At 41.5% G+C, this 144,179-nt stretch overlaps 4 protein-coding genes across 14 annotated transcripts in view; all 4 read right to left on the minus strand.

Moving 5' to 3' along the window:
* Window positions 1-5,934: 5,934 nt before the first annotated feature.
* On the minus strand, window positions 5,935-73,474 carry TAFA4 (TAFA chemokine like family member 4). 6 transcript variants are annotated; one of them, XM_069028227.1, is made up of 6 exons: window positions 73,383-73,474; window positions 50,787-50,922; window positions 47,658-47,773; window positions 13,867-14,022; window positions 10,683-10,766; window positions 5,935-7,751 (listed from the first exon to the last, which is right to left on the minus strand). In XM_069028227.1, the coding sequence occupies exons 2-6, from the start codon at window positions 50,864-50,866 to the stop codon at window positions 7,639-7,641; spliced, it is 549 nt and encodes a 182-aa protein (XP_068884328.1). In that variant the 5' UTR covers window positions 50,867-50,922; window positions 73,383-73,474; the 3' UTR covers window positions 5,935-7,638. The 6 variants fall into 6 exon arrangements, with proteins under 6 accessions (XP_068884328.1, XP_068884333.1, XP_068884332.1 ...); XM_069028229.1 differs by having other exon boundaries at window positions 7,653-7,751; window positions 10,642-10,766; window positions 73,383-73,471; XM_069028232.1 differs by lacking the exons at window positions 50,787-50,922; window positions 73,383-73,474 and adding an exon at window positions 49,577-49,663.
* A 22,484-nt stretch (window positions 73,475-95,958) lies between these two features.
* Window positions 95,959-114,357, minus strand: EOGT (EGF domain specific O-linked N-acetylglucosamine transferase). Of its 2 annotated transcripts, none has more exons than XM_069027781.1 (17): window positions 114,134-114,357; window positions 113,631-113,677; window positions 112,561-112,794; window positions 112,098-112,198; window positions 111,432-111,540; window positions 111,251-111,345; window positions 110,050-110,154; window positions 108,867-108,973; window positions 107,503-107,606; window positions 104,908-105,000; window positions 104,123-104,194; window positions 103,536-103,622; window positions 102,382-102,450; window positions 101,518-101,579; window positions 100,367-100,486; window positions 99,330-99,432; window positions 95,959-98,957 (listed from the first exon to the last, which is right to left on the minus strand). In XM_069027781.1, exons 3-17 carry the CDS (start codon window positions 112,768-112,770, stop codon window positions 98,811-98,813), a joined length of 1,584 nt encoding a protein of 527 aa, XP_068883882.1. In that variant the 5' UTR covers window positions 112,771-112,794; window positions 113,631-113,677; window positions 114,134-114,357; the 3' UTR covers window positions 95,959-98,810. The 2 variants fall into 2 exon arrangements, with proteins under 2 accessions (XP_068883882.1, XP_068883883.1); XM_069027782.1 differs by lacking the exon at window positions 114,134-114,357 and adding an exon at window positions 113,924-113,942.
* A 2,364-nt stretch (window positions 114,358-116,721) lies between these two features.
* On the minus strand, window positions 116,722-132,438 carry TMF1 (TATA element modulatory factor 1). Its single transcript, XM_069027677.1, has 17 exons — window positions 132,180-132,438; window positions 128,968-130,208; window positions 128,001-128,104; window positions 127,063-127,189; window positions 126,041-126,146; window positions 125,279-125,421; window positions 124,419-124,585; window positions 124,112-124,268; window positions 123,560-123,652; window positions 122,792-122,948; window positions 121,905-122,097; window positions 121,577-121,646; window positions 121,401-121,493; window positions 120,304-120,414; window positions 119,663-119,809; window positions 119,224-119,349; window positions 116,722-118,401 (listed from the first exon to the last, which is right to left on the minus strand). Exons 1-17 carry the CDS (start codon window positions 132,319-132,321, stop codon window positions 118,258-118,260), a joined length of 3,321 nt encoding a protein of 1,106 aa, XP_068883778.1. The 5' UTR covers window positions 132,322-132,438; the 3' UTR covers window positions 116,722-118,257.
* A 603-nt stretch (window positions 132,439-133,041) lies between these two features.
* UBA3 (ubiquitin like modifier activating enzyme 3) overlaps window positions 133,042-144,179 on the minus strand; it is a 12,845-nt gene continuing 1,707 nt past the window's right edge. For all 5 annotated transcript variants that reach the window (XM_069027988.1, XM_069027992.1, XM_069027990.1 and 2 more), the window contains 16 exons: window positions 142,781-142,901; window positions 141,760-141,840; window positions 140,122-140,204; window positions 139,482-139,562; window positions 138,859-138,902; window positions 138,498-138,562; window positions 137,529-137,684; window positions 137,308-137,410; window positions 136,728-136,841; window positions 135,863-135,916; window positions 135,390-135,426; window positions 135,229-135,310; window positions 134,630-134,730; window positions 134,436-134,499; window positions 134,272-134,326; window positions 133,042-133,818 (listed from right to left, as the gene is read on the minus strand). In XM_069027988.1, the coding sequence (XP_068884089.1) occupies window positions 133,730-133,818; window positions 134,272-134,326; window positions 134,436-134,499; window positions 134,630-134,730; window positions 135,229-135,310; window positions 135,390-135,426; window positions 135,863-135,916; window positions 136,728-136,841; window positions 137,308-137,410; window positions 137,529-137,684; window positions 138,498-138,562; window positions 138,859-138,902; window positions 139,482-139,562; window positions 140,122-140,204; window positions 141,760-141,840; window positions 142,781-142,901 (1,330 nt within the window). In that variant the 3' untranslated portion in view covers window positions 133,042-133,729. The remainder of the gene's footprint in view (window positions 133,819-134,271; window positions 134,327-134,435; window positions 134,500-134,629; window positions 134,731-135,228; window positions 135,311-135,389; window positions 135,427-135,862; window positions 135,917-136,727; window positions 136,842-137,307; window positions 137,411-137,528; window positions 137,685-138,497; window positions 138,563-138,858; window positions 138,903-139,481; window positions 139,563-140,121; window positions 140,205-141,759; window positions 141,841-142,780; window positions 142,902-144,179) is intronic.

Consider the following 144,179-nt stretch of genomic DNA (forward strand, 5'->3'; position numbering starts at 1 on the left):
AGATATTTGCATAAAGCCTCTCTAAAATAGAAACTAAAATATTGATACATTAATCATAAATAAACATGTACCACAAATGCAGCTCTGTAGGAAGAGTCCTGAAAGGTGTTATAAAAAGCTCAAAAAGTTTCTTCTTGCCTGAACTCCAATACTCCAAATCTGTTCGTTGTTAGGCCTAATTTTCAATCATGTGAAAAAAAAAAGCTTTTACTAAAAGAATGCAAATATCCCTGTGTTCCATAAAGGAAAGTTCCTTTTTCGACATGATTACCCTAATCTAATTAAAACCTGTGTTTGTCACATCTTGGAAAATTAACTGTCTTCACACAGGGCAAATGCTATCATTTCAAGAGGTCACAGTAAATTACTTATAAACAAGAAAACAAAATTAATTCCTGATCTAAGCACCAAATTCTTTACAGACCTAATTAAAGAGCAAAAATCAGTATCCTGAAGTGACTCTGAGATGCCTCCCCACCTGCAGAATAGAAATCTATGTGTTTAAGGGAACAACTCAACACATTAGGGAAAGAGATGGAAAGCACCAAATGAATAATATAAAAGATGAGAGACAGGACTTTATGCAAATGCATCATGAATATCAATGCACCCCAACACTAGAACAGTGAGTGCATCATTATTGTGGAAACTGGGGGATTGGCTTTGTTGTCATTCAACGCCAAAAATCAATGCTCAGTATCCTTCTCTCATGACAGTGTTACAATTCATACATTATTAACTGGAGTCTTTTGTAAAAAGTTCCTGTTTACAAGGTTACTCTGTAAGTTAAAATGTTTGTTTGCCCTCAGATCTCTACTGTAAAGCATCTGTGGGTAGATTTACATGATGAAGTTGATAGATTTGTATTTTGACAGTACATCTGTCATCCTCGCTTCATGTGTCAAGAGGTCAGGTGTGCACTTGGTGTTATCAGGTGGCTCATTAATGTCCTGTGGGATGTGCTACCCTGTCTGCTTTGCTTTAAGTGACAAAAAATGTTCTTTCTAGCCCTTGCTGCAGGAATTCACATCCTCTCTGCAATTGTTTGCGTTTTCCTACTGTCAGAAGATTGGGAAGGATTCTTAGCACATGAATAGAGAGAATGCCTCTGGACACAGCACCATGTGGGGGGAAAGCTCAGTCCTTTCCCACACACCCTGATCCATCTGAGGGTGCAGAGTGCCCCTATGGTCTCTTCTTTACAAGACCTGGAATACATATTTAGACACTCAGCACAGCCACATTAAAACTTGCAGCATCCCTGTGTAAAAAATGCACATTAGCCAGAGCCAACAAGCCCTGGGCTCACTGCTAACCACAGACAGGCACTTGTGCTCTCTGTAGGGGTAGGGCCTAAGCCTCAGGCTGTGAAAGCCATGGGCTACTGTAGAATGAAGTAGTTTTCCCATTACTTTCCAAAGGCCCTGTAAAAGTTGTTGAAAGCAGCACTACACTCCTCTACTCTTCCTGCAATATTCCTCACGGATTTTCTAATGCCTCCTGCTGACTGCAGGCACATCTTCAAAAGGCAGATAGAGAACATCATTGTGCATTCATCTGGACCCGTGTGAACTCATCAGCTCCAGGAGTTCCACAGGAATCCGAGTGACAGCAGAGTTTAGTCCTGTGAATACCAGGGCTGTTTTACAAAGCACCAATTTTATTTTGTTGGGAGTTAAGAGTAATGCATTTTACATTGATTTTACCACTGTAGTAGATTACTTCGTGAGCTACTTAATTCAAAGGGTAAGCAAACAGCTGACAATTTTGCTTGCAAATCACTTGTTCTAGTGAATTTTAAGCAATGGGCACATTTGCGGAAACATGGTAAAGAAAAAAATTACTGAGATTCTGTAAACTGGAAAATCACCCAGTACACGAGCTTGGGTGGATCTGCACAGTACTGTACAGCAGACAAACATATTCTGTACCTAATCTTGGGTTGTCTTTTAGGCTATTTTTCCACTGCTGTAGTGTTAATCTCTTTCTCATGGTGGCTCATGGGTGGCAGCGTAGATGTTCCTTTAAGGTGCTTGAAAATTATTTTACAATTTATTGTGGCTCTCCAAGATCTCAGCCATATGAAGGCCACAGGTTAACAGTCCTTGAAAAGTCTTGAATAATGCTTTTTACCAATAACAGGATGTATCTTGACTTATCTTACCCATGTGACATTGTCACTCTTCTGGGTCACTGCAGAGAGCATCTGTGGGGTTGGATGAACTTTGTCCCTCATAAATTCCTTGTAATGTCTGAGCCAACCATTCCCTCTACTCAGAACACCCAGCAGAAGTTTCCTGACTGGAAGCCATTTCTGTGAAAAACCTCTCTGATTATTCAAATTTAAAAAAGAAAAAAAAAAGGAAAAAAAAAAAGTACATCCACCCACAACTTTGAATTGCAAAGAACAAAAATAAGGATTCTATAGCCAAGAGCCATGAATGGGACCCCCAAACCTTCACCTGGTGAGAACACTAAAGAGCAGAAGGGATGCTGAATTACTACAATTTATACAGATTTTGTGTAAATTCCTGTACCAACCTTCATGGCTGTATGGATTGTCATTAAGTGACACAACTCCAATGAGCAAACAAAACATTTGTGTTCCTATTTCTCTGCTGGAGGACTTCAATGCCTAAATACCAAGTATGTAAGTGGGGTCAGTTCTGCAAAATTTCACTTACAGAGATAAAAACTTTTTATATCCCAAAATGAAGAAGTCTCTGCTAGTGCTGGACTATCCAGAGTCCCTAAGTAAGCCCTAAATGGCAGATACAATGCAGGTTATGGCTGAGACAGACAACTGACAGAGCTAAGAGAGCTTTAAAAGCTGCAACCTTCACAGCAGTCTGAGGTACCTCACTTTATATCCACAAGGAAAGATGGTACCTGCATTTCAGCTGGGGCCCAGTGTCACTGCTTAACCACTCGTGATCTGACCATGCTCTGAGAGACCTTCCAAAATGGAAAACTCACATTGGCTACAAGAGATTTATGAATCTCTGAACTTCAGTCCTAGAAAAGTGTACAAAGAGCAAAGGTACAATCGTTTTCTTCTCTGAAAGGAATGGGACAGAAGAGTGAAAACAGAGCTGATTTTCCACTAAGTCTCCCTCATGTCTGCACCTTTTACAAGTCATTACATCTCAAAGGACCAGGAATAGATCTTCATCTCCAGGACCCACCTTGGGCTGGTAAAATGCAACAGTGGCTTTTCACAGGCTTTAGCCACCACACTCAGTGCAGCCTGTAGTGATTTTTCTGGCAACATTTCACTGACTATCATTTTGCAAAATGATTGTAATAACACTATGCTACCAATAAAACATGCTACCAAAACTGCTCTTCTTTTGAGTGTGTGTAATTTCTGTGTATTAATGGGAATGTCACACTCACACACAGAGCGGGGCAGAATGGCCCCTGAAGTGTTCTTACCCGATATTAATTTCTCCTGGTGGGTGACTTTGTCCTCATAGCAATAATAAAGCTGTGATACTTTATAAAATGCAAAAGGTCTCTTGAAGGTTGGTATGGGTTGTTATTCTAACCCACTGCATCTGCGAAATTTCATCCAAATTAGAAAAATCCAGCAACTGAGACATATTCATACAATATATACATATATATGTCTATAATATGTAGCTTGTACTCTAAAATACAAGCTGTTAACTCTGCCCAGGCACTTTTTAGTTCATTTGTCTTTTAAAATAACTTTAACAGCAAAAGACATAAAGGAAATTATTTGGAGTTCTGCTGCTTATTCATAAGGCAAAGTCATCATTTGAAAAAAAAGCTCCAAGTTTTATCATTGTTTAGTTAATCCTTCTCTTGCAAATAGGATTCTGATTTCTCAGCTAAGCACTAAGGTAACTGAAGTGAAAAATAGTACATACTTCATATTTTCAGGTTTAGGATTCTCATTTCCAGGCAGTGAGAATCCCTGTAGCCTTAAGCATCAAAAAACCACCTTCCTGAACATAACCAATATATTCCAAATTCCAAGGTGAGAAGATCCATTCTGAGTTTGTCCAGAATTATTACCCCAATGCATTGCTGAGAGACACTGTGCTGCAGAAAGCAGTCCTTTAAATGACATTACTACAATGTCATGAGGTACTAATTTATCCCAAATGTTCATTACAGGATCATCTCTATCTCAATAGATATAGAAGCATCTATTGTTATGACAGAAGTCTTAACTGCTCTCTTACCTCAGGGTCTTTTCAGTCTGTAAGCAAATTGTGAGTCTTCAAAGCCATTTTCTGTCATTGTAGGTTTGTTATAAACTAACCCTTGAGAAAATTTACAGCAAGTGTAAAAAATTTATCCACTCTCTTTAGATCCAGATTTGAACAAAAATCCTTGAAGATAACAGAGGTAAATTGAAAATGGAAAAAATCTATCATGAATTTAACTGAGTTGTAGGATGCAAGGGAAACCTTGCAGGGAGTTATATTATGAAAATTTAATTTCTAGATAAATAAAATGCCATATATCTAGTTTAATCTATATATCCAAGTATTTATTTTGATATCACAGATATTTCCTTATCTAATTGCAGAAGATAAGGATGATGGTAAGGAAATGGCTGAGGAGTGAAGAGTGGCACTTCCTGCTCAAAGTGAGACAGGATGCAGCTCCTCAGCAGTCAGTCCTGGCAGTGTTCAACACTCCAGAAAACAAGAGTGGCAGATGTCAAACAAAGCCCATAATTCTGGCAATATGTGTTCAAAAATATTCACCAAAACTGCAAGGGATGCAAAGGGGGCTATAAAGACAGGTAAAGGGGAGAAAAAAAGGACATGAAGAAGCCACAGTTATTTTATGCCTACTGAAACGTCACCTGGATGAAAAGGAAAGGCATCAGGGTCATCCTGATGAGGGACAAAAAGAACACAGTTAAGAAATAAGGTATAGGTATAATCAGGATATGAATCAGTTCAGCTTGGACATTAATATATCATCAGGGAAGTGAGCATCTGCAATAATCTTTGTTTGAAATTGCATGGAAAGACATTGCCTCTTTTAGAGCAAGAGGATTATTCTCTGAACCAGGATAGGACAGTGTCTGTCCAAACAAAACCCTGGGCATGACGACCCACAGGATTTAGCCCCACAGAATCCTAACCGTGGGATGCAAACTGGGGTTGCTAAGAGATGGTAAGGAGTGCTGCTTACAAAAACTGCTCTTCTAGAACCAGTAGTTAAACATAAACCATTTCCAGAGAGAGCACACCAAGGATCTGAGGCACTGATCTCTTCCACTAACAGAGCTGCTGGCAAAGACTTTAATTCTGCTATCTCTCAGCAGAAGGGCAGTGCTGGTGTCAGATGCCAGACAACAGCATTGGAAGCAGCAGCAATCCTCCAAAAAAAGAGAGAAGCACACATCACACAGCATTTGTGCAATGAGTCAGAAAATGCTGTAAAGTGACCCAAGATCCTCTGGAACAAAGTTTCTTTAGGAATATAAAATCTCTGTCACGGGCTGGGCTTCCAGGAAGGCAAGTCATTCTTTGGGGCCGTATTTCATAATCCCATGCTACCAAATTTCCCTTGTAGTTTCCCCCCTTCCTCAGTGACAGCCAAAGCACCTTCCAGGTACCTATTTCAGGGCGTGTGACATATTGTACCCCTTTGGAGTAGGACTGAATTAGACACAAGTTTTGGTTTTGTTCTCAATTCCACCACAAATCCAGTGTACGATCACTGGAAAGTAACTTGCTTTCTTTGTAATTAGGTTCAAGAAAAGACAATTATTCTCTCAACCTTTTTTTTACCCACCTAGAACTTCTCAGCTAAGCCTCACCGAAGAGCACTTACCAAAATAAATAAATAAATTCTAGTTATGGGTCAACACTGTACAAATAGCAAATGAAAATGATCTTCCCTGATGACGCCATGAATGTATATGCAGAGAAACAATAGAAATAGTAAAGGTAACTTTAAAATTTAATCAGAAAATCAAAACAATGGAAAAATATTGGGAATGTAGAGCTCATTAGGGCAAGCAGAGTCTATTAACTGTCCAGCTGTCCAAGCACAGAGCAGAAAATCTTGTTTGCTTATCACTGAGTACAATGACCACTATGATCCCAGCTGTAATCAAATACATAATTAAAAGTGACCTAAACCAAGGAAATCAAAACCAAAAAACACAGGGCCAAATCTTTCCACCTGGCTGAATGCTCCCACTCACTCCAGCAAATCAGAAATTAATAATTATGACCCTGAACAGCTTCCCACCATTGATGGGATCTTTCCCATACACTAGAAAGCTTATGCACAACGACCTACATTAGTACTAGACACTTTTTTTTTCACTTCTCTGTCTATAAAAAAATTGGATGTGCATTGTTACCCTAATATTTACATAAAGCATAAAAATAAAAATGACTTCAGTCTCTGGGTCACCAGCAGTTCATCTGCACCACTGCACTTCAGTCTGCTGCAATGTCAGGGGGAACAGACCAGCTACAGCTTCACCTCTACCCACTATTCTATTTGTGAAGACTGATGACAAAAAACTCTAACAGGCAAATAAGAAAAACAGCATGAAATGCATCTACAATAATAGGGAACAATTATGTGTCTCAAAATGAAACCACTTGGAAATTCAGTCTGTCAAGGAACTGGACATTTAATTATTATAATCATTCTAAACAAGAACTAATTCAAACTGAAGATTCACTTTTATCTAGAATTTTGCTTAGGAATTTTAAGTATGTTACCTATTAGTATATAACCAAAGCTATGAAAATCCAAACAAATTACTCCCCTTCCAGTAAGCCTTCCTTATGCAGTACAAGCCTGCTCTCCTTTTTTTGAGGCATCTCCATGAATATTTCTAGCTAATGGCTAAATTCTTTTCCATATCTAGATTCAAAGAGGCAAGGAATATGTATACTTTGCTATTCCCCTAGAGAATGGATTTATTTTAGGACAAGAAAAACTATGCCTGCTTTCAAATTTTATCTCTTCCTCATGCTTTCCTGCCATCACTTATGAATGTAAAAGTTAAACTACCTAGAACTATCTAAGGAAATAAATCTAATTGCACAGCTATAACCAAAGTATGCCCTACAATAATTGCTACTGATTCTATAAGTTCCATCTTTTCGCCTTCATACCAGTTTGATAGGTACTAAATCACAGTTGAAAATACACTAAGACATAATTTACTAACACGGTACCGTCAATTCACTGGGATCAGCTTTGTAATTTTATGCTGTACTGTATGCAAGAAACACCTCAGACAAATCCATAGAATCATATAGGTTGAAAAGACCTTTGAGATCATCTGTACCAGTTCTAACACCAGCATTTTCTTTCTATGATCCCCTAAGTTACATTCATGACCTAAACTCATTTAAAACAATTTACATATCTTTGTGTCATTAAGAAAGTCTTATCCTTGGTGCACCACAAGAAGCTCAGGTGCATGCTTCCACAGATTTCAGCCAGGTCTGACATCCTTGGGAATCCAAGGTGCATTTCAGGTAGAACCAAAGCTCCTCGTTTTTCCTTGTGAAATTATAATGTACCACTGAATAGCAAAATCCAGGTTCAGGAACAGCAGCCACAGTTGAAAGGAGAAGTGTTGTTCTTTTTCCCAACTCATTTTGCAAGTTCAAAGGATTAAGTCAATAACATTGTGACAAAAAAGTGTCTCTGTGTGACAGCCAAGGAACAGTTCCACACGCCATGGCTCTGGGAGTGACCCACAGCTTTAGCCTTTGCTACCGTGTTACCTGTAAGAGAAGAGGAAAGAATTACCTACACAGAACTGACCAAAAAAAGGATGATATCAGATGCATTGCTACTGCAAAGGAACTGTGCACACGAATAGACAGTGAATGAACTTGCCCCAGCCACACCTTTATACCACACAGAGAAGCAGAATCTCTATATAAATGCTAATTACACTGTTGTTTGATAGCATAGGGGGGCATTTGCTGATAAAGAAATGGCAGCGCACCATTAAATTTGCCACCATCATCTCCTGGAAATCTCCTATTTTATTTTGTTTCATGTCATTTCCACCACCAGTGCCTCCAGCACAAGTGTAGGAATTACATCCCAAAGGACCATTCACAAAAACTGCTGCCCATTCCCAGTGGTCCATCTTATGGGAGAGAATCAGGGACCAGACAGCACATGGGGGAATAAATTGTTCTTGCAGCAGAAATCTCCCCCAGACAGCACAACTCCCACAGGACCCTGGAGGGGCTGCAGGGATGTGTTCATGCCTTAATGCACACACCATGGCACAAACCCAGCAGCTTTGGCTGCACAGTGAGGAGGGTCCTGTTGGATTTCCTGTCCTGCAAATGGATGAGAACAGGCAGCCTGTGAGGAGGAAAGCTTTGTCAGCTCTGCTGTGCAGTGTCTAGATGTGTCACAAAACTAAACAGACACTCAGCATAGAGAAGTTTTTATTTCTTTCCCTGAGGGAACTGATGGAAGATGCAAACTCCTCAGCTTTGCACATTTTAACAGTCCCACTCAGCCACTAACTATTCATCTAAATACTGAGTAGCGTCAGCAGTCTCCTGTGCTTCAGATATTTTAGCTACACTATTTTTACATATTTTCATGGAGTGAAAAGATAGAGGACTTAAAGTTGATTAAATGGCATTTCCTCTTTCAGTGTATAATTAACCTGTGGAAGCTGCTGTCCCACGTAGCACTGATCCCAGGGTCTTAAAAAGCTTTAAAAATTGATTAGAAATTAAAATGGCAATAAGATCATCTCTGGTGCATAACACAGAAAAAAACTGGTATGGAATGGATCTCAACTTATCATGTTTTAGACATAAGGCAACTATTAAATTGGAAAAAATTCATGGATGTGTACACTTTCTGTAATAGTCCCAAAGGGTTTTGCTGTGCCTGATTTGAGCATCCCAGTGCTGAGACTCACAGGTGGCTGAACAGTTTGGGCTACTGGTCTGACAGTTCAAATAGTCCTCTTTGTGTAAGATTTTAATAACACACAAGAAATATTTTGTTTATTGATCTGAGAAAAATCTTTGGCTCACTCGCAAAAAAAAATATAAGTTACATCGTACTTATGATAAATACATCACCTTTTCTCTGTGACAAAGGAAATTGTCTTTCCATTCTATTTTCCTTACAACTGTTCATAGGAAGGAAGAGGCAGCTGCACGAATGAGGACTCGACACCTCCAGCCTTCAGTCGTCAGTGCCAACATAAAAGTCTTTGTTCTGCCCCCCATCCTTAAAGTATCTGTTGAAAGCATCGAGGATAATTAACCCTCACTCAAGGATAATTAACCCGACTCACTCTTCTCCAATAAGGTCCTTTTGGTATAAGTTGCCAGCTCTCTCCTGGTATGTCCAGAGATGAAGCTATCTCTGCTTCAATATCTAGAACTCCTAATTCATCAGTCTCACCCTTCAGTGTGATGCTACAATGCTACTCCTTATCCACAAATGAGTAGTTAAAAGTCAACGCTGGGAAAAAACTGAAAGGCTGAGGGTAATCTTTATCTTGCAATAACTGAGTCCCAGTTATCCACATTGATTCCAGAGTTTGCAGGCCAAATTCCAGGTGTAGTGTCCACTACAGGAGAGCAGCAGGACCCAAGCATGCTACAGACTGCATCTTTGGCACTTAAATAACACTGGCCATAGAATCATAGAAAGGTTTGGGCTGAAAATGTTCTTAAAGGTCTTCTACTTCCAACCCCTCTGCCATTTCCTCTGTGCCACTATGCAATGTCTACAGACCACCAGTATCACACCACAGCTTCCCAAAACATCCAGTTTCCTCTCATCCATCCAGAAGTTAGTGCAGTTTTCACTCCTCAGAACAGCCATTACTAAACAACATTTGGTGACAGTATTGCTTATTAACTTAGACTGTAACCTAATGAACAACATTCTTTCCCAGCTAGAAGAGGCTGTAAAGGGAAAAGCTGAGCATATGTCTCTCCTTGCTATTGCCTGCTAAAGACTCCTGGTTTATGATGTATTTAGACATGCAGTTTGCTGTGACTTGTTGAACTTCAATGCACTGAACTCATTTTAAATTTCCAAGCAGACAGAGGACATGATATTTTCTCTCCATTAATTAAGAAATTGAATGTAATAGCAAAGGTTTGGTTTAAAAAAAATCAGGCCAGCTACAGAGTGGTCTGTAATTAGAAATATTCTGAACCAACCTGATTTCCAGTGATGTTCAGTGTGGCACAGTGGCATCAGTGCAGGTTCCCAACAACTCCCAAGCCAGGCTGGTACTTTCAAAAGTTAAAAGGGCTTTCTAGCATAGGAATATAACTTTATGTGACACTGGTAAAGATCTTGGATCCCTGAACTCACTCTGCAAATTGAAGAATTGGTCCTGGAACATGATTATCCCTCTAGTACTGAGCACAAGGATAGTTTCTTTGGGTCACTGAGGACTGAATCAGGACCATTTTCAGTTTGACTGAAGTCAAACTGAAGGAGTGAAGGGGCAGTTCTGACCCAATATTTTCCCCTCTGAGAACAACTACATTAATCACAGCTTTCCTAGACATTGAGAAGGCCAGGACTGGTGCTCACACCCACAGACACAATGCAGTAAGAACAATCAGCAGACTGGCACCATTAAATATAGGTAATCTCTGTACTTGCCTTTGTGGTTTTGACTTTATTTCCACTGCTGCAAGACCAACCTGAATAGTCTGGTAGTACTTTACAGTCCTCTCCATCCAAACAGGGGTTCATATGACACCACCACTTCTGCAGGACAATGGAAGCTAGAGAAAGGAAATGGGAAAGATAAGCCATAAAATACCTTTTTTATGACTGTTGGTTTTTTGCAGGGAAGTTGTCTGCGCCATGTTCGATTGGCTGATTTCAAAAACATAAAACCAGCAATTGCTGGTTTAATAGTGAATTACATGGAGTGTGTTTGAGGTAAAACGTGGCTAAACACTTCACCAGCCCTCAGAAGGATAAATGCCATATGCAAAAAAAGTGAAGACAGGCAGGCACCACCAGAGACTGACTCCAACACCTCAACTGACCTCTGGAAGGGCCTTTCCATCTCCACTGACTACAAAAATGACTTTCCTACTTCATTTGCATGCTTCAGTCAAGTACCTGCTGTAAGGTGGAATGAAGCTGAGGCTTCTTGTTTAGCCCAGATATGCATATGGGAGACTGGACAGAGAAATGCCAGTTCCTTCCTTCACTGGGTGAGAAAATAGAATTGCACAGAGATGTAAACCCTTGAGGCCTGTCAGCAAATACTGCAGGTAAGAGTGGGGAGACCTCTGGCAAGCATTAGAATATCAACTAAAAATCTCCTTGCAGTTACACTGCCACTTTTGCAATATGTTTTGGAGAACCACAGTTGTACACCTTAACTGGGCAAATTTATTAATTTTCTACCCTTAAGCCAATTTCTATTAAGACCATGCCTATTATTTTTAGAAATGTAGTCATGGCTTTATAAACCTGCTGTTAATAACAGCACAAACATCTGCATGCATTTCTCAGTTTTACATTGTTCATGGCACTCATCAAATCCCAGAATGATTATGAAATATATCAGTACACAATCCTACATAATCTATATTGGATTTCAAAAAAAAATATGGCTTAAAATGTCGATTCAGCTAGTCTGCATTATGCACAAACTATTGAATTGCATGCTTTAAAAGATAACACATTCAGAAGAGATGAACAAAAATAATGGAGTCTACTTCTTGCAAAACACTTTTTTCCTTTTAATTTCAAGATATATTTGTTCTTCTGCAACCTTTAAATTAGGGTGTCAAGCAGGCAAGCTGACATCAGGATATTGCTGAAATGTTCATTCAATTGCTTTTGTACTTTTAGTGAAAAACATTGTGAAAAAATACACTTCTGGAACATCAGTTTGGCTTTTATAATCTAATCTTTCAGTCTTATAACATTGCAAAATAAATGTATGAATTTTCACCAGCCATATGGGTCTCAGATCATTTGCATTGGTACTGACTGATTGTGGACATCAGTGTGGACAAAAAATGGATGAAACCTGACGGTGCTTTCTGGAAGGTGAGAGATCATTTCTGATGAGATCGCTAAGGATGGAGTGAAAAACACGCAGAGGAGATGACAGCACCCAACAGGGGTCCTGGCACAGAGGAAAACAGGCAAAATAAGGGAGTATGGGATGAAAGGAGGCACCATGACCCTTCCTAGAGGAGTGGGAATGAACAATGGCAAGCTACAGGTCTGCTGGGCCAAGTAGGGCTGGGTGATTCAAGAAAAAACACCAGGTACCACCCACAGCAGTGATCAACAGCAGAGAGAATTGCTGCCCTGATGCAAATGATCACCACTACTGGACAAGGTCTGAAGTTCAATGACCATAAAAACCAGCTACAAGCCAATTGCTTTATAAAATCTTTTTTTATTTTATTTGGAGAAGTAACTCTATGCTTTGGGTGTATCCTTCCCTTTAGAATCAGAACAAATTACAGGCAAATTAAACAAACCTGCATTCAGGACAAAGGTGCTGGAAAAAGACCCTAAATGTCTGTATCAGTCTGAACATGCAAATTCAAAACTCAAACTGTTTCTTGCTTTCACAGTGTAGGAATCTACTGAAGGGTGTGTATAGAGTAGGAGAAAACACATCTAATCCTGAGGCTAAGGAAAGAGAGTTACAGTTTCTGTGCTATAGCAACTCACTGTAGTCCCAAATGCTTGCAAAAATAAGCAAAGTCTGCTAAAGCATTACCCTAAGGAGTGAGGGGGAATCAAAGGCTTCCACTTTAAAAGTCAAAATCTTACATTCATAATATTTTGTTGCACTTAATTGCAACTATACTTGAAGAAAAAGCAGCTATTAAATTCCTTCAGCAACTATTGACTGAATCAGCTTCTACAGTATTTATATATTTCTGCCATGGAATGACAGTGTCACCTTTGCAGTCTCTAAGTGAGTTTAAAATACTGCCTGACTTCTATTATCCACTATATGTAAAAGTACTTCTGCTGTTTGATGTGTCACCTAAAAATACAGAAGATACTTCTGATGTAACAAAACTCCCTAAGAAATTGCACAGTTAAATTTGACTGTATTGCTGAATTACAAAGCATAAAAACACTAGGCATCTAAAAAATTAAAAATAAAAATCTACTTTCTTAAATATCTGTTTTAACAGCTTCATAATAGGTAAAATAACCTCAAAAAACAGATTCACATGCATTTAGATTTATGTCTGACACTAAATATTTTTGAATATTAGATTAGAATTGGACTTTGAAGTTTTTGTTTTATATTTGAGTGAACCTGTTGCAATTTTACATGCAAAACAATGAAAACAGAATCTTGCTTATGAATTAATGAAATGAGGGATTTTTGGTAACTTTAAGATTTAAAAAAAAGTCTGTCTTGGAGTAGATTTACTAATTTAACAAGAGCAGCAACCTCTACAAGAAATAGGCACATTAAATGGCGAAACTTTGATCTAGAGAGCAGGTCTCCACTCTTAAGGGTGCATTTATTATCCAGTGAATTTTTAGCCAAGCTACTAAGTCTTAAGACATCTGGAAGAGTTAATATCATAAGCCTGAATCTCTTGGCTTACACTGTTTTCAAACTAGTTTTAGAGGAGAATTCTTGCGTGAAAAAAATTAAGAAGTTTTATTGGCACAGACATGAAATGGACGAGTACATATATTAAGAGGATTAATTACACCAAGATTTATGCACAGAATCATTATCATCAATGCACAGAGATGTTTCCAAAATTAACAAAAAGAAGGATTACGCTTTTGAGGCAGTGGGAAGTCAAACATCAAGGAGACTAAACTTTGAGAAGTTATCTTAATGAGCCACGAGCGAGCAGAGCCTCTCACCTTCCACGCACGAGGGCTGAGCCCGCGTGGTGCCGGCCACCTGCCCCGGGAAGCAGGAGCACTTCACTGTCTGGGAGCGCTCCTCAATCCGGTTCTTGTTGCAGCACCGGTGCACAGCCACGACTTCACACGTCCCTTGCTTCACTTGGTGCTGGCCTAATAATTCCAGAGGTAAGGGGTGGAGAGAAAAACACATCAGAAAGCGTTTCTTTAAGAAAAACATTCTTAAGAAAGAGCCGGTTTGTGCAGTCCTACTACAAGATACTGAATCGCCCCAAGCCAGCTTAAATCCCAGGAATGCAAAGAAGCAAAGCATCTTGTAGGATCTGGCTCATTCCCTAAGTTTATATACTATTCTTACTAATAAAATTAGTTATCATAAGTAAATTTTTCAACCTATCTTCCCTCACCCTTACAAAGGCATAGGGAGAAGAGCAGGTTGGAGTATTCACTTAGATGATGAGGGCAAAAAGGCAGACAGAGCACACCCCCCTTCCTTTGCCTTCCTGTCTTCCATTAGGTTTTATTTGATTCTTTCCCTTCATAAATGGACACAACGGACAGGATAATATTTAATACAAGAGAAACATCTTAAACAGTAGGGAAACTTTTTAACACAACACCGTGTAAGCACTGCTTGCTGTCTGTCATTGCAGGCAGGCTGAGAACAAGGTGGGCTGAGAAGCTGTCATGGACAGTCAAGTTTTGTCCAAAAGAAAAAACCCACACCCAAACTGTACGGATTTCTTTAGTTCCCTCCCAGACCATGCTGAACAAAGCTCTGGTAAATACTCTGTCCTCTTGCTTTCCTCAAAGTTCACTCTCCCTTATTTCTCCAAGTTTATTTTCCCCTCCCTTTCCCTTCTTCCCTCTTCACATTTTACCTCTCTGCTCCTTGCAGCTGACCATTTTCCTCTGCTGCCAAACTTCCTCTCCATCCTACCTAAACCTTTTCTCAGAAACTCCATTTCACAAGCCCCTCACCTCTTTGCATAAGTCATTTCCATGTCCTCACTTTCCTGAACAGCCTTCAAGTGCTTCATCGTGCATTTTTCTTGTCTTATTTAGAGTAGAGCCTTGGATAGCTCTTATCTGTGTCTGTAAAGCACCTTGTAAATTAACAGCACTACAGAGCAGGGTGAGTTATTTCATAAGTGAGCAAGACAGAGAGACAACACTGAGAGTAATAAAAATAGTCACCATCAAAGCAGCACAGGCTCCTGGTACGAGAAGAGAGACAGAACAGATATTGGTCCAGGTGTGGCTGATATCAAAGGCACAGAGAATAAAGAAATGTAGGGGAGGGGTGAGAACGCTCCACAAGCAGACAATCCTCCAAGTGGCAAACCTGAGAATTATCCTGCTTCTTCCTTACTCCATGTTTGCCCTGTTTGGGGGGTTTTGTTTGGATATTTTGGGCTGGTTTGGGGTTTTTTTTTTGTTTTTTACAGTATCTGCTGCTAACTAACATCGGGCACATCTTTACAAATGAAATCTTATTGAGGGATTAACATCACTGTATTTTTGTGTGGAAAATGTTATGACTGGATTAGATGTGAAATCTTAGACTTCAAAAAGAGTTAGCAATGCAATTTAAGCTTTTGTGGGGGGACCTAAAAAAAAAAGTATTAAATACATACATAAAACTTTTTTAAAAAGTTGGCTTGGCAGTGTTCCTTGCTCTGTGTGTTTTGGTTTCACAAGTATTTCAAGCACAGCTGAAATACTTGTGAAAACACTTGGCTGCCTCAGTTTTGTTGGCAAATTTGTATTCCTAACAACCTCAATGGACAAGAAACTATGCATATTCAATCTTGGAGTGGAAATGTAGTGTTCTACTTGAGCACTCAACTTTTTATAAAATTATATATACAGGCTTTTTTTGATTTTTTTTTCTTTTTTTCCCTGAAGACAAAGCTACACTACTTTTAAGCAAAATGTGCTACAGCAGAAAAATGTATAAGGTATTTTACAAGTTGGCAAAATGCTGAAGATAACATAAAAGTACCTTACAGAGCCACTGTAATAAGTTTATTGGCAGACTGTGACTTTTCATGAAGTACCTAATACCCATATAGTAATAAACATGGAAAAAAATGAAAACAGCTACTAGTCAGGAGGACTGCAGCTTCTCTGTAAGTCAATATGGAAAACAAACACACAAAAGAGAAAGTAAATTTGCCACTTCATCCCAAAGTATTGTTCCTGAAAATGCTTGGAGATAGTAAGATGGCACAAGTTCTGACAGAAAAGATTTTGTAAAATGAGATTGTTAATTTAAGAGAGGCTGTTAATTTAATGAGGTTGCTAATTTTATTTATTAAATAAATTCAATATTTATTTAATTATCTGTTTATTAGTACTACAGCCTGAATCAAAACTCTTTGGGATAAACAGGAGAAAATTTCCATTGATTTTCTACAGTGTCCACTGTGGTGGTCCTGCATTCACTGCAATCAACAGCAAAGTTTCTATTCACTTCAAGAGAGCAAGGTCAGAGTCTGGTTTGTCTCTTGAGAATGAGGTTTTATAAGGGAAGCAATAAAAAGCAAAAATGTTGAACTGCTCAGGCCACATATTTGTGTTTGCCATGTATCTCATCTGAAAGACCAAGTGGCCAGGTCTTGTCGTTAGTTAAAGTCACTATTCACCAGACATCAGATGCTGAGATAAGAGAACCTTTTTTCCAGAAGGTACATCATAAGGATCCAGCTCCAATTATCAATATGTAGCTGCAGGGATGTCTATTTTCCAGTTCAAATCCTAATTCCTTTACGTGAACAGTCCTGTTAAGCCAATACCAAAGGAAATCAAACACGCTGGCCCTGAGCATACAGCCCCAAAAACCTTGGGGACTCTTTCAGTTATCTTGTTTGACTTTTAAAGCAGTGACAATGCTTCTCTGAAGTGCCAGGAGTCAACAGACACACTGCTGTTTGCAGAAGGCAAGATTAAGTTACCTCATGAAAGCAGCCCTTGGTTTAGGAGCTGTTTTACTGTCACATTCCTGGTTTTCCTCCACAAGCAGGTAAGGGATGGTGTCCCTTCTTCATCTCCTGGGAGGAGTGGGATGCCCAGGTTTGAAAGCACCACTGGCACACAAGGAAAGGCAGCACTCGCCTCCCTTGTCCCTAATGCATGTACTCCCTCATGGAGTACAACAGTGGAGGCACTAAAAAGCCACAGACACCTGCATGCATCATTTGTATTAATTGGATTGCCCTAGTAATAGTCTTTCCCCTCCTACACGTTCACATCCATATTTCCTCCTGCTTGTTCACACACATCCTGCCACTTTTTATGCTGTTGAACACCGTATGAATTTCTCCTTAATATTCAGACACATCTGTGAGCAGGTGCTGAACAAATGCTGAGGGCTAACATGGTGCCTTTTGGTCCTGTTTTTGCCAGTGTTCAGCAATCTAGAGGATAAACACTCATTTGCAGAGCAGCTTTCAGATTTAAGAAAACTCACAGAAAATCTTAATCAACCCTAACTCAGTCTATTCCTCCCTAGATCTACTGAAACCTGTTGTATCTGCATTCAGGTGCCCAATAGCAGCAAAAAGAAAGAATATAAGAATTCTCTCCTTCATGTTTTAACATTCATCTTGCACTAAATAAACCTTCATCTCAGGTTTAAAGTACACTTAACGTGCAGCTGAGATTATACTGACAGAATCACTCAAGAAACACCTTAAAATATTTTATAATCGATGGATTCTCTGGAAGCCAAATCATTAGAGGAGCAGGGACTGAAATGTTTTTAAAATGTGAAGACCACAGTAAGTGAATTCTATGCTGGACACATCAGGAAAACCATTTCAGGGAGAAATGCAGTGAGAGAGAAGGAGAAAGGCTGTGAAGAGCAAAGCCCATAAATTCATAGCTCATCACCTGTAAACCTATTCAGATCTACAGCTTAAGGGCTGCCAGTATTTGCAGTTGAAATTCAGTTACATCGTCACTTTTAAATAAGAAAACTCTCCAAAGGAAGAAACATTTTATCAGCAACACCACCACAGAAAGGTCCTGTCACAGAAGTCCTTCTGCATATTGAAGGGAGAGCATGGGTCAGCCAGGGACAGTGGAGGACAGGGGATGACTGTTGAAAACCTTGTGGCTCTGTGTTTCCTCTGGTCAGGAGTTCGGCACATGTGTTGTTTTCCATGTCCTAATTTCCTTAGAGCTCTGCTTCCCTGGAAGCACCAGTGCTGTTCTAGCTCACTAAGGACTCTGTCTCTCAGTACAGGGCACACACGCAATGGAACAGGGCTCCCTAATGGAAGTAACCCCCAGGATAGTCCCTGCTATGAATTTTGCTGCCTTCCAAAATGAGACACCTACAGATAACAACAGCCCTCAGGTGCCCAAGCCCAGAATGCTTCTTAAAGACCTCAAGAAATGGCCACATGGAGATTCTGTGACCACTTATTTGTTATCTGTAGGATTTTCATCCCAGAAAAAGGTGCTGTGCAGAGCTGCAAGACAGCCCCCAGGGATTTCAGAGAACACAGACATCATCTCTGAAGAACAAGAAAGTACTAACCAGGAAGTTATTAGGCTTGGACATTACAAGCCAGCACAAGTGTTGTAAATGGAATTGACTCAATAATCACCATTGAACTGTTTATTCTCAGTAGTATTCTTAATATTCTCAGTATTATTCTTAATACCTTTTTTCAACAAAAATATTTGACTAGACCTTATTTTCACATTCTTAATAGGAGTCAGAGGGCAGATACTCAATTAATACTTCTAAAACTCTTTGAAATGCTCAAAAGAGAAGAGGGAAATATAATTATTGTTAATAAAATATCAAACATCATAGGGATGCACTTCAAAACCACAAGGAACATATCAAAGAAAGAAGGAGGCTTTCAGAAGGTTGCTAACCAATTTTGTCCACATCCATTTCATCTCTGTGACTAATTCTGATCACTCCCAGGGAGTGCTGTCACAATGCAATATACATGCAGGCAGCATGCCTCTATCAGAAATCCTGAACAACCTCCTCTTTTTTCCAATTTCTTAGTTAAGAAACATAAGGAAAAGACAAATGTGAAGAGAGTTTTTATCTGTTTCATAAGCTACCACCTCTGATGAAGAGAGCTACTATGCTGTGGAGAGCAGCAAATCTGGAGTAGGATGAGTCCAGCTCAGCACATTCCTCAGAAAGCCTCAAAACCAGCAAGCTTGGTCTGCACAAAATCAACTGCATCATTTATTTAAAGGGTGAGAGAATGGATGTCAATAGGAGGATGAACAGCTATGGAACTAAATATTACAGACAACATTAAGAGAAACAAATGAGTTTAGAAGTCAGCACTGATGCTATTTGGAAGAGGAAAGCACTTTAAGAAGCTTGGTGCCAGTCCATCATCTGCCTTCATGTCATGCTGACTTTTGCTTACAAATACATGAGCATAGGAAGCACACACCAAAAGGCAAATATTGTTAGAAAAACACAAATATTAGAGGAAACAACGCTTGCTATTTTCCATATTCTTTTCCATACATATTTACGAGAACCAATCCAGCTCACAGGGCAGGAGTTTTGAGGAGTAAAAGTGGAAAAGGGGTATTTCTAAAGATGGGAATTCTTCTCAAGAAAAGAAGATAAAAGTCACTTGGAAAGTAAAATGTACACACCATGTTAGAGGCTGAGAATAACAGCAGAGCTTTTTCTCTACTACCATTCCATCTGGGTCAGATTTTTTTCATAATTTCACATTCATGTCACAAGGTTCTGTCCTAGATGCTCTCCTCCTTCAAGGATATACAGTATATATTTTTTTATATATACACATACATATCTATATATACATCCCCACTTTCTCAGAAATTGTCTCTGAATATACAAATCAGTCCAGTTCCACTTTTAAGTTCAATCTTTTCACTTATGGGCAGTAAGGGAGCGTTCAGAGAGAGTCCAGAACTGCCACAAAAGCCCAGTTCAGCTGTTCTAGGAATAAACAGACAAGAAGTATCTTCCCAGAATCACCTGCCCATGATAGTAGGCAAAGTAAGATGTAACACACACAAAAAAACCAAACATAAAGGGAAAAAGGAACTCTTTTTTGCTAGCCATTACTCTTACAATCCTCAAACACATGGCAGGATTGTGATTCCTAGTGCTAATATCTCTAAGAAAAAAAGGAAGTAAAGATACAACCATCTTCCAGGTGTAGGAATAGAGGTTGGAGTTTCCACAACATGTAGGCTTCAAACCACAAAGATTTTCTCACAGCCCATAAAGTTACAGACTTTGTTCCAATCAAGACATTTATGCTTTTCTCCTTGTGGAAACCAGAAGTGTGCTATGTGCAAAATCACGATTTTATCTGGGGAACCAATCCTGAACCACTTTAACTCATTTCAGGTGAGACATGACACCTGGGGTAAAAAAAACAGCTCTCAAAACAAGCAACTGAGTAGGGAGGAACACCAGGGTGCAGTAGGTGTAGCTGTATATTTGAGAATAGGTGAGTGACCTCAAACCCTGATAATGAGACCCAAAGAGTTAATGAAATCAAAAGCATAACCCTTCAGAGCAGGTGGAGGAATCTGCTGACACAGCTGGAGAGAATCATGTAAGAGAGTGAATTCTGGGGTGATTGTCAGAGGTCACATCCATATGGAGATTAAAGTCCTCTGGAATAAGTAGCACAGGTGACATTAGATCAGACACAAGCACAGAGACTTCTCCAAGGAACAAAGCATTAAATCTGAGTTGTCGATAAATCAAAACAACTGAGAAGGTGCTGTAAATGTGGGGGGAGGAGGGAAAAGCTGCTGCAAATGGAAAGGTGGATGAAGGGTGACCTGGAAGCAAAAACAAATTAGAACATGAGTGTCTCTGTCTGCCAGGGTGCTCGCTGGAGTCAATCAATAAGGACTGCTGCCTTTCAGCTGGGCACCAATATTCATCCTTGTTCAAGCACACACATCACTTGTACAGACGAAATCCAGGAACGTAAAACCTCATAAGGCACCTCAGAGTAAAGCAGGGCTAATCATCTCCTGCAGGGAGCTTCCTGCTGTGGGGCTATTTTAGGTGACACAGAGGAGAAAATGCAAAGGAAAGATTTGGTTTTCAATCATAACTTGTAGCAAATGAGCAACATTGTGCTCTGTAATACAGAAGTATTTCCCATGTGTCCCATTAACATTCACTCTCGCTATTACATGCAGACCACTATTTTTCTGTCATTTGTTCCTTCCTTCACAAATTTATTATGAGAGAAAGGGAAAGAGAATGAAACCAGTTCCCTAGAGAGATTTCTGTTTGCCTGAAGAAAGCAGGTACACACATCCATACAGGGCAGGCTTATGGTTACTCACCACTTTGTAAGCAAAAATTAAATTTTCTGCCTCAATTGTGAGACCTGATTTCCTCTCAAAACAGGGTTGTTCTTGCCATAGGAAAGCAAAAATAGCATATTTGGGACCACAAACCAGGAAAGGCTGTCCCATCCACATCAATGATGAAGCCATCCTGATCAAGGTGTCACTAACACAGCCCTTGTAGGCACCAGGAGCTCACTGCCATCTGCAGCTGCTCTCCACACCCAGTCTCAGGGCTGTGCTTGTACAGCTTATTACTGCTCATTTATGGCATGACAAAAGTTCATTTAATAGTATCATAATCTTTAAGAAATTAAAAAAAAAATCCCCAACAAAACCCTTTTAAGTCTGTCTCATGCATGCAACAAAATATATTTTGAGGATTAAGTCTTGTGCCTTTCTGAGCATTCCTCCATCACCTCAAATATCTAATGATCATTTTGGGCTTACTTGTGTAAAACAAACATTTGTAATCTACTGAATACCAGAGGTATTTTTAACCCAGTTCAAGGTCATTCATCAGACAAGAATGATATTTGTTTAGAGAATATGAAACACTAATTGTCATCTAAGTCATTAAGCTCTGCAGACTAAGTAAATGGAAGCTGCCAGAAAACAAAGTAGATGTTTGGGAAAGAAGCATTCTCTTCATTTCAAGTGAAAATTGAATCTTTAGTCTCATGTCCAAGTAGAATCAGTAAAACTGGGGAGATCAACCAAGGAAACATGTGCTGTACTCCATTTCAGGGCTCAAAACAGCTCGCACAAGGCATAAAGAACTGCTTTCTGGGGTTTATTTTTATAATGCAAAGGTGTATTTCCCTCCTTGAATTACTTTAATGGGACTATAGAATTGTAAGAATGTGCCTAAATTTGACAGTTAGAGGTAGGCAAATAAATAATTATTCATTCTTTAACCCTCATTTGAGGATCTGCTCCAGAAAGATCCACGCATAACTGCTATCATTGAACGGTGTGGTTTATGAAAGCTCTTCTGGTCATCCTGTTTGATGTTCTTAACTTAAAGGATGGCAGTGAATCCCACTTTCTACTAATTGCTCTGTGTTTATTAAACTCATACAGGAGCATTTGTTGCCACTGGAAGAACTGTCTTTTGCAAAAACCAGAACCAGCAGATAAGACTGAATTTGAATGATAGATTTCACTGCTGAAGTGGGATGAAGTTTTCATGTGATAGGCAAATCAGGCAAATGGAATTCTGAGGAACATTAAGAGCAATCAGATCAGTCAAGGCACTGGGCACCAGGCCATCAGCTCCTCAGCTGGTCTTTAATCCCTGGGAAAAGCCCTATGTCTTGATCAATTATTTTCAAAGTTTGTCTCATTTTATATCAGGTTTTATACAGCTGTAATGATTACCTTGGGTTTATCCAATGGAATAGGCAAGGAAAGCATCACAGCAATCCAAGTATAAGATCCAGCTGCCAGTTAAGCAATAACAGGTCATAAAACTAAATTGAAAAAATGCATTTGTAACTCTGAGTGGCATGAGGACTTTTAAGTGGTTTCAGCATGGGCAGAATTTATCCAACCTGGCTGAACAGCTAATTGAACTTAAGTTATTTTAACTGCTATAACCATAAGTGCAAAGCATAAGTGAGGTTTTCAGAATGTCAACAGACTTTTTTTTAGTCAGTGTTGTTAAAATAGGGAGGCTTTTCTTTTATGGAAAAAAAATGAAACTGCAGACTGCCCACCACTTCATGCTGCACTGCAACAGACACACAATAAAATACAGTCACAATGAAATAAAGTGAGAATACCTGGTAACTGTTTCCCATAGGCCCACATTTAAACTGCTGACCCCGACCTACACTGCTAATGACAGAATAATAATTTAAAAGGTCAGAATTCAGAAGCTGTGGGGGTCTGTACATTTCCTATTTCATACAGATGACTCTCAGTCAAAGCATCACCATTAATATTCCTTTTTCTTTTCAAGCTTCTGCAGACCTCTCGAGCCTCTCAACTTTCACTTTTTAATCTTCTTTATCTAAGAATAAAGGTGGAAGACTAAAATTTTAACATTCCAGTCACAGGCTGTAACCCAAGAAAATCCCAGAAAGGTGCAGTTCAAAGAGCCAAATGTGGAGATTTCTGCTCAGTAACTGGGTGTGCACAAGTGGGTGCTGCCACAACACACAAACTGTGCTGATCTCCCACCTTATTTCTTCCATGCCATTTATATAATTAAGCCTATTCTTTTATGCAGAAGGTGTTTTTGAAGTCAGTATACAGCTTGTTCTACACAAATTTAGCTTTTTTTCATTTGGCAACTAACATCAATAAAGATATTTCGCTCAGGCTTAAAATGTGAATTGCTACAAAAAAGCTGTTTGAATCAGTAAAAACAGTGTTAACAGACCCTTCTCGGAAATGGAAGAACTATAGGTTAAAACATTATTTTCTTGTTCCACACATGCCCTTCCAAGCACCCAAGAATCCAACTCTTCTTCCATTCTTATTAAAATTGACAGTCCTTGACAATGATTAGGTAGATTTTCCATTTTAATTAAGCCATTCAGCTTGAAGTAAAAAGTTAAAATGTAACTTTAAAATGGCACGGAAGCCACTGTATCCCATAATATGTACAACAGGAACAAAATGAAGACTAGCATCCAAAGTCTCCCTCCACACCATGTCATATGTTTGACAGAAAGAGACCACAACTCTGGGAGAAAGTCCGAGAGTTTGATCCTTGAATCAAATTCAATCCTCACTGTCATCACTCAAAGGACTAAGAGAGCCCTTGACTCTTGGAGATTGTTGTATTTGGAAGGGGGTTTTAGACCATGAGATGGAAATTTCTCCCCAATAACTGAGCACTTCTATTTTGTGATGCAGCAGATGCAATGATAGCATTTCCCTGCGCCTGTAGGAAACCAGACAGACACTGGCTTTGCTCCAGGACACTTGACAAAGCATATTTGGATTGGAAGCTCAAAGGAGTTAGAATTGAAGGGGAAGTCTCAAATTCCCAAGGGCTTTTAAATGTCCCATTCTTATGTTGGCCATGAAATCTATTTGAAATCAACGGAAATTAGATGTTTAAATAGCAGGAAGACAATTGGATATTTTTCTAGATGTTGGCCAGAAAAAAATAAATCATCCATGTCAGTCAGAAAAGGAGACTTACTTCATTCACCACAGAAGAGATGGATTGCTCTTTTTAGCAGGAACACTAGTCCCCAACTGGGCAAGTTGCAGAAACTGTAGTGAAATTGTCCCTCAAAAGTATCCCAGCCAACTTGTCAGATTTGACAAAGTTTCATTCTTACCAGGAAACAACAGGCTTCCTCACCTGGTGAATTTTCCCTTGGCCCTAATAAGACTATCAGCAAATGCAGAGATGAATTAGAATAGTCATTAAGGAGACAGAGCATAAAAAATGAGCCACGGGAAAGGTCAGAGCAACGAGGGTGAATGAAGAAGAGCGTGTGCCCTGTCACCAGCGCTGCAGATGTGAGGGAAACAACCAAGGGAGAGAAGCAGATGTTCCCGTTAAAGCTGTGCAAATTTCATGGCTGCTTTCAAGGATAATGGAGCAGCCATAGGTGGCAGGAGAGGACATGTCATTACCTTCTACAGTGCTGGTTAGGTTCCCCCAAGAGCCATTGACTTTAACAGCAATGCTCCACCATCTCCCATCTGAGAAAGTTAAAGGTGACCTGGTACAGTTGTCATTAGTTCCACTCTTTCCACAAGGATGGTACTCTAAATAAAGCAGTTGGGTTTTCCTCTTGAAGTCAGCACATTACAAAAGGAAACTATTAACAGGTTTCTCCTGATTGTATTCTCGAAAAAAAAATTTCAACCCACAGTCTATATAGAGGTTTTTAACCCTTAAAAATTGTGTTGACTTTTACTCACTAGAAAACAGTTTCTAGTGTGGTTGGCTTTTCTTGATCTCAAAACACACATTGCCTTGCAATATAAATTGTCAGAATAGTAGATAGCTTTGAAAATCCATGCACATTGTGAGATTATATACAGTGTCCATTTGATACTTCCTTCAACTCAATGTCTCAGCAGGGACAGGGTGGGAAGGAGCTATTGTTTGCAATAGCTGTTCCTAAAGAGCAGCAGCAGTTCCATAAAGGCACATTGCTCTGCAAGATCCCTTGCTTGAAGGTCCTTAGAACCCAAGAAAAGGTCAGTTCCATCCGTAGTGAACCTCAGTAGCAGGAGACAGTGACAGCTGCATTAGTGCCACTGTCTATAATGAGCTGCCAGGTCCTCCACAGCCCTGTACAACACTTGCAGGATAGCCCATTGAAAAAGACTTCCCTTCCATTCACACTTGCTCAACTCCTGTTATTTTCAAAGCTTCTAAGGACACTGTATGGGGTTGGACTGCCTCACACTGTTCTTTGAGCCTTTAAACGTGAACTTCTAGCAGTCTCTCCTTTAAACACAAACTCCTGTCCTGCCTCCTGCTGCTGAGTTCCTTCCACTGCCCATGCCAGAGCACTCATGTCCGGCAGCATCATCACTGCCCAGCAGGCAGCTCCCAGCAGCAGGAACCTGGGCAGAATCACATTAATCTCCCTCAGTCAGCACAATCCAAGAAAACAGCAGAAATTCTGTCTCTATATAAGAGGGAAGGAGACAGCCAGAGAGAAAACCACCACCACGGCAATTTTTCTTCAGTGAATTTGTACTTATCAACAACCCTGAAAACTCCAGCTCACCGCAAACAAAGAACCTGCCTGAGGTCACTTCCCAACACCACAGGCAGATCTGGATTAGGAACATCGACCTTGAGCTAAAAGGCTCTGTGTCTCATTACTGATCCATCGAGGCTTCCTGATCTTATGTGATCACATCTCGTAATGATTTGCAAGTGCCTCTTTTGAGCACAAGAAATTATAAGACTTTCTTTATAGTGACTATCCACCTTCAGAGCATGCAATCCTGACCAGCTGAGATTAAACAATATAATTAACCAATTGGTTTCTGCACTGCCACTTCCCCAAAGAGAACTCAATTTTCAGCACACTGACAGTCCTGGCTAGTCCAATTTAATTCTACCTTGACAAACAGAACTTTCAAGGAAAATAACTCACCCACTTGAACTGCCATGACTTTTCTTTAATGAAATAGTCTGAGTCCTGGAATGTAAAAATACCTACATTGCTGTATTAAGAAAAATATGGGGTTTGCTCAACAAATATTGTAAAATTTTATTGTTAGGGAACAGGCATGGTGGTATTCAATACAACAATGCAGAAATATAAATGGCTTTTCAAAAGCCTTTTGTTATTTCATATGTGATTGAGTGACCAAAAGCTTTCTGTTTAAATACTTCTAACAACATCATTTACTTTTTCTTCTTGAATTATGGGTAAAATATGTAATAATTTTAATTGCAGTCTCCAACAAGCTGCTTCTCAGACTGCAAAAATGGCAGTACAGAATCTAAGGTAAAATTTCCCCTTTATTTTTGGGCAAAGATTAAGGGAGAGACAAAATGTGGAAGACTTAAAAGATTCTGAATTGTGTACAAAAAAACTTACTGGGTTTAAGACAAGAAAATATGGCAAAAGATACATTCCACTGTGAATCACTGGCTGTGATAAAGCAGGATACATCCAGAATGAATATTTTACTTCATTCTGAAATCAGTGGCAGATGGCCTGAGGTTATCATAAATATGTACACTTTGGAAGTAGCCTTAGCTGAGAAGGGATCCGGCTTCAGCAACATAGCCCCAGAAGAGTTCACTTACATACAAGAAAATAAGTTTCTCACTATCCTATTCCAAGCACTCTCTGTTCTGTGAGCCTGCAAAATAATGCTCTCCATTTAATCACAGCTCAAAACTACACAGCAAACCCAACCCATGAGCTGACAGTAAACATGCTCGTGATTTGACCTGGCCATGTACAGAGTGTTCCTAAATCCAACAAAGCACTGGTTTACAAGGCTCAGCACCAGACAGAATTAGACCTTCAGGTATTAAAAACATCTGACACTTCACTTAAGAGTACCCAACTTTTACCTGAAGGAAATTTGCCATGCAAGTTTCCTAAAAAAAGCAGAGAAGCAGCAGCAGGACACACATCCATTGCCAGCACCTACAGTTCCCCATGGGGTGAGTAAAAGGTACATTTCAGCATCACCTTTTCCTCAGGGACTATTTTAACTCTAACATATCCTAGAGACAAGAGCTGGACAACTAAACCATCACAAAGATATGAATCCCCCATGTACCCTGACAACTCCAAGGAAGGGAACATCCACATGAGTCCCTGAGCCACACATTCTGCACTGGTGGTGAATGGGACAGCTGAAGAAAAGTGTGATAATCATAAAATCATTGAATCATAGATAGGTTTGGATTAGAAGGGGCCTGAAAAACCACCTAGTTCCAACCTGCCTGCCATAGGCAGGGACTCCTTTCTCTATCCCAGGTTGCTCCAAGTCCAATCCAACCTGTCCTTGAACACTTCCAGGGATGCGGCAGCCACAGCTTCTCTGGGCAACCACCCCCACAGTCAAGAATTTCTTCCCAATATCCCATCTAAACCTGCTCTATTTCAGTGTGAAGCCATTCCCCCTTGTCCTGTCACTACAAGCCCTTGTAAACAGTCTCTCTCCATCTTTCTCATAGGCTCCCTTCAGTCCTCACTGGGATTTCTCTGCTGTCTCTCCACAGAGCCCATTTAGGCCACAGCACACTGTGTTCTGATGGACCCAGCTGGCAAATGATTCCCAGAAAAAAACGTGGAGGAGGTGTTAAGTATGTCTTCCAAACTAACTGCAGCAGTGGGCCACCTGAAGGCCTGAACCACTGAATTTAGGATAAATTTCACTCCCTACATAAGTCTTAGGTGTAATTACCTTAAATATCAAGTACCTTAGATATCAATAGCAAAATCTCAGACCACCAACACCCTCCTTTAGCTACAAAGGCTGCCCTTTTTCACTCCTTTTGAAAGTTCCTACTGAGCCTGTGAGCCAGGGTGGATTTGTTCCCAGTGTGCCCAGGCTTCACATTTATTCTTTCACACAGGCAAGGCACTGAAAGCACTGAATTGCCACCTGTGGGTATCTTTTACAATCGAATGAACAGCAGGGTGTGTCAAAAGAACTCAGCTCCCTTCCTACTGAGAACTATTCCATTTTTCAGTTTGTACTCATTAAATTCCACTAGCTATTAGACATGAAATCAGACATGTTATTTGGCAACAAACCTGACATCTATTTGCAATGGTCTAGAAAAAAAAAACAGCATTATTTCTCCTTCAGGAATGCATTTTGCACTCTAAGATTAAAAGATGCCATCTTTTGAAAATCATAAGTCATTTCTCCTTTTATTTATTTAAAATCATTGACATTTTATCAGGAACTTCAGTAATATATTATTATTCAAAAAACACTGAAGTTGGGTAAGAGAGAATTGATTTCTGTTTCTTCTAACATTCCTGTCAGTTCAAAGCAGAGATACTTTTTTAAGTTAACTTTTTACATATCCATCAAATTTCAGAAAAAAATCCAGTAGAGAAGAAAAACCTGTTAATCTAGACCCCATAAAACCTGAAAATATTGCAAGTGAAGAAACAGACATGTTTGTGCATGAAACACCTTGTCAAAATTGGGACTACCCTCTTTAAAAGAGTTTCTCACCTTGTATTTCTCCTTCCTAGCATTATGAGAACAGAGCTATGACTGATCATGATTCAATGCTTAAAGCACAGGTGAGTTTCAGATGAGAGGTGGATGGCAATTACCAGGATGAATAGAGTCTGTATCAGAGATCCAACATGCTGCCAGTCCAACACATTATCCTTTGTCAGCTTCTGAGTAATTTTAAGCATCGGTATAGAGGTGGATTATTAGGTAGTTTTATGTTTTATGGCACACAGACCGTTTGTGGGCAGTCTCTGTTAGAAATGGAAAACAGTTTTCTTTGCAGGATACCTTCATACTAAAAGGTGCTGCTGTCATGGGGGCTGAGGAGGGACCCTTTTCTCTCAGCTGACATCTCAGATCACACAACAACACGGAAAGTGATGAATTAAAATACTAAAAGACAATCCTGGAGCAGGGAGTGACCAGTTTCTGGCTACAGGCAGAGAGAAAACAAAGGACCTGTGTTGCTTTCAGTAAGCAATCAGTCCCTGGGTGTAAAGGTAAGTGCAACGTGGTTTGTGTCTTGTCTGCAGAAGTACTGGACCAAGACAGGCAATTAGGCAAAATGAGAATGAATTCAGTGAAACAATTTGTTATTTGTTTATTATTCACTAACATCAGATAGAGACTCCACAGAAACAAAATCCCTTCCTGGAGGTCTTTGCCTTGCTTAGAACTCATTACCCCAGAGACTGGAGATATCACTGATGCTATTTTAATCCACTAAGCTGCTGTTGCTTAGCTATGTAGCAAGTCTTATAAAACTCTGCTCTGCAGAAAGAAAAATCTTCTCTCTCCTGGCAAGAAGTCCTTGAACTTGAAGGTTTGAATCTCTAGTAAGTGAGAGTGTGGCAAAAAGACTAGTCTTAATAGCGGTGCAAGATAATGCCTTGTATTTTCAAATTTTAGGTTTTGCTGTACTGTATTAGTGCACATCCAGCAGCTCTTGTCACCAATAATTACTATCCCACAGCAACTACACTAAAGTACCCACCAATTAACTAATTTCATTTTGACAGTTTTAGAAGCAGAAGAGGAGAAATATTGATGTCTCTGAAGCACAGTCAGCAGCTGACACACATCTTCTTTCTATCCAAAGGAGCTGCTGTCAAATGAACTGCTTAAAAAGGTATTTGAGGTGGTTCTATAAAATGCAGCAAGGATGCACTGCAGAGCCTTCTGCAAGTATTAATTCTTGGGGCACTATTAAGATTGGTACAAATGAAAAATACTCCTTGGTAGCAAGAAATGACAGCTTGAGAAAAATAGTATTTATAGATGGCCAGTATTTTAAAGGCTGAGTGAGTTTTGAGAATAGACATTTCCTCTAAAAAATAAAGTAAATCTTGACTTTTTCAGCAATATGCACTAAATATTTAATAAGGGATCCTGGAGCTCAGGAAGGTTTAAGACACTGTGTTAGAATATTGAACTAATAAGCTCCTCCAGTAAGCCTCTAAATACGTATAGTTAAACATTACCTAGTTTATTTTAATTATTTAACACAGAGACTGAAGGAGGTTAATGTGACCCAGTGGACTTGTTTATGTTGAAAACTATTGCCTCTCCTTACTCAAAAATCTGCATGCTGAGCTGCATCAGAGCACAGAGCTACAAGGGAGCCATAAGGAATAGAGGTTTACAGCTGCCTGCTAACACCAGGATGAGAGTGTTTGCACCAGGGCCGTGACTGTGTGGAGGCACAGCCCATAAACAAAGTCAGGCCCATTAATTTTATTTACATCACTTGGAAAACTAATATACTTAAGTCAGAGGTATTAGCTGAGAATGCCCTTGATGATGAGGGATATTTTCCTTTCCAAAATTAAGTTTTAGAAATACAAAAATCCCCATCATTTACTCTTCAGTTCACAAATCCTAATTGCTAGTGGTCCTTCTCTTTCCTCAGACTATGGATGATACTTCACTTGGATCTTCAGCCTGGTCCTCCAGCTAAGACAGGAGAGAAAGCTGCCTTCACTAAGCCACTGAAAACAAAGAAATAACTCAAGCCATCCCAAAAAATTCAAGGGATAGAGGATAGTTACTAAATAATGGGGAGAGGAAGCCAGCTTTGCAGTCTTCCACATCCATTCAAAAAGGAGATGAGGCAAAGGCAACCATTCATGGCCCCCACCAGGGAAGGGGGGGAATAATCCGGTTTCAAGCAATGCCAGCTAAGACCCACTGTATTCACCTGGACATCTCTTCTTTAGAAAGAACAAAAGCTAGTCTTGAGCTTCATTTTAACTGGGTATAGTGTTTATCAAAAGAAATCTTGTTTGACATTTGTTTTCATTTGTCCTTGGGAATGCCAGCACAAGCTGAGGCTTATGTTCCTTCTTGCACATGGAATGCAAAATCATCCATCTCATGCACAGCACAATGTGCCAGTGAACAACATGGTTTAGCTCTGCAACATCTCTGTTTCAGAGCCATCATTTTAATTCTATAAACTGGTATTTATAAAATAAAGCTTGTTACACACTAAGGAGAAAAGCCACTGAGAGCAGAAGTCAGGGGACCCTTAGAGGATCAGCTAGCAGAAGGAAGGCATGGGAGTTCACTGTGCTAATGGAGTCATATGCATTCAGAAGGCAACATGTAATGAAAATTTTGCATATGTGTTTCCTAGAAACAAAGAATCCTCTGTGCTAGAACAATCCTATCAGCAGATCCATGCACAAAGCTCTGTGCCGCTCTACCACTGGAGATCTACTGGCTTAAAACTGCAGAATCCTGCCCAAAAGGACAATAAACATCTATTTCAGCTTCTCAACTCAGCACTGGCACTTCAACCCTTTCTCATCACCATCATCTTCTTCGAGGTTATAAACATGGGTGACCATGACTGAGCTTTGTTTCTAACTCATTGCTCTGCTTGAGTGAAAGGTGTGGTATTTTTAAACCTTCACGAGATCCAGGTGCCTAAATTCCACAGCTATTCAATTTCCAGGATTTAAATAAGATGGGGTTTGTGCTTTGGAGCTTTGCTCTCTAGAAAAACAAAACTTCATGAAAATTACTGATCTCAGAGTAAAAACAACCTGATTTTCTAACAGAGCTGAGGTAAAATGATTGCAAAACCTCCAAGTAACACCAACATCATCTTCAATCACCTAAAAATCTCAGTACTGGGGAAATCAGTGGGGCAGAAACTCATCTACACAAAAAGAACATAATAATTAGTGATTCAAATGTTTTATCTGAGAATGAACCCAGAGGGTACCAGAGTCTTTTTTAACCCCAGTGCTGAATAAAAATAGCATGCTTAAGTCTTAATTTTGTTGGCTTATTTTTCCTTTTCTGCAGGAATTTCATTAGTGCTTTCCTTTAAAGCTCTCCCAGGACTCAGTTATGTGCCCGGAGAGCTTTTAAAGGAAAAGCATTTACTTGCTTGGCATCCCCTTCCAGCCCCTCCTAGCTCTAATTACAAGGTACAGATTAAAAATACAAATTAGTTTTATCATTGCATCCTTGGCCTCTTGGGGGGAAAAAAAAAAACCACACACACAACAAAAAACATAAAACCCAAAAGAAAAAAAATCAGTGGAGCTTCCAGTCTAAGGTAAAATGTTGAAGTCAGCAGCTTGTACTGGGAGAGGGGGGAAGAAAAGATTAAGTCCAATTCAAAAAAAAAATTCCAGCACAAAGCTCACATGCCCGTGGCAGTCTTGCTTGAGTACAAAGTTGTGCAGCATGCAGGTGACATAATTAGGTCATTGGGGGCAAGGCTTCTTCGAACTATTATATAAAGAAATCCATAAAAGTTCTCAAATCACAAACCTTCCAGGATTCAAGAAGGTTCAAAACAGCAACTCTGCAAGCAACCTGGCATAAGTCCTTCCTGGCAACACAAAGCATTGCAGTTACATGATCTGGCTAACTAGTTGCTTTCCATCATTATTCTGTTCTCAGCTTGCAATTATTTATGAGATCCTGCTAAATGTATCTTACAGCTTTGTCACTGAGCACAAAACTAAACTTTAAAATGATTAAAGGTGAACTATTATTGGTGTTTCCCTGTCATTTGAGGATGAGGAATGACACTGCTCATATAACAAAAGTGGCTAATAAGAGACTTTCCAGGTGGGATTTTCAGAAGTGTCTAAAGGGAGCACTGAAAACAATGACCTTCCCTGTTCAGCACTTGCTGATGATATCTAATGGATGATATTTAACTCAATGGATGATATCTAATACATGATATCTCAAAGGGATGATATCTAATAATCAAAATCTAATGGAATTGAAACCAAGTGCGAGTTGGATACGCACATGAGAACAGCACAGATTGTTCTGGGAGGGAGGGACCCCAGCATTGGGATCACAGTCTGCACTGACAACAGCCTCTGCTGGCCCAGCACTCTCAAAAATTATTGGGGAGTCAGTGACAGGTGGAGGAACTGTGAAATAACATCTGTCCTCCTCCTTTAGAACTTTCAGTCCTTCAGGATTAAGAGGTGTGTGAAACTCAAGGTGCACCCACGGTTCCCCTTTAGGAAAGCACTGTGAAATAAGAGTCCCTAAACTCAGCAAATCACAGCAATCTCCTGTTCTCTGCAGCAGTCCCAGTTCCATTTACTCTGAAGCATTTAATAATTAATTCAGAACATGCTGGACTACCAGATTGACATCATAATAAAAAAGAGCAAACTAAAAAGGAACCAACTAAAGAAATAACTTACTCAGGACAGAAAACAAAGTATTGTTCTTATCACCTGTAGCTAATCCCAACACTTGGAACAAGACACCTGATGCTGGTGTTATACTTAACAGCAGCCTGTCTACACCACTGTTACAACTGCATAAATCATCTCTTGATTACACTGTATCATTTCTTAATGAATGTACAGGAGCAAATCCCTGTACACTTCGAAGCTGTGCCCTTAAAACTTCCAAACTCCCCTAAAACTCCCCAATTTCATATGGATTATTTTATATGTCTGCCAGCTAGAGCTGTTCTGTCCTCTCCATGGATATTCCATCTTCTGTCACCTGGAGCATACACAGCACTCTCCCACAGGGTCAGACATAGACCTAGATTAATAATGCTAATGAAATATCTTCCCTGGATGCCACAATTAACCCTAACTAAGGGACATTTTTAAAAAATTCTCCTTCAAAGCAATTTTTCCTTTAGGCTTTTAAGCCAACTAGATAAATCCAACAGCTCGGAGAGTCCTGTAAATCAAACAGCCCCAATTTCCATACTGCAGCATCAGATAATACATTCAGCCAGTGCTGGTGTTGATAAGTTTGAAACAGTTTTGTGTCACTGTATCTGCAAGCAACTTCAGAAGGAGGTGAACAAGTTGCAAAATCTTGTTTCATTCCAAGATTAAGGGCTATAACAGAGGTCAAGTCTGTACCAGCTCCAAGCTTGCATTTTTCTCTATATAGCAATTTTCCTTACTTCATTATCTCCATATTCTTGCCCAGAACCATCACAAGGACCTGTGGCTGGGATTAAGTCTCTTCTACATATCCAAAAGGAAATACTGTGGATTTACTGTTAATAATCCAGCATTTATAGCCCTGCTGTTCTAGGGAAATAGTCTGTTCTGATCTCATATTTCCTGTTTGCAACAAACAACACTGTCCTTATTGCAACCACTTAATGCCATATTCACACCCTAATAAATGCAAGTATTTTGTCTTAAACTGAGAACCACCTCCAAAGAAAGCAGGTGAGATATTTCCTAAAATACACCTTGCTGTCATCTACAGTATCTACTAATTCGCCAAGAACAACTAAAAAAATGCATTGACTTTCAGCATTTAGTTGCAAGACACCCAATGTTAAAAATTAAAAAGCTCTGTTCTGTTGACTGAAGTTCAAGTTCTACCTAGATACCCAAAATATTACTATAATTTGAATTTTAATTTTTGTGGGACTTCATCATGCAGAAGAGAGAGTCTTAACTGTACAAATCTCTTTTCTCTCACAGTACAGAGTCCACACACAAATAAGCTAGAAATTACAGCACTGACACTGAGGTGAACTGCCCACACTTTCATCCTAATAGATTGTTAGCCTTGGAGGTGAGCTGGATCTCATTTAAATACTGGCACACACATAAAGTATTGCAGGTCCAAGCACTCAGCATAAAATCATGACATTTGGTTATGACACATTTAGTTATTATGTACCTTTATAGCATAAATGCTAAACATCTTGATGCTATGCAAGATGTGCTACGATTTTTAAGAAACATAATTTACATTTTAAATAGACTCCAAAATTCAGATACTCCTTCTAACATGAGCATACCAACATGAGGAACATGGGACTGCTCAAGGTCAAACCTAATTACAAAGCCTGATAAGATGAAGATCATTTTTTAAGCAGTGGGAAATTAAATTATTTGTCAGTGCCATCAGGCAGTAAATACCTGCCTGCTTTAATTGCTGTTGATGCAACCTAATAAAACTTAGAAAGGAAACGCTCAGGCTCAATTTCATTTCCCTTCCCAGGTCAAGTTCTGCCTGAGAAGCAGCGGGCTGAGCTGGTCCCGACTGCAGTGACCCGCACCAGCGACGTGTCCGCTTCTCGCCGGCTGACCTGGCCCCCGCTCTTGGAAAATCTGGAACACCCGCGCTCGGACACTGAGGAACGTAAAGACCGAGCTGTGCCTCCGCTGGATACGCAGAGGCAAATAAAAGATTAAGCAGGGAGAAAATCCCGTGAAAATCGGGAGAACGCGCTCTGAGCGGGAGCGTGGCGCTGCTCGGACAGGAGCCTGCGGCTGCTGCGCTGCCGCCATCCAGCGGGGCGGCTCAGCACGGCCACCGGGCAGAGCCACGGCCGGACACCGGGCAGAGCCACGGCCATCGGGCAGAGCCCCGGCCGCCGGGCTGAGCCACGGACACACGCCGGGCTGAGCCACGGACACACGCCGGGCTGAGCCACGGACACACGCCGGGCTGAGCCACGGACACACGCCGGGCTGAGCCACGGACACACGCCGGGCTGAGCCACGGACACACGCCGGGCTGAGCCACGGACACACGCCGGGCTCAGCCACGGACACACGCCGGGCTCAGCCACGGACACACGCCGGGCTCAGCCACGGACACACGCCGGGCTCAGCCACGGACACACGCCGGGCTCAGCCACGGACACACGCCGGGCTCAGCCACGGACACACGCCGGGCTCAGCCACGGACACACGCCGGGCTCAGCCACGGACACCGAGCGCTCAGCTGAGCCACCGACACAGGGACGCTCCTTCTGCACCGCGCTGCCAATGCCGAACAAGGCTAAAGTTCGCAGAGAAAGTAAAATAAAGCAGGCGCTGAATTAGAAGCCGCTGTAAGAGTCTGCTCCTTCTGCCCTGACTCCTTCCTGGTGCTGCCTGGGAAATCACTCCATGGACTTGATCCACCTTGACCCTGCAGCTGTTTAGCTGTTTTAAGATGCTGGAGCTGACAGAGGAATGGTTACACAGAGCTTTGTAACGTGCAGGATCTTATCTATCTTATACCAGCACAAATTTAAAGTCTTCGAATCTAGAATTTCATTGCAGTTAAAAATGGAAGTTCAGCACCTACCTTGCATAAACCCATTTGAAAAATCATACTGGCAGCTAATCTGCTGTGATAGGTATCTACATATCTTGTTAAATCTGGCCTTAAAAGCCTGTATCTGCCTTGTTTCGGCACTCAGGAGCTCAGAACATATGTAGAGCAAAATGAGACTTTGATATTCTGCTATCTACTTATCATCTCATAGATAACAGAGGGGCTCAGAATTTGTAAATGATAGCATAACATTTTCATTACCAACATCATTACTCGTGGATGATGAAGCAGAGACAGTGACAACAATTTAAAGCCAACTCAGATTGTCAGGGTACCGTCTACAGGACAATTTATGAAGAAGATAAATTTCTGATGCTTATAGGACTCTACAGCAAGACATCAGTGGCACAAACTCCTCCAAATCAAGAAGAATGGGAGGGAGGCAGAGGCCAAGTTGTCTGACTTGGGACCAGGAGAGAGGAAAGGACAAAGCTTTCCTCAGCAGTTTAGCTGAACAATGAGTACTCTGCTCTGTGAGATGCAGCTGAGACAGAGAAACAAGTGTCAGTCTCTGTATTTTTCATATCTTCATATTTCCTGTAAAATTAGTACAAGAAACATAAAATTCTAATTAAATTCACTTTTAATTTAACCCATAATTAAGTTCCACAACACATAGTTCTTCCAAAGAGCACCAATGGTATAGCAGTCAACAAAGAATGGGATGATGCTTTATTTTTGGTGTATGGGAGGAAACAGGTGAACTGTGATAAACTTACCAGTACTTGCTATTCAACTACACCATTGACAGAATAGGAGAATCATAATCCATGTGTCATCTGGTTTCACTGCTGAGCCTACCTTTGACTATCTTGGGGTTTGTGTAGCAGTTGGAAAGCCTGACAGGTTGTCCTCCCCGTACAGTGAACCTCCCAGAAAAGCAGGAGTACAACCAGAATCCCTCCACTCTCCAGAAAGTCCTGGGTGCTGTAAATAACACCCTACTGGAGTCACAGGCAAAAGCCAGAGCTCCCCGTGATCACAGGCTGTACATTGCACCAGGCACCAAGTCAGCTTTTACAGAGAATCTGCGAGTGTATCCACATTTATTTGCTGCCATATGTTCAGTTCAGTTCTGTCTGAGTGAGACACCCAACCCAGGAACCTCTCAGTGCTTAATTTCAGGAGGACTCATTTAGGATAGTTGTGTTCTATCAGTAAACAGATGTCCTTGATTTGCCTCTACACCAAAACACAACAAGCCCGCTTACCTGTTAAAAAAGTTAACTGGAGCATTAAAACCCTAGTCATTCACACACCCCTACAAACATTGCAGAGACAAGGCTTGCACAGTACATAACATGAAGAGTAATCTCAGCCTTTGCACATTTCTACCGTGTTACTTCTTAACTGCATTTTAAACTTTAGCACTTGCTTGGATACAGGACAGATTTTAATGAAAATGTACAATATATTATTTGATTCTAGTCAAGAGGTTACATAATCATTAGTGCAGACCTATTTCTCTCCCTCTCATTTCATCATACAGAAATTTAAATGTGATTTTTGAATTTCAATTGGCTTATCAAGTGCTCAGTGACATCATGAGATCCTGTCTCCACTGAAAGGGATTTCTGCCTTTCTTCCTTGAAGACTCATGTCCTGTTCACTCTATCATCCAGCCCTTTCATAAAGCAGATAGCTTAAGTCATCAGATTTATGCAAAAAAGACTAAGTAGCTCTCATTGCCCCAGAGAGCACTTTGCAATTGGATGCTGTTTTACACACACTCTTACTGAAGCACAGTGTTTATCCTTGTGATTTTCATACTGATTTCTTTTTATACTCAGAATTTCTCTGTTTAATGCTTTATTTACAGTGTGTGATAACGTCAATGACCCCTTCTCTGCTGGAGGTCAGTACCTGCTGCCCCTCAGCTCCCGGTACCTTGATGTTACCTGTGCTTCACACTGCATGAAACAAGAATCAGCCAATGGGTACACAATGCCTGGGCTCTCACCTCAGACAGAAGGACCTCATTTCTTCTCTCCCTATCCCCACAGCCAAGTAGCAAACCAGTTCCTACTCACCATGCTAACATAAGAGCAGTGGCAATTAGCAATATCCACTCCCTCAGTACAACCACCTGCTGAGGCTGCCACAAACCAAACACCTTTCCATGGCTTGTCCCCTGACTGAATTCATCATTTCACAACAGGCAGTTTTCCCTCGGTCAAGGAATGACCCTGCTAATAATATTTATTATCTAACAGATCTCAGACTGAAAGGTCATGTCATATTTCACAAAAAAATGTAGTGAGCAAAACCTAATAAATAAGAATAAATGTCCTTTCTTTGCAGTGCCTTTTGACCAACTCAGCTAACAGACTCTGGACCAAGAAACACTGGAAACAATTTTGGGAAGGAGCTCACCAGTCCCTTGCCAGCTCTGACAGGTGTGAACCTTTGCTGGCCAGCACAGTGCAGTGATGGTATTTCAGTGTCTTGTTTGCATAAATTTTAGCCCAGCCACCAAGTCCCAGGCAAGGCAATCTAAACCTGACCTCTGGCTCTGTTCTGCAGCTGAGACCTGTTTGCTTCCAGGACATGGAAGTGTTCACCATGCACACAAGTGCTTCATCCCCAATCTCTTAAATGAGAATAATCACACTTCCTTTGTAAAGCAGTTCACATTGCTGATAAACACCTTATTGCTTTGATTTGGCTGCCAGAGGAGTTACTCCAGCAGATCCCTGTTTATTTAGGCTGCAGAATTTGGTGCAAAGATCTCCTTTATTATGGAGAGACGATTTAGAGAAAATGCTGAATCACCTTTATCCCCCTGATAAACTGGGCCTTCTGCAGCCACAGTTCTTTTTAATGCTGCTTTGACGCTGGTCATGCTACAGCCAAAAGAAAAATGGAAATGCTTTTGCAAAAAACCCTACTCAGGTTTTGGGTTTGATCCAGAATTCAGTCAATCCAAATCCCTTGATAGTGGGGAAGGGTCAGGAAAATTCTTTCACAGTCAGTGCTGGATTAGATTTGTTGCCCCAGAAGAGGACATGTTTTCAGAGTAAACTCTCCTTTCTCTCTAGCTTGGCACAAACTACCATGTGATACAGTCTGATAAAAGGATGTTTCATTACATTAGCATAGCAGACTTATTTGTCAGTTGTAGACTAATTATCTAGGCTCCTTGTTTGGGGACTGTGTCATCCCTTGCAGCAAATTGCATTTTGCTGAGGGCAGCAATTTTACTCCATTTCTAGAGAATGTCAACACAAAGTTGTGGGGTCTTTTGTACTTCCAAATAAAATATTAAAAATAGCGTTGGGGAGGGGAGAAAAACAGCCCATCTGTCAAAGTATTTCTGAATGAAATGTCAAAATATTGCCTTTTTCTATGTAGTTCAAACAACAAACAACATTGAACATAGGTCTGATAATAAAATCCACTATATTGCCTCCATATTTCTGAAACTTGGAAGCAGAACAAAAGCTGAAAAATTAACTCTATGCAAGTAAATTATTAAACTCTATTATCAGCAGCCATTCCTAAAAACAGACAACAGCATTGGACACCCAGCCAAGCAAGTGAAAATCCTAAAGAGCAACTTGCAGAGGCTTCTTTTTAAACAACATGCATTTAGAAACACTGAAAATAAAATTATCAGCTACATTTTTTTCCTCAGTGACACAAGAGTACTAACTCCAACAGGGTGCACGTAGAGAACAGCAAGGACCTCTTTCTGCATTCAAACTCTTAGATGAGAAATTTCAGTTGACTTAGTTTTGGTTGGGGTTTTTTTGTTTTGCTTTATTTTTTTCCAGTTGGAAGAATACCAGCATCTGCTGAAAGGACTCAGCAGACAGAAATCATTAGCATAGCCACAATTCATGCCAAACACTCGTGCTCCTAGGGTGAGTTAAGCCCACTGACATCACTTGCTCTTTTCTCAAATTAGACTCAGACTCAATTTTAGTATTTTCAGTAAATGATGTTTTCTAAAGACAAATCTGAGAAAACTTAGGAGTAGCAAGTGTCAGTGATGACACACAGTCTTAACATCTTCCTGTTTGATCGCCTCTGAAAAAGGCATCTCTTCAACATGGCAAGTCAGACTTCATGTGCCATTCAGAGACCACCCAGGGACACCATAAGGCAGGAAGGTCAGTGTTTGCTCTCTATCAGCCTTATTTCCTGTTATGTAGAAGGAAATCTCCTGAGAAAATAAAGGAAGCTGTAGAAGAAGGGATATACAGAGCACAAAAGATGCTTTAAGGTTTTACACCCAATCTGAAAATAAAATGAACCCAAAAACTACCTTGGTACATTTAGATTTTTGCTTTATAATCACTTACAATTTCATTTTTGCTATCAGGCAAAACCAGCCAACATGATGCAACACCCTACAAACAGCTGTTAACTCACCCCTGGTCTACTAAACACAGATCCTGCCATTTCACCCCAGCTAATTTGCAACAGTTTGTGCAAAAAAAGACACCTAAAGAAATCTGCTTATTCCAAAATATTCACTGCATCTTAAGACGCCACTTGAAGGAAACACAGCTATAAAACAGAACTGGTATCAGGAAGATGCAAACAGGAAACAAAGCTAAGCAAAATCCTCCTCCCACTTACCTGGTCATTACTTCTCAAAACAACAACATAAATCAAAACACCAGAGACCATTGGACTGCAAGGCATATGGATGATGTCCATAAGGGGGGGGGGAAAAAAAGGTGGAAATAATGAAAGGAAATAAATAAATAAAGGCAAACCAAACACTTAAGCAATGGAACTGTTGATCCTAGAATTTTCCACTCATAACTTCTGGCATTTCTGGAGGTATTGTTAAAGATTGCCACCCTGGAAGATAATGAATGTCAGGTGTAACTTCCATCTCCAGTGTGATGAGGAGAGATTACCCTGCTGAAGCCTACAAGACATCTTTAATCTCCTGATTTAGAATCCATTGTCCGCTATCAGTTGTCACTCTCCTGAAGGAATGCAAGAATGCTGCCAAACACTGAAAAACAGACAGCTGCAGCAAAGGGCTACCAGCAGCAATCCCGAGGTGCTCTGCCAACAAAACACTTAAATGTTAGGAAAAAAAAAAAAAAAAAGAAAGAAAAATTCCATCTCCAGGTTCTTCCATTATTAATTAAACATTTTCTAGTTTCCAAGAAGAAATGCTTGCTCAAACATGTCCTTGAAACCAGGTACATCAACACCACAAACTTTCAAAGTCAAAGTCAAGGGGCAGCTCTCTGGAGGGGAGAACACCGTGCTTGGCACAAGAGCAGAGCTGGGCGCTTCTTGGAGTCTGAGTGGACCAGGCACAGGTGGGGCATGTTTGATGCTACAGCCAAGGATGACAGCAGATCTCCTGCTCTTAAGTACAAGGTGAATATTTTGTACCCACCCACAGCCAAGTGGGCAAATGAAAGCCAACATGCAGGGTGAGCCTGCCTCTGAACCACCCTTCACCAGTAGCACAGACAAAACCAGAAGCCTAAATCACCAAATCAACAGAAACTGCTGTCCATTTCCATGGATGTTTATTCAAGCCTGTGCAGCCACTCGTTTGGGATGAAAGGCCTTACAATTATGTTGTAATGGGACTTTAAGTTTGGGACAGGCTCTGCACTGCTATCACAATTAATGTAACAGAAAGGCTGTGGCAGTGTGCCCCAGCCAGTGAGCACAGACCTGGGGATCAATAGCAGAACAGGCCCTAAAGCAGTTCCCATCCTTCAAAATGGCAGTGATTGCCAAGCACTGAATGGTGAATTCTGTGAGAATGACTGGTTTAAGCTTTAATAAAATCATAACTATGAAGTTTAACTTTTCTGCTGAGACATATCCGGAGTAAGCTGGAAACTAAATCGCAGAAGAATCACAAACTCCCACTCCAGCGGGGTCACAACTTCATCTCAGGCAGGTCTTTTAATCATTTGAGAGCAAGGGACTTGATGCAAGTCCTTTACATCTCAATCTCTTGCCTTTATCACTCTGGCATCCATCCTCCCAAGGACTCAGTGAGCTGACCTCCATGTAAACCCAGAATAGAGCACGTGCTGCTTTTTGTTGCATCACTTCACTCAATGAACACCAAGGACAAGATCTTTTCCAATCTATTTGTGGATTTACACTTATCCAACCATTTATTTCTCACATTAGCACAAGACTATCCATTTAAAATATTTTTTTTTCTGTTATCAGTTCTAAGTATGGCAGAAGTAGATTTAAAAGAAAAGACGCAGAGCAAAGAAAGCTTTCCTGGTTAGAATTTTGGTCAATGGAATATAAAGATTATCATTTACTGCAGATGGCAGCTATGTAAAAAACATGATGCTGTCAATGTAAAATTAATAAAATAAAGACAGTATTTTCACAAGCTTTCCCCAATGGCTTTAAAATAAGGTCACTTAGATACTGCAGGAAAGAGCTTGGTTTCAGCCTCCTGCAGTTTGACACACTGGGTTTGGCCATTTGTATTAACTGAGACATTGTCTTCTTCTTATTACAGAATTTCCCCCCACACTTTTGCAACAATGGCATTTGATACATAAACCTGCTCATTTACCAGTTTGTCTGTAATTCTCCTCCTCCCACCCCTCAAGTGCCAGGAATACACAAATCTTTTCAGATGCAACCACATTCCATGCAGTTAAAGCATACCTTCATGGAAAATTACACCAAGAGCTACATTTTACCCTATAAAAGAGTAAATCAACACCAAATTGTTACTTATTGGTAACATAGCTATGCATCTAATTTGAAGTCATTGTCAAAATCTGTCACATGTATTAAAAGTTCTCATTGTTATTTAAGGAAAAAATTGAAGAAGGAAAGTAAGAAATATTTCTTATGCTTTTTTCTTCTCAAAAATAAATATACCAGCAAACTTCACACAGAGAATTCTGCTCCTTTTAGTCTTAAAGGAAACCTATTTCTCAACTGAATTGCTTTCCCTACCTTATTACTTGAAGAGATTACAGTCAGGGCTGTATATTGTAGCTCGCCTATATTTAGAAGCTGGGTAATAAACCACATAAATAGCACACTGAATAAAACATTAAGACATAAAAGGAGTTAAATAGAACAAAGGGCTAAAGCTTATTGTGCAGTAACCATGTCTGACCCATTGAAATACAAAGGACCCATAATTCTAGTTAGCAAAATGCAGAGTCGGGATTTAGATCAGGAGGAAGCCGGCGGCGGCTGAGTGCTGGAGTCCCTTCCACAGCCTTGCAGGGCCCTCTGGTGGAAATGGGAATCCATCCCATGGCTGCCCGACAGCACAGCCAGGAAAAATTATGATTCGACCCCAAAATAAGGGGAGAACAAGAAGCCTGGGTTTTCACTGTTTTCTTGAAAGCAGCAATGTTTCTAATACAAAGCTGCATTTTCCAGCTCTCCTATAAGAAGATTAAATCCTGGAGCCTGTGTAAGTAAAGAATTTTTCCTCTGACTCCAGTGGGGACAGAGTCTGTCCATAAAGTCCTGAAAGTAGAGAAAGAAAAATCCTTAAAGTTGTGAAAAACTGAAAGTGATGTGGAACATTCTGCTCAAAAATTTAGACCCTTCAGCAAAGCTGGAAGCATTTCAGGTGAGGATCATCACATAAAACAGTCTGAAAAAGCTGAGCTGCACCAGTAATTCATGGCAGAAGCTGCTCAGCTGGCTGTACCAGCTCAGGGTCTGCAGGGCCAGCCCTCACACGAGCTGACCTGACAAAGTGTCTTGTCAATGCTTCTTCATTTGTGACTTAGAGCAGTGAGGTGGAAACAAATCTTTTCTGGTACTAAATGTATGTTGCTTCATCCAGCACAGCATGGAATTGCTCATTATATTGGTATTAGGTACTCAAGAGCCTGAAATACTGCCCAAGTTGTTGTGTTTTTTTTTTTTTTTTTTTTAAAAAAAAAAGTAAAATTGGTGCTTATGCTTCCCTTAGCTATTGTCAGGGCAAAAGAGAAACTCTTCAGAAGGGTGTTCACAGCAACAAAGTCCTATGAACTTTCTCACGTGTCTTCTCCACACAGATATACAAGGAGGATGCTGAAATAATCTGCACAAGCAGCATCTTCAGTGATCTAATGGTGATGAGAAGGAACATTTCTCCCCTACCTTTTGACACTGGCAGTCAAAGCCATTACAGTGTTCCAATGAAAAAGGAGGCTGCGGCCTCCAGGCTGGATTCAAACTGCTCCAAAGCAATAGCAGGATTGGCTTGCAGGATTGAACAGTCTCTCCCCTGACAGGTATTTGATGGTGGTGAATATTTCACAGAGCAAAAGAAAGAACCAGGTCTGTCTAACGCTTTATTACAGCGAAGAGGCCTCCATTGTCAAAGGAACTGCTCAATGCCATTCTCTCCCACTTTTCAGGAGCAGGATGGCTATTGAGTCTGTAAGATCCAGTCTCTGTTCCTGCCTGAATAGGGCAGACAGCTGTCAAATGTCATTCTTTCAGGCCCCATCTAGCATAACCTAGGTCAATAATTGTCTCTTCCCAGATTAGGCTCCTTAAAAATGGCAGTATTTTGAAAATATAAAGTCGATTCCCACTTCTCATCTTAAATTCTCTTGTCTGCTCTTAGTTAATAAAGTTCCTTCGCTGTAGTGAATACACATATATTTAAAGGTGCTGATCATGTCAAGTACATCGTTTGAAACACACTGATTGTCAGGAGCAGACACAACCTGTTCTTAAAAACCAGCTCCTCTCAAAGCATCCCAGGCTGGGTACCTCATGCCTCCCAGCTCAGCAGGTACCTGTCAGGTTACAGCTGCAGGACCTAAGGGACACAGGACAAAGCCTTTGCTGAACCCAAAGCTTGGATTCATCCCTCTAATGTGCTTCAGGACATTTTACTTTGAAAAATGTGAATGTTGCCTATTGACTGCAAAAATTTTATCTCAATTGCTATCCAAGAACATGCTGATTTGTATGAAATAAATGAGACCAATTATTTGCTTTCCACAAAACAGGCTCTGCTTAAAGCTCTGAATTATCTGCTTTCCTGATGAACAAGGCAGCACCTTGCTCACACAATAGATTCCATCAGAGGTTTGATTATCCATTAGAAGGTCAATCTATATGTTGTGCTAAACAGTAAAATAAGATGAGGCTGGGAAATGCAGGCCCCTGGAAGAGAGCCCCCCAAACCCTCTATATCCTCTGTGGTGCCAAGAGTCCGATGTAGGGAGTTGCAGAATCAAAGATGGGGTGGCTGCTTCATCTACTACATGGAATCAAAGTGGGATGGGGGTCACTTCAGTGTACATGGAGGGAAGCTCACATTTGGGGAAGAACAAGACACCACAGTCTAAAAACGGGCATGGAGGCTCCAGCTTCAAGGGTGTCCATTCAAAAAACAGCTCCACAGTCAGACCAAACTATTCATGAGGAACAGAACCTTCTTTTCACTCACCAGAGAAATCACAGTGCACAAATATGCTTCAAGTCAAGCAACTTGACTGGTTTTGTGGTACCTCTTTGATAGGGTAGAAAGAATTCCTGGTGTCAACTTGAGGTATGTCCTCAAGCATTCCAAAATTTTATGTAAAAAGTATTGTCCTAATTTACATAATACACTGTGTTCATCACACAAGCCCACAACACAAGATCACTGCTGCCTTCTTACACAGGTACACAGGCAAAGTGCATCTCGAAAAGACAAAAACAACATTTCTTCTGACAAGACCGCTCCCCAAATGGCAAAAGCTGCAGAAGGCTGTTCTCCAGGTTTTTCTTCAGAGTCAGCTCAAAAATGCTCTGCTATTAACTTGGGATTGTGCATAGACCCCCTTCCTCATTGAAGTGATAAAACTGATTCCCAGAACAAAGCAGCAACATGGGTCATCCTCCAACACTGCATTCACTGGAATCACTCCACAGGCTTTTGCTTCAAAGTGAAGTTATTCTCCATAAACGCTGACTGTATTTTACAGCAAACATGAGTTTTGCACAGCCAGGGAAAGCAGAGCTGATGGGGGAAGGCAAGGAGGAGGTTTTGTAGCTCTCAGAGACACAGCAGCTACGTGCAAGTCAGTCAGTCCTGCTTGCCAGTTCTGAAGATATTTTGGTGAGCACAGGAGGAGCCTTCAGCTCCTACCTAGACAACCACTGGAAGCAGTCAGGAAAGAGATCAATAGTTTGTCTCTTCTGGAGGATGGAGCCTCTACCAAATGCATCCCCACTTCCCAGCCCTGAGGGGAGTGGATGCTAACATTAGACCTGGACCCACAAGAGTCTGACTCAGAGCTAAGAACATTGCATGTGGATTTGAGGCCTAACACCTAATTTAAGAATAAGGCCACATCACAAAGAGCAACACTTGCAGAAATCCCCAAGCCAGCATGAAGCTGACTATGGTGCTGAGAACACAGACCCATCATGGAGTTTGCAGCCAGACTTTTGGCCTCTCCTGAAAGCAGCAATGACAGATGGCATTTTGTTACCTTAGCTCGCTCTCCAGTGGGATCAAAGGTGGCACAGTCTTAGCACAGCTATCCCATTTTATTTAGGACTTGCACAAATACCTTTGTATTAGCACTGGTACATCTTTATTTCTTTCTGCTTTGTCTGCATGATCCTACCAGAGATGTTGCTACAGAGATCCAGTCTGGAAGTCAACCCGGCTTTGTTCTGGGGTTTTCTATCATTTATAATACGATAGCACATCGTGCCTGGTAGATATTTCCCTACTACAATAGTACATCCCCTCAAATGCAGGATCTTTGTTTACCTCACTATGCCAGTTAGGAAAAGAAAGGGGGTATCAGCAGATGATCTAAAGCACATGTCAGAATTTGTGTTAGTCAGTGAAAGAACTGGCTAACATGAGTCTGAGGGCTTCGATTTATTGCCCACCAAAGCAAATGATACCATTGTAAAGTCAGTTGATAATGACAGGATTAAGAGGGTGAAGATAAAGATACATCTCAGAATGTCTTTGGATAAGGATAAAGCAAAATGACACAAACAAATCCCAAAGTCCTAGCGGTCATGAAGTCACTCCAAAAACCTCCTGGCGAGCTTCAGTACATAAAATTACTAGAGAAAAGCCATGAAAATTTACAATAACTCTTTTTTTTTTCTTGGTGGCAGTGTATTTTTAACCTATTGCACTGATTATAACATACTGTCAACAGCCTCATCAATTATCCATTGCTAGAAAGTGGGCTCTAACATGCTGCAAGTGGTATTAATTGGTCTCAGTAGCACATAATGAGTTTAAAAGCTCCTACCTGTGTGCCCCCGGGGATGGTGACTAGAGGCGGACAACAATTTACAGCAGACCATTAACACATAGACCAGAAAGAGCCAGTCAGACAGAAGCATTGATTTGGCACAGAATCTCATCCTGGAGGCAGAAAAGGAAGCAGTTGAGTGAAAGAACAATGTGAGTAGGGAATAACATAAAAACGATGTGGGGAAGGAAAAGCTGAAAGGACGCTGAAGAATAACTAATGCAGCTTATTACAAGGCAACATTCACAAAATCAACTTCATGATTTGGTTGGGATCAACTCTTTGTAAAGGACATTTTATAATTAGAAGCAGTGTCTGTCACACATCACATTACCCACACATATTTATAATAACACATTATGAGTGCAATACAGTTCTATGAATGAGAGATAAAGGATGGGTTCTTTTGTCTATTATTAAGATCCAGCCACTCTCAAATTTAAATATACATATTTATGAGTTGTGCTACTATTTTTAAACTGCACCTCCCCCAATGATAGAAAAAAAAATGTCATCTTTACTTAACACTTCTCAGGACATATTTAGTAAAGCTACCAACTCCCCTGCAGCCATGCACAGAAATTGGCGGGGTCTCCCAAACACACAATATTTGGGAGATTTCCAGGAGATCAGCAGGTTTGCTGAGAGTAAAACGCTCATGAAACAGCACCTCAGTCAAATATGCAAGGACTCACTTCTCTGCCAGGGTGTTGGAAACTGCATCTCAGAAAACATTTGCTCTAAAGAAGGTGTTATTATTCTTATTCATGTGATTCTTAGAACTAAGATCGCAAATCCTCAGTAATTTTTCTGCAAATATCTACAATTAAATCCCCCAACAGCTTATGTTATGCCATTCATCATATAGAAAGGGAATCTAATCATCTTTTTAAACTCAGTTATGATGATTTATTGCTTGCATGATACATAAATGAGCGTTATGTAGCTGAACCCTTAGATACTGTGTTTCATGCTTTCAGCAAATTCTGCAAGCAGGAATACATCAAATTAATTAAAGGCAATTTATAGATTTGCATAAATTGAATCAAATACTGTTTTCATGGCAGTGACGTTAGTCTGCAGTTAATCAGCACGCTGGGATTTGGGCAAGCCTACCATGAGTTTATTTGCACCAAAAGGTCCTTTGGGAACTACTCCCCTCTGCCAATTCTAGTTCTGAGTCTCCCAAGTATTTTCTAAAAAAAAATTACCTATATATCTTGAAAATACCTAAGATTACTCAGCTAACCCAATGTTCAAGTGCTGAAGAGATAAGTTTAAAACAAAAAAATCCCAAGCAACGTGTGCCTTAGACAACTCTACTATCATAAGCAGGTGACACACTTGGATGTTGTTTAAATTTGATAAACATCTACAAATTAAAGCAAAGCAGAGGCCATGTTTTCCCATTTTAAATTGCTTGCATAATTTCCCTTTTTACACTTTGCAAAACAATATTTTTTCTCTAACTGTAAATGTTGATAAAGCCTAAAAAAAATAAAAAATACACTTATTAATATCAAAAGTTAAGAGATGAGAAGCTTGCTGCATGTAAATATATTTTAGCAACAAATACTGGTTTACACTTGAGAAAGAAATACAGTGGTGTAAACCCCAGCACCTTCAGCCTATAAACTTTATTAAAAATTACACAAATATTGCAGAAAAAAATAGCTCACCACATCCACAGATTTCAGAAAATGAAAATTATATGTAAAAGAAGCCACAATTTAAGGGCTGTTTTAGTAAAATAGTACCTTTTCTGGCTTTAAGAAGGTGCTCTGGTTTGTACACAATATGTTGCCACCCTGAATACAGGAACAATCACCCTGATGGCCTTTTACAGCTGTATATAGGAGCCTTCTGTGAGCATGAATCAAGCCTAGAAGATAAAGACATCACTGCTCCTCACCTACCCTATGAGCACGCCCTTCTGGAGCGCTCCCAGGTTAATTCAGAGCAGCTGAACCTAATTCACCTCTTGCATCCAGCTGAACCACATAATGCCCCTGCAGCTAATGGGATTGAGTCACTGTGAAACCAGCATAAATGTTATTATTGCTGTTGATCCAGCATTAGCCTAACTGCCGGGTCAGTTCTGAAATCAGTGTATCAGAATTTCAGATTTTGGTCATCCAAATCTTTCCCACATAACTGAACCCCTTTTTTTTCAGGAGAGAGTTGAATTTAACCTTAGTTTTCTTGGTCTCTCCATGTAAAACACACAGTTTGCAGCTCATGCACCAGTTATCACTGAATAAGATGTCATCATCTGCTCAGCTTCCAATCCCATCCCTCTATTGCTCCAAATGCAAACACTTGGATCTAGCCCAAGTATCAGTGGAGATCCCAGCTCTGGTGTCACTCTGATATATCACCATGAAGACAGAAACCTTCCTCCAGGCTTCCTAAGGTGTGGCAGAAAGCTGGATTTAACCCATAAAATTAAATATCCCAGACCAGGCATTCTCAGCATGTTGTTTCTCGTAGGAGTTGATTGAAGGGGCAGGTGTGATGATGGACAGGTCCCAAATCATGCATCACATGCTTAACAGCTGCTATTTCAGCACTTAAGTGGACCCAGGTGTTCCCACTGTTCCCAGTGCGGGAGCAAAACTGGTCTAGGTGGAAAGGGGCATGTACTGACCTATTTTCAAAAGTTTTCCCCAGCTGAGTTTGACTCTTTTGAGATATTAAACAAGGAATGTGAAACCAGGACTCATCAGATTAACAGGGTAACCTTAGTCCAGTGCAAGAATGTTCAAATCCAGGAATGAGTGTATCACAACAAAGCATCCACTTGGTTATATCCAAACTGAAAGGCTGCTAAAAGCATCCAGTACCATCCAGGTGACACATTTGCAGACTTCAGTCTGCCTTGCAGGTAGACAGGATGCAAGTTTTCAGCCTGCTGATGTAAAGAACTACAAGAGGATCTTTGAAAAGGCAGGGAAAAAATGAAATTTGGCAGACAGATGCAGCAAGGGGTGCTGAGCCCTTCAGCGTCAGTGGGCTGCCGCTTTCAGAAATGTCAAGCCTTCATTCTCTATTGGATTCAAGTGGATATTGTTGCTAACCAGAACAGCGAATCTTCAGTGTCATTTGAAAGATAAAAAGTGCTCTTACCTTGGGGACTTTGCAAGAATTTTGTTCCAGTCAAACACAATTATTTCAGTGTGTTTTTCATAGTTATTCCAGATTCCCATTTGCGGCTGCAAATAAACCTTTCTGCATCTCAGAATTTTTCCTTCACTTCGGGGACCTAGAAAGAAAGCCACATTACACTGCAATTAACGTCTGGAATGGTGCTGTAAAGTACGTCTGTGTTACCAAAATCTTAGTTTCACAGTGCCATCTACAGGGCAGTCTGGGGCAAAAGGCAGCAGTTGTACTGCTCTTTTCCTTCTGAGAACACAGAGAAGCGGTGGTGAGGCAGCTCTGAGATGTCACTGCATTAAGCAAAGGAAGAGTTTGCTGTACGAGGAGTTGCAAACAGAATGTGTGCAGCTCACTGGGGCCCTATCACCACCTGCCCTCTCACCACCCAACTGGGAAAGATGGAAGGTCTAAGACTGCACCATAGTGCAAACACATTTCCACATGGTTCCATGAAGCCTCCAACAGTTTGAACCAGAGATTATTACAGAGAGTGGGAAAAATCTGTCATTGTCTTCGTAAAGATTTGGCCCAGGCCCTGGAGCCTGCCTCAGGAGCAGAGGGTCACATCCACAGGAGTGTGTCTGGGATTATGCATTATTGCACCCTCTGACCCTGCTGCCTCTCCTCGCTTCCAGCATCACCTCTCACACCCAGCCCACCTACAGCCAGGAGTTACACTTTGAAATCTCCACATGGAAACACTTTTGCAGCAGCACTGACACACGTTCCACAGAAAAACGAGCTCAAAATCTCCATTTTATAGACATTCAAGCTTCTTTGCTTTTGCTGTTTATATTTGTTCTCTCACTTCCATCCCTGGGCACAACTTGACCTTCTGCTATTGAAAACACGACACAGAGGAATTTGTGAGAGTAATAACAATGTGGTCTTCACCTACAGAGTGATCACAATAACCTTTCTCATCCACCATTCTTTTCATTTCACTCTTCCTTGGATCAATTAGAAATTTGCTTTTAAGGAACACAAAATTACACCACCACACTGGAGGGCAGAGCATGTCTGGGGTCACAAAAGTATATAGGCAGACACCTTTCAGCGGCTCAGGACAGGAAAGCCCCTGGCTCAACACACTCACAGAATCACAGAACCTTCCAATCACAGGCTGGAAGGGACCTTAAAGCTCATCTTGTTCCAAACCACTGCCATGGGCAAGGACACCTTCCACTAGACCAGGTTGCTCAAAGCCCCATCCAACCTGGCCTTAACAGCTCCTTTTTGTTCAGAATGCCATGAGAAAATAGAGTAATTGCTGGAATTAAAGAGGCACCAGGCCAGCAATCTATAATTAATCACATTTTACTCTCTTTGCTTTCCAAGGTAGAGTTCCAGGGTGAGCCAAAATCAGCAGTTCTATCAAATCAGCAATGAAAATCAAAACAAAATGCAGGCAAAGAGTTGTCTTAAGAAAAAGCACTACCATCCTGTATTAATCTTTTCTTCCACAAATACACATAAAATAAAAAATAAAAAATAAAAATAAAAAACAGTGTGCCTCAAAAGGCCTATTAAGAAGAAGCAAACAAACAGGATTTTCAATATAGCATTGACTGACTGAAATGGTTATGTGCTACATTTTTACCCATTTCATAATAGGACAGGTAGATAAATATATTCTTACAGTGCTCCTGTAGAAATCAATACTGCAATACACTAACTTGGGTTTTAGTGCTTATCTGTTCCATAATTTTTATTAGAGAGGAAAATAAAACCCTGTGCAGATACATCTACAGGTAAATACAAACATCAGTGCAACCTGTTCTGTAAACACGTGTTAAACAGTGGTAAAAGGCAAGGGAGTATTGATTAGCCCAACTCATTCTAATTAAGTGGATGCAGCAAAAGTGATAGATGATACATCCACCTGCATATCTCCAGGTTTTCTGATGCCTTCCAGGCAGTGATATTTCTTTAAAAAATAGAGTTGTGTGAGGCGACATTAAGGCACACTCATGAAACCAGCTTCAGCTGGTTTATGTCAATAAAGGAGACAGATCAGAACAGAAACAAGAGGCTCACCTCATTAATAACTGTAAAAGGAATTCCAGCCTTTTCATGGTAAAAGCATGCTTTGTGTGTGTTTTGCGAACAGTGGGTTTAACTGCTGGCCCCTGTCTTGGCTCAGGGTGACACATGACTGGAAAACAGAGCTGCTTGTTTATTTTTATACAATGAGCTCTAGCCAGTGAGCAGCTGAACCCCACCTCCATCTCCAGCGAAGGTACAGAAAAGAAGGAAGAGGGAATGGGAGAGGGGAAGGGCTCAATTTTCAGTATTTATGCATGGACTGGCCATGAGCAACTCCTGCTTTGCACGAGCTCCCCAGAGGCTACACCACTCCCCTGTGTCAGTAAATAGGGCAAATGAAGATTGTGGGTTCTGGGATCTGCAGGGAATTGCAATGGTCAGGTCTGCTGTGCCTCAGTCCCAGCACAGTCTGTTCTCTGTGCCTCTGCACTCCAGGAAAATGGGCATAAACAGCATTTCCCTGTACCAGGGAAGTGTGTCAAGAACAGAAACAATAAAGGTCTAAAGTTATTTGAAGACTGTATAGGCACTGTGTAATTCCTTTGACAGATGGAATAAGATAACATTTTAAATTAGGTGCATTTCCTACCAATATTTACATGTTGTAAAATGCTTCTTATGGCTACTTTCTGCAAAGAATAAATTACTAAACCATTTTATGCCATCTTTTATAATAAGCTATTAAATAATTTACAAAACCTCCTTTCATTAAATATTTAAAAGGCCTTAATTTCTCCACTCTAAATAATTCCTCACTTAAAATACAGCTGTGCATCTCTTAAAGACTCCTCTTGTGTGAAGTAAGGGTGAGAAGGAAAGAAATTTGGGGACCATATCCTGTTCAGGGGGTTTGCCAGCCTGACTTTAACCCCATTGTCTGCCTGGTTAAACTCTTATCTCCTACTGAATGAAGGACAAAGGGAAACAAAGAGGAAATAGAGCAATATCTCACATTTCTTAGAAGAGGGGGAAAAAGATCTAGTCAGGTCACTGTGTGTATTTGAAAATTGCTGCTGTGTGAGGGGAGCTAGAGACAAAAGAGAGAGCTAAAGCAAACACCTACACACTGGCTGACAAACCCAGAGCCCCATTTTGGGGCTAAATCACTATAAACAGGGGAGCAATTCAGTGACAGTACTTGAAGGGAGCTTATAATAAAGAGAGAGCAACTTTTTACACACGCAGGCAGGTAGTGATAGAACAAGGGGGACAGGTTTTAAATGAAGAAAGCAGAGATTTATACTAGATGTTGTATAAAAGTTTTTCCCCTTGAGGGCGGGGAGGCCCTGGCACAGGGTGCCCAGAGAAGCTGTGTCTGCCCCTGGATCCCTGGCAGTGTCCAAGGCCAGGCTGGACGGGGCTTGGAGCAACCCGGGATAGCAGAAGGTGTCCCTGCCCGTGGCTCCTTAAGGCCCTTTCCAGCCCAAACCATGCCCGGCTCTGTGCTGATGTCGCTCCGCGGCACGGGGCAGTTCCAGGACGGCGGGCGGGTCAGTGCTGGTCCAAATCGCGGTGCGGGGGCCGATCCCGGAGCTTCCCAAAAGACCCCGGTGCTTCCCAAAGGATCCCGGTGCTTCCCAAGGAACCCCGGTGCTTCCCAAAGGACCCCGGAGCTTCCCAAAAGACCCCGGTGCTTCCCAAAGGATCCCGGTGCTTCCCAAAGGATCCCGGTGCTTCCCAAGGGATCCCGGTGCTTCCCAAAAGACCCCGGTGCTTCCCAAGGGATCCCGGTGCTTCCCAAAGGATCCCGGTGCTTCCCAAAAGACCCCGGTGCTTCCCAAGGGATCCCGGAGCTTCCCAAAAGACCCCCGTGCTTCCCAAGGGATGCCGGTGCTTCCCAAAGGATCCCGGAGCTTCCCAAAGGATCCCGGTGCTTCCCAAGGCATCCCCGTCGCTTCCCAAAGGACCCCGGTGCTTCCCAAAGGATCCCGGAGCTTCCCAAAGGGCCCCGGAGCTTCCCAAAAGACCCCGGTGCTTCCCAAGGCATCCCCGTCGCTTCCCAAAGGATCCCGGTGCTTCCCAAAGGATTCCGGAGCTTCCCAAAGGGCCCCGGAGCTTCCCAAAAGACCCCGGTGCTTCCCAAGGCATCCCCGTCGCTTCCCAAAGGATCCCGGTGCTTCCCAAAAGACCCCGGTGCTTCCCAAAGGGCCCCGGAGCTTCCCAAAAGACCCCGGTGCTTCCCAAGGCATCCCCGTCGCTTCCCAAAGGATCCCGGTGCTTCCCAAAGGACCCCGGTGCTTCCCAAAGGACCCCGGTGCTTCCCAAAGCATCCCGGCGCTTCCCGGGGATCCATCGGGGCGGTGCTGCCCCCTGGCGGCCGCGCGCCGCCGCCGCAGCCCGGTCCCGGCCCCGCCTGTCTCCATGTGGAGCTTCACCACTCCCAGCTCCTGGCAGCGCTCGGGAGCCTCTCCCGGCCCCACCCAGCCCCACCCAGCCTCTCCCGGCCTCTCCCGGCCTCTCCCGCACGGCTGCGCCGCCAGCCCCGCTCCCTGCGCGCCGCCGGAGCCACCCCGGCCCCGAGGGATCCCGGCCCTCCCGGCAGCAGCGCTTCTCTGTGCTGGCGCCGCTGCCCATGACAATTAGCGCCTGTCATTAATCACATTAACGCGGCGCTGTCGCAGGGTTCGTGCGTTCAGCCTGTCCTCGGAGCGGGGGCAGCGCAGGGACGCGCTGACCTTCACCTCACAGTGACCACCGTGCCCTCCAGGTGCCCCAGCAGTGGGCGGATACAGGGAAATAACGCGTCTCACATTCTGGATTTGGTCCCTTAACCCTGACCCAGAAATCTCTGCATCAGCTCACGTAACTGCGGCTTGATCTGAAGGCTTTGAGTGTCGGTAAATCCACCTCGGCCGAGTTATTCCAACAGTTAATTAACCTCACTTTAAACACTGCACCTTCCAGCTTGTACCTCCTGATACATGCTGGTTGTTCTCCCAGCTGGCACATCCCACAGGGATGTGTCAGGTCTTTAAAGGCCTCGGTTCTGCCAGTCCTTACACCAAGTAAGGGTTACACGAGGTAGGAAGGCACTGTACAAACTGGGAGAGGACATAAAGTTACCCGTGTAGTACAATCACAGAATCACGGAGTCACAGAATGGTTTGGGTTGGAAGAGACCTTAAAGACCGTCCTGTTCCACTACAGGAACACCTTCCACTATCCCGGGTTGCTCCAACCCCATCCAACCCAGCCTTGAACACTTTCAGTGATGGGGCAGCCACAGCTTCTCTGGGCACCCTGTGCCAGGGCCTCCCCACCCTCACAGTAAAGGATTTTTTCCTAATATCTAATCTGAACATACTCTTCATTAGTTTGAATCCATCCTCCCTTGTCCTTTCACTTCAGGCACTTGTAAAAAGTCCCTCTCCATCTTTCCTGTAGGCTTCCTTCAGGTATTGGATGGTAGCACAAGACTAAGCTCACAGTGCAAGAAAGTAAAACTTTTATTGGGTCCGTTCCGTCTTCCCTTTACTCCCAGAGCTGACATCAGCTCTTCTGCTTCCCTACAGGAATCTCTGAGGGATGGAGGTCTGGTCACATCGAGCTCCCCATGGCAAAGTGAAGTGAGAAAGCTCTTTGAACTGCACAAAAATCAGCCAGGCAGGTATCCAAAAAACCACAGGGGCACTGCAGCAGTGCCCAGCCCTCTCAGACCCCAGCAGACTCCTTACACACTTCATGGGCAATTTTTGAATTGTTTTTTATGACATCACATCCCATTTACGACATCAGTCTCTGCTGGCAGCAGCTCAGTCTGTCACCACAAGTTAGCCCTTTCCACAGGAATATTTCAAAATCTCACTTAACAGCAAGTGGGGGAGGTGGGGAGGAAAAGAGAACAATGCCAGTGAGAGCTAGAGGAAATAAACCCCACAACCTTCTGAGGAGGGAGAACTGAACTGCTGTTATATCCACATAACAGGAGGTATCGACCACACCAGCAGCCAGACCATCCACACACTGACATCCTCTGTGCCACAGGTGGAGGGGGAACTGGGCCTGTCATCACAGCATTTGGAGTTCTGTAGGGTATATCTGTCCTCACCACCTCCTTTAAACATGAGAACAAACCTTTTGTCTGTTGGGAGCCTGTAAAGATGTCCTGGGAGGTTATCCTGCAAAACGTGCCTAAATCACCCTAATTTTCTGGCCCAGACACCACAGACTTCCTTAGTTAATAGTGCCAGAGTCACAATAGTGACTTGGGTGGATGATCTCTTAAAAAGGCTTTTCAGTTGGACTCATTTTAAGTGAGAGTCTGTGGCCTCCAAATTTGAGCCAGCAGAGCTCAGGTCACACAGAAGCAGAAAGAGCAGTGCACAGGATCAGGAAACAAATTTGAGCAAGGGACTGAGGGCAAGGAACAGAGGACTGACTGCCAGAAAACCCAAAGCCCACACAGAGTAAGGAGGAGTTTGAAATCAAAGCTGTTGCTTCCTCTGCTCTCTCAACACAAAGTGAGTTCTCATCTTTCCTCCAGGATAAAGACCACCAAGTCCAAGGGACAGCTCAGAGAGCAAAGTGCAGCTATTCTGACTGTCAAATGGAGGCAGAATAGACCCTTTTCTCCATACAGCATTATTTATTATTCATCACCACCCCACTAGGAGCCGTTCTGCCAAACTCGTGAAAAGGCATGTATCACCATCAAGGTTTCATTTTAAAGGTTGCACAGACTTACCAGTGTGGACAGCCAACACAGGAGATCTCATTACAGCCCAGCATTTCAACTCCTTCAATTACCTTTATCAGAAAGAATTTTTCCTTGTGATGATCCAGGTTCTTTCAGTCCCTCACTGCAGCTCGAAATCTTCTCCACCCCCCTGTGCAAGCCCTGCTTAAGAGATGTGCAGGTTTCAGGCACTTTGTTCAAGGGAGAGCAGGAATGACTCCAACCCTGTTCAAAGAGGACACAGAGCAGAGGCAGTGCCCTGCTCCACTCCCAGCTGCCCTCCCAGAAGCAGAGCAGCTCTCATCTAAAGCAGGCAGCACACCAAAAAAAAATGGAGAGAAACGTCTTTGAAGGAAATCTCTTCAGCAGGATGTTTCAGACACAGCAAAAAACCATTTTCCCCTACTGTAAACTTTGCCTGCCAGGTAGAAAAGCATTAAAGTTGTTGCACAGGTTGTCTTGAGCCATAAAACACTGTTTTCTCTACCCTGAACTGATGGAGGAATTTAATTTCTCCCATGGAAGGCAGAGATAACTGACCTGCTATAGAGCAGGTCACTCACCTTCCTTCCCTCTCACCAGGGAGCCAGCTGAGCTGGTGGGTTATTTTGCAGAGGAGGGAGGAATGGATGGAAGAGACGAAGGAGGAAAACTCATGTCCATTTGTGCCTCTGGATAATGCACTGGGAGGTCCCAGACCTATTCTGGGTGTGTGGTGGCCAGTCCAGGGCTCACATGCAAGAAGCAGATAATTCCTGACTAGGGGTGGCCATTCAAATTAAGAGCAAGAGGCAATCCAAGGGAAATAACATGAAAATTAAGAGTCAGCAAGTACAAGCAGGTGGTAAGGAAAGGTGGAAGTGACTGTGTCTGTTTAGTCAAGAAAAGAGAGTTTGTTGGAGACATGTCAACTGTCTCCTTGAAGAGGCTTGGTTTAAAGAAGGGCAGGATTTAAAGTGGTTCTCTGTAGCTACTGCAAGCAGCATAAAAATAAATTCAGTGTCCTGCAAAGATTAATTGGTGTGTGCATGAAGAGAAACTTTCTGTGTCTAAGGGGGGGAAACTAGTGGTACAATCTGCTCAAAATCTTGTGGAGCCTGGTTTGTGGAGATTTCCTTAAATTGGATGAACGCCTGTGGGGTGGTCAAGGCTCCCCTCTCCATCCACAGGGTTGGATTACATGTTTGCTCAGAGCATGTAACAGGACTACATCTCCTTTATGTCCTGGAGCAAAAAACCACTGGGATATAAATGTGAGGTAGTCAGTCACTGTTCAGTGTCAGCCTCAATACCCTGAATCAAGTCAGAGGTTACTGGAGGAAAATCATGGCAGAAGCAAACTGAAAATTCTTCCTACACATGTTGGGTTTTTCGTGCAGGCAGAGTCAGGATGTGTTGTATTTAGATATCCTTCTGGTGGTCCTTAAGGTCCTCATGCAACCAAATTTCATTCTTTCTGGTTCTACTGCATTAGAATATTTTATTCACTTGTTATTCCCAAAAGCACCTCACTCACAGTTACAGCGTGTCCACTCACACTTCCCTAAGCTGTATTAGGCCCTGACAGTAACAGGACTTGTTACCAATGGAAGCTGGTCCCTGCTTTTGTTTCAATTCCCAAAACACTCCGAGAGGCAAGCACAGAGCAGCCAGTTTTGCTTTTGGAACACAAGCATGTTTTATGAGCACTGGATGCACGTTGGCTGATGAAGAATCCCAACTGTCTGGGTATATGGGATAATTGTTCCACTTGGGACTCATTAGCTAATTATTTAAAGATTCTAAGGAAAAGCATTTCATAAATACAGCACTAAATTTCCAGAAGTGTAATTACAGGCTGAACACACATTTTTTAGCACCTGTGTTATTCACTACATAAGCGAATAGCAAAGTACCTTGTGGTGTGCTCTCCCTGCTCTCTGTCAGGCTTGGGGCAGGATAGGATAACTACTAGGAAATTAAAAGGTAACATTTTTTATATTCCCTCTTTGGTAGCAACAACAACACAGCTCAGGGTGATTTTAAATTCTGCCCCTAACATACAGAATCTCAATAACGAAGGATAAAACTTGCACAGGGTGAGGGAGGCACAGACCAAACAGCCATAACCCAGATTATTGATCTGATTTTGTCACTTGACTTTGATGCTATGGGATCAGCTTTTTAATCAATGTTAGAAAACATTGTTTGCTTCTCAGTAACTTCCTCAAGTTACTCTGGAAAAACATTGCTCTACTGAGCAGGAGAATTCCAGAATAAGGTTCCTGACCCACCAGTTCAGGAATTGTTACTCAAAAGTAAAAGGTGTCATATGACACTGACAAAAATGAAGCAATTGTATGGCATGGAGATTTGTACATGGGTGAATAAACAACTGCATTTAAAGAAGAACCCAAACTTGTTCAGTCTGGATTCTCGTTAACTGAGCAAACGCATATTTAGAACCAATCTCAGAGTTTTCTTTTCTTGTCTGTGGTTTGGCAACTCTGGCTGGATGGAAGCCCTGCCTATCACACCCAGTGCTCCTGCCCTGTCTGTGCATGCACTGGCTCTGTGTGCCTCCAGCAGGCTCTGCCTTTCTCCTTGTAACCAGAAAAATTCCAGATCCCACTAGGAATGCATAAAGCAACACTCAGCTATTTTCATTTCCAGCAGCAACAGGAACTGCATTCCCTGATGCAAGAGAATTTCAGAAGTCCCATAAATTACATTTTGCTTCTCACATCCAGAAGGAATTTCCTCCATCCTTTCCTTCCTTTCCTCTTCCTGCCCAATCCTTCATGCCTTCTTCTCTGTGAGTCTCAGCCTTCTGTGTTTCTTGCTTGCACAGCACCTCTCCCTGCCTCCCATGGCAAGTTGTCCTGCTTGGCAGCAGACCACGTGTGAACCCCCAACAAAAGGGCTGGGAGGCAGGGGAAGAGAAAAAGATGTCCCATGGCAGGTTAATCATCTGCTGGATGCTGTTTTCATCCCTTCACAGGCACAAGGAAGCCACACAGAGCTCTGGCACTGTTGCAGTGGAAAAGAAGCAAACCTCTAAAGGTCCCAAACACCTTCCTGTGGCTGCACTACCAGGACAGGAGAGCAACAGCCACAAAAAGCTGATAACTGCTCTTCAGAAACAGTAAGAGAGGTATTAACATGGTATTCCCCCTCAAGCATCTGAATTGTCAGAGGGTCTTCCTTCCAGCACCTGTCACAGCTGAGGGAACAACATGTTTCAATACAGGAGGCTCAGCCAGTGACTCTGACTGAAGTATGAACCCAGCCAGGCTTTGAATGAGTAATGCCACGTCCTCTTCATGGATAAGGCTAGAAACTTTCTTCTTTATTTGGGTTTTTTTGGTCTCTCTTTTTTTTTTTTTTCCCTAATAATAATAATTTTCATTTCCACAAAGCTCAGAGAAGCCTGAACATCAGGCTTTCACTTCCCAATCTGCCTACAATGGATTTTTCTTTTCCTGTTCTTCATTCATGCAAAAGCCACTTCATGATCGTGTAACCATGTGCATGATTGATGGGAAGAGCAAGGGGGAGGGTAAGTGGTATAATTTTGATTATGCTTTGAAATGCTCAGGGTTGGAAATGAAGTATGAGATTCCCCTCACTTCTCCTGCCTCTCTTGAAGGCAATTATGATTGCCTTAAAGGTGTGAGATCTGTTGAAAGTAACAAATCGTTGATTGTTTATTTTCAGGGTAGACAACAATCAGCTTTTAATCAGCTTCTCATCACCGCTAGAGAGCTATTAAGTCTCTTAAAAATAATTAGAAAACAGAAAAGAAAAATCTTCTCCAATTATTTTCATCCAGGAAACTGAGATTTTATGGGGAAAAAAAAAAAAAAAAAAAAACAAAAAACAACCAAAAAAAACCACCTCAAGATTCCCAGGAAAAAAAACTTTATATGGTGGCACGTTAAGTTCTCTCTTTTAGCAATGAGATATTGTTTGCCAGAGGTTGGATTGTGCTTCCTGAGTTTGTATGAGGTTATGGATATTGGCACCTGAATAAGAAATAGTATCTTCAGTCACCTTGGGCAGACACTCAGATATTTCTGCTGAACAGTTCTATAAGGAAATGGATTGCACGAGTCTTCTGTTCCTCTGATTTCTGACTGTTCACAGAACCCTGGCTTTCAGATTCCCACAGTACACATTTTTTTCCATTTTTGAGTAAATAGTCTGTGAATTTCTGTCCTGGGGGAAACAGTACTCAAACTTAACTACAGTAAAGAGAGCAACCTCCAAATTTCAATTATGTTGGAATTAGCAACAGGTATGAAACATCTCATATATCACCTTTTGTGGTTTCAGATGGGCAACTGAATAGACATTTCAGCTCACATACAACTTTCCAGAAGCTTTCCCTAGAAAAAATGCCAATGTGCCTCGTTTACTACTGCCACATAGACTTTAATAGTACACTGCTTGTAACTCAAATGTAACTCAAATCAGTTCAGTCATGAGCACTTTGCTGGGTCCTGAGACAACTGCTGCTGTCCTGCCCAGCAGGTATTTGCCTTTCAGGTGATGACCAGGTGGTGTCCTGGCTGTTCCTGAGGTGCAGTTACACCACCAAGAGCCTTTGGTAAGAGACTGGGAGACAGACAGGTTTTGTCACTGTCACATTGCAGGGAACCTGCCCTCCAAAAAAAGTAATGGACTGCAAATCCCTTATGGACTCTAAGGGACAGCTCTCTAAAGAGCATGTGAGTGCTCAGCTAATTAACTTCTCCCTCACCAGGACCCCAGTGGCTGTATCTTTTTATTTTATTTTCTCTATTGCCCATTGGAGGTGAATTGCAATGACTTTAAAAAGGGATTCTTCTTGTCCATCGATCAGTGTTGTACCCATTTGACCTACTAGTGTCTCTTTAAAGATTGATGAACTGGAACACAAAAGTGGAACTCTCTCAGTTTAACTGTTCCCACCTGAGTTTCCTGCACTGTGAGACACATTTTTATAGACGCCCATGGAGTGGTTGCACCATTGGTTCAAATTCCAGGGTTATTGCACACAGCACTTCCATGGCCTGGCAAGAGGCAAGACAGCAAAGACAGTCACAGAACTGGTTTATATTAAAAACTGCTTTCATTAAAAATGTGCTACATCTCAGGACCAGAGCAGGAATCTAAGTCTGCTGCTTTAGTACTGATCACTAATTAAATGAGAAATGGCACCACTAATTTAAAAAAAAATTGAAAAAAATTACTTACTGAATTTATATTTTCCCCTCACCAGCTGAAACCCCTCCTTGCAAATGACTAATGCTTGGCTAAGATTGTCAAGAGAGGCTGCAGGCAGCCAAACCTTCACTCACCAGAGGGTACCCCCACACCCAAAAAGGAAGATACAGATTTTTAATTTAGAGTTCTGCCTTGCACTAAGCAAACCCCACGTTTTCACATAGTTATTTACTGCCAATTTAGTCTAATACATCGTTTTCATACCATGGATGAAGTCCTGTCCACCTCTATCCTCCCTTAAAATTGACAGACAATGCCAAAAATTCACTTCTCTGCTCACAGAAATTGTTTGGTGAGCCAAACCCAAAGAACATTTTCCAGAGAGTACACCCATCTTTATTTTACCTTCCTGGTCCTTTTTCTTTTTCTTGGCGGATGGCTTTGTGCAAATAGAATAAATACCTGGGTATTTCAGCTTCATTCAGATTGCATGATTTTGAGCAGGTACTTGTGAGTACGAAGTGTCTTGTAGCAGCTGTGTGTCAGAAAGACAGAAGAACCCACTAGGAACACTGATACTGCTGCACAAACCAGAATAAATGGCCAGTGGAGGGTATGGTTTATCATTTTAAATTATTTTTGCTCTCCAGCCAAAGACAGTTGGTTTCTTAAATCATGATTTTATCCTTTCTAATTTGACTTCTCAATTGTACCAGAATTCTTAATTATTTCTCTGCTTGCAAAAGCACCATCCAATTTATCACCTGAGCATAGCAGCATAGCATAAATAATCTATTGCCTTTTTAACCTGAAGGTCTCAGCATTTAGTCTTCAAGAATATGAAAAATTTCTAATTGAATAATGGAATATTCCTATGATGGTCACCCTAACTGGAAAGTATTGCTTTCTGAAGTTTCCTGTTCTCCTCTCAGGAGAAGTCAGCAGAGCTCTCTGAATACAGAGCTCAAGACCAGCTTAAGCTCCATTCCAACACACTGGACACAGCTGGAGGTTGTTTGGGACCCCCCTGGAGCTCTCACCCACCAGCAACCTCTGGCCACTCATGTCCTGAGGTGCATACCCCAAAACACAGAACCACAGCCAGGTCCTGTCTGTGTGTTGAACAGTGTTGAGCAAAAACCACAAATGAAAGGAAAAATCCAGAGGTTCCTTCCCTGGCACAGAGGACCAGGAACAATCTCTGCTGTAAGTGGGTAAACTTCAGCTGAACTTGGAACAGGATTTTTTTTTTTTTAAAGTCTCTAAGAGAGATCTGCTGAGCACCATGTAATAAAAATACGGACAGGTTTTCAATTTTCCTTGGCTCTTATTTGCATCTCTGATTCTGACAGTCCTGTTCTGGACAAGAAACACTGACTCCCATCCATATTAACAGAACAAGATCCATAGCATGGCACGTGTTTGTTACTGATCTCAGGGACACAAATATTATGCTTAATCAAGAGCTGAAGCAAGACTAAATGAGTAAAACAAGTTAAAGTAAAGTCTGAAGCACCAGAGTATCCTCAACACTTTGCAGTTTGGCAGGGTATTGCTGGGTGGAGCAGACAGAGTGAAATTTGCTTCCCAAATCACATTTTATTGTCAAACCATCCTGTGGGAGCTCTACAGAGACATCCTGCTCAAATCATGCCCTGTCTGCCAAGAAATGCCTCACCCAGAGGTTTTACAAAGTGTCCCCCACGCCTTCCCATTACAGGTATGACCCACCTACAAGCTGCCCCTTTTCTCAGCACCCAGCTGAGTCACTTCAAACAGGACAGCCCTGAGTTAGAAGAAGGCAAAATCTGCAGATCTTGGTGAAGCATCTCTGTCCTACCCTGGAAACCAAACAGAGATGTCTAAAAAAGACAGGAATAACTAAACTCCAGCCCAGCCACTGGGCAGTACATTTGCCACAGAAAGGCAGTGACCCGAGGGCCTGAAGCAGAAGCTCAGCCGTGCTTGTCCAATGATGCATTTGTAGCTGCACTGAGATTTGAGATTCAAGCTTGAAAACCAGCATGACTCAGGAGTCCCTTAGAATTGAAGCATGAGGACTGTGAAAGCCTTACTGCAGGTGCAACACCATACACATCATTATTCCCACCAGAGAATCCACCCATGAGATTTGTGTGGGTGCCTGCTCTGTTAATGTGAGACCGAAAACCCCCGTGTGTGCGACACAGAGGAGCCCTTCCAGCACAAGGCTGTTTGTCTCCTCCTTTAATAACATCAGCTACCACATCTTAACAGAGCAGCTCCTCCTCACAGCTCCTCCTCCACCCTGTGTACCCTGATGATGCCTCCTCGATATTAAAAGCAGCGTCGGATGAAAGGCGGAGGCCCCGAGACGTCCCTTTTTTCATCATGTATAATTTGTAAAGCTAGTCAAAAAATAGCAAGCAATTTAGCCTGGAAGTTTGCCAGCTCAGATATTCATAGCACATGTGATCAAACAGAAGAATTTGCCAGCCACTGGAAAAACAATCAGGCTCTGTAACCTGACTTCACCGCCGAGGACAGAGCCTGGAAACATCCCTATTGATCAGGGCAGAACTGTTTTCATCAGGCTGCACTGCTCTGGACGTTAAACATCTGCAGAGTCAACGCCTACACAGCTGAAGTCAGGGGAGATAGCTCCAAGAATTTAACATTCCCAAGACATGAGCAATTTCCAAAAGAATTGGCGGCCAAAGACACCATGAAATTACATTGAAAATTGAAAAAAAAAAATCATAAATGGCTTTTATGTAAAAAATCCAGGTTATCGTACAGCTTATTGACATATACAACAAATTGAAACAGTTAATTCATCTTATTAGCTTCCACTGATAATTTTTTAATTAAGTTACTTATCTTTATCTACATATTTAAGAATGTAGATCTTTCATTATTCATCTCTTAAAGAAAATCAATGTTGTCCTGATTTGCTACAGCTCAAACAAGGGAGCAGTATTATCTATGCTAGGACTGACTAATAGAAAAAAAGTTCATTAACTTTATTAACAAGCCCTAAGAAAATGCTATTGAGCACATTTTCATACTCCTAAAAGTTTGAATTATGAACCAAAAGTTTAATAGTGTTCAGTATCACTAAAATATACATCATGATTTTTTTTTAATGCTTAGAAATAAAAAAGGAAAAGGTAGAAAATTATTAAAACAGTCTAATAAAATGTTTTAGACAAGTCAGCCCTAATTCTGGATTATATTATAAAAACCACTAGCAGAATAGCTTTATATTCTGGTTTTTATTATTTATTAATTATTACTCTGCATTTTATTTATTACTAAGAGACTGGAAGCTCATCTGTAGCACTGGTTAGATGCAAGTGTCTAAATGCCTATCCACTAGGCAGTTTTGAAATATTTGCACATCAAAACAGACTCTAGTTTTACACTTGGGAGTCTAAAGCTTTATAAAAGACACTGGGAAAAGAGTAAACTTTGAATCTCAATTTCTGGAGGAAACAGACTTTTTCTAGTCATCTAAAGTGTCCTTTTCTTCTCAAGGTGACCTTACGTTTCAGATTTGTAAAATGGTTTCCTCTTGTGTTCAATCCTACTATGTAATAAGTTTTAAAAATGACTACTTATCTTCTTTAATATATTAGTCATATACAGCAGGAGAAGCCTCTGTGGAAATTTTTGCTATCGGGTTCGCTCAAGCCTAAGTCAATGCTGATTTAGAAAACATAACTTACCCACAGTAACAAACAATCAGGGGTATATTTATTGGAATAATATCTTTCCATTCTCCTCCAGTGGCGTGTTTCGTTTATCAGTTGCAGTGCTGCAGATTGGGGGATATTTACAGTGACCAAGGCAATTTGAAAGTAATGCTTTGATGTTGCCCATCTTATTACAATTTTACAAGCCTGAATCGCTGGCATTTGGCAAAACAAATAGATCTGATGGTTCTGAAAAATGTTAATGAAATGCAAATTAGCCAGGCAGGTATAAGTTTTATTTATGTCAGAGGAGTCAGAATTGGTGCATTGCTCAGAAACTGCCCATTGCAGAAGTTATATTTAATGAAGCTGAATTTTTTTTAGATTTTGCCTTGCTAATCATGACCTCGGCTGCCTGCACCATGTAATGACAATAATGAATAAACATGCTGTGCTTATGAAGAACTAGAACCTAACAAGCTGATCAATTGTTAATTCTATAAAGTGACTAAAACGTGTCTCCACTATCAATAAGTAAATCAGCTTCTATTTGCAGTACTAATGCACCTTGTACATATCCTCCAGCTATCCTGCCCTTCTCTGTAATAATGTAATTATCAGTTTGGTCATATTTAAGTACAACCTGAATGAGATTTGATATTATTTTTGTCTTGAGGGTGGAAAAATAGGAGGAAAAATTGTTTGGATATTTAAAGAGACACAATACATTTATTTGGAGGATGCAGATTTTCCACTTGCCCTCCAATTAGTTATATAAAATTATTCTTTTGAAAAGCAATTATTTTACAGCATTATTCTTAAATCATACAGACTATTATCAGACAGACATTCCAGAGAAGAAGGCCTTTTTATTATTAAAGCCCTTTTGCTCTAAGCCTCTGTAACAAAGACTTTAACAAAAGACAACAGTGCTCATTAACTGTAACAGAAGATGTTTCTTCTGTAAGGGAAAAAAAATAAAAGCATTTAAAATAAGACTAATTTGGCTTTATTCAGGCTTTATTTTTCCTCTTACATGAGGAAAACACAGAAGGCAGATCAGATCTCTAGCCATAATACAATTATGTATATTCCAAATATGCGAATTACAAATAGCAGACTGTCTCCCCTACATATCCAAGCAGGATTTAGCAGTAATAGTTTATCCATTTCTGAAGAGCATGTTCAAGAAAAAGAATGTTTAACACATGCAAAACCCAGGAGTTTTGCTTGAATTATGTTTTCCTTCTCATTCCTGGAGCTGTCTGCAAAGACACCGGGAGAAAGGAGCTTCCTGTTCATCCACCCAAAACCACCACCCACCTCAGTCTGGGGTGCAACCAATGAGGAAACCGCACCTGGAGCATTTCACAGGTGAATGATACCCAGGTGAGTAATTGTATTTAAAGTGGCTGCACTAATTGCATTTAAAGTGGGGGCCCCTTTTTCAGAGTTATAAACAGTAATTATTCTTAAATGTTTATAGCTTCTGTGACTATTCTTCTATTGTTAAACTGAAATATATGTCACAAAAATATATTAGAAGCATTGCAAGGAGGAAATGTTCTGGAGGGAAATGCTCTTACATGTGTGGATGAGCTCAATATACCAATTAATTTCTAACACTTAACGAAGTGTCATTCTCAGGTGGAAGGTTACAGTCATTCTGCCAGAAGTTGTCCCACTTCACCCCAGATCCATCTCTCCATGACAATTCGGTGTAGAAAAGGAGGGATAATCCTTTTTACCTGCTTCTCTCTTAAGACAATAAGCACAGGTTTTTAAAAGGTATTTGATCTGAGAAATTTTTGTTCTTTCAGTGGTCCCTGAACAGAAACAGATCTATTATTAAACAAAATCAGAATTAATCATTTCAGCAGCGCACCAAAAATAGAGGGATAGTTTGGTACTAAAATAATTATTTCGCTTTTTTCCTCCCTTAGCCCCAGTTAAGCCCATACACCACATCACTGGCAGGTATTTCCACAATTAAATTGTTACTCCAGTATACTTTGCAGTTAAATAACCCAATTTCAATTACTCTGTGATGTGCTTCTACAATAAAGGATATTAACTCCAAAGTTCAGAGGCACTGTTTAACTGAGTAATGTAACAGGAACATGCACACATGACAATCTCTCTGTGTTCCACAAAATTACTAAAAATCCTTTTTTGAGATTCAGTGGCCTGTTTTATGTGCAGGTGCACTCACTGCTCTAGATCTGTGTTTGGGAAAATTTTCATAGCACTTGACTTCTAACCATGGTGCTTCAGAGCCATTAAACTGGCAGTGCTCAGCACAAACAGTAACACAGTCAACACGAGCCTGCCAGACAGCCAGGATCAGGCTTTTACACCTGCCTGGATCCACACTGGGCCAATTCCAGTTGCATCCCAATTTTCCTTAGGGAAGAAGGAATGCCACAGAGCAGGGCAGCCACACCACCTTCTGTCATTAAGATTATGAAGAGTTCCTTCACACTGTCTTACTTCCTCCAGGAATAAAACAAATGGGTATCCTGAGTACAGCCCTGGCATTGCCACAGATCCTGGCATTGGCCAGAGGAGGAGGTAACAGCAAAGGGGAAGAGATGATCCCTCCTTCCTCCCTAGTAACCCTGCCTGCTGAGCATTCACCAGGAAGCTGGAAGGAAACCAGCAAGGAACATGGGCTTCCTGAATGCCCAGTGAAGAGACCATCACCAGCAACCAGAGCTTCTCTATTTTCAGAATTATCCTAGAATCACAGAATGGTGTGGGCTGAAAGGGACCTTAGAGTTCCAAATCCCTCCTCCTGCTGTGGGCAGGGACACACACCTTCCACTAGACCAGGTGGCTTCAAGTTCCATCCAACCTGGCCTTAAACACTTCCAGGGATGGGGCAGCCACAGCTTCTCTGGGCAGCCTGTGCCAGGGCCTCACCACCCTCACTGTGAAGAATTTAATCCCAATATCCAATCTAAATGTGTTCTCTTTCAGTTTAAAGCCATTCCCCCTTTTCCTGTCACTACAAGCCCTTGTAAATTATAGGGAACAGTCTCAAAGACTGATTTAAGCAGGGCACTATAACTCCCCTGCTTCTGTCATAGAAGCCGTACTTCCACTAAAGAACTCAACCACACCTGTTTAATAGTTTAAACATAACAAGAAGTTTCATTTAGGAGTCCAAGCTAAGTTAGTTTTGCCAGGAAATTGTAATATGGATGCATTATATTAAATTCTGAAACACGGCATTTCTCTTCCTGTCTCCAACATTATTAGCATCTTACAGTGGCTTGAATTAAAAAAGAAACATTTATTTTATCACCCTGATATCAGCCCGCTGCAATATAACATTTTTGAAACAGGGAAATATCACAGCTTGGCATCATAAATTCAACACTGCAACAAGATAAATCCTTCCCATTAATGTAAACCGCTGTACTTCACAGTATATCTGCATCTGCAGCACACTTGTGTTTGCTGATCAGACTATCATAAACACACATAACTCTCAGTGAATAATGGAAGCAGCAAGAAAATCTGAGGGTAACTGCTCTCCAGACTAAAGCAGCCACAGCCTGGTCCTTCAAACAGATTCACTCATGCAGGGATGCTCCTGCTTGTGTTCAACAACATAAAATACCAATGTCCTCACCACTGGAATCCACATAACGCAGCAAATGACATCGAGGTACAGTCGCTCCTTAATTACAAATGCACAGAATGAATGCTGGAAGCTTTATTAACTTGTGATGTATATAAATCCCAGAGATGCACAAAGGAGAGATTGGGTACCCTATCAATTAAGAATTTCTGAATTTCTCACTGAATACTTAAGGTGACACTGAATTGACTCAGAAAAAAAAAAAAAAGGAAGCTCATTTAATTTTGTTGAAAAGAAAAATCACTAACCATTTAGTGCTTCCTACAACAACTCAATTTCCACCTTTTCCCCTTTACACTGAGATCAACACTCTGAAACTTGCGTCAAATGGGAATTTGGCACACAGTTTAGGAAATGCAAACACATGAATTAATAACCTGAATTATGCAAATACGAACCTGAATTTTGCAATTTGTTTTAAAAAGCTGAAAGAACTCCTCTTAATTGGTTTATCCATGTCTAGGCATTACTCAAGTGATTCTGGTTTAGCAGTTAGCAGGCTCTTGCAGGCTCAAAAAAAAGCCTACAAATGCTTTAAGAGCTCAAGCACCTGAGTTCTGCTCTCTCCTCTATAAGGAAAAGAAACCAGTAAGAATCAGTAAGTCCAAGCTGATTCCATGTTCTTCAGCTCAAAGGGATGTAGCACGAGTGAGTCGTGCTTGGCAAGTGGCTGGAGAACAGAAAGGGGCAAGAGCTCTGCAGTGAGGGCTGGGGAGGAAGTTCTTTAACCATCTTTTACCATCCTGTAACACCAAGGGTGGGATTTGTGCCCCTTAATATATTTATCCTTGTTATACCTCACAGCACGAGTAGCACAGCTGCTGTGGGAGGAGAGAGAAAACTTGCACTGATGCTGTGCAGAGGGAAATACCCTTCTAGGAGAAAGACCTGACCCCACCAGAGTTTTTATTCCACAGATGTTCCCTGTAAAGTGTAACTGAAATTGAAACACAACAGAAAGGGAAATAAAAACAACGGGTCACCTTTGGAGTCACGGAGATACCCGGTACTACTTTCCCTCATTTGAGCTTTACTCTGGCATAGTTGTACCAAGTCTGAGAAAATCAGCCTTTCAGCTCACAGCCTTTCCAAAATAACTGCTGGAAAATATAAAATAGAGCAAAATAGGTGAAATCCACAGTCCTTTGTTCCTCCTTACAAGCCCCTTCAGAATAGCAAAGAGGCTTCGGTGCCACAGTCCGATAGAAATCCCCGTCCTTGCAAGTAGTCAGGATGCTCTGGCACTGCAAAGCAGCTCAGCTCAAGCTGCCTGACCCCAGGTGAAAGTGTGCTGTGATCTCCTGATCTGCAGGGCTGGCACCAGCTTCAAAGCTGCTGCTTGCGTGATGGTTATCACAGTTTCAAAGGGGAAAAGAGATGCTGAAGGAGTTCTACTAGACCTTGAGAAAAGGAGTCCCAGGGCCATAAACTCTGAGAGTGAGACAAGGAAAATCCAATACCTTGGGTGAAAAGTATTTATATAGGGGAGATCTTTATTCTGAGTGTGCTTCCAAAATCCAGCACGAAACATTATGCTCAAGATTTTCCTCCAGAGACTGGAATGAGGCTTAGGACTCAGAGGAATATTGCTGCTCCATATTCATATTGATAGAGTGTTTAAAAGAATAAAAGATTGGTCTTAGAGAGTTATAAAATATTGGTAGTCCAAACAAACTTTTTGCACCCACAAATTCAAGTTTAGTTCTAGATTAAGATCTTATTTTTTCAATGGCCAACAGAGGTAGGTGACATTACAAAACCACAATGATTTCAAGATTTCGTAAGAAACTTTATTTTACACAAGCCTGAGAATTAATTGCTTTTCATCATATATTTTACTATTTACTTCTCCATGTACATTTTTTTCTAACGCTTGAGGAGTAGTGGCCAAATTCTGCCCATTTCACTCTCAGCCCCGTCCTTAATTGGGAAGGTCTGCCAGAGAGAGGACAGCAGGTGATGGCCTTCAATTAATAGGAGATTGGCATGGAGAGTTCCACCAACCAGTTGCCAATTCAGATCCAATCCAGAGCAGTCACATCTGGAAGGCCACACCAGGTAACACCTGCACCTGAGCTGTACAACCAGGAGAACTGGTGGATTCTTAGGAATTTATATAAAACTCAGGGAAGTCAGTGTGAATTCTTTCATGCAATTTAAATAATATTCCACCATCACCAGAGCTGGTGCAGCCTACTAAACAGCTGAGCAAAAGAGCCATGGAATAAGTGGCATGAACCCAGGCAATCTCTGCACCCTGGCAAGGCAGAAAGCACTTCAATATTGGACTAAAATCTATCAACAAGACTCTTGTTTCCTTTTGCCTGTGTTTTTCTTCAATAATTGGGAGCTTTTAGCTTTCAGAGTACATCAAACTGGTACCTTCCACAAGCACTGAAGTCACTCAGACAAAATATATCAAACATCAATATGAAACTAGAAGGGAAAAAACAGGAAGAAATCTGCTACAGCATCATCTAAACATAAGACACTAAGTAATAGCATTTAAAAAAAAATCTATTTCACACAGATGAAAATCATTACAGTTCTCTAGAGACCCTCTGTCTCTCTCTGCAGCTCCCCATGTCATTTCCTAGCTGGTAAAAATGTGCCACAGGATATCAAAAGACGGTAACGTTCTTCTAATTTTAATATGCCTCTAATCCAATAATGGCTTGTTTACTGCTTTCTAATTTAAAGGTAATTCATTAGATGTATCCTGTCACGTCTTATTGGCAATGAAGGCATAAGGATCTTACCCACAGCTCTGAGGCACATCAGTCATATTGCTAATATTCTGTGTGGGTCCCTCAGTGCAAAGGGCTATCGATGCAATGGCACTGATAAGGGACTCTGTGTGTGTACCTACATATAAATCACAACCAAAAATACTAAAAGACTTTAGGAATGAAGTCTGGACCCAAAAAATTTATGTTTTAGCATTGAGAATTCTAGCAAAGGGATATATAAGCGATTTGAGTGAAAATATTTTGTGATAGTGAAAAAAAGGGTCTTGCACAGCCTGTGGGGAAGCCCCTGCCTGACCTGCAAGGGAATTGGATCAGTCTGCAGCAAATGATGAAGGTTAAGGAAACATTAGACAGAAGAGGCAGCTGAACTCTGAAATGCACATTTCAGGAGCCAGACCATGCCAGGCAGCATCTGTTGTGATTCTCCAAAAGCCACCCTGACTTGTTGAGCAATCCTAGAGCAAAGTGACAGGAACTGAGGTCAAGAGCCTCAGACCTGCTGGACCTTGGCAGCACGGAGGCACCAAGGTGAGGGTGACAGCCCAGCAGGAGCCATTGGCACAGCGGGGCAAGGCACTTTCCTACCTCACCAGCCACGGCAACATCCACCTGGCAGCACGGGGTCCCTCCTCACTCCCCTGGCACGGAGTCTGTGCCCATCTCCACGGGAGCAGCTCTGCTCCGAGCAATCAGGCAAAGGAAAGCAATTTACTACAGGTGAAAGCTCTCTGTGCTCAAACACGCTGCTTAGGCAGCTCTCCTGCCACAAGGGCTGAGAACTCTCTGGCTGTTTACACTCTGCCAGCAACCAGCTCAGTCGCGTCAGCTCTCTCTGTGCCAGGGCACTGATATGCCCATTTTCAATAATCTCTTCCCAAGAAGTGAAACCTTTAACCAACCAGACTGACCACACACGTGCGGCTGCTTAATGAACTGTGACTGTCTCAGAGGAGGACACAAGGCTGAGAAACACAGTGACACCGAGCTAGGAAATCACGGCGTTTGCCCGAACTGGCGTTATTCCTCAGGAGCACGGCAGGATCACCAGTTTGGAAGACAGTTTGGGTCCGTGCGTGTCCAAACCCATCCCCTCATTGGCTGTCGGTGATGTCATGCCCGTGCATTAATCCCCGGTGACTGCAGGTTTAACATCACACGTATCACCACATCCTCTGCTAACGACAATGACCACGGGCCTTGGAGGAAATTACTCGAGCAGAGAACAAAGCAACTTGTTGAAACAAGCAAAGTCGCATCTCTTAAGTGATTATTTCCAGCTTTTATTTTGTCAAAGTGAAGTTGCTGGGGTCAGGAGATGGCACGTGCCTCGCTGAAAGGAGTGGGTATTGTTAGAGCTCTGTTTTAAAGAACGTAAATCCTCCCACTCAAAAAGGTGAAAGTGCCAGTAGTGGGAAACCAACTGCTCTGGGAAGTGAGCTATAAAATCGGTAGCTGAAATTATAAGCACTTTCTAAAAGAAAAAGAAGGGGGGCGGGAAAGAGTGATATTTAGGGAGCAAGCCTGACCCTTTGCTATCAACACCTTCATCACTGGAGTAACGGGGGCAGTAAATGAATTACACGCACACACCCCAGTGCAGAGATAGATTTAACTCCAGGACCAACACTTGGAGTGTTCCGGAGTGACAGTCGCGCAGCCACTCTCCCGGAGCCTGCCCAGCCCGCGGGGTTCGCTGCAGACATTCTGGGAAGCGCGAACACCCCAGGCACTGCCGGCACGGGGGATGCCCGGTGCGGGGGATCCCGGGGTGCCCAGTTCGGGGGATCCCGCTGCCCCTGGCCGGGCAGCTCCCGTGGCCTCTTTGAGAATAAATAAGTCACTGTTAGCCATCACACTCCCGGTAACTGCGCTCCGAAATACAAGTTACACCGCAGCTGAAGCGATGCTTCTCTCCCGGCTGCCTCCCCCCGGCGCACATCACACACCCCCTCCCGGGACGCGCAGCGCCCAGCACCGGCCCTGGAAGCCGGCGGAGACCCCCGGCTCCAGCCCGGCCCGGCACCTCCCGGAGGGGAGCCTCAGCTCCGGCCCGTCCCGCTCCTCCCGGCTTCGGGCACCAGCCTGGGCAAGCGGAGGGGAGCCCCGGCCGCAGCCCGGCCCGGCCCCGCGCCCCGCGGTGCCCCAGCTCCGCTGCCCGGTCCCGCTCACCTGGCCGCCGTCTCGCCCGGGGAGCGGCTGCGGAGGCAGGAGCAGCGTCGGGCAAGGGGGAATCACCCACGGGGGAGCGGGGAGCGCACCCGGCGTTCGGGCTGCGAGGAGGGTGCTCCGCATACACTCCTGCACGTAGCGGCGCAGCGCCCAAAGTGGCTTTGGAACTCCCCTCCCACTCCTCCTCCTCCTCCTCAGAGCCTGGGGAGGAAGCACGGTGTTACGGCTTCGGCGTCTTTCCCATCTCCGCGGAGCATCCTCCCTTCGTTCGCGCCGGTCCCAGACCCCACCGCGCACGGGGAGCGCAGAGCTGGAGCTGCTCGGGCGAGGTGCCCTCCCCTCCCCTCCCTCCTCCCCTCCCTCCCTCCGCACCGGGCAGCGGGATGCTGCTGCCGGGGAACACCGCGCTGCTTTCCGGAGGCACAGCCTTCGCTCAGCCCGGGCTTTTAGCCGCTTGACGGAGTCCTGACCTTATTTCAGCATCCGACTGGTGGCTGCTCAGCCGAGGGAAGACACGGGAGATGTTTCCTAGCTCGCAGCCGGGCCGGAGTTCGCAGCATCTTTCGGAAACAGCTGCAACTTGAGAAGGGTGTGGGGGCTCAGGCCATAACCTCCCCGCGCCTCTTACCGCATGTCCACAGTCCTGCGGCTTATCAATAAATCATCATCTTCACAAATTTGGTTTAAATGTTCAAAATGAAAGCTGGTGTTTCCCTGGCTACAAAGTGGGGGTCACTTTGACAGCCTTTGCAGCAGCCACTGGGAAACAGTCGCCTCCTTGTGCTGCCACTGACTCTCTGTACAACCTTTATCACCTCACTTTACACCCTCAGATTCTCGTAGCTCTACTGCTCGCCTAAACAGTGACGTCCAAATAAATGCTTCAGTGGTGTCAAGCATTTAAATATGTATAGAATCGAGTCTCATTTCTGTGAGAGAGGGCAGTGTCTCACCGTAGGTAACCAGAGGGCTCAGTGCAACAGTAGGTTGATTTCAGCTATATTACCTAAATCCTGTTGTGATACAAATCGTCATCCTCCTGGACAAACACTCCTTCAATTGGAAGAATCAGTGGAAAAAATGCCTTGTGGAACAGAGCGGACTACTTTTATCACGGGAAAACACTCTGGCTACTGTTGTGGAATTGCAAATTGCCTTTTGAGTTTTCTTTGTGCAAGTTCTCTTGTGCACATGTGAAAAACAGTAAAAATCTCAGCAGCTTCCACACCACCATCCATAGTAAATTAATAACCCAGAAGCAGACTCTCACATCCTGGACAAATTCACTTAGCCTAAAAGAAAGGCTCCAAATCCCCAGCCTTAGCTCTCCCTCATCTCATGTTAGCACAACTCAGCTACACTCTTTTAATCAGAAGTTACAATATAGTCAAAGTAGGAGGGAACAAACCCACAGCATGAGATCACATCTCTCTGTCTGATTCCTTACCTGAGGAGCTGTCACCTTCTTGCCTACTGTTCCTGACACTTAACACCCCTCCAGACCTCTAGCGAGCCTAGAAAAAGGGAGAGAGAAAAGGCAGAAGCAGGAAGGAGCTCCAAGGTTGCATAAAGAAATGTGAGAAGTAGATCTGGGCAAAAGGGAGGGAACTGGGTGTACTGATGGGAAAGGGAAAGATTTAGAGGACAGGAGACACAAATTAGCAGGAAACAAGGTCTCATCTTGCTGCCTGGGGTACAGTTTGTTGAAAGTAGGCTGGTCAGGACATCAGACAGGGATTATGCAGGATCAGCAACCCCCTGATATGTGTGGATGGAGCAGTTTACCAGCTGTGGGGGCTTTTACTGGGCTGCTGAGGCACAGGAGCTCTCCCTGGCCTGGTGCTATCCTGTGCTCACAATTCCTTCCCGTCTCTCAGCCTCAGTTTTCCCATCCAGACAACAGAGCCAACCCCATTTCTAGTGTAGGGTTGCTGTCAAAGTGAATTAAGAGGTCCAAAGAGTACTTTGAAATGCAGATATTATGCTCACTGGTTTTAATGTCTCCAAAGCGGTCTCCAGATATCTCTAAATCCTCAAGATATCCCTGATCAATTCCTGTTTTGCATACGAGGAAGCCAAGCAGAGGGACAGAGGCTTTAGTCCGTCTCTTTTATGTTGTGTTCTGAGGGTCCCCCTGACCTTGCTGTGGCTCAGGCTCCCAGTTTTTGTCCCACAGAGTGTGATGCCATCCAAAGCTATGTTTTTCTGGTGACACAGAACAAGCTCCATACATGCAGAGCCTCTACATCTGATTATTAATTACTACCCAATTAGTAATAGATTACTAACCCCCCCTAAAGCTATTTCCTCTGACAAGTCAATGCCCAGGCTTAAGCTCTCATCCTCTCCCTCACCCTGGAGTTACACCCATATTTCTGGCATCCACTGTGCCCTGCAGGACCCTCCCAGAAAGCTTGGGTGCTGTGGGGCTGAACTAAATCTCCCCTGTATTTTCCTTGCCTTTGCAGGTGCACTGGGAAGGAGCAGGACACAGGAGCTTCTGGTCCCCAGGCCTGTGATCAAATTATCTCTCCCTCTGTCACACATCCTAATCATCACAGCTGGCGGTCATGCCAACAATATTAACGCTGCTGAGTAGCTTTCAGTTTTCCAATTAGAAAGGTTTTCTGCTTCCCTCAAATAAAAAATAGGCTGGTGCTTCTTAACACTGCATAAATGATACAGAGACATTCAAGGCCCACGTTCCTGCCTTGTTGAGATGAACCAACATTAGAAGTGCTGGAGATATTTTAAGTCTTCTGAAGATTAAAATGGTTACAAAGCTTATTATTTCTAAACATGTTTATCCTGCCTCTCTTTTTTGTTTGCAAAATTAGGCAAAACACAGTTTAAATAAACAACTATTGTACTATTAAACATTGATTAAAGAAAAGGGTTCCATTTAAATTATTAAGTGGTAAGATAAAAAGCATCCCTTCTCTTTTGTACGCTACTTTATTCAGAAGTCAAACTTCTGTAGTCTCACTGAATGCTAATGAGCAGCATAATAATGCACAAGGGCAAGAGGGGGCTGAGTAATTAAAAACAGAGGCCAGAAATCAAAGGGCTTGAAATACACTTATGAAAATAATTCAATTATACATTAGAAACCTGGGATAATCAAGACACATCCCACAGTTTCATTCATCATTATGCCCCAATTTTATATCTCTGCTGGTTTGCTGTATACAGGAAGCAGTGATTGGGACTTTCATGTGTGATTCCTCAGCTGGAGAGACAAAGGCAACGTGCACTCAGGTCCCATCCTCATCACTGCTCCTTGAAAATGGCTTCACTTGAGTGAGTAGATTCTCACTTATCTGATTTAGGGAAATATTTTTGGTCACAAGACAATTCTGTATCGGTTCCATATTCCTTTTCTCTGTAGCTTTGCAATTAATTAACACAAATGTCCGTGCCCACCATTTTATTTTCCCTATAAATCCATCTCCCACCACTCTCCTTGGCGTCACCTATTCTCATGGCTTCAGGCTTGCCTGGTTATCCACAAAGACCTCTACCAAGCAAAGCAGTGGGTAGGTTTGTCCAGAAAACAGTGTATTTAGCTGGGGTGACATCGTGAGACTGAAGTTTTCACGCAACACAAGCTGGGTCAAAAAGTCTTGATGTAGCTTTGCAATGTCTCTTTTATGGGCCAAGGAATCCCAGCACAGCTCCTGGTCTCCAGGACAGCAAAGCAGACTGCAACACTTACAGGGAATTACAGTGTCATGTGATAAAACAAGGAAAAATGAGGCAGTTTGGTCTTGTTCAGTGACTTTGGAGATCAACAGAGGATTTAAGTGATTTTGCCTTATGCAGTCTTGATGCAACAAGCAATTACCAAACTTAGACTCATTGCACTGACCACAGCTTAAAGGAGGGAACTCTAAGTGATGCATTGTCAGGAACCATGGAAAAAACAGAAAAAGTGAGCTGGAGTTCCAGCTGACAAAGGGGAGCACTGTGTTCAAGTGCTTTGCAGATGCACAAATTGTTAGCTCTGTTTTGGTACACAATTAAGTCAACAACACCAGAAAAATGTTGGAGACAGCCCAGAAAAGAAAAAATCAGGAATTTTAGCAAAACCAACACTCAATTACATACAGCTTCTTGAGAAATCAGGGTCTAATTGTCACACCAGAATTTTAAAAATTTAAGCATAGACACTATGAGTTTTCTCTAATGAGCAATGGGGCCAAACCAAACACTGCTGTGCTTCACGAGGCCAGAGGAACCCAGAGTCCAGCACAGGTCACAAGTTGGAACAGTGAAAAAGGGAAACAAGAAGCTCAGGTCAGGTTTTCCAAAACCTAGGGGTTTCGAAATGAAGGTTATGACTGCAGCAGATGGGGGCTGTTTCGTGTAGTTCCAACTATTACTGAGCTTTGCTTCCTCTTCCATTCAGGAAAAAACAAAAGGCTGCATGTGAAGAGCCAACTTCAACCAGTGTATGACAGCAGCTAATGTGGTTGTCTCAAGATTTCCCCAGCCTTATCAGCCACATCTTCTTCAATCAGAAATAAAGCTCTTTTTGAGAGGATTCAGCTTCCCCAAAAAAGATGCACACTCTCTTGTCAAATAGAAGATTGTTAAGACAAACAAACCAGCCCATAATGTGAGTGGAGCAGTGCTTGCCACAGGTGGAGAGGGAAATGTGCAAGTTAAGACAGACATTAAATTTCAACACACAGTGAGGTAGAGAGCAAAATATCCATTTCCCCCCGTTTTTCTAATGAGGAATTAATTTTTAGAAGGGAAGACACTGACTGACATGTTGGTTGATTTTGCAGAGGGAGTGACTGGAAGTGGGGAGCTGCATCCAAGGGCAGAGCCCGAGCCACAGAGAAGCCCCACTGCTCAATATTCTTTTCTCAAGTTTGTGGTTGAAATACTCTAATAGATATCTTAGTGACATCCTTTTCCGAGAAACAGGCTGGGGCAGTAATTCTGACAGGACAAGTCAGCTGTAATGAATCTGTTTCCTCAGCACAGATGGGGCCTCGCTTTACTTCCATGCATTGCTCCTTCCACTTCCTAAGAATACGTAGAGACAAGAGAAAGTAGCTCTGGCCTCTTATCTTACCTGCCTGAAACAATATAGTGGCAATCAATAAATGAACTACATTTTCTTTAAATATGCAATTATGTGGAATAGATTATAGAAGTGACAAAACCCAGAACAACTCCACAAACACAGAGCTGGGCTCTGATTTCTATCAGTACGAGATGAAAGCCATGTAGTTGCTCATTTACAGCTCAAAGCTGCATTATTTTCCCTAACTCAGGCTCTATTGGTAGTCAACTGAACACTCTAAAGCAGAAATACCAACTCATCTTGATATTCCTTCCACAGTAAATAATGGTTTACAAAGGAGGGAGGGAAATCTCCCTTCCCCTCCCTCTTTCAATTCATTAAGTTCAACTGTGATAACCAGTGAGGCATACAGGAAAGGGTTAGGTATCTCTGCCTCTGAATATTTAATTCAGGACTAAATGTAATGCACAGCATCCTTGCACCCTTGGGAGTTCAGCAGCCAATATGCCAATGAATATATCCTGACAATAGTGATTTTTTCTGCACTTTGGAGGCATGAGTGACATTTGCTCACCACATATGTTACATCGGATGCTGAGGTCTACACTTGTGAGAAATTAATCAGAATCCATCTGTTTCCTTCTCATCCTGGACAATTTCATTACAACTTAACCAAAGATTATAGGATTCCCATGTCTGTGTCCCCAGCCCCCAGCCCAGTCTTGGTGTTTCTATGCCGAACGATTAAAGCTGCTTAGTTTAAGTAAGGTCAGAATCAATCTTCCTTCCTGTAGGGAAAGGCATAATGCTCATGGGCAGGGTCCAAAATCTGCTCTAAATTACATGTAGGTAAATCCAGAATATCCCTACTGAACCAAAGGGGGTTCAGATTTGTCATGGAGCAGGTTGTGGTCCTTGGTCTATCAATACATATTTCTGGTGGCTGATCTTGATGGATATCAGGCTCAAAATGGCACAAAGGCAGTTACTGCAGGTCCTCTGTTACATTTTCATTTACCTTCCCAGGTGGTGAAGAGGGATGGCTCAGCCCTTCTGTGGGGCTGGGAGATACTGTGCCACTGTTGGGAGAAGAAAGTGCTCTGGCTTAAAATACTGCCTGTACTTACACAGGCAGCTTAGAAAATTCTTTGCTTATTTCATATTTACTGGTACCTCTTTAATTCAATGTAATAGCAAGGGAGAACTGGGCCAAAAGATTGCTTGGACCCTGATTTATAATGCCAACATTTGCACAGTGATGGATGGCAAGCTTAAAAGTGGGAGTTTCTAGGAGTTCTTTGGACAAGGCACAAATGGCTTAACAAGCCCAGCAGCAGAAATATCTGTGGGATTCTGGTACCCAATTACTCAGTGACAGTTCCAAACATGAGGCTTCCTGAACAACAGAGAAGGCAAAGCTGTGAACCAATAAGTGAGGTTTGCATTGCAGAAATTACAGACAGAGAGACACAGAATAGGAGGGCCAAGAATAGGAAAGCCCAGTAAAGGGGGAAAATGACTCCAGTGATAAGGAGCTGAGGGGCAGCTGTAGCACCGAGGGTCTGCATGTCGGGGAGGCCAAACCTGATACAGAGGGGCCAGGCTGGAGGCTGGCTGGCTGCACGCAGCAATGCCAGGTCCCAAAACCCATTTGCCACTTAGCTGTGACTGTGGCAGTGAGACCTCAAGCAAAGGAGTTCACCCAGCACTGGGGAGGTGGAAGATGAAGGCAGATAAGATGTGCAAAGCAAAACAGCAGCAGCAGCCTGAGATGGGAACCGGCAGAAGCTCCCTGACCCCGCTCGCAGCCGTGCTGCCTCCCCCACTTCTCCCAGACATTATTCCAGCTGACCTGTAGATACCTGATAGTTATTTCTGAAATGAAGGTGTGTTCAGATCAGACTGTCACGGTCTGTCTTTTCAATCAGGAGTTACTTGATCAGATGCTTTTTTGCTGTAACATAATCACACGATACCAGGGTTTGAGACAGGGCCTCTATTCCAGCTCGGGGGCTGGATACTTCCTTGCCAAGAAGATATCGACACATTGGGAGATAGCTATAAAAGAAAAGGAAGATCTTGCATAAATTAACTTATGCTATTTATAGACATGGAGAGCAGTCTATCCATGGGACCATCTGCTAATCTATGTCCCATGGCAATTAAAGTCAACGTTTCACTATATCTTCTCCATCAAGGGCTGAGATTATGCACTGAACTCTTTTTTTTTTTGTATAACACTAACCTTGCATCTGTGCTGTTTAATGTCTCTTTCCAACTTTCCATAGCACTTCCCATGTCCATTTTCTGAGTGCCTACTACAAGGAAGAAAAAACTCAAAGGGATAATTTTTATTAATTTATAGTGAAGGGGTGAATTGGTTTCTCCTGTTTCTCAAAAACTTCTCTGTTTTGATAATAAGAAAACAGATATTAAGTACTAAATTAACGAATTTATATATTTGATACAAAGTGATCTTCTCACAGTTAAATCTTATCAGTTATCCTTGTTGCAAACAAACCACATAGATTTTCAAAAGTAACTTACGATTTTGGACATTATGTTTTTAATGTTCCAAGCCAAAAATGCTTCCAAAAATTATCAAAATCCTGAAAGCTGAAAGTGAGCATCTCACTTTCTTCAAGGAAAGCTGGAAGCCTGAAAACTATGGCATCTGAATATTTTGCTTTAGAAAACATGTAAAGACAAAAGCCAACTGTAGTTACTGTACCACTTGTCCTGATTACAGATACAGAGAATTTTCTGAGGTAACTTAAAAGCTTGAGTCCTATTGCCTTGTTCAGTATCTTTTTATACACAACACATTTTTATTACTCTATGTAATTTTAATAATTTATACTGGCACCATCACTTTAGATATTGCATTCACTACATTTAGCAATAGGAATTTCTGTAACAGCAAGGAAGAAAATACTTAAGATTCGATTAGCAGGAGGATTTGCAGAAAGGCAACCTTACAGCAGGACTTAAGGGCTCTTGCTCAGGCCAAAGATGTTACTTTACAGAAATACATATTTCATGGATTTGGTTAATTAAAAAAAAAGAAAAAAAAGGCTTTCTTAGCTAGTGAATTGATCAATTACACAAATAAAAACTCAAGTAATGTTCCACCTCTGAAACAACTGCTATTACAGAAAACTTGTCTTTTGCAGCTGTGTGGGCATGTGTGTGAGGGAGAGAAAGAAATGGAAACATTAAGCAGTGACACAACCAAACCTTATCCTACTGTTGGTGTGAAACCTCCCTGCAGTCACAAGACAATCAGAAGTTATGTGAGCACAGAGCTTTCTGCAATTTATGCTGGCTGAGCCCCTCTGTGGGGAATGATCACCTCCCAAATCTCCCTTTCCCTCCCCTCTCTCTGGCTTCTGCTTTCCATCACAGGATACAAAAATAGAGCTTTGCACCCACAACTGTCTTCCCAAGGGTCCAAACCCCCTGCTCAAAGCCTAAAGGTTATTATGCAAAGTCCTAGAGGAGAAAACTGGTGTAACACCTTCCCTCAGCATCTAAAAAGATATAACAGACCATTACTGGCTACGCATATAACATATACAGAGTATACCAGGGCAGAGATGTAAGTATCTGTGGAGAGGCTTTAAAGCCATTGCTGTCCATTTTTGCACATTAAAACCCACAAAGAGTTTTATTTAGAGCACTAAATCCTTTCATTTCTCTCTGGCTAGATTTTTAACTGTTAAAATATTCATCATGCACTCCAAGAATCTCGATGCCAAGTATTTATTTTATTTTTCATAACCTTTTAAAATAGTTTCTTTAAAATATCTTCAGGTGTGCATATTGCTCTTAAAAAACCACTGAAAATAAGAGTTAATTGTAAAACAGAAAAGAGAGAAATGAGGCAGCAGGCACTGCTGAGACCTCAGTACAGCAAAGGGTGGATTCCACAAAGTTCAGTGCTAAGGGCAAATATAAAGGGCATTTTTTCAAAGTTTAAAGTTTTCAAAGTGAAAATTCTTCAGGTTTCTCATAAGCAAATGTAACTTTCTATTTCCAGAGGGATGGGGGGCAGAAAGGCTTCTTTAAAGGGGATATTTGTGTCAAAGGCTTACATTTACATTTCCCTTCAGATGAACAATATTTTTTGTGAGGTAGGTGGCTGCCATTGAGAAAAATCAGTATTTCCTGTCCAAAAATTCCCCCCTCATCTTGATACACTGGAGGTTCAGCCCACCTCCTCCTGTAGCCTTTGGGATGGTGGCAAATCTGGCACATTCTGCCTGGAGAGACCCTTTGGATGGAGCCTCTGACAGAGCTCAGCCAGGGCTGGCTCGGATGCCCTCACACCCAGTGCTGTGCTGCTCCTCACCCTGCAGCCTCCTCAGCCAGGGCTGCTGGATGTGATCAAATGCAACCTGGCAGCTGTGAAGCTCGGTTACAAATGCCTGGGAAGAGATTACCTTCAGCTTCCAGAACATTTCTTTTAATCTGAAGAGAAGCAGACGCCTCCCCTCTCCTCCCCATGAAGCCTCTGCTTTATGCACGGAGTCAACCTCATTCCCAACACCACAGCTTGAACCATTACGTTCCCTTCTCTATTCCCACGTGGGATTTACCTTCTTCCACATGGAAAAAAAATATTTTAACTTTCCTTCTTTCTGTTTCTTCTCACAGAGGAAGGAGTCAGAGTGAGGCACAAACCTGAAAAATTATCCCACACTTTTACCAACTGCTTTGGCACCTCCTCCAAGAGCCCTCTGGCCACTGGTGCTCCTCGGAGGACACAACAGCATCTCCAGGTGATTTCACACAGAATTTGTGCCTTTGCTTCTCTGTCCAAAGGGCTTTCATTCTGCATTTATATAAATACAGAAAGCAGAAGATAATGTTTACCAGCAATTGTCTCCAAGGAGCAAGGGATGTGCTTGTACATAGTTATTGCACCTCTTTTGTTTTCCCTCCCAGACACTGAGATTAATGAAAAAAAGGCAAGGCTGCATTTGTAGACACTGACTACACTATTACTGAACCCAGAACTTAACACTGAATGTCTGGGTCATTTAAAAGGTGACATGCATTTGTGAGAAAAAGCATTTGCTTTATTTATGGACAACAGAGGGACACACTGGATTCACTATATCATAGGCTTCCCAAGCAAAATGCTCCAGTCAAGGCAGAGTAAGTGAAGACATCCCACAGCTGGGGAGGAAGCTTGTTCTTTTCCAGCAAATTGCTGGTTCTATGGCATATTAGGTATCATTAATGGATTAAATAACTTTCATGAAACATGACTTGCTATTTCCACAAACAAGTCTCTTAACTTTACCACAAATATTTCCTCCAAACTCTTTGATTTTCATTTAATGTCTATCTAAAAGGCTAAAGACCCAGGCACTCCACTCAGTTGCACTGACATTATCTTTTAATTAGCAGAGGTCACTTAATGCTTTTAGTGCAATCAACAGTTGCTTTCTTTCCATGATCAACTACAAGAGCACCACAGTTAATGCAGACTGATTAAAACTTGAAAATCCTTTCGTGTAGTAGTAGCTCAGGACAAATATAATCAAGCTACTGCCTGTAGATCATTTTCCTTGACAGCTTTGATTGCAACACCGCCAGGAAGAGCAACAATCCAGGAGCTGTGGGCAAAAGGCCTCTCTTTTACCCTGGGTCTCACTGAGCCCTGACAAAGCCATGGGTGAAATGAATCCCCAGGGTTATCTCCACCTGCATGTGTTGGACATCCATTGAGTGCTTCCAAAGCCTTGTCTCAGTAGGAGGAAAACTAAAATCAGGGCTCACACGTGACTGAAAAGTGATAAGCAAAGCTCACACTGGAGAGATTTACACAACTCGCTGCTTAGCACTGCAGCTGAAAGCACACATGAAAAACTGGGACCAGCCATGTTATGTCTTGCAAATGTAAATCAGTCTCATCCTATGTAGATGAAGCTGGGATCCTTGTCTGATTTCAGTGGAGAAAGACCTGTTGGGTATTTAGTAGTGAGAGATTGGTCTGAACAACATATTCAAGAGTTGCAAGGTTTCTATTCCAGTCACCTGCCCTGGTAAGAGATTTTAAAAGCTAAAGGCAGACAGATTGGGCTATTGTCTCCAATACCTAATAATTTTGTTAATCCTTATTCTTTTGACCCACACACAAAGAAAATTACTCCAGGAAACCAATAGTAACCATTCCTTTTTAATCCCTGCATTATATCTGCTACGGTGGTCGCAAAGTCAGTAAAATGGGAAGAGCTCTTACTATGCCAGTTATAAATTAACAAAGGTTTTTAATCTTGGTAGCTTTTTATTGCTAGACAAGGAGCACATGTCAGAAGACATATCACAAACAACAAAACCAGGATGAACCAGACCAAAAAAAAATAGAGCAAGCATGTCCATTTAAAAAACAATTACATAGAGCTCCCTTGGAATGGCCATATCCATCCCCAGACCAGCCGCTTTCATCTCCTCTGCTGCATTTAGGTTATGAAAGGATTTAGTTTCCCAAGAAAAGAATTTGAGACACAAGGAAGGCAGGGCAATTTTAAATTAAGCAGCATGACTATGGTAACATCTGCAATAGATTGGATGCCCTAAACACAGTGCAGGAGAGATCTGTCGTCTTATCTACAGTTTGGTAAATAATTTCTCCTACTTCAAGGGTCATTACATCTTCAGCTCTTTCTGTCATTTGTGATTCCACTGAGGGGCTAGAGAATAAAGTCTCTACAGGTGCTTGTGGTGCAAGTGAGCAGCTATAAATAACATCCCGGAGTTCTGCTGTGCGGGGTATAAAAACCTCATTCCCAGCCTGACGTCCCTTCATTAGGCACCGACTCCCAGCCCTACAGATCTCCGCATCTCCCAACATCAAATTTGGCAGGCAGTTACTGAGCAGAAATATGAGCCATTAGGGAAAAGGTTTTTCTGTTCCCCCACATCCCCAAAGCTCCATTGTGCTCTCCTGAGAGAAATGGGGATTTGGGGTGGGGGGGGAAATCCCGCCAAGTGACTTGTTCCCAAAGGGGTGATTCAGCACAAAAACCTCCCTCTTCAGTCCTAAAGCCTGAACTCGTTAGGTGGGGGATGAGAGAGCATGGGGTGAGAGCAGATCCCCACTGTGGGGTTGCTCTCCCACAGCTCTCCCCAGCTGCCGCCGGGCGTTGGCTCCAGCCAAGCGGAGCACGAGGCTGCCTCGGAACCAGCGGGCCGTGAGCTGCCCCAGGAGCTGCACACCAGGGCTCCACTGCAGGCTGAGGTGAGCTAAAATAAAGTCTGGCTGGAGACTGCTTTTATCACTGGGGAAGATATTTAAGACTGGGGCTGGTGCAGCAGCATCTCCCTGCTAATTCCCAGAGAGACACAGGCTTGGTGCTGCACCAGCACAAACAGGGGTCGTGAAGAACATACAGGCTGTGGAGGGGTTCTCATTGTAGGGGTGCTGGCTTTTGGAGAATGCCAAAAATAAGAGAGTCACCTTAATTAAAGAGAAAGGGGGAAAATCCCAACCAGATTTTGTGTACAAGGTATTAAAACTAAAAGAGCTGAGGAGGAGGTGAAGGGGCAGGCAGAGCTAGACACTTAAGCGGTCCACAGAGACCTCATGGGACAAGGTTAGGACAGAAGTGACAGCTGGTCTGAAGAAATAGCATTTTAAGATCCAAAACTCTGTCAGGAAAATCCAACCGTGCGGCCGATAGAGGAGTTCAATAAAAAATGAGCAGGCACAGAAAGGACACAAGGTACATAAATACATGCTTATTCAATAAAGCAAGAAATGGAACGGCAAAATTGAGCAAACAAGGCTGCCTGGTGGTGGGAGACAGCCTGATTTATTTGCCTTGCTGAGACACGGCAGCGTGGAAAACACAGCGGGGAAACTGTGTTGTCTCGGTAGGAATTATTCAGCAAAGGAGGGTTAGGTCATGGCTAGAGCATCACAAAGAGCCTCTGGAAGCCAAGTTTCCACAGGAAGAAAAATCACACAGACGATGCATAATTGATGCAGATGCACCAGGAGTGCTGAACGCTCTGGGGACAGGGAGGAAAATTATTTAAAAGAAAAAAAAGTCAACAAATAGTTAATAATAAAGCAGGAGTGACTTCTAATTACCTGTACACAACTGCCTACAGCCCATGCCACAGTGACAGGCTGTTTCTTAGCAACTCAGAGGCAGCTTTTGGAAGGGCTCCTGCCGAGGAGGGAAGCTCCCACCTTCTGGGGACCAAAGTTCAGCAGTAAACTCTGACTGCACCGTTAGGTTTTAGGGGCTGTGGTACATTGTAGTGATGTATTTTACCTCCCGAAGGAAGGGAGCAGGCATCACAAAAAAGATCTGGGAATGTGCACAGGAACCAAGCAGCCCTGTAAGGGAGGATATTCAAGTCATGGATTTGGCACGAGGGACACCCAGGAGTTTCTGGCAGAGGAGGGGTGCAGCATCACCTGAGTCAGCAGCACAGAGAAAAGTGCAGATTCTCAGGGCCAGATGGTTTCACCCAAAAGCTCTGCAAGGAGAGAGCAACAGAGCTGCTAGCACGGGGGTCCCTTCCCATTAAGCCCCTTCTTTGAGAAATGCTCAAGACAAATCCATTTCCCAGCCACGATTCTTTTTCCTTGCCAAAGAAGTTGATGATTTGGGAAGTCAGCAAAAGTTGCACACACTTTGCTGAACAACACATTTCTGTAGAGCAAAACTGCACCTTTCTGCAAGCAAATCTGAAAATAGTATGGGAAACTCATTAAAAATCACATAATCTTTGAAATCGTCTCATGCACAGGCATTGGCAAGGGTCTGTTGATGAGCCAAAATATCCAGCAGAGAGGGAATATTGCCATGGCTCAAGAACTGGTTAGGAGACAGGCGTAGGTGGTTAATTTTTAAATGCATGAAAGACCTGCATCACCCTTGATGTTTAATAAATTAATGAGCTGGGAACATACACAGAGAATAAATGTCAAATAGCAGAGAAAAGCTAGGAAAATTGCAGGGGTTCAGGAAATCTGCATGAGCAGACAGACAGAAAAATAAACACACTCAGAGCATGATGCAGCCCTACTCCTCAATAGACATGCAGATTTTAATTCACTGGATACTGCTTCCAGTCATAATTAATAGTGAAAAAGAACAAAATTAAATGGAGCTGCCTACAGCAGCCCTGCCTAAACTTTCCTCTGTGGAGTGCTGGCTGGGAGTGGGGTGAGCAGAAGTGTCCCCATCTCCAGTGCCATCAGATCCTTCCTCTGATGTAATCCTAGTGCCACTGAAGTCCCAGGAGAGATGAGTTGTGGATTTCAGCAGGGGCAGTGCCAGCCACCACCCTCCATCTCAGACTGATAGCATAAGTCCAAAGGATAACCAAAAAATAACATCAAAAAAGGAGCAGTTGGGGTCTGGTTAACTCCAAGAGTAACAGAATATACTGGAGGTTAATTGACACTTGTCCCAAAGGAGAGAAGCTTGGGATTTCTTCTCTGTAATGAGAAAAAGGAAAATTTTAAAAATTTTAAAAATTAATTTGGGCATCAGGAATTTACAAGTGATGGAAAGATAATCTGGGGGACAAAAAAGCTGCATAGAACATTCTGCACTTACTTCACACCATGTCCGTGTCCGGCAAGACTTCGCCCACGGTGGGATTTGCACAAGGATCTACACAGGATCTGCAGTCACATTCCTTTTTATCCTCTTTCATCTAAATGCTCCAAGCACAAAATTTGATAAGCAAGTGACTGTACTGGTGCATTCAGGAAAAGCCCTTCTCACACAGCAGTGCTCTGACGTGCATTGCAGTGCAAATATTCTCCTGAAAGACGCTTTAATAAAGCGCTCTATTAAAAATAATCTGCCAGCAGAAGAGTATTGACTGTGTAAATATGATATTAACACAGAGCTGGGACAAAGTAAATATGAGAATAAGTAAATACTGTTTTGTCAGGAGGGGGCAAACCCCCAAAGCCATAGAAATAAGCAACATTGTTTATTATTTGCAAAACATAAGGTAAAAATGTTTAGCCAAGCACTGAGTCAGTGGGATCTGTGATGTCCTCAGCCAAGTCCCTCCTGCTGAGAACAAGCTCCTGCCATGCAGGGATTGCTCTTCCTCCTGCTGTCCTCAAAGTGACAGCAGCATCCTCAGCTGATGTCATTGCACAAAACTAATATTAAATGCTTTCAAATCTGATCAATAAAATAGAACTTACATTAAATGGCCAGAACGCTGTCAGTTCTGTTTTTCAGTCCTAGACTTTCTCATGAGTTCCTGACTCAAAGAGAAAACATTGAGACTATTGAGTCAGTAAAGCTTGATTTATCACACAGCATTCGAAAGTGTTTTTTTTGAAACATGCACTAACAGGTCAAATATTCCCAACTTTTTCTTTGGCTGGAATGTTAAAAACACTGAATAGTTAATATCCGGGGCATTTTTGCCATCAAGGGCATAAGAAGGAGGTTTGGAACATCTGTGTTCCTCTCAATTCATTTAATTTGCTCAATTTATTTTATTCTTTGTTCTTAAGGAGTGTTATAATACTCTGCATTGAACTAACTACCCAGTTTTCTTCTGTTAGGGAAAGGCAGTGCTAGAAACGTGACACCTTCCGGACCCACCGTTCCCGGATGCAGACATTACCCGTGGAATCTGGGGGGAATGGCACATTTGGCAGCATTTCAAACACCGCACCAAGGGAGCAAACAGATTGCTGCAAGAATTCCAATCAAAGCATCTCTCACACTTCACAATGTACAGGCTCGTTTTTCAGCTGCAAATGTTCCTGTTGACAGCTATCCAACTTTGTAATTAGTGACAAGACAGGGAATGCTTTGCACTCCAGGTGCACCTCCATCAAAGGGATCCCCTGCCTCTCACCAGCGCTAATTCAGACACTGCTGCAGGGTGGGATGTGCTGCTGAAATGGATTTTCACAGAGTCCCAGGAGGGGAGCTCGAGGTCCCAGCAGGAGCGGGGATTCCACCGCACCAAGAGCTGCGGTGTCCCATTGTCCCATTCCCCCTAAAGTGCCACTGAGCCACTTTCTCTCTCAGGAGAACTCTGAGGCTTCAAAACAGCACGTGTTGGAGCACCACTTCAGCACATCCTCGAGTGCTTTGCTGGAGCTGCAGCAGTCGAACTCTGGCTGCTCAGCTCCTTTCCCTGCCCAGCTCCTTCCCCTGCCAAGCCCTCTGCTCCTCCCCAAGCAGGGGAGCTGGGATGGGTGCAGGAGGCGAGGGCTGGGGGATCAGCATCCCACCCTGCCCCTTCCCTTTCCCTGCTGGAAAGCTGCTGACATGGATACACAAATAACTGATAGCATTAAGGTACCAGGGAGGAGGGTGTTTTGTAAAGCAGAACGCAGGCTGCTTAAATAATGAATTAAGAGGCATCAAAAATGCGTATGTAAAAGGACAGAGAGGGAAGGGCTGATATTTTAGACTATGCTAGACCACAATGAATAAATTATAAGAAAGGCTGAATACTTTACTAAGTATAAAGACATCTAGCAAAATCTTTTCATCCCCCACTGCGTCCCAAATGAACACAGAGCTGAGAGGGCTCATCTGGTCCGTGAGGTTTTCTTTCCATGTACATTTTCATCTGGACTGAGGCATTTTTATTTAACAGCACCCACCCTGTCTTTAAGCCTTTCACACCAGACACAGGCTCGCTTATTTTTCTGACGCCACTGAAGTTCTCCCAGTCATAACAAACTAAGCACACCCAGTCAGTCTGACAGAGATGAAGTGATGGGTAGGAGGCACATTTCATTGTGCTATCAAGGCCTGGGCGCGGTAATTGGTGAGGAAACAATTGGGAGCTGTCAGCTCGAAACACACGCCTTGGTGCTGACTGCTGTGCAGAGCCCTTGATGGGTAATGAATGATGGCCAGTGTGGTCACCACTGCCCTCCTGCTGGTGCCAGGATCCTCCCAGAGCCCTCACCAGCACAGCCATCCTTCCCTATCCTGGACACGGCCCCTTCAGTCCCCTCCTGCCTGTCCCAAGGGCCAGGGCAGATTCCTACACCTGACAGGTGAACATGATGAGGAGTTTAATTACCTGCAAGATGCAAAACAAATCAACTGCCAAACAGGAATAATGCCTGCTGCAGGCTCCACCAGATCTGCCCACACTTCACTGCACATTCAGGATCTGTCCATGTTCCTCACCTGACACCAATCCATGGAGAATGGCTGAGAGATTATGAATTGTACCAGTCATTTACTGACCTTCACTGTCCATGGCAGCCTTCCTCTTCTCACAGGATCCGCCCACCAGACAGTTCTGAACTGGTGTTAGTCAGCATGGAATCATTTAGGTTAGAGAAGACCTTTTACATCATTGAGTCCAACCATTAACCTGGCAGTGCATCAGTGAAAGCAAAATGAGAGTTTAAGTGTTTCCTCACATATGGGGACACCAAATAGCCCTGATTCAACCACCAAAGCTGATGAGGGACACCTTGCTCCTGCATCACATCAGCCTTATTTCAATGTTTCCATCATATTACAAACCTCACCTGCTTTCCACCCTTCTCTTACAGTAACTCAAACAATTCCTACCCTGTATTAAGATTTCCAGTTTATTTTTATTTTGCTCAGCTGCTGAAAGCTGTGGATCAGATGTCAGGCAGACAAATCATCTCCTCTGGCTTTAGCCAGTGTGAAGGGATAATGCTGGACACCACAGCCCTCCTTGGGCAGCCAGATCCCTGTGTCAGCTCAAAGCTTCCCAGAGCTGTGAAGAAAAGTCAACCTATCCCATCTTTAGTGACCAGCTGGGGGATAAGTTTGGAAAGGGGAGAGTCTGCAAAGCTCAAATATTTTTCTTTAAAAACAACTATCTTTATGGTAGATGCTTTTTAAAAATAAACAGAATAACAACTCCATCATTTTTCAGTATTTTCTTACCATTTTTGAGGTGTCAGTGGTCCATATTTCCATGACACCAGATGCATGTGCACACACACCACCCTTCCCAGTGAACTGCAGTAGAGAAGTAATTACCTCGTGGAAGGTGCAGGATATATTGCACGGCTGGGTGATGTGTTGCCTAAGCAAAAATCAAGACTTTGCAGCAAAACAGGAATTGCATTAACTACTAAAAGGTGACAGCCTGGCACAAAGTGGTTTTAGAACAAAACACAAAGCAGGATTTAGTTATAAAAGATTAACTGAAAATTAGTTTATAACACCATCTAATTTGCTTAAAGAAAAGCTGAAGAAAAATATACCGATATTATAGCGTCTGAATCATCCTAGGCTAAAAGCTAAAATCTCCATGGATTAGTTTTTTGCTTCTACAAACAGGAAGGAGGAAAAACAAAATCATGACTGCAGGAGCAGCTGCTTTGTCGTCGGTGAGCGGATTCCGCATCTGAAATGAGATTCCCTTTGAGCGTTGGAAAGGGCTCTAGTGACACCTACTGCTCTCTGCTACAATAGGTGCTGAGAGCTCTCCTGCTTTACCTGGAATAGGATGTCCCTCCAAGGCAAGGGGTATTCCCAGCCTGCAGAGACCCCCGGACCCGCAGCCGGCTCCTGAGCTAAGGCTGTCACCTGCCAGCAGGACACTGGGGCCAGTGTGATCTTCTGAAAGCACCGAGACACTGGAACACGGGCACAGCACTGCCAGGGAGCGCGTGAGCAGAGACAGCAGACTGCAAGTTCTGAGCTGGGGTAATCAGCATGGAATCATGGAATCTTTACGTTAGAAAAGACCTTTTGCATCGAGACCAACCTCTAACCCAGCACGGTCAAGGCCACCACCAAACCATGTTCCCAAGGGTCACATCTCTGTGTCTGTTAAACACCCCCAGGGATGGGGACTCCAACACTTCCCTGCACAGCCTCTCCCAGCCATTGACAACCCTTTTGGTGAAAAAATTTCCCCTAATATCCAGTCTAAACCTCCCCTGGCACAACTTAAACCTTTTTGCTCTTGTCCTGTCCCTGTTCCCTGGGAACAGAGCCCAACCCCCACCTGGCTGTCCCCTCCTGTCAGGGAGCTATGGAGAGCCAGAAGGTCCCCCCAGAGCCCTCTGTTCTCCAGGCTCTATCAGTGATGACTGATTTAGTAAGATTTCTTCCTTTTCTGTATGTTGTCTTTACTGAGAGAATTTGTATTTGACAGTGACTTTATTATCAGCCCAAACGGGAAAGTAACTGATGCATTCTCAACTTTCTCTTTTAAAATCTTGATTGAACGTCATCTTTTGTTCAGTTTCCAACAAACCCAACCCTCAAACACCTGGCAACCAGAATTAACATTCCTGACACTGTTTTGTTCCCAAGTGATGGGGAGCTGAGCTCCAGACAATTGATTTCTCACCCACTACTCAAAAGCTTTATGCACTTTGTGTACTAGATTAATAAATACTTTTCTAAAGGCCAAAATAAGATTCGATTTTTTAAAAATCCAAGTCAAAAGAACAATGCCACTGTAGAAGTTATACATATTCAAAACGAATTTATTCTCAGTAATAGTGCAATTTCTCTTTTTTTTCCTACTTCTTCTTTTTGATTTGCCATGGAATGATTGGAAAGGGAAAGGGAACCAAGAAAACATAAATGAAATTAAGAAATAGTTTGTTATTTGAGTTTTATTCGCCTATCCAAAAGATAATGGTAATAACAAGTATTTAATGTTATATTATATATATTAATGTATTACTTATTCTATTTTATATATATATAATGGGTATTTTTGTATTTTATCTATATTATATTGTTATATTATAAAAATATTTCAGTGTTCTAAGAGAGGACAGCAGCCAATAAAAAATTACACCTGTGAATGTGCTGTCAGCTCTACCCAACTGCGGCAACACCCCCTTTCAACCTCCCCTGTCCTTTCCTTCACCTCTCCAGCACAAATCCCAGGTCACCACCCAGTTTTTCAGCTCTGTCCCTTCTCCCCACAACCACCCTGCTCTGGGATGCTGCTCCCCTCTCCTGGCTCAGATTCAAGGGAATTCAGGACCTCTCCTTTCCCTGTCCTGTACCTCCCCGCAGTTTGTGACAGGAATATTTTCACTCCTCTCATTTTTGGCTCTGTCCCAACAGGGTTTCCACACATTTCATTTGATTTAGAATCATGTTCCCAGAGGTGTTCTGAGGTCCAGGCTTGAGAATGACTCTCTGCCTGTTTTACCCATCTGAAACCTTACACGTGTTCCTCCCTCCTCACCTCTCTCGTTCCCTCTGTGCATTTCTCTCCCACCAAACACAAAATGCTGTTTTCAGCTGCACTACTGGTACAGTTCAAACTGCAGGGTTTAGGGGAGGCAGCTGGATTGGGCTGGCATGAGCCCGAGCCCTGGCACCAGCCCAGGAGGGCTCCCATTCTGAGCAGGGCTTCAGTAGCATCCTCACACACCCAGGCCTGAGGTGAGGACCTGAAATGCAAGAATGAGGAGAGTTCATGAATGAACAACAAAAACCCCAAGCTTCTGTGGCCATTTCAGGGCCAGAGCCAGGGGATATGCATTAGCAGTTAATTTATTTCAGGCAAAAAGCCCAATCCATGAGAAACGTGTTCAGAGGAGTGGAGTAAGAGCTCAACTTAAGGCAAACGCTGCAAATTGAAACAATTATTCAGTGTTGAAATCAAACATTTTACCCTTCTGAGCACATGAAAAGCTCCAAGGAGAACATTTTCTTCAGTTTTTCTCCTTAAAAAAGTTCAAGATTAAGAGATATGCTAAACCCTGAGTTATCTCATTAATGGTACTGGTAAGATTAACAGCAAAAGTTAAACAATTCCATTATTACTTAATGGCTTTTAAAAATGTATTGCCTTAATATTTATAATCGTACTCTTAAGATTAATAATCCTGATTTGCCACCTCCCCATCACAAACCATTTCTCACACTTACCCAACTTCCACAGAACTTCCCAAAGAAAAAAACTGAAATTACATCTTGATGACTTCTGAAGTAAAAAGGAAAGAAACAACATGCATCCATAAATTATTTTTTTATTCCAAATCCAGCTCTCAGTTTACATTGAACAGGAAATACAGGCAATCATATAAACATTCAGGATTGGCAACATTACATGAAGTCCCCAAACTGAATTCATCACTCTGATGCCAATGTGCCACTTAGACTCTAAACTTGGATAAAATGAAGAGACCAAAAAAAAAATTTAACAAATCAGAAGCAGCAAGGAACAAGATTCCCATGGTCTGTTAGAAAAACTTAACCCAGAGCTATATCCTGCCTTAAGATCAAGTGGCCCAAAAGTCTCATGCATTCCCTCAAATTCCAACTTCCAGACAGACCCAAGATGGTCCAGATGCTCTTCAAGTCACAAGCCACACCTCTGCTGTTGTCCAAACTCCCTCAGGATTCACTGGCAAAACCCAAAAATCCAACCAAACCTCCTTCTGCTGCCAAGAAAATTGTGTACTATTTGCAAAGTTAATCAACACAAACAGTCTTTTCATCCCAGCAATATTAAGCCATAAAGGCTGAATAACATGTTGGCCATCAACTGTTGACAGTGCACTCAAATTTGCTGAAACTGGTGAATGTTGGCAGGATGTTTTGCCCTTGGATTAAGTCCCTGCAGCCTCTCCTCCACACATATGTTCAACCATTTGTTTTAGTGATCACTTGAAAGAGCAGCTCCTCATTAGCTGCTTCTGTGCAGACTCAAGCACTCACTCACTGCCTTCAGCAGCGTCACCTGCACCACAGGAAGTTAAATATATACAAAGATTTTCACAAACCAAGCCTCAAATGCCCAGCACTAAAGCCAGCAGTGCAGCATGGCAGCATTACCTCTGATCAATTCCTAAATAAATAGACCTGAATACCATGTTGGACCTCAGAACATCAGGCTGTCATGGCAGGAAAAAGCAGAGACATGGGACTCCATGCCATTAATAGCATTTAAAACATTTGCCTCTAAAACCTGGCAAACTGTGACCAAAAATTTTACACTTTTTTTTTAATTAAAAAGCTTTTTATTAAAAAAATTATGTGCACAGTTCATTATTAAATGTCTTCTTTACTTTGACTTGGTTTCATTCAAACACAGACAACTTTACTGACTTAAGTTTTATACATTTTTTTACTTTAAAAATCCCACAAGGTAAAAACCCCAACAGACACATACAAATACAGGAAATGGTATTGCTCAAGGGCTTTTTTTTTTTGTTCCCCTCATGTTAAGAAGTGCAATTTTGCTTCTATGGTCCTTTAAAGTGAAACAGTTTTCTCCCTCAGTAAAACAACACTCTGCAGGAAGAATTGCACCACATGCACAAAATATATGAAGGTCTCAGCTCTACCCAGCTTCCCCTACACACTGATTAAGGTCATGAGAGATCTATATGAAAATTGTGTTTACAGTAACTCATCCCTACCAGTACAGACAGGTCAGTAAATGCATCCACACTCTGTGAACTTGCTGGGGAAGGGAAGTCAATACCATCCACAATTAGAGCAGTGAAATGTTTGTATTTACCAGAACTCTCCTGCTTTTCCATACAAATGTGTGCCTGCTCCAAGCCATCGGGACTGTGTGGCTGAACTGCAAGTCCAGCACGGGGATACATTCCCCAAAAATCCATAATTTAACACAGAACTCTTGGGTTTTATCTCACTGAACTTGATTCTTCTACACATCTGTCTGGCCCCACTTAAGACAACAGAACTACTACCTTTATTTTCCCCACTAGAACATCTCAGCTCCAGGGGAAATTTCAAAATTAATATTAAGCTTTGGCTTAATATTCCCTTCACTGAAAACAGTGAACTGTGCTACTGGCTTTGGAAAGATTTAATTTTAAAAGTTTTCTGGATTAACTCTTCAACATTTTGAGGAAACAAGAATATTAAAAATTAGGCTTTTAGTGACTACAAGAGCCAGGTTCCTCACCAATTCCTTTCCTTTCAGCTGCAGCTGAAAGACACTCTACACATCATTTGTCATTAAAAAAACTAGAAGGCCATTCCCTCTAGAATCCTCAAAAAACTCAAGCTTTATTCCAATTTGCTTAAGTTTTCCAATGCAGATTGCTGGTTTACGTGAAAAAGTAGGAAATGCCCAGATTACCTGAAATTTTAAGTATTCACTTAGAAGATATTTACCTGCCATGAGACAGAAAGCTGCCTGAACCTACTGTGCAGACCTCTTATATTGGAGCATTTATGACTACAGGGACAAGAGTCGAAGTTTATATTTAAATGCAAAATCAAGACTGTGCTCTCTAATGTGAAAAGTTTCTAAATTTAAAGTAGAAGCTTGCAGTTTCTGTTGACCCTGGATCTACCCCAGGAAACCTTACATGAAATGGGTGGACATACCTTTGTATAAAGAGCGTTTCAGAATCTGGAATGTAGAAACACAGTGCAAAAAACCAGAAATAGTTTGAAAAATAGTTTTTACATCTCAAAACCTCCCAGATTAAAAAGGAGCTATAAAGACAAGATATGGTGCTAAGAAGTAGTCTGAAAAATTAATAATGGGTTATTTCCCTCATAGGGGGAAATTTATTTATTTATGGGCATGTAGTGATGGGACAAGGGGAATGGTTTCAAACTGGCAGGGAGTGGGTTTAGATTTGGTATTAGGAATAAATTCTTCCCTGTGAGGGTGGTGAGACCCTGGCACAGTTTCCCAGAGAAGCTGTGGCTGCCCCTGGAAGTGTCCAAGCCCAGGATCGACGAGGCTTGGAGCAACCTGGGATAGTGGAAGGTGTCCCTGCCCATGGCAGGGGGTGGAATGAGATGGTCTTTAAAATCCCTTCCAATCCAGGGCATTCTGTGATTAATTAAAAGCAGTATTTCAGTTAGAAGTCTAATTTAGAATTCATCGTGTTTTACCCTAAATGGCCACTTTGAATGCTGTGAAACATGATTTGCAGCCAGAAGCACCAAATACATAAATTCTTCCACATCAAAGGAGTAGTTTGTAAATTTTGGATGTTCTCCCAGTGTTGGGTGGTGTCCCTAGAAAAACAAGATAAGGATTTTTAGACAGAAAAAAAATCAATGCATCTTCCATTCAAAAAAGCAAGAAAAAAATTGAGGATCTGCCATTTTAATTTATTATTTCTGATCCACTGATCTGCTCTGAGGCAAAAGAATCAGCAAAGTAACTGCATAACAGCCATTCTATGAATGGTTAATGGCCAATTAATTTAATTTCTGTTCTTCCCTCAGCCATTAATATCAAATGATTTCTTAATCACAACAGGGAAGTTAATATGGTCTAAAGAATGAAAATCATATTTCAAATACCAGAACATAGGTAGGTAAAGCAAGATAACTGTGAAGTCCTTCAGTTATAGCACCTCACCCTTCCAGTGTGGCCACCATTACCTGATCTTGAGGGAATACTTTATTCCTTTTCCTCCAAGTGATGTAATGAATGCCTCTCAGCCTTGCCAAATCCAGGTAACAACGTTCATCTTCACAATTGTATCTAGGGACAGACGGAAAAAACACATTTACCTACAGAGATTGTGCTGAAGTTTACCAGGGTGAAACAGGAAAAAATTGAAATGTCTTTTGTCCAGTTCTAAAACCATGGACAAATTCTGCTCCACTGAAACAACAACAAGGGTTGCCTTCTGCTCTCAAGATGTGGCTTTGGAGGCAGTTGGAGACACATCTGCACATCAAACATATCCCTGTCCAGCTGCAGCAGCTCTTGGACATGTGAAAAACAACCTCTGGCTTTCTGAACTTATTTGGAGACTGGACAAAACATTCTCAAGCCAAGACTGTGCTGCAAAACACCAGTTCTGCAGCCTTCCCACAGCAGAATTTCTCAGGATGGAGGATTCAGCACTCTTCAAACAAGCATTCTGGATTTCTGCTTAGGTCTGTAGGACTGGAGTGTCTGCTAACACCCACACTTTGTGACAAAATATGTTTAAAAGGAAGCTACAAGAGCAATTTAGGCAAAACACAACAACACAGGGCTGATCTTGGCCAGCAAGCTGGTGCTCACATCCTGAGCAGAAAAAGGAGAATATAAAAACTTCCAGGGGGTGGCTAGCACCCTGGACATGCACATAATCAATTCACTTGGATCACTGAAACATCGTTAGATGTCAGACTCACCAGGCAGAGCTTGAGCAGTGAGGTTTTCTCATTGTTTGCCATTTTGCCATTATGTTTATACCATGGTAGATTAAGAAATCACAGGCTAAGCCTGTATGATATAATTACACTGTATTTTATAATGAAAGCTTTCTGTTTTGATCCCCAGAAGAGGCTGCCAAAAATGAAGTCTAAACAAGACAAGCATTCATGGTCAAATACCAGGAAGGGAGAGGCTTCATTAACACACAGGAGCCAACAGGAGCAGTTGTGTGTGTAGTAGAGGGGGAAGAAGGGACAAACAGACTCACAGCTCAAACACAACAGCCCAGTCTGGGAGAAAGAGCAGATGGGTCAGTCCAGCTCCGTGTATCCCAATGAATATATCAGAGTTGTGGGTAATTCTCAATTGCTCCGAAAATTCAAGTTCCCTGCAGACAACACAACAAAAGTGGTGATGATGTGGCAGCTCTATCCACCCCAGCAGAACACAGGGAAAGCACAAAATTGGCCTAAGGGAATACTGAGACTGATTTTTCAAGGAACAATACTAAGAATCATAAATGCTGCAGCCAACAATAACTGAGCACAGAACTAAAAGAAATGCAGGCAGGTTTCAAAACTTCATAAGAATTTTTTTTCAAAAATATTTTTTGTCAGGGTAAAGTTTTTGTAAGTTTAAGGGTTTTTCTTTTTACTTGCCTTTAAAAAAATGCACCATCTTAAAAAAAAAAAAAACAAAAACTACAAACAAAATACCCCAAACAAAACCTAAAAACCTAGTATAAAAGACCTGTTTCTGAACTGCATTCAGTGTAATGTAAAACACACAAATAAACTTCCTCCCACTGTCTCTGGTCAGAACACAGATCTTTCAGGGCTGCTTCAGTTTTTCACTCTTCCTGCATGATTCATGACAGCTCCAGGTGGAGCTGCTGCCATTTGGGACAGCCATGCTCTGTTTGGGAATTTTTCCTTCAATCCATTTCTTCCTGGCACAGTGCCTACTACATCTGGCACCACAAACTGACCTCAAGCGGTGCCTTCAGCGGCCACCAGAGCAGCAAATAATCAGATTATCATTGATTACTAAACTAAGGCTCATATAAAATAAGACACCAACATCATACAAGAGAAATCCCTGTTGACACAGTTATTGCAGAGCATTAGCCAATGCAAAAAGGTGACTGGAACACAGCTGGCTTTGGCAGAGGGAACAAAAGGGATTTCAAACCTTGCTCATTGTACAGTAGTTTTAACCTGAGCCTACTAACCCTAAGTAGTGAATTATAGAATGGGTGTGTTCGACTACCTCACCCACCACTCTCTCAGTAACACTTTTCCTTCCCAGTCCTTGGATTTTGCCCAGGTTAGAGCTGGGGACAGACACAGCACTGCCTGCAAACAGCTGTCAGCAGCCACAGGCAGCAGGAGCTCACACCAGCTTCCTCCCACAACTCACTTGTATTTGTAGTCCACCACTTTGACCTCCAGCGTGGACACCGTTTTCAAGGCATTCACAAGCTGAGGGGAATAACAAAAAGACAATGGTTTGGTGTCCTCCTTCAGGTAATTGCTCCCTTGCACTCCTGACCTGGTAAAGATAAAACCAACTTCTCTCTTTGCCATTTTACCAGAACACAAACTAGATGCAGCAGTGGAGGCATGAAGTGAGGACGGCCCAGCAGATAAAGCACAAATCCTTTGCTCTGTCTGCTCTGCCACTGAGCTAGTGCATCACATGAGCCTCAGTTTCTCCCTGCATAAGGTGGGGATGATAATCCCAATTCATTTCTGTCAGGCACTAACAGTAGAGAATGAAAATAGGCCTAAAAACATTAAATGTTATTATTTTACCATGAAAGAAGATTTTACACAAGTCCATGAAGTTGCATGATGGAAAAACATAAATCAATATGAAAATTCATTACGTTTTGAGTGCACAAACTCTGATACAAGGGCTTGTGCATTCCAATCTGCAGGCATTACAAAGGGTTTTGTTAGACTTCAACACTGGAGATGGTATAAATAAAAGGAATAATCCAAAAGTGAAATAATTTAATTTTATCTGAAGCTCTGCAGTGTCTGTTTGCTCAGAGGAAATACTTTCAGTATTACATTTGTAATCTTCCACTGGATATTTAGAAAGGGCAGCAAGGTTCAGTGTCTGGGGTACAGAAATGGAGACTGCCTAGAAGACATTTTAGAACAAATTAATAAAAATATTGGACATATTTGTCTGAGATTTGCCAGAAAATAGATGTCCAATCCAATGAGCAAGACTTAACTTCCAATAAATCTTTTTGAAAGATAAAAAGGACCACACCTCATTCTGGTTTAATATTTTCCGATAATCTGTGCTGCGTGCAAGGATGGTGACTCGGATTTTCCCATCCTAAAAAGAAAGAAGCAGCAGTGTATCAGCTAAGAGGCAGCTCTCACAAAAAAAACAATCCCAACTCTTCCATATTTAAATCTGGCAATTATTTGAGCAACTAAATATGTTCCTTCCACATGTAATAAACAGATGATGTAACCACTTTAAAATTCACATCGTGTTTTCTGACAGATTCAAAACATCAAAAACTTTATGAAAGTCTGATTATTAACCAAGAAAAAAATATTTTCTGAAATATTTATTTGATTCAGTACAAAAGAGTCTTTGTATTACACATTACATGGCAGTTTTTGAAAGCAGGAAAGCACCTTACTGGATTGCTTGTGCACAAGTTCCTTGGGAAAAGAATATTTTACTTCTATACCAGTTCCTCGTTTTACCTCTTTTAATTAATTGGACTCACAGGGGTGAGCATTCCAAGTGAAATAAAGAGATTTAGCTGCATGACTCCCATTAGTGTCAGCAGGAGAAGCATAACTAAATGCCTGTGCAGAGCTCTGAATGTGCCCCTCAGCAATAATACGTGGGCGAGTCTCCAGCACACACTTCAGCCTCAACCAGCCCAGAACTGCCCTGGCCACCAAGAGCAAAAAACATCAGTGTGAGCAACAGAGAAGCCCAGACCAGACAGATGGTGCTGGGCAAGCATGGAAGGAGCAGATTCCACTGTTTCCAGCTCTGATCTGAACTCAGCAGTATCCAAGAGGATTGATAAAGGGCAAGCTCTGCACTGCTCTGTGGGATTCCCACTGCTGCTCCATGGAACACGGGTCTGACTTAACTAGGAAGGACACAAAGGCCTCGAGCACAGAGAATGGATACAGGGATGAGACCCTAAGGTTGGAAGGAGAATGTTCTAAAGTCTGTCCTATAGAAATATGACACAAGGGCGACTGTCACAAACATACACAAATGTTTCCTGAAGGCCTTTACAGGAAAAAAAAACAAACCCAAAACATCACAGGAAAGGACAAAAAGTACACAGATACACCCTCACTCCCCACTGGGTTCAGTTTGCCACTGCTGTTCCCTGGCAAGAGCCACCAGCTCGATCTTACAGCTGCATTGTGCAGTTACCATACCTTGGGTCCTTCCTGAGTAATATTTAATCTGTGTAGCACGTGCTGAGAAAATGCTCGGAACAGCCCCGTACCGTGACAACCAGAGATCTGAAATTTAAAAAAGCAATTGTTAATATACAAAGATATTTTCCTCAGCAAACTGAGCTTTGTGATCAGGTTTTCGACATTCTTGTGGAACAAAAGCCCAGCATCATGCACTGTGCTGCACGTGTCACTGCTCACTGCAACACAAGTGGCACTTTCATTGAGAAAGAAATAAAACTCTCTCTAGTGCTAGAGCTGAGTGTGTGAGCTAATACCCTCAGGGATGCCTGACTGTGTTCAAGCTCTTGTGCTCCACAAAAACACCAGTTAGTTCACAGTGCCCACCCATTAAAGAGGAATAATATGCACCTCCTGAGCTGTGACATAGGAGACTGCACACAGCCAGCTGGAGTAACTTTAAAATCCCAATCTTTAGGGAAGATCATTCCATTTGGAGTTGGAACCTTCACTGCGGTGCATTTCATGATACCGGAGGGATTCGTCGGCTCAGATTTCATCCTGCCACACCCCCCTAGTGAGAATGGATGGATGAAGGGACTCACCAGAGGTGTGTTATAGAACAATCCGTATCGCATCCGAGGCAGCAAAGAGAACACGGCTTCTTTGAAGCACACCTGGGAAGGGGATCACAAGGAGTTACACCCCACTGCTGCCTTCCCCCAGCCCATTCACTGCCAGCCCAGCTCTTAATGAGCCAGCAATTACTGCTCCTGCCAAGGACAGCCTCACTTCCTTGGCTGTGCAAATGAACAGAACAAAGAAAATCCTCATCACAAAAGAGCTCTCGCTTGGGATGGTACAGATGCAAGTGTGGGAAGAGGTGAAGAAAACACCCCAAAACAGAGCAAACATGGACTAAAGGGAAGGAAACCAGTTAGTGAGTTTACAACTAGATTTAAGAGGCTAAAATGAGCTCTGAATGAATGGATATATTTTTGGTGTAATTTTTTTTAATGATAAGTAGCAGGAATGCCAATAATTTACAGGGGGGAAGAAACACCTCAGAGGGAATCAGAAGACTTTAGAAAGACCATTTGATAATCCTTAACTTCAGTCAGGAGTCCTGAAGAAGCAAAACCCATTCATAAATACCACCTCTAAGGACACAAAAGTCAGGTTCATCTATATAAAGGATAGACACACCACAGAATTAGGTTACAACTCTGTCTCTTGTTTCTAAGGTGGAACACTCATATTACACAAATTAAACATGCATGGAAAGTATTAATGCTTTCCTCTGGGACACCCATAAACACAAGCAGCTTGAGAAATTGTCATATTTGCTCCCTAGTGACCATGAATTAAAACAAAATATAGAATTCCATACCCTTTTAGAGTCAAAGGTTTTCAAATGAATGATTTCATAGTCAGTAAATGCCTTCCATGTCTCACTGAACAGGTCACCATAGCCATATGAGCTCTAGGAGGAAAGCAAAAAACACAAGGGTACAACAATTACATAAATGCATATTAGAACCTCTCTTCATGATTTGCAAGTTCTGCATATGAGTTTTAATACACAGTTAATGGGACCCAAGGCAGCCTAGCACAGAACACAGACATTACACAGCACCAAACTCTGTGTTTGCACTGGCAGGTAACTCCAATTACCTGTCAGGTTGTTCATTTTTAATAAAAATTTCTATACATTAGCAAACTAGACAATTTCTTCTGTAGCAGATTAGAATTTCTGAGTTAGGAGTGAGAATTACTTACTACTTTTCCCAGAGTCAACAGAACACAAGTTAAATTTGAAGTAACACAAACATAGGGATTGTAGAAGGTCTGAACCTCAACTCCTCAGATTAAAACTAAAAACAAAACACACATCTGGGTATTCAAGTGCAGCACTGAAGCTTGAGGTAAAAAGTCACAACAAACTTGTTTTGCATTTGCCTGTTTCGGGATTGTCACTTGCATATTGCACGTGTATCACAAATTGAAGGCAATGATCTGATTTGGTGGAAGAAACAGCTAAGAGGTTTCTCTACAGAGCAGTAAAAAACTTTCCCCTTTGCAGTAACATTCTGTGGGGAACCTTTAAAGAGCCATCTACTCCCTACAACATTATCCCAGCAGCAGGGGCTCCTGCCTTCAGTCTGCCACGTTTCCTACACATCCCAGGGCTGAGTCACCACCTCTTGCTCTTTGGATGCAATTAAATGTGCCCTCAGTAGCCCTGGTGCAGATTCTCACTAAAGCTTCCTTTCAACTCTGGGGCTGGCTCAGGCAGCTTGGAAAGTTATGTGGGAACATTCTCAAAAAGCAATTTGAAAATAAGACTACAAATGATAGCAGGAGAGAACAGGTATCTGGTGAAATGTAAAAGAATCTAAAGGGCATCACATTTCCTTCAGTTCAAGAGGCCTTCCTCTTCCTCTACCATTAAGTTTTAATGAATTTTACAATCCAGACTCCTTTCTGGCCATGTCTTACAAGAACTGCTCTCCCGGATTAGAAGTGGAGAACTGATGAAAGCACCACTTTCTAACCCTCTCTGCTCTCCTTAAAAGTGCTTTATAAACACTGCCTCCCTGCATTCACAGAGGATCTGCACACCAAAACCCAGCAGAATTCCTACTAATTTTCTGCTTTGTTTAACCTACATCTAAGGGCATTGCTCTTTAATAAGAACATTAGCTAGGAAGTATGGCCAAATCTAATTATATCAAGGGGAAAAAAAGGGAATGAATAATAGCCTTAAGTCCACCTTTTGATGAGCATAGACAGTTCAGCAGCAGTTGACTGGTGCCATCCCCTGGTTTTACACAGCAATGAACTCAAGCTGCCCGAGCAGGTAATGCTCATTTAAAATTATAACAGTGTGGCACTACTTTGAATGGTACATTTGAAAGAGTTATTTGATTCAGCAAATTGATATAAGACAAAGAGTTGCTTTTCAAAGCAATTTACAATGCTATCTGATGCCTGATCTTTTCAGAAAGCCATCAGAGCTGGATTAACAGGTCCCTGTACAACACCTAGAGAGCTCACTTATCTGACAGATGGCACTGATTTTAGCTTTAAAATGTAATAGAATTAGAAAAAAGAGTTTCTTCTAGCCAAACAGTTTCTCATTAAACAGCAAGCAGGGGATATTTGCAGTTCTATATTGAAGTTTAGTTGTCCTAGCACTAAATACTCAGAAAGAAAACTCAGCACTTTTTGATCACAAAACAGGTGTGGGACAGTGTCATATTTAAGAACTGTTATTTCTGAAACTGATTATACACATTAGCTGGCATATTACAAATTGCCCAGTTGTTTTCTATTTAGTTTAATACCCTCCTACACAACTTAAATACTGTCCAATAAAATTAATATTACTTTTAAACACAGTCATGGTTTCAACTCAGCAGTACAGCAGAAACAGCCCCACTTAAAAACTTGTTTTATATGTTATCATGGCAATGTGAGAGGTGGTTGAGGGAAGTTACTGCAAGAAGGCTACTCAAAGGAATTAAATATTAAACTCTGTTTTAATACATATAAGGATTTAATTTAACTGTTTTCTTTACTATGGGCTGCACATTACTGATTTACAAACAATATGCAAGACTGCATTTATTTTTAAATATAGAAAAAACAGTTGAGCAAATCTACTTCAATTTTCCAAGAGAAAAAAGCCTACAAAAACCAGTTAAAACTTCAAATGCTACAGGTTAGAAATACTAATCAGGTTATTTTTGAGGTCACACCAAAAAAAGGCATAGCTATGTACTAGCAAAGCTGAGCATTCCAACAGCACATGGTTTATCATAGAAAATCTGTTCCCTAACTATTACTCATGCACCTGTATTAAAAGGATCCAAAAATTTATCAGTTCCACATGGCTATGCCCACAAGAGAGCTAAGGATTGGCTACTAAAACCTTGAGAGTCTCTACAAAGCAGAAACACAAATATGTTAAAAGCAGACTTACAGTGTCCCACATGACTATGTTGACATCAGTACTGAAGGAATTATTGATATGCTGGGTAATGTAAAGATTGACAAAATCACAGAAGTGATGGTACATATTGACACCTGAGAAAGAAAGAATTGTTAGCAAAACACTGCATTACTTGCTCCACTTTTATTGGTTTATGCTTTTTTCCTTGTTAGCATCTTGTATTTTATATTAGCTTCCCCCTGCTTCTGACTGAATCCTCCTAATAGACCCTAAAAAAGGGAACCTTTAAAAGGGAGGAATCAAGGTAAGAAATCTGAGGTAAAATGTGATCTTGAAAAGTACAAGAGTTAGAAAAGTGGCCAAAAGAAAGAATAAGAAAAAGATGAGCTTCGTGTGCTATTCCTCTTTACAGTCTGCAGCTATTTTGTGAAGGATATGAAAGGAACTCCTGCTTTACCACAGCCCAGACAGGCATAAGGAAACATGAAAACTGGCTTTCAGCACAGATCTTGGTTCTCCTTTAGTGAGGCTAAGGGAAACTCCGTCTGTGGGACTACAAGACAGAACCTGTACTTTCACACAGGCCAAAGCCCAAGTCATTCCTCCCTGTTTCTCTCTTGTTCATTCTTGGTGCACAGCAAACTGCCATGAAACAAGGAGGAAACACAAAGGAGGAAACACAGTCCAGTTCCCTGTAACAACTTTGCTTAAAATGTAAGGCAGTGGCAGGGGAAGTGGAGGAATTTGGGTCACAGCTGCTGTGTATCACAGGGACAGAACACAGCACACGAGCACCCTGCTCAAACACAGCTCACCCCACTGCAGCTGCTTGGTTTGTCTACATCCTCAGCACCCTCCTCCATCAACACTTGGCTGCAAACGGTGCTGCACTAACAAAAGGCTGGTGAAGCTCAAAAAATGTCAGATTCCTAAAGGTGCCTGGGTGCTGCCCCTCTTGGAACAGCACTTCTCTTCCCTATCATCCAACCCACACAGAATCCTGCTGCTGAGCACATACTGCAGGACACAGACACCCATACTTGGTGTTTCATGGTATGAAACCTCTCATGCAGAAACACAGCCAGAGACTGTAAAGAACAGACTTTGGCACAAAGTCAGACACTGCCAAACCACAGTCCAGAGAACAACTGTGCAAGGCAAACAACAGGAAATCGTTCTGATTTTTGTTTTTAAATCATGTGTGGGAAATTATAAGATTTTCAAATTTCAGCTTCCAAGTTCATCACTGGAACTACACCAAAAAAAGGAATGAAAAAGTCACATCATTTTTCATACTACAAGTGAACTTAATCACAAAGGCATAATGTAGATGGGCAAGTGGAATATGAGCTTTTTTTATTGCAGTAAAAAAAAAAAACAAAGATACCAATTACCTGCATCTAATTTCATGAAGTATGTTGGCTTTTCAATAACAATGTCACACTTGTCATCTTCTAGAGGCCTGAAGTCTAATGAAGTGAATGTCTGGAGTTCTGCAAACCTAGAAAGATTCAATCACACAGAATATGCTTTGACATCAACACATTTAAACAAATGTACTTCATATGTCTCAGGTTTAGTAACTGTCCATCCAGTCCATTTAACAAGACTGCTGAAAACTGATAGAGTCTGACAATTCAAATGATTTGAAATTATAATGGGAAGGTTCTTCAGGGCTTCTAGAGGTTAAACACTGCCTTTGATCTCAGGAGTGAACAGCACCTTTGATCTCCAAATCAAGGCAGCAGGGATGTAACAAAGAACCTCAGAGCCTGGATCTGTGGGTCCATCCAACTTGATCTGCATTGCCAAAGACACTTAAGTGAGATTTCCATGCTTTGGTTGGAATAATGAAGGTAGAGGCAGTATTTATTGTTCCTGGATCTAAACAAGGATGAGCAGTTATGATGACAATAGCAGGTAGGGGAGAAAAGTCTTTCTCCTCTGCAGCAGTTCTTGACTTAACCATCAATGCAAAATGGGGGAAGAAAAAGAAAATACAAAAGAATGAATTATTACATTGACCTTAATGGCTCCAGTTCCTTCATCAATTAACTGGCAATGCAGCTTTGAAGTGCTAACATCCAAGCTGTGATGCTCTGCACTTCCTACTCAGCCTGCAGCCTCAGCCCACCTCACATTCCAAGCACAGCCTCCCTGGGAAGGCTGTGTGAGCACATATCCAGATCATCCTCACCAAGGACTGTGTGAACTCACACACAAGTGCCAGCTTCAAGGCATCTCACCACAAAGCAATTACCCTTTCCACACACAGATTAGGCACAGCACCAGCACCTTGCCAGAAAACACCTGAAGGTTAGAACTTCCAATTGCAAGATGATTTCACATCTTTTACTGCTGCAAATGAGGCAGGACACAATTCCACACAGTGTGGTTCAGACTTTCTGCATAGATGTAATTATCAGAGGTTTCTAATATAAACTCTCAAATTGACCTTAAAAGGAGCAAGTCTTTCCTCAGTATGAAATCCCCTACACACAGCTGCTAATGTCAATGACAAAAATCAAAAAAGATTAGCAAGTGAACTTGGAAGCAGCCTTGACAAGAGATTCTTACCAAGACTGCAGAGGGCTCTTGCGTTGACCTTCAGCCAAAAACGCTTGAACGTCGAGGGTGCAATGACCACCAATTTCTCCCTTCTGGAAAAAGTCTTCTTTGAATCTAACACAAATTAGAAAAACTCTATCAGCTTTTGTGCAACAGGGATTGCAGTGCCCTGCAATCTCAATTACATACTCAAGCCAGTGCTGTTTAGTCTCAGTTCAGCAGGGCACTTCATACATATTTAAAACCTGAGTATTTTCCTCAGCATAAATCGAGACTTTCCCACAACTCCCAAAGAAAGATAGTGGTGTCCTTGAAGGTCCAGACATCACCTTAGAAAATAGCACTAATCCACCCAGAATGCTAGTAAGAATTATTTACACATACCCAAATTATTAATTTTATTAGATTTTGCTACATGACACTGATGCATCACTGCATGACAGGAGCATCACTGGTTGGAGTTTTTGTTTTTAACAATTTCTCACTGAAATTTACCTCAGATTTCACAACCCAGTTCAATACCCAAGGATTTTACATGACATATGAAGAGAGAGGTGCAAGAACAGATTTTCTGAAAACAAGTTGCCAGCTAAAAGCACTGTCTAAATTCGTTTTTCAGGACAGGCTGTGATGAGGACAAAACCCATTCTGAAGAGCAATACCAGTCTCAGTCCTGAACCAGATCTAGACACTGACTTCAAAGACAAGGCAGAGGGTCATGCCAGCACCAGTGGCATGGTTTTTTCATCCAGTTTTCCAATATGCAGCATTTTAATTTGGGATGTGGAGAATCCAGGTTCAGATCTCTCCCCAGTCGCTCAGTATTTAAAAATGCAGCTCCTGGATCTGTTATAAAGGCACAGGAAAGGCATTGGTGCCTCAGACAAAAACAGTTGTATTTTGCACATCATCTGATCAAGGAAGGACATGACTGAAGACACAGAAAAATCTCTCTCTTCCACCAAGGAGGATTTCACTCACCCATCATACTTCCATAAAACTGAGAACTTGGTTTTTTAAACAACCTGTGCTGCTGACAGCAGCAGCAGCAGCCAGCAATGAAGAGGTATAAACTTTTACAGGGCTTCAGCAACAAGTCTCTGATCAGCAGTAAAACACATGGCAACAAGCAAACCAGCTTTGTTAAACTAATTTTCCAATCCTTTTCCCCGAGATCCCATTTTTGCTACAACACAGGTAAATCAGAGACCTGTCGTGGTTTCTCTTTACAGCTCGTAAATCAATGTACAAGTTTGTTGCTCTGCAGTGCTGAAGGTACTGGGAACAGGTCAGAGATGAATCCCCCTGTTAAGAACAAGTAGAACTCTGTCAATAACAAAAATTATTTTTAAAAACTAGTGCAAAGTATCACATCTATCAGAAATACCTACTGTTGCTGCAGGCTTGCAATGGGTTTTCATTTCACTGAGCCTGTCTCGAACATATCCAAAGTCAGCTTGTTTCCAGAATATCTGCTGGGCTGTCTCGATGTCACTTGCCCTGATGTGTGAAGGAGAGAGGAAACAAATCAAGGTCTGTTGCTCAATTCTAGTAATAACTTCAACAGATAACATTTTTCCACTGAAAGTGGAACAGAAGAACCAGCCAGTTATTTTATTGGCATTTAAGATGCCAAAACAGGAAGCACTTATCAGCTGCATGTAATTGAAAACATCAATCACAATTTAAAGCTATTCTCCCCTAAAAGGGTACAAATTTTTTTAACATTTTTTCCTCTGTTTTTAAAGTTAAGAAAGGAAATACAGTTATTTTAAGAAACTAAATTCAAGGCTAAGTCAGAATAATGAAAACATTCTGGCAGGAAGCATTTCTAACAGTGTTTTCTTCCTTAAAAAGTTAATTTTTTTAATCATGTTGAAAGGCTCATTATGCATGAATACACATATTGTATATATATATATACACACAGGTGTCCATTAAAAATCATGCTTTAAATTCTAAATATCAAAATAATTTTTACTTCACAGTTATATCAAAGTGAGCACTACCCTCTTTTTTTACCATAATGTACAGTAGACTTCTAAAATTGAACTTACCATCCAGTTTCAACATAATCACACACTGGGTAACTAAACCTGTTCTCTGATCGGCAAGATTTCTCATAACCCCAGCAGGATTTCAGTTTCTTCAAGTGTTTCTGCAACACAGAATGACTGAATCATGTTTTGCAACAGGCAAATGGGAAATGACTTAAGGTTGTTGTTAGCTCTTAAATGACATCTTGCTCATAAATCTTTGCATAAAAGGCTTTTGGTTTGGTCTGTTTTCAAACAGAGTTTGAGAAACAACACCCAGATTCTTCATGCACAACAGAGGCTCCAAAGAGGACACACATGCACAGCAATGTTAGTCTTGTCTTTAATATGTTCTAAGACAAACCCTTTTCCTGACTAATTGGCAAGGAGACCATTTATTCACCATCTTCAATTGCTACAACTCCCAAGAACAAACCACCCCAATAGGATATTTGAACAAACAAACAGGAAAAAGCACACTTACTTTATATGGGCAAAGAGCATCCTGCTTACAGATGTCAGCAACATGCTGGTTATTGTGCAGAAAGTAGGGGATATGCTCATCTGGCAAGTTGATGGCTTTGTAGCTGTATAATGGCTCTTCCGAAATGTTTGGGAATTCAGTAGGATTTTCACCTTGGGAATTAGCCAGAATTTCTTGCAGTAGCAATCCAAACACAAGCAACATAAACATGGCAACCTGTGAGTTCTGTACTTTCTAAATAAAATAGGAAAAGAAAAAAAAAGGAAATTAACTTATCTGCTGTATTTCAAGGATAAAAGACAAAATTCAGTCAGAGTCAGACACATAGTCAAAGAATTTGCACTTGCATTTCTGGGGTGGTTTTTTTTTCCTGGGAAGACCAAACTTTCACTGAGAGGCCAGACTGCACAACCTCAGGATTATCTTTGAATCATTAGTCATTGAGTGTTATTACGCACTACAAACTCCCAGTCAAGCTAAAATGGGTGTGTTTACTTTAGCTAAATGCCAAGGGATCCTGAGAGTTCAATGTGGAAACTAAGTATAGAGCATGTAATATCCAGTGAGAAGGGAGAAAAAGTAGAAGAACCAGGGGGAGGGGTGAGAAAAGAAGGATTTTTAGTTTCAAAATAAGTACAAAAATAGTGCATTCTCCACTTGGAACTAGTTATTAGCTGAAGGAAAACTATGTAGATGCAAATATAGGGTCACAGATAAGTCTGTTACAGGATGCCTGCTTTTAGTGCTTAACATCATGTTAAAGAAACTTGACTACTGAGTATATTCTATACATCATTTTATATATAACGAAAGTGTATTTATATATATACACATATACACGCACACAGGCCCACACATATCTGTATACCCTAAAGCAGACTGCATACCTTCCTGTTAATACAACCTTCTCATCTAACACCCCTGCTTTGAACCATTAAACTTCCTGAGGAAAAAAAATGTATGGCCTGTATCTAAACTCCACCTTTTTTGGCGTTATAATTTGCTAAAATTTGCATGCTTGCTTTCAACCAAAGCCTTTAGCAAAACTCCTACGATACAAGTAGTTTTACCTGTTTGGTTTGAGAAGAACCACTTCAGATTTCCCAGGTACAGAAACCTAGAGCGGGGGAGGAAAATGGAGTTAGATGCGTCCTGCAAAAGGAGATTTCCTCAGGACACTGTCCAGCTTCCAGAGACACGTTCCCAGCAATGAGAGCAGCTTTCACAGCCCCGGCACGCTGCTGACCTATCGCTCAGGCCCCTTCCCCCGGCACACAGCCTGGGGCAGGGGGGGGATCTCGCAAGGATCCCACCTCTCATCACAAACCCTGCGGTATCCCCAAAACACGCGGTCCTTACCCACCCCTGGGCACTGGCTCAGGGGCTGTAGCTTCGGGAAGGTGCCCGGCGCGCTGTAGCAGGCCGTGCTTGGTTCCACGACAGACCCAGAACCGGACCCAGCCTCTGGCCCAGCCGGACCTGGTGCCCGACCCACTCTTGCCATGCCCGTGCTGGACCCGGCTCAGCCGCCCCGCCCTGCGCTCCCCCGCCCCGGCACAGCATCGCATCTCACCGCGTATCTCACGGCACCTCAGCCCCGCCGGCCCCGGGGAGCCCCGCGGCCCACGGGACCGGCCGCTGCTCCTGCTCGGCGCTCGCCGCCGGTCCCAATCCTCATGTCCGGGGGCAGCGCTCGGCCCGGCCCCGCCGGGCTGCGCGGGGAAGCGCCGTGCGGGTGTGAGGGAGGGGCGGGCGGCACCGCCGCGCCCGCCCCGGGAGCGCCGCCGGGAGCAGCCGCGGCCGCCGGGAGCGCCCCGCCCTGGGCGGCGGGACCGGGCAAGGAGGCAGGGAAGGAAGGCAGGCGGGAAGGGGGAGCCGGCCGGGCCGGGGCGGCGGCGCCCGGGTGCGGGTCGGGGTCCGGCGGCGCGGCTCAGGTGGGGCCCTCGGGGCAGGGCACCTGCCCGCGGGGGAGCAGCGGCGGAGCAGCCGCGTCTTCCTTCTGCTGCCGGAAATTAAGCGCTGCCGCCCCGGGAGCGGCGAGCGCAGGATGCGGAGGAAAAGGGCCTTTTCCTGCCGCGGCCCGGCAGGAAGCGCAGGCTCCGGCACCCCATTGTTCCAGGCGTCCCCCCGAGCCCCGGCCGGCAGCAGCGGGGCCGGGGTCGGCCCGGGACCGCAGCGCTCCCGAACGCTCCCAGGCGCAAGGACAGAGGTTCGTCGATGCCCGGCTCTCCTTGACACACGGCAGCGCTCCTGCCTGGGCTGGCACCCCGCACCCTCCTCCGGTTTGACCCAATTCCCGCAGTGACGAGCGCCGAGGGAGGCACAAGCGCCAACACTCGAGCTTTTAATCCTCCACCACAGCCCAGGCCTCTTCTCCCCTCGTTCCCAGGTGGAAAACGAGGAACAAACGCCCAGCCCGAGCTAGGAAACCTGCGGGAAAACACGGAACAGAAGGCGCCGGCAGATGTGCTGATCCCGCAGGGACACTGCTTACCTGAATAAAGCAGATTACTCTACATTTCACATTATCCACAACCCCATCACTGCGGTGCATTTAGAAATAAACCAGCCCCTCGAACCTAAGTACCCACGGCACCACAAGAGTTGAACTGGCATCTGTGACTCTGAATTTCAACTACATCTGGTATCTTCCACCTTAAGTAATATTTTCCTTTCACAGCACTAGGTCCACACCCACCCACTCACCCCAGAACTATTTTTAAGTCTTTTCTCTAAAAGAGAACCAGAGCACATTGTTAGCAGAAAATTTTATTTTACCCTGACCCGTGCTTTTTACAGTTTATACATATTTTTACAACTAGAAATCAAAGGGTTTAATTTCACTGTAATAACCATTTCACCTCATATTAAGGATCATTATAGCCCTTAGTAAAATGTAAGCACATAACGTACAACAAACTTGTAGCAGGGAAAAAAAATAGAACTCTTCTCTCATGTGATTTTGACATGGGATTTTGAACATGGGCTCTTGAGTTCCTAAAGGAAGTGAGTACCAGAGTAATCTATTCCTCATCCAAACCCACCTAGATCCACAGAGGCCTTTCCATTAGCAATTCAGTTCCCTCTGAATACTACACTGAGTAACCTTTAAATAACATTTCTTCATACTTGCATATGCAGTGAAAATGAGAGCTAAATTAGTTGCTTTCAGAAGGAATGTTCTAAAATAACGAATTTAGACAAATGTGAGTACTAGAAATCTAACATAATTCATTTCATTTTGCATGTTACTCTTCTAGGCAACCTCAGTAGGAGCAAGGAATTGTGTCCAAGCAGACATTAATGTTTCTCCAAAACAAGCAGACAATTATATCAATGAGCAAACCAGGATACTTTAAAGTCCATGTTACCTTCCAACAGCCACTTTGTTTTCTAAGGCTTTGATGATTAAGACACAGAAGGCCATCTGATTCTCAGGTGATAGTAAAGGTTGCACTACAATGGAATACAGAATCCAAAAATAGTCAATACAAATATTTATATCTACTTTAGTAAAATTTAAAAATCTAATACTTTTTGCATTTTTACATCTAAAACAGTTAATGCTGATTGCAAGTTAAAATTTCCCTTTTACCTAAGCTCTTCCTGAAAGCCCAAGATAGCCCAAGACAGAACTGCCTCAGTCCTTTTGGAGCATGTGCTCACATTACACAGGAACCGTTACCTTCAAAAGCACTGGCAGCAAGAGATCCCAATAAAAGTTCAAAGGATAATTTATTTTTTTTTACTGCTGCATTTGTCTACCAAGACTGCAAAAAGAAATGGTGAAAACCAGCAATTTATTGATTTGCTGTAGTAGATAAAAGCTGAACAGAATTCCTAATCTTTAACCATCATAAAAAGTTGTTTTCTTAAGAAAAGGCTGAATTAATCTTTGCACATCATAATTCTAACACAAAATAAATCAGTAAAATTCCACAGTGTTTTAATATGACCTGAATTTTGTTTAGGGTTGATTGGTTTGGGGTTTTTCTGAAACTTAGAGCAACCAACCATGCTTCAATATGAAGGCAAAGTGTTAAATTCTGAGGTTTTTAGAAGAAAAATCGTACCACCATAGTTTCCAAAACTGAAATGAAGGCAAGAGGGTAATTCCCTACCACCTCCCAATGACAAAAAAAAAAAAAAAGAAAGAAAAAAAAAGAAAAAAGCATTTTTATTAAAGCGGTTAAAAGTTTCTATGACAGATGGGGAGTTACAACAAATTGTAGTGTTCTTGCTCTATGGCTTTAATGAAATCTTCACAGAGTAACTGCCTGAATCTCAAATTAGACTAGCATTTTCCATGAACATTCCCTTGCCTGTGCAACTTTAGTGACTAACTGTTCTCCCAGTGAGGAATAAATCCTTAACCCCCATAGTAAAGTCATATTACCGAGAGGCATTTCTCCAGAAGCAACTCCTCATCCTCACATCTTTTGTCTGTCAGGCCACCAAATACCCAAGCAGGAAAAGAGCTCCCAAATTACAACGTGCACTGGTCTGGGAAAAAAAACCCTCTCCCAACAGAGGCACTGGTGTGATAAGCAAAGAATTTCAACTGCCCAGCATTTCACACGAGTAGGTTCTGAGATGCAGCAAAATATTTGCTCTCTGGAATGCCGAGAGGAAGACGAAAGCTTCTTCCCGCGATTCTCAGCACTCCCAAGGGTCCAATTCAAACATTTCCTCTGACATTACCAAAAATGCAGCTCAACTCCAAGTCATGTGAGTGCTGTTTGACCAATACCTCGTTTAAGGAATGGCATGAGAAATACTCTGCAACCACTGGAGACTTGCTTGAAAACTATTACTAAGACACAGTTCAATTTTGCAAGAAGTCTAACCCTTGCTACTTACATAAAAGGAACCATGAGATCTGAAGCAATTTATTTTTAAAAAAAATCAGTTTTCTGCATTCTTCTGAACTATTTTAGCTACTGTTAAAAAATCAGCTACTAAATCTAGAACAGATATTTAATAGCTCCGATTTCTGGTGTTTAAAGTTGAACACATAATTACAAGCAGAGCTGTTGTCTCCAGACTGCTCATGAGAACACAAGCAATATACAAGATGAAGATGTAATTTGAAGTCTCATCTGAACCTCACACTCTGCTTTAGAGTACTTAGTGTAAAGTAGTCAGACTAATCTAAGAATAATCACCCTGACACGTTCAGATGTTGCAAGTACAAATCTAAGATTTTCCTGTCATAAAAATAACCACCAGTTATGCTTCAGACAGCAAGTCCCTGCTACTTTGCTATTAAAAATTAACTGAAGAGATTTTAGAAAACTCATATGAAGAACACTTAAAAAAGACTTCTAAAGTGTTTTTCATAGGTTTACAAGGATTATGAATCAAGGGCTGCTTTAGTACTACTCATGCCTTCCAGTGCTATCTCATGAGGTAACCACCATCATTTCTGCTGTTTACAAGTAAAAAGACCCACCATTTAGCAAAAACTTAAATAAAGGGATGACTGAAGAAAAAAAATTAAATATTGCACAAATAATTTAACTGCAGACAGAACAGGACACTTAAAGCATTGATTCTTCTGTCAATGTATGAACTCTATTATATAGTCACATTTTCTATAATACAGGGGTTTTTTTACAAGACATTTAAATTCAGCATTTACATAAACAATCATCTTTACAGTCTGTCACCGTATAATGTTAGGATTTCCATGAGGAATTAATTTTGTCTTTGTTTTAAAAGTTCATCTATCTGAGTCTTGTACATGTTTTTCACATCTTCCAGATCCAGTCGGAGTTCCTCAGCCTCCTCTGCCTTCTCTCCATACATCTGGAGAATTGTGTTGTACCTTTGATCCAAATCCTGCAAGGACACAGTTTGTTATCTCACTGCTTTTCAACTTCAGACAAGTTGCTGCTGGGACAGTGTTTTACACTACCAGGGGAAACAAGTGCAGCATTACTTTATCCAAGTGTAACTACAGTGAAGTACACAGTAAACTCTTCAAAAATACTTTGTGCTTTGAATACAGGTAGATTTATATTCTAGATGTTAAAGGAAGATATTCCAAAGATCCTACAAAGAATTAGTGCTGGCTTCAGAGGACATACTGAAGCACCTTGAAGTTCAATTGCTATAAGCATTAAAATCAGTTAGAAGACTACACTGTTTTACTACAAGAATGACCAATTTGTGAAATGTTTCATGAGGAAATTGAACATTCTGTATTCAAAAATTATTCCAAAATTTCAACTATTTCAGTTTCAATTGTTAAATATTAGGATTCAATTATTTCTCCTGTTTCCTGTATGTCTACTGGACACATATTCAGATTCTGCATCAACCTCTCATAAACCCATGCTATTTATCAAAACACTCCCTCTACTAAAAAATCCAGCTCCAGACAAGTGCCTAGATGATAGAAACAGAAATGGTCTCTCCCTGATTTAGCACACAGTCCTATGCACAGCACATGTTTCCAACAACTGTGTTTCGAAGTGACTCCCTAACAATGGAGCGGGCATTTTTAGATGCTACTATACAAAAAAAACCAACCAAAACCAGGTTCTTCAGTCACTTATGCTTAGAGATAGATTTGAATATATTCCTAAAATGATAGGATTATTCCTAAAGAAATGCAATTATCTACATTTCACAATGGATTTACATCAGAAATACACTTACCTTTAACTGTGTGCGTAATTTGGGTATTTCCTTCACTTTTTCTTCAAGATCATCATTTTGATTTGTTAATTTAACCAGCTCTTCTGCCATTATTGATCGAGTTTTCTCCAGGTTTCCAATTTCCAGCTAAGGTAAACACACATAACAAGTAGGAGAAGGAAAGAATTTACTGTATTTATAAAACACCATATCAAAATACACAGTAATTAAGCCTTATTCTTAAGCCAGACTGTGAAACAGCACATTTCAGATCCACTCTCACTTTCTCCTCACATCTCAATGGCTTGGGTTTTTTTTACTTTTCAGACAGATAAGTTTTCTGGTTAGGTCCTTGCCAAAATAAAAAAGGACACAACAAGTCCTTCTCATGCTCATCCCCACACAGCTGTGCTGGTTCACAGAATTATCATAACACTGACCAAGATTTCTGAAAATATACCTGTAGATGTGAAATCTCTCCTTCTCTTAGTTTTAGCTGTGACTGAAGGTTTTCAATTATACTTGAACCTGATCCCATCCTTATTGCATCATAGAGATTGCTCCCACTGGTAGCTATTGGTCCAAACGAGTGATCATGGGGATCATCCTACAAAGAGAAGGTTAGAGAAGCTGAAAATTAAGAGAAAAACATGCCCATTTTGGAATCTTCCCTCTCCTAAATATGACATCATTTCAGATTTAAAATGACACTGTGCTAGACAAGCATTTCAATGCTTAAAGCTTGTTTTCAAAACAAAAGCTTAAGGTGAATAGGTACATTTGGGATAGCTCCCTACTGGCAAGTTCTGACTATCATGCAGGTGCCATTTAACTCTGACATCATGAACTGGATTGACAGGGAAGAAGCAGCCAGTGATGCTGCCTAGGGAGCAGGGGTGTATCCTAAACCAGCAGTGCAGTAAAAACAAATCACTTGTATGTTCTACAGACACAGGTATCTTGTAAACAGGTTTTAGATGCCTCTGCACAGGACATTACACTCTTTAAGAGTCATTTTCTATGTTAGTAAAAAATTCTTGAGGAGGAAAGTAAGTGGTCTGTCAAGAAAAAAAAAAAGCCATTATAGGTGATCTATCCTACCTGTGAGAGGAAAGAGGTCTGAAGACCTGCCATGTCCACCCCACTTATGGAACTGGAGCGGGACATTGATGGTGTACTTGATACAGTTTCAACTGTAAATGACTTCCTGTCCTTAAAAACAAACAAAGACATCCAATATCACAGTCAGAAAAAGAAAAAATGTTCACAACATGCTAAAAACCAGATTGTATAAATAGCCTCCCTTTTTCCACCAACAACTACAGAACACTATAGGATAGATTTTCTACTTGCCCTATCACTAAAGCACATGACAGTTCAACAACGAAGAATTTCTGTGCTGTAACACTTACAGCCTATCTTCAAGATCTCAGACCTTTCAGGAAATTAAGACAAAAGCTGCAAATTACACCAAAAAAGGTTCTCTTTCAAGTAGCCAAGTGAGACTCAGAGGCAGTTTTGTGTGCCCAAATGTATCACAGAAAGAATATCTCACACCCAGAATATATCTCTTCTTAGAATGAATGTTATGAGCAATGTTAAGGCCTTTCTCTTCTTTTTAAATAAAATGTATGAATTAAATGCCAGGATTTCTCACATGCTAATGATTTACTGATATCTCTTCAAAACAGACTGGCCCCTTTTTCCAGGCAGTATCTACAAGCATACCAACCTCTGAAGAGGAAAGCAGTTAGATTTTAGAACTGGAAACAGTAAGAAACAAATAACAGAAATTGTTTTACTTGAATACTAACTGCTAATTAGAGATAATGAATTTAATGACTACTGAGGATTGCTCTATGACTTGTGACTTCAGCTGGAAAGCAAGTGGAACATTACACACAGTCATGTGAAAACAGGAATTCAGTGGAAGCAATGCTGGTAGTCTAAGCAAAGAAAACAAGTAGCTTCAGAAGAAAAACTACCTAAGAGCACTCAAAGAACACAGAGAATTAAGACAAAACCCCATATTTTATCTCTTCACAGGTTAAACAGACTAATATTTAAAACTTATTTCAATGAGTCTAACAACACCTATTTCACTGGAAAGATACTGCCAGGTACTAAAACTTTCAGGTATAGATACCTACTAAATAAAGACAATATCAATAAGACTTAGAAATGTTAGGTTTTAGTACCTTCTCCTTTGCTGCTTCTTGCACAAGAATTGCCTTCTTTCTCTCTTGTTCAACTTTCATCTTCTCCATTTCTAACTGAGTAGCCAGCAGTGTCTGCAAAGATAAATACAAGCTGTTAACCTCCTGCCAGCTCAGATTCCAACCATAACAGAGATTAAAGCTGAACTAGGCAATACCTTTTCTTTCTTTGCATCTTCCAAGGTTTTTGCATACTCATCTTTGAGCCCTTCTAGTTCAACCTCATACCTACATGGAAGAAAGGAAAGAGGCAGAGAAAGTCACTAAATAAGTATTCCCTGCTCTATTCTCTGTAGATTCAGATACTTCTAAAACAAACATAGCTGCAAGGCTACAAAATGTTATGAATGTAACACTTTCAATCTTTAGCACGAAAAAAAGTATCCTTAACATTTTGTAACATTCTGCAAACATGTTCCATAGCCATATTAACACTCCATTTTGCTACAGTTACAAAGAAATGCGGTCAACCGAAAATGAGCTCACCTGCTCTTTTCATTTTCCATTTTCTTCAACTTGTTTCTCTCCACTTCCAGCTGAGCCTGGAGACGGGTATTTTCTTGCCTTAAAAGACTATTCTGAGATTCAGAAGAAGACATCTGAATTTTATTTGCAAGAAGTTCTTCTGTGGCAGCCCGTTCTCTCTCAGCAGCTGCTGCTAGAAGAGTTTGAGACTCACCTAATAGTAAAAAAGCCATGGAATTTAACTTCTTTTGATCAAACATCTATAATATGGACTGTTTATTTATGCATCAAAACTGAATTTGAGATTTTTTTTTATACGCAACCAATATTTCTTAAAAAACATATCTTGATTTCTTTTGTGAGGGAAATTAAATATTTTTTCACACACAGAGAATCAAAGCAATGGAAATTTCAAACTCTTTCAGAATGCAATATACAACTACATATGGCCTCCAGAAAGGAAATAATTTCTTTGGGTCCACCTTTGGGCTTTTAATGTATTTTTCATTTAAAACAATAGGTTAGTACTATATCAACCAATGTATGTATCATCACCTATGCAGGTAGGTAAGTAAATGACTCCAAACTTTACAATTTGGAATCTCAGCACCAGGCTCCACACTGGAGTACTCAATGCCCTTAGATGCTGTAAGGACATGTACACCTGAACCCCTCCACCTTACAACGTTATGTTAGAGTGTGTTTTAAAGAGAACCAGTGATTACCTGTCCAAGAACCTGGGCAAAACCCCCACACACCACTTCCCTTGGAGGAAAGCACTCGGTGCTCATCTCTCCTGATCCACCATCTACACTTTGGGCAAGTGTTAAGCACTGTGTATTGACCTTCAGGTATCTCCTATCTTCACCCAGAGCTTCACAGTTCAGTAAAAGCTCAAACCATCTTACTCAGCCTGTCAGAAAGGTTCTTTTCCAGCTTCTCCCATGCAGAGGTCTGTGCTCCCAGCGTGGCCTGCAGGTTCTCTATCTGCCGCAGAAGGGGCCGTGTAGCAGAGGTGACACTTTGGCTCAGCTCTTGGTTCCTGCTCTCTGCTTCCTGGAGTCTCTGAAAACACAAATTAAATATAATTAAAATCATATGATGGATTGGAGGATTAATACAGAATTCACCTAAATAAATTGCAGTTGCTTTACCTTCTAAAATGATTGCTTTACAATCTAGCATTCATGTGGTTCGAGCTCACAGTAAAGTGTGAAATTCCAAGAGAGAAGTTAAATATGTTTAGATACATAACAGAGCAAGGGCCCAGAAATTCCAGACCTCTGGACATCATTTGAAACATTCTGGCAATGATCTACATTCTGGCCCTTAAGAACAATAAAAATATTCTTAAGAAGCAGACAAAAAGTCATTCAAAAATGTACTTGCCATCAATTTTAGATGACTATCACAAAATTAATGCCTGTATTTTGTCTCATATTAAAAAGGACAGCATTCTATTTAAGAGGCATCATAAAAAATTATGACTTTTTTTCCACTATGTGATTAAAAAACCACTTCCATTAATATTTTCATTGCTCCTCTGTAAAGGATAACCACTGCAGGTAGCCAGGAAAATAAAGCCTCTCTTTCAGGCTGTTCATGCCATTTTATTTTTGGGTTTTTAGAACCCCTCCTTGCAGTTACAAGCTGGCATCATCTGTTTATTTTAGTACCTGTTGTAGTTCACCGATTTCCTGCCGTAAATAATCTTCTTTTCTTGCTGCCTGCTGCTCTGCACGTTGCAGTGCCAGTCTCAGGTCTGCCACCTAAACAAACCAGAAATTATTACTAAACTCTTGCCAAAAGTTATATCATCACCTATTCCTTGCCAGAGTCCTACACCATTTTCAAACAGGAAAGGATATCCTGTTAGACAGGATAACTTTGTTTATAAGTAAAGGCTTCATTTTTGCATGTACACAAATAGTTACACTGATTTCTTTATCACTAAAAATTCTGTCTAAGAGGTAGGAGTACTACAAACTTAGAACAGAGCCTGTCAAAGTAATTTCATTTAGATAAGTACTTTTAAATAAAATTAGTATTTCAAAGGTTAGCACAACCAGCCCTCAATACTTAACAAGTTCCATGGGAAAGAAATCCTCTGGGTGTTTGCTAAGTACACAAAAATGAGTTCCACCTGGTTCATTACATCAGGTGTACACAGCACCTCAGCACTGTCACCTGTTGAATTAAAGAGTTTATTGACTGCATTTCAGACCCACCTGAATTGCCAAAGCTTCTTGTTGCTGCCGAGCCTCATCCTGGGCCTTTTCCAGTGCTAAGCCAAGCTCTTCCTTTGCCTTCATTTCCCGACTTAGGGCTGCTTCCTGAGCCTCACTGTCTTTCGTAGCATTAGCTTTATGAAGATCTGCAAGTTCCCTGGGGAGGAAAAAACAAACAAAAAACCCAATGCATTTACAATTTATACAATGCCAACAGCAACTTGGCAAATAACTTCGTTATTTTAAATATTTCACAAGCACTGCAGAAGAAAGAGCCACAATCTGAAGGTGTGATTGCTTTGCTTACTTGTATGCACTGTCGAGTGCTGCCTGCACACTCCTGTTCCTTTCTTCAAGCTCTTCCACTTCTGCCTGAAGTTTAGCAAGGTCCTTTTCTTGTCTCTCCACAACACTGTTCAGTTGTTTAATGCTGTCTCGATGCTGCTTCTCAAGGTCTTCCTTGCCATCAAGCACCTGTCCATGCAAATAAGAAACATGAAACAAACCCCAGAACATGGGGCTGACAACACTCTCTGAGGACAGTGACAACAATGGCAACCAGTTTGGGATGAACTCACACAAAGTGACTAAACCCATCTAACACTTGGCAAGAAGAGAAGGGTTTTGTTTCCCTGCCTTCCCCAGAGGAGGGAGCTGCTCTTCACCACAGTTTCACACAACTCCACATACTACATCTGAAATTTGTAAGGTCTTGGCTCAATCACTAACTGCTCAAATTTTGGTGGTACAGGTTTTCCAGCTCACATGGTAACAGGAGTGCAAGTGCAAACAAGCAGCTGAAAAGATCCCTCATTGCAATTTTACAGGGAATACACACATAAATCACAACTCAGTGCTCCAATAATATGAAATGGTGAGGTCCTGGCACAGGCTGCTCAGAGATCCCTGGAAGTGTCCAAGGCCAGGCTGGATGGGGCTTGGAGCAACCTGGGATAGCGGAAGGTGTCCCTGCCCATGGCAGGGGGTGGAACAAGATGAGCTTTAGGGTCCCTTCCAACCCAAACCATTCTGGGATTCTATGAAATAGAGAACTCTCCAAGTCAATCTATCAAGAGCCCTCCCAAAAGGGAACTTTGCAGCTAATATAAAGAGTTAAAAAAAAAAAAAAAAAAAACACAACAACAACAAAAAACCCAAATATCTCACCTGTTTTAAATGCTGCAATTCCTCTTCAAATTCTTTAATCTTTTTGTTCTGTTTTGTGTTAATATTTTCTCTCTCTTTCTCTTTGGCTCTTAATTTCTTAATAATGTTGGAATTGTGCAGCTGCTGTTTGGAAAGCTTTTCTCCTGTGAAGAAATTGAACTTAAAGCTAGTGCATATTGGTGATAGTCTATGGATTCGCTCTATTCACACCAGCCTTGCCCTTTAGTCCCATGAAAAATATACTCCAGTAAATATGGAAATACTTATTCTTACAATGTTTTTTCATGCAAATTCTTAAGTTTCAATCTATCTTATCCTGAGATACCCTTGCTACACTGAGCTACAGTGATATAGGATATAAAAAGCTTTGAAAATAAAGCTTGTGAGCTCATCATGTTAGGAAAAAAAAAAATAAATCGCCTGTTCGTTTAGAAACGATATTTTACTTCCAAAACTGAAAATTATTGAAGGAGACACTGTAAAAATGCCATGAACAATGCCCTCATCAGACTTCTTCTGAATGGAACGTAGAGTGTTGTTCTGCACGTGCTGGTTTTATCTCTCAGCACCTTTTAATGCATCTTGCAGGAAGCACCTCTCCAGCCATCTGTACCTGCCTGACCCCTCCTGTTGCTCTTGGCTACTCACTAAATGCTTCAGAAGTTCAGAAACATCCAACATGCTTCAATTTAGCATTTTTTCCCACATAAAGAAGGCTTGTGTGCAAGGCCAGTACACTAAAAAAAAAAAGTTAATTCTCACCTTCTTCCATTAATCCTTTGATTTGCTCTTCTTTTTCTTTCAGTAATTCAGCAGTTTCATTGGAATTAAGTCTAGTAGCCAATTCTTCTTTAACAGTCTTTACTTCCTAAATAATAGGATAGAATACTTAGGACTGTTTATTAAAATACATGTAGGGAAAAATGCAGAGTTACATTGAGCACCTTTTTCTTCTGCCTTTCCTCTCTTACTTTACTTGGAAAACAATTTACGTTGGAAGGGAACTCTGGAGATTATCTGATCAAAACAGATTGCTCAGAGCCTTATTGCATCAAGTTTTTAAAACCTCCAAGGATTGAGACTCTGTAAATCCTCTGTACAATTTGTCTCAACTGCCCCATCCATTTAATTTTCTTGAAACTTATTCAACAGAGAAAAGCCAACCAGTCCTATTCTCACATAGATACTGGATAAGTTTACTTAGTTCAATGCACTGCTGTGTCAACACAGTGACAAACAGCTGAAAAATATTTGTTTTCCAGTTACAGATTTGAGTTTCCTTTTTGCATTAAGGTAGAGAAATGAAATGCTGTGACACCACATCAAGAACATTTAAACCTCATAAACTTTGCTACTGTAGATTTCTTTGCTCATTCCAAATCAATCTGTCATCAGCCCTTAATTTTCCTACCCATTAATCCTCTAAAGAAGCCATTCCCATTCTTCACCCCTTCCTCACATCCCCAGGCCATTGTCCCTCACCAATGCAAATACATATTTAGTACAAGGTGAATGAGAGCACACATTAAATCTCTTTTTTTCCCAAAGCAGACCAACTTAAATGAGTTCCCTAAGCTGGTTCACAGCATGGCTGCAAGAACACAGCTGTGAACAGCGAGCTGCCTGGATGGCTGGAAAACAGCTCCTGCTGGCTACTAACAGCATATGATAGCACCTCTCAGCCTCATGCTTTTCCCTAGGTTAATTTTTATTGATTTTCCTCAAGAAATCCAATTGTGTCACAAAATAATAAATATTAATTTCACAAAAAAAAGCCAAATTACCTTTTTAGCTGCATCTCTCTCTTTGCAGGCTAGTTGGAGCTTCTTCTCAGCATCTGCAATTCGCTGAGCAAACTCCTCTTTAAGAGATGAAAGGCTGCTGCTCTCTTCTTTCATTCTAAACATTTCACTACATTTAAAATGAACATTCCAGAACAGTTGCACAGTTATGTGACATGTTTTTATAAAGTATTTTAGTTGTATTACACATGATAAGCAAAAGTCATAAAACCTCACATCTGTATTAGAAATCCTAATAAAGATCTTTATTAATTCAGTAGTTTACCCTGTGAAAACAATTAAATGCTTGATTCATCTTAAATGTTTTGCCCCTTGATAAAGCACTTTTTAATTAACCATAATCTGTATCATATAGAGGGTAAATCACTTAATTTAAGTTAGGATCAATTTAGTCATTAAACAACAGGATCATGTATCTGTAAATTTTATAACTCAATATTTGATCAATGAGCTGGTAAACACAACTTTCCATTTTTTCCCCTTTCAACTTTAACCAAATTAAATAATGATTTCAGGTTTTTCCCTACAACCAGCCCTTCTTCCATACTTTCACTGCCTACATTTTAGCCAACAAATTACTTAGTAAAAAAGGTTCATCCCTCTGTATCAGGAAACTCAGTCTTGTAATAAAGACCTTTATTAATAACCAAGACTGATTCTCCACATTTGTCATTCCTACAGCTTGCATAATGAAAAATCTTTCCCCAGCTCCTTCCCAAAAGAGATTTTGGCCCCAAGAAATAACACGTCTCTAAAAAAATCCCATCACAGCACATGCAATCATTATTTCCACCTTTCTTGAACAGTGCACATCCCCTGTAACCTCTGCTCTAGTCAGAAAGCTCCTTGTTTTATCTATTGTCTAAGATTGTATTACAGCAAAGTCACAGTTACACCACTGAGTGTATGTCCATACTTACTCTTTGAGGTTATCATAAGCTTCTTCCAGGCGAGCCCTTTCTTTACTAGTACTTAATAACTGTACTTCCCTTTTCTCCAGCTTCTCAGTTAATGAATCAATCATCTGGACAAGGTTTTTACAGATAAAGATCAGATGAACGGGACAATTAAAACACAAGAGGAGCAGGCTTTCCCTTCCCCCCCACCACCCCATTCCCTCACAAGATTATTTACTGGTCAGTGTTTCCAGGAATTTGAGGTAGGAGTCAGTGAGGATTACCATATTTCTGCCATATACCTGAACATAAAGACACCTGTTTTCTCAGGTGTAGAAATCCTACTAAATCAGCACTTGTGGCCCAAGTAAGTTCCTCAAAAAAAATCATCAACAGTGATATTTAATAATGCATGAAGTTCTTAACTAGAGCTGATAGCCTATAAAACTATGGCTTACATCAAGCATTAAAACTGCCTGTGTTCCTTTGACCACTCTTTACAGAATAATTTCTATGGGAAGGTCTCTTCTGTGAAACATTAGCACAGAGCAGCAGAATAGCTTCAGATGAGGGAGGAAAACTCAATCGGGGTCAAAAGCTCTTAGCTCACATCCTCAAAATCACTTAATACCAGATTTTGGAAAGCTGAATATAGATAAATAACAAAAATACAAGAAAATATACAGATATAAACACCAAAGAATTAAAATAACACATTTGACCTATTAAGGCTTCCTGTTTGCCACCCTACTCACAATTCCCAACAATGACAACCAGGTGGATCAGGTGAAACCCACAACTATCTGACCAGAAATTTCACCAGAACTATTCCACTACAGGATATCAAGGAGAGTTTTCTACAGGGTCAGGTAGTTCAGCATTGATTAATTCATTCAAGTAAGTTGATGTAAGAAATACAGGACAATGTAAAGAAATGTCAGGAGTTTAAGTTGTAATTAAAGGGTGCATTTACAATTCATGTTTTAGTTACCTTTTTAAGCTCTTGCTTTTCAGTGTCATCTTCTACCAGTCGTTCCCCAGCATCCTGCTGGGGCTCAGCCTCCTCTTTCACAACCTGATCTTCAACAGTTTGCACAGCAGCAACCAAAACAACATCTGGCTGCTCAGAATTAACAGGGGTTGCACTTCTCCCACTCTCTTCCATCTCAGCTTCCTCAGCATGTAACACAGGAGCATCATTCAAGTTTTCAGACTTATTTTTCAGGGTGTCAACCGTTTCTGCCTTCGGCACGGAAGGACTGACAGCGACAGACGCTGAAGCAGAAGCCCTGCCTGATAACTCATCATCTGAATTTATTTCACTTACACTCCTGCTATCCAAGGACTGCACACTGAATGAATCAATTCTTTCGAAAGCGTCCGAGGAGCTACAGCTCTCGGTCATTTTTTGGAAGTCATCTAAGCGATTATAATCCGCACAGGCAGACGTGGATAAGAGCTGGAACGACGTCTGCATGAGGTGAAGGCTGGATTTTGACTCTGCAGCTTCTTGTCTGGAACTTACTGAGCTCTCACTTATCACACTTTCATGGTCCAGGACTTCAATATCACTCGTTGTGGAAGTGCCTGAGGAGAAGGTGCTGATGGGAGGTGATGGGGTATTGCTTTGTCTGTCCTCAGTCTTCCTCTCCTTCCCTTCCAAACCCAGGTCTTTTGTGGCTGCTTCGAGGGGCTGAGAAGTGCCCTCGGGTGCACCTGCTGTTCCATCCCCTCCTACACTGGATTTTTCAGTAGAAGAATCTTCAGCTTCTTCCAAATTTAGAGCAGACACCTTTTTGTCAGTAAATTCATTTGTGCTTGCCTCATGCTGGGCATCAGATTTAAGCACAGCATTCTCTTCTAATTTCTCCTTGGGAGTATCAAGGCTTTTCAAGTCCAGGACAGCTACGGAGGAATCCTTCCCTTCTGCCTCTGTTGTCACCGGCCCTTCCAGCTGACTGGAGTGTTGAGACTCCTTTAAAGTGCTTTTCACCTCCTCTTTGGGTCTCTGTGATTTGGCTGGAGGTTTGGACACCACTGGATTTTTCTGTATACTCTGAACATCTGTCGGGGAGAGAAAGGCACTGAAGAAGTTTTCGGATTCATCCACTACCGTCCTCCTCACCGGCTTAGTGATGGCTGTGGGTGATATCGGCTGCTTCTGGGCTTCTGTATTTGAGCTTAAGCCCCAGGAAGATGTGTCCCATCCTCCACTTATGAGAGAATTTGTTCCTAAAAGAAAAGGAAAAAAGAGAGCTAGGCAAAAAAATCACTCTGAAGGAGTACAAGTGAAAGCAAATGTGGCCTCCTGCTTTCCTACAGTGAGAGGAGTCCAGGCAAAACAATCTGAAAAGCTGGCATCAAGAGAACTACACAGATTTAAAAAGGAGGAAAAAATGACTAGGTCTTAACAGTTATCTGCAAACAGCACATAAACACTTCATACACCATTACAGAAAACAGAGGGGAAAGGTTTTAAGTATTTTCAGAATTTACACTACAAGAAGGGTTCTTGCCCTCCAGTTTCTGACAGGCTTCATATTTTTCCTCACACACCCAAGCATTAGCAAGGAGCTGACACTAAAAATCAGCAGCAGCCCAGCTGAGAATTTTTTTCTCCTGTGGAGGAGTACTGAAATGTTTAGTTCTGAAGCTGCCCTAAAACTACATCAACAATTCCTATTATTGTATTTCTTGCAGGTTTTCCAAGACTTGACAACAGCAAGAACAAGAATTTCAGCATCAAATTTCAGTAGCATCTGAGGTAAGAAAGATAAATCAAAAAACAATATCCAATTTTGTACCTACAAACATAATCTGGGTAACATAACTATTTCAGGCTACTTAAAAACAAACTCACTCTATACAGCAGCATCTATTAAAAACACTGAGTTACAATATTTAAAGCTGGCTTCCACTTTCACAACAGTTGACAGCTGTTGGCCTCAAATCTCAAGTTCAGATAATTACTGTTTTCATTGCCAAAAATACTACAAACATGTGATTTATTGCTACAAACATCTGACTTATTGCTACCTTGTCCATGATTCAACAGCTTCAGAAAAAGCTCTGAACCAACATTCAGAACACATTTGACATCTCTTAAAAACAAGTATGTTTTCCCTGAGAACCAGATGCAGGCTGATCTTTGCTGCTCTTCTTATGAATTACAGAACTACCATAAATACTAAGATATAAATCAAATTTTGAAAATGACTGGACAAGTCTAAAGCTTTGAGAAATTAAGCATGACAGAGTTTCCAATAAACAATTTTTGCATTTTAAGATGACATCGGACTACTTACATGATTGCCAAGCTCACAAAGGGACAAAGACATCCAAAACTAACCTTTGCTGAGCAACCAACTTTCAATTGCTACAGCTTTCAGTTTTCAGAAATCTCACTGCTGTGGCTCCACCTGGAAATAACTTCCTCCTCCAAATACACACAGTTCTTCTAGATACAGAGGGACCCTGATTCGAAATGACTTTGTTTCCTACCATTTTTTTTATTTATTCTCATCTTTAAGATATTATTTTGGGGGGAGTTTCTAATAAGAGGGCTCCTCTTTGTTCTTTCTCTTCCAAACAGCAACTTAGGGCTGACCATTCTGTCAGGTTCTCCATTAGCACACGTACAGGGGAGACACTTCCCCATAGCCACAACAGCCTTTCCACCAGCACATTCCTTTCAACAGATGTTACAGGATTATGAACTGGAAGCCACGAAAAGTGGAAACTTCACTTGTTTTACATGGACCAGACTTTCAGTTTCTACTCTGCCATTCCTGCTGCAAAGAGCGAATCCATGCACACCTCTGAAAAAGGCACGATTCCCCCTTCTTTATTACTGAGCAGTTTTTACTAATTATTAGCCCCTCAACAAAAAAAAATATATAAATAAACAACGCCTTGAGAAGCAGGCGTAAGAAGCTCAGTGCTACCCATGCGATAAAAGCAGGACACTGGTGACACCAGCTCAGCCTGCGACAGCTTCGTGCCGGTGTCACCCTGCACGGGGGGCGCGGGAGGGACCAGAGCGCGGATTACATAAACCAGGGGGCTTTGAATTATATTAACCAGGGGGACTTTGGGCAGGGGGGCCGCTTAAACCTCCCCAAGGTAAAGGGGAGACAGCAGAGGGGGCGGGCGAGGGGAAGGGCCGCGAGGCTCGGCACGGCGGCTCGGGCCACCCGCCCTTACCGTCACCGTAGTCGGGGATGACGGCGTCGGGCCAGGGGCTCTCCTCGGCCTGGATGTCCAGCACCCGGTCGATGGACTTCTGCGCCTGCGACAGCGCCTGCTTGGCGAAGCTGGACAGCTGCGAGGCGTTGAACCAGCTCATCCTCGGCGGCTCCGCAGCGCCCGTTCCCCGCAGCTCCCCCCGCTGTCGGCGGGGCCGGCGGGCTGGGCCGGCGCGGCGCTGAGGGACCGGAGCGGAGCGAGAGCAGCCCCGCGCAGGCGCCGCCGGATCCGCGTCGCACCCGGACCCAGCGCAGCCGCATCCGGCCCGACACGTCCGGGAGGCGGGGCCGGGGCCGGGGCCGGGGCCGGGGCCGGGGCCGGGGCCGGGGCCGGGGCCGGGACCACCCTCCCTCACGGCGCCTGGAGAGCGAGCTGAACGCCTCAGCTCAAGGGCTGGAAGAGACCTTAAAGACCGTCCGGTTCCGCTCCCTACCACGGGCAGGGACATCTTCCACTCCGAGCCCCGCCCAACCTGGCCTGGAACACTTCCAGGGGTGGGGCTGCCGCAGCTTCTCTGGGCAACTTGTGCCAGTCCGTCACCTAAATTTCCCCTCTTCCAGTTTGTCTCCATTACTCCTCGTCCTATCCCCCTATTTCCCCTGTTTCAATTTGTACCCATTAATCCTTGTCCTTTTAAACTATGCAGTTCATCGTTTAAAAAAATGTAAACTTCAAACACAGCTAATGCATCAGACTAGAATTCAGGTTGTGGCACTCAGCACTGCTTAGTCTCTGACTAAAGCAGCCAAATGATGCCCCAAGTTTTTTCATCGAGGTTGTAAGTGCTCCTGAATGTCCACAGAAAAGCTACAAACTCAGGTGTCTTTCTGATTTTTTTATTAATAAATACCTTAACAGCACCAATGGTATTTGAACATAACCTTGCAATGCTGAGCACGGTGGTTGCTTGGGGACAATGAGGAGACACGTCTGTATTTTCATGTACAGTTGATAATTTTCTCCTTTTGTCTTTCTTGTAAACTAATCCACCTCTTCCATATCTAAAACCTTGCATAAAATTGATCAAATCAATACCCAGTAAGAGGGAAATGCTCATTTTCATCTACTGCCTCCTTTGGTTTAAGGTGACTCAGCAAGTCTCAGGACTGCTACAACTTAAAACCAGATTGTTGTGGTTCCTTTTAAAAATGTTTTTTCTCTGCAAATATGTGTACACACATGTTGAAAACAAGACTTTTAGCCACCTTAAAGTTCCATGTGTCTGGAAGTACACTAGCTTAAACATTTTGACAACAAAACCAGGGAAAAGTGTATTTCTATACATCAGAGATCTGTACATGAATAAGCATTTATACAAATATAATCCACCAAATATTGGCTTCTACATACAATTCTGAAATACGGTGATTCATTTCGATTTCCTAAACTTCAACCATGCTGGCACTAACAGGAACATTTCAGGCTGCTTTAACACCCACAGAGTATGTTTTTTTTATAAGGTGGGCACAGATTTCTCTTGCTGTATTTGCACTTTACCTATAAATAAATTAAGTGGTAAAGTGAAGCTTGAACAACATAGTCTGTGGTGTAGTAACATCAGCAACTGCAAGCTCCTGGCCATCCACAAGCCCCAGTTCTGAAACAGAAAGAAAAGCTTAATTAATTTAATTAAACCCATGTGCTTTGCCTTTTTTTTTAATTTCAAAAAACCCAAAAAAGTTAGGAATGCTATTCCCACCAACCATAAATATGATGAAATAAAGCTGCAAACAGCTCGTTGGCTAAATTAATATTAATCTAATTTAACCAGGAAACAGACCTCGTCAAGAAATACATGTAAAACTCTACTGAAGTATGTTTAATTTACAGCAGTTATCAGGTTGCTTTGTTGCACTTGCCTGCAAATGCAAACATTTTAAACAACTGATATACCTGGGAAATATGAAAGTAAAATTGAATGAGTATTGAATGTAAAAGGACAATGAAGCATATTCTACTCCATAATGCAAGATAAAGCTAAACATCCATACAGAGGGGTGAAACTGACTTTCTCTAACTTGAGAATCTACACCTGACAGCTCCACGATACCTTTTAGTGTCTTGGAAAGATTTGGCCTTGTTCGTTCTTCAATTGAAGCTACTGTCTGCAAATTTAAAAAAAAAAAAAAAAAAAGGGAAAAATATTTTCTTTCAAATTCAGTAAATTTATGTAAATTCAGATTATTAAAGACAATTTATATGTGTTCAGATTACCTGTAAATAAAGTGTTTTATTTCCCCCATACATAGTTGCTGTGATAGCAGGAGATTTCATCTGCCTATAAATAAAACATTTCAAAACAAACAAAACACAAACCAGGCAATCAGGTTAAAAATACATTTAGAAAATACAATTTTTAAACACTAAACTAACAAATTATCAAATAAGTCAGAATGATTGCAACTTACAATGAAGCATTATTTGTCAAGTAATCCAGGATCTCCTGCAATTTAGCTGATGGGGAAATCTCTATGTTTTGGGGAAGCTGGCTGCAGGCTGGACAGTTCTCCTACCATGAAACAGCACAAGAATACACATTATGTTAAATATGATTTTAGAAACGCTGCTGCTAAGGTCTCAAAAGTGTGTGTGTTGTGTTTTTTAAAAGTTCTAGCTCTAGAAATATTAATAGTTGCAAATATTAATGACAAAACCCATTTCCTTCTCAAGTCTGTCACTGATTGACTCCCAACAGCACTCAGGTATTTATGAATGACAAATTTCGTCTGACATAAAATCCAAGACCACCAACGTTCAGATCAATTTTTGCCATAACCTCTTTTTGGTAAGATTTGCCCATGAGTTGTCTTAGGTTTGAGGATCTTTTTTTGTAGTTCTACTCTGCAGAAGTAGCAGACCAGTAACGTTGTAGTTTCCACTTTTAAAACTTCAGAAATATTATTCAGTGCTAGGGGCAAATTGATTCAATATTGAGGTTCAGAAATACACATAAACTGCATAAATACAAATCAAGCAAACAACCCTTCAAGCTTTTAATGGCACTAACCTTTCTTTCAGCTTCAAAACTGTATGTGTATAATCCATCCACATCATTGAACACCAAGTAGTTGTTAAGAGGAACATATGCACTGTAATGACAAATATGTCAGTGTTGATACATGGCATTCTGCTGGAAAACATGGCTGTTATTAATAAGAAATTAAATACCTTGTGGCTATTTTAAAAACTTCCATGGCACAAACAGCTGGAATGAGAAAAAAAAAAACAATTTCTTCACCTTCTAGCTCTATCAGACATGCAGACATTAGTGCACACAGTTGTACCAAAGAAGTGACCAAAAAAATCAAGTATTACAATCTATAAAGAGAAAAATAAACATCTGAAGGCAGCAGGCTGCATTAAAACCAAAGATTTGGCACTAATCTGAGACTATGTCAAGCCTATGTACTGTGTTTTTCAGTTATTTTTTCCCCAGTCTCAAATGCTTTTGCTCTCTCCCAGAGTCATAACATGTATCCAGTCATACAGTTTCCCTATGGAAAACAGAAATGAAACTGTAAGAATAGATCAGACACATTTAAAAATTACTATTATCCTCCCCAAGTTCTCAGTTCTGCAGTGTTGTCCTACAAAACTCTTAAGTCAGTAAAGCAGAAGTGAAATGAGCTCTTTCAGCATACCTGCAATTACTGCATTTGTAGAAGCTACTGCTGGAATAATTCGTTTAACCACCCCTGTAAAAACAAAACATAGAGCTCTGGGTTTTCCAAGAAATTCTATTGAGAGACTACTTTTAGACAGAAAAATTTCAAAGGGTGGGTCTGAAGGTACTTTAAAGGGTCCAGGAATTTCTGTAACAAACTGGTATAATGGCTCCAGTACCTGGGCACTTTTTTAATTTCAGGAATGGATCAAGCACATTGAAAAAAAGCAGGTATCAAACAAAGAGAACTACTGAACAAATTCTGAATGCAAGTATTCTGTATTTAGCACTGGAAATTCATTTAAAACTCTGTTCTATTCCTGTTTAACTGGAGAAATGCATAAAGGAAAGACAGTTGAGTTTTCATTTTGGTTAGTGTTTAAAATGCTGATGAAATGAGCGGCAGCATACTGCACTTGCATGTGAACAGAGGCATGGACAGCAGAAGAACAGATGCTATAGATTTAACCAGCCTGAACTGGCACAAAATGTTGCTACTCCTAAAAAAGACAATCAAGTCCTTTTGTTCCTACTCTTTGACCCAGCAAGAGTGGTCACTGTGTAATGTAAACTGTGGATCTGCTCCAAGTTAAAAATAAAATGGCAAAAAAAATGTTCTGTTTTGTCCCAGATAAGTTCCTCTGATTCATCATGAATGCCTGAACATCTGATTCGTCATAAAAATATTTGTGCTGGCACAGGAAACAAGCTGCTTGTTTCTGTTTTAAGGGCGAAGAGAACTCTTTCTCAGCACAGCTGCCAGCTTAATCATAACAAATACAAAGAATGCCAATCCAGCCTAGGTGCAAATGCCACAACTAGGTAAAATGCCACCCCCTTACCTTGGGTGAGTCTGTAGGTAACACCTTTAATATTAAATTGTGATGCTCTTTCTAAAGACTTCTGGTAAATCCACTGTATATGTTCAGGGTCATCCCCATCCAATGCAATACCTTCTACAGTAAAGAATTTACAGATAAATTGCAATTACAAAAGTTCTTCAGAAACACAGCATTCTTTTTGTCTAAAAAAATCCCTTTGTTTTAATTTGAAATGAATACCCCACGAAGCTATTGAAACTAGACATTTTAAATGACCAAAGTATTATTTTTACAAACATTTTTAGTTTTAACACACCCTATACACAAACTATAATCACTGCACATATTTATAGAGCTGCTACAGGTTACATTTTCATTCGGGAAAGACACTGTGCAGTGTGAGAAACATGAGCAAAGATGGAACTGGAAAGTGAGTTCAAGAAGAGAAAATCCATCTCCAGCTCAGAGGAGGCTTAGAGCCAACATGACCATCAACCACATGAGGTTAAGGGACAGGATTGTATTATTAAAAGTATACACCCAACTCGAGTTAATTAAAAGGAGAAATGTTCATTTAGCATCAGCACAATACACTAATTACCTCCAAAAGGCTGTTCCTTTGGCCACTGCAATATCCTGACATACTCAATGCAATGCTCTGGCAGTCTGGGCATGGATGCAATGGTGCACATGGGAAAATTGACCTGGTTGGGCAGGGGAGGAAAACCAGAAGAAACCATGATACACTAGGCATAGCACTAAGAAAAGAAACCAGAAAATCAGAGGAATATGAAAAATGAATGAATTCATTGGCTGAATTACCTGTGGTGGATAAAGCGCAAGTGTGCATTCAACACATGCTGTCATACCAGGAATAATCACACGAACATTTCCTTTGAAACCTTCTGTCCCTCCATCTATTAGAGGTATGATGGAGCTTGGATCCAAGACACCATCTTCATAATGCAAAAATGACATCTAATAAATAAAGGAAGGGGTTGTTGGTTTTTGTTTGGTTTGATTTTTTAAACAAGTTGCAGGAAGAAAAAAAAATCCTAGTTTTATTCTTACTGGTACACCATAATATTGAATTTTTAATACAGACTTTATTTTAGGGGTGCATAGTATATAACACTACTTATCTGTCAGTGCACAAGACTTTATCAATCCTCTTCACCCTCTACCTCCTCCCCTTCCTCCCCGATAAATGCTATTATTTGCTATATATGTTCTTAGAGTTCATCAGAACAAATGGTTGGTTGGTTGGCTGGTTGGTTGGTTGGTTTGAAGGATTTGGAGGGTTTGATTCCTGATTTGTTGGTTTTGTCTTTTTTTTTTTTTTTTAATAGAGGTAGATGCTCCAGATCATTGTTTTATAAACAAATTCACAATGGTAAAACCCCCTAGTTTTTTTTCAATGACCAGTTTTCTGGTCATTGAAAAAATACTGGGTAATGAAGAAAAAAATCACAATGGGAGCATCCAGAGAAGCTCTGGAACTTTCCTTCTTGATTTTCAAAAGCTGACTGCAGAAGCAATGTAACCTAACTTTGAAACTACCCCTGTGGGTCACTGCACAAATGTTGGCTAACACTCCTCAAGAAAAGGGCAGGTAAGAGAGTCTGCATTTCATCCTGCTTACAGAAAGAAAACAGAAATAGGTACAGAAAGCTGTGAGTTTCAGTGATGGAGCCCTCATCCATTTAAATGACACATTCTACACAAGTATGTTTAATTTCAGTTATCTAAACTCAAGCAATAATCAGGCATTAAGAAGATTGAAGACTTTACCAGCATGCCATTTATCCATCTTCTTGCAATTATAGAGTCCAGCCCACAAACAATAATATGAAACTCTAGGGAGAAAAAAACATTATTCAAAATCTATACTAATGCAGACTTCCTAAGACAAGCAAAGTATTCTGTCCATAACAGGGACAGTGACTGTAGCTTAGCTATCTCCCCTAGATTACCTGTATCACAATCACAGATGTACTTAAATTTTGTCTACGTGTTACTTCTATTTCCAGTATACTGTGGAAGACTAAAATAATTAGCAAGCAAACTACCAGGAAAAGCAGTGAGCAGCAACATCTGCAAGGTTCCCCTAAAGCACCAGTGGGTGTTTGTCAGGCAAATAAATTCGACTTACGTCGATAGAAGCTTTCATCCATGTCTTGAATCTTTTTAAAATATCTGAATGCAAACCCAGTAAAGGAATATATTTATAGTTAAGTTTACTGTTTTCTATTTGCTAACCTAAAGCCAAAATATTATCTAATTTATTACTGTAGTTTTATACAACACCTCCTAAAAAACTGTGTGATCTGAGAGTCAAATTGCCACAGCTGAAGCTGTAACATCTCACAAAACTAGTAAAGGGCACACTGGGAAAACTCAGCAGGTGAAATATTAAGGAAGCTCAAAACACACTCTCACAAAGTCCTCTATCAGTAAGTACTGCTCTATGTTTATAAACTAATGCCTCCTACCAGTACTTACTCAAAACTCACTGGTGAATAATTCCAGTATCTCATTGAAAATTGCACCTGAATAAAAACTCAATGGAAAAATACAAAATAATTTCTAAGCCTTTCCCATGCAGATTCCCTGTATGCTAATGGCACATAGAAAGAATTTTCAACTCACCAGCTGAATGAATGTGTTCTTTATTGTATGAGAAACAGGATGGCAGCAAAATACTTCAGATACTCTTACCACCTACAGAGTTTTCTAGGATGTTGAAGCCCTCAGGGCTTCTCTGTGAAAGGATACGGTACAACAGCACAGTCGGGAATGCGGCTGTTCAGGAATTCCGCTGCAACTTCTGCTTTTGGTCGCCCCACATCCTTTGGTCTGGGAAAAACCCAAGCAATTCCAAATGCATTATTTTAGCAGATTTTGTCTTTCCAATCTCTGTGCATTGCAATACCGAATTAAGTGGCTAATCGTTACTTTAGGACAATTTATTGATACGGATAATACTAAGGCATCCAACCCAAATCATTCCATGATCCCTTTAAAGCATCATATGTGAGAGCCTCAGAATTAACTACAGTTATCAGCACCAAAAAAATCCAATGATTTTTCACTTTACTTGGATGAAAAAGGTACCAGAAAATCTGAGACCTCCATCTGTGTGCATTTATTCCTTGGTGTCACCTTTTCCATTAGTCATTAGCTGTACTGGAATGGCAAGGAACATATGCTGATTTTCTTCATGCCACAGATCCCAAAACAAGAAGGAATCAAATGCAACATTTAGTTAATTCTGAGTACTACTGTGACATGAAGGCCCAGTAATCTTTACTGACAGCTTGTCCAACCAAAATAATGAACATATTAACATGTTTTATTTAGGTACATTCAAAACAAACCAGAAGTTAAGCTGTGAAAATGTAAAATTATCACTCACCGAAACAAAAACTGTCGATTAAGGTTAGAAACATCTATAGTATCCATGTCAATAACATGGATCTGTCTGAAGCCAGACAGTGCCTGGGAAAAGAGAAGGTCAGCTTCATTTAATGGGAAATTAAATGCTTACAAAGCTCCAGAATTCACTCCACATGCCAAAAAAGCAACCTCTGGAGGAACAAATGTATTTGCTCCTCATTGCCTGTGCAGACAGGTACATGGTCTTTCTTTGTTCAAAGGTGTTTTGTTGGGCTGCTAATGCTGGCATTTCCATTAGATGGAATTAGTAACATTTCAACAGTCAAAGACAATGTCCTCCTGAAGGCAATATTGCTTTGGCCTACCTAATCCTAACACAGGGATGCCAACAGTAGCCTGATCTATAAGGGGAAACTGCAGGATTTCCTCACAACTGGGATAAATCAAAAGGATCTATTAGGGAAAAAAAGCACAGAATTTAAGCAAATACCATAAGCACTTCCCTGCTTGGCAGGAACAAAAAAACAAAGTTTAATTCCTTTAAAAGGTTTTTTTAAAATTCCTTTTAAGGTCTTGGACATGGACCATTTTCACAGTTGGCATAAATGAGTCTGGCATATTGACCCAGAAACCACAGTTCAAAATAAGGCAGTATTCCTCATGGCATTCAATGCTGGAACAGAAGGCAAACACAAAAATCATCTCCCTATCTAAGAATACACTGAACCTCTGACAGAAACTCTGCCTCATCTCCATTTGCATGCAGGCCATCACTACATCTGGCAAATAACTTTACAGGAAAGTTAACTTAAAACTGTATTGTGGGTCTGATCTGATAAAGTAGTGACATCAATCACACACAAAGAAACAATGTGAACTGCAGTTAAAGGGAAATGAATACTGTAAACCACAGGGTTTAGAGAAAAGAAATGAGTTGTGATATTCTGAAGTGACCAAAAAACCGAGTCATGGACAAAATATGTTTTTTCCTTAAGACTAAATCTTTTTATATATATTGATTTTGAAAGTTTTCCCTTTACATTTTCTGAACAAACAGAGCTATCCCACGCAGAGTAAGGGACGGACAGAAATCCTTGTTCTTAAATAGAAACATGGGAAAGTAGAGTAATAGTCCAAAGTACCAAACTCAAATGGGATCATAACAGTGATGCACTGAGATGAATATGAGTGCTTGTGAGGATAAAAACCAAAATAAAAAGGTAATTAAACTACTGCATTCCAAACAACACTTCCTTGTACCATTATGAGCATGATTTGTTCTTAGTTGACTTCATTTCCCTAGATCTGGCAATTAGGGAAAATCACCAATATCAGACTGGATCTAAGGTTGCACGTTAACTTTCGGCTACTTTTCATAAAGAGCAGCCTGTTGTCCCTCAAGACAAGCTCTGAGATAGCTGAACAAATAACATGCAACATATGAAAATACCACCTTTCAAGTGCATTCTTCATGTTTATTGTCTGTATCAACACGTATTTTACACATGTTGATTAGTACTTAGAATTCTAATGGCTCTATACAATCAAAACTGCAACATTAGCCAATTAAAAAAGATAGTTTTGTCAAGAGAATAAAAAAAAAAAAAAGAAAAAAGAGAAGTTTCTAAGAAGAAAAGGGTTAAAACAGAGTAATTACCAGATTTTTCAGGAGTTCACATCCTAATCCTCCTGCTCCAATAACTAGTATTTTACATGTGCTTAACAAAAAATCAAGGGCCTGCAGAAAACATGAAACAAAAAATTAATACAATTTGTCCTTTGTTTCATAACCCTTACAAATATGTTACCATAAATTTCCAGTGCCTAGTGAGTTACAGATAAAACAACTCTGCATTAGCAGGAGCAATTATATATTGGACTTTAATCAGTTGTTCACTTCATGCAGTTCCTATATCCCCATTTGGAGAAAATCAAGACCTTTGCTGATATCAGTATATTACTTTTGTATCACTTTTGACCATGAAAAAAGCAAGGTCCACTCTTATTATTATTTGGATTAAGGTGATAATGCTTTTCATCTTCAAGTATTTCACTAATATATAATACAAAATAAATCTAAACAGACACAGACAACTTTGCTGGACAAAAAGAATTGAAAATTTTAAGCATATAACTGCTTTCTGTGAACTGTTCTACTTGAGCCCAGCCTCCAACTAGTGAATAATTGAACAGTACATTAAAAAGGTAACAGGAAAATACTTTCAACCATATGGTCTGAAACAAAATATACAACAAAAGAAAAAACACAGGAGAAATACTTAAAAGTCTACCCTACTACACATCTTATCCAGTTCTCAAAGTACTCGTATTAACATTAATTTCTTCTTTAAGTACAATAAATTCCTCACTGTATCAAATTACTTAAAAATGGAGAGATAAATGCAGCTATTTTTCATGTGAAACTCAAAAAGAGCATAATTCATATGATGTTAAATATTTATATATGATGACAGCAAGCTTGAAGTTGACAGTATACAACTTAAAAATACAAACTTATGAAACAACATGTTCTATGACCATAATGTTCAACTGATTACAACACAAGCTTTACATGAAGCTTTAGTACTCACACATTGCTGGTGGTCAATTAATGAACCTGTTCACATTAATTTGCAACACATTCTACAGATATTTGATTGAAATTAAGTCTTTCTCACTTGAGTGCCTGGCTCGAAATCGGGATGTGTGAATGGTCCAGATCGCTCGAGGAACTTCTTTACATGGTTCCAGCGACCTTCCCAGTCTCCAGAGTCCCCACACCCACCATCAACAGCCATTCTGCACAGAACACAGTAAATTCAGCTGCAAAATCAGACAGAAAAACGCCACACCTCCAACTTTCTACACAAAGACCACCCAAATTATTGACCATTCATACAAATGCATCTGCATATTCTTTATGCCTGTAAGTTATGCACATGAGCATTTGCATGAGTGGGTTTTATTTGTGGAACTAGAAAGCAATACTGTAAATATGCACAGAGGGGAAAAACAACCCAGGCATTTCAATAAACCCACCGATTTAACTGGTACTAGTAAAAGTTGACCTGCACTGAAAAAAGGGTCTAGTCTTATTACTTTTATTTCCTTCATATTTGAAGAGGACACAGGAAGAGAGCTTGTTCCTTTAGATTTTGAGGGTGATGGTTTTTTCATAAGTCAAGTCTTGTATCTTTTTTTGACAGATTTATCAGTCTGTAACTGCAATTGTGAGGCTCTGAATAAATTACAGCAACGTGCCCCAACATCATCCTCTGAATTTTCAGGGTAGTTTATTTTAATAAATATTTTAAAAATACATGAATCTTGAATGTTCTTCACCCTCAAATGGTACCATGGAATTAGAACTGCCCCATTTTTCAGTCATCCATGAGCCTGTCTGCAGTAACAGTCTCACTTGAAAAAAAGGAATGTTTGTAGTTATCTTCCTTAAAATTTCCAATGCAGAATTTTACAGATTTTACAGAATTTTTTCTCCTTTTGCAGGTCACTTTTAATAGTACATAAGTATAGATTTAAATTCTTAAAAGACTTACTGGAATAGTTCAAAATCAGCTCTCAAGTAATTTTCTACTATACAATCAACACTTACTTCCCTATTAAATAGGAGTTCCACTCAATAAATATGATTACATTCTATGTTAATATAAAACTAAGTTCATTAGAAACGAGCTCTGCAAATCATGAGTAGGAAAGGATGTGCCACCACTGATAAAGTGTTATCTGCTTTCTCCTATGAAGCACTACGAAAAGCACTTGTCTGATAACTGCTGGGTAATGTTTAGAATTTATTACAACTTCCTCGTAACTCATCTCAAAATAAAAGGTAAATGTGGTGAAAACATCTAGAGTGAGTTCCTTTATCTTCACAGAATTCAGGACATGGACAACACAGCATGCCTATAGTTACTTAACTTACAGGCAACTGATTTTGCAAAAAATTTTCAGTAACAGGGAAAAACTTCTCTGAACTGCAGGAATAAATAAATCATAATTCACCTGTGGTGTCCCTGCCCATGGCAGAAGGTTGGAACGAGATGATCTTTAAGATCCCTT

This window comes from Aphelocoma coerulescens, chromosome 12 (genome assembly GCF_041296385.1).
Source record: "Aphelocoma coerulescens isolate FSJ_1873_10779 chromosome 12, UR_Acoe_1.0, whole genome shotgun sequence".
NCBI classification, from domain to species: domain Eukaryota; kingdom Metazoa; phylum Chordata; class Aves; order Passeriformes; family Corvidae; genus Aphelocoma; species Aphelocoma coerulescens.

Excerpts from the sequence above, each read along its gene's own strand:
- EOGT (XM_069027781.1), bottom strand. The coding sequence starts at position 112,770 with ATGTTTATGTTGCTTGTGTTTGGATTGCTACTGCAAGAAATTCTGGCT. Across the intron at positions 107,607-108,866 it reads CTTCATGAAATTAGATGCAG|GTGTCAATATGTACCATCAC; the intron begins GTAATTGGTATC and ends TTTCTTTCTCAG. Across the intron at positions 101,580-102,381 it reads AAATATTAAACCAGAATGAG|CTTGTGAATGCCTTGAAAAC; the intron begins GTGTGGTCCTTT and ends TATTCCCCTCAG.
- TMF1 (XM_069027677.1), bottom strand. The coding sequence starts at position 132,321 with ATGAGCTGGTTCAACGCCTCGCAGCTGTCCAGCTTCGCCAAGCAGGCG. Across the intron at positions 127,190-128,000 it reads GCTTATGATAACCTCAAAGA|TGAAATGTTTAGAATGAAAG; the intron begins GTAAGTATGGAC and ends TTTTAAATGTAG. Across the intron at positions 125,422-126,040 it reads CAAAGGATTAATGGAAGAAG|GAGAAAAGCTTTCCAAACAG; the intron begins GTGAGAATTAAC and ends ATTTCTTCACAG.
- TAFA4 (XM_069028227.1), bottom strand. The coding sequence starts at position 50,866 with ATGGGAATCTGGAATAACTATGAAAAACACACTGAAATAATTGTGTTT. Across the intron at positions 47,774-50,786 it reads ATTCTTGCAAAGTCCCCAAG|GATGAGATTCTGTGCCAAAT; the intron begins GTAAGAGCACTT and ends TTCTGCCTCCAG. Across the intron at positions 10,767-13,866 it reads TCAGCCCTCGTGCGTGGAAG|CTTCCATTGTCCTGCAGAAG; the intron begins GTGAGAGGCTCT and ends TCCTTTCTCTAG.